This window comes from Saccoglossus kowalevskii, chromosome 12, assembly GCF_978046115.1.
Source record: "Saccoglossus kowalevskii chromosome 12, keSacKowa6.1, whole genome shotgun sequence".
Taxonomy (NCBI): Eukaryota; Metazoa; Hemichordata; class Enteropneusta; family Harrimaniidae; genus Saccoglossus; species Saccoglossus kowalevskii.
Genome location: NC_140652.1, coordinates 11,204,799 through 11,348,977, shown reverse-complemented (window position 1 = coordinate 11,348,977; position 144,179 = coordinate 11,204,799). Strand labels below are relative to the sequence as shown.

General features: G+C 35.5%; 5 protein-coding genes, 2 long non-coding RNA genes and 1 pseudogene across 10 annotated transcripts; 4 read left to right on the top strand and 4 right to left on the bottom strand.

Annotated features, from left to right (window-relative positions):
- The first annotated feature begins 4,439 nt into the window (after positions 1 to 4,439).
- On the top strand, positions 4,440 to 9,783 carry LOC146735515 (uncharacterized). Of its 2 annotated transcripts, XR_014931224.1 has the most exons (4): positions 4,440 to 4,489; positions 4,730 to 5,024; positions 5,151 to 5,291; positions 9,557 to 9,783. It is a non-coding gene; the product is annotated as an uncharacterized LOC146735515 (long non-coding RNA). The 2 variants fall into 2 exon arrangements; XR_014931225.1 differs by lacking the exon at positions 5,151 to 5,291.
- Positions 9,784 to 27,617: 17,834 nt separating this feature from the next.
- LOC146735514 (acid-sensing ion channel 2-like) lies at positions 27,618 to 29,275 on the top strand. Its single transcript, XM_085505887.1, has 4 exons — positions 27,618 to 27,781; positions 27,910 to 28,055; positions 29,008 to 29,065; positions 29,201 to 29,275. The coding sequence occupies exons 1-4, from the start codon at positions 27,626 to 27,628 to the stop codon at positions 29,273 to 29,275; spliced, it is 435 nt and encodes a 144-aa protein (XP_085362013.1). The 5' UTR covers positions 27,618 to 27,625.
- A 19,552-nt stretch (positions 29,276 to 48,827) lies between these two features.
- LOC100372289 (metallophosphoesterase domain-containing protein 1-like) lies at positions 48,828 to 61,606 on the bottom strand. 2 transcript variants are annotated; one of them, XM_085506414.1, is made up of 7 exons: positions 61,524 to 61,598; positions 54,347 to 54,417; positions 51,941 to 52,087; positions 50,464 to 50,683; positions 49,812 to 49,927; positions 49,335 to 49,445; positions 48,828 to 49,218 (listed from the first exon to the last, which is right to left on the bottom strand). In XM_085506414.1, exons 3-7 carry the CDS (start codon positions 52,035 to 52,037, stop codon positions 49,100 to 49,102), a joined length of 663 nt encoding a protein of 220 aa, XP_085362540.1. In that variant the 5' UTR covers positions 52,038 to 52,087; positions 54,347 to 54,417; positions 61,524 to 61,598; the 3' UTR covers positions 48,828 to 49,099. The 2 variants fall into 2 exon arrangements, with proteins under 2 accessions (XP_085362540.1, XP_085362541.1); XM_085506415.1 differs by lacking the exon at positions 54,347 to 54,417 and having other exon boundaries at positions 61,524 to 61,606.
- A 1,027-nt stretch (positions 61,607 to 62,633) lies between these two features.
- LOC100369697 (trans-1,2-dihydrobenzene-1,2-diol dehydrogenase-like) lies at positions 62,634 to 75,834 on the top strand. Its single transcript, XM_002742390.4, has 7 exons — positions 62,634 to 62,947; positions 67,158 to 67,321; positions 68,167 to 68,305; positions 69,624 to 69,740; positions 73,665 to 73,789; positions 74,657 to 74,819; positions 75,365 to 75,834. The coding sequence occupies exons 1-7, from the start codon at positions 62,743 to 62,745 to the stop codon at positions 75,493 to 75,495; spliced, it is 1,044 nt and encodes a 347-aa protein (XP_002742436.1). The 5' UTR covers positions 62,634 to 62,742; the 3' UTR covers positions 75,496 to 75,834.
- Positions 75,835 to 76,579: 745 nt separating this feature from the next.
- Positions 76,580 to 77,793, bottom strand: LOC146735513 (uncharacterized; annotated as a pseudogene). The gene is made up of 2 exons (XR_014931097.1): positions 77,138 to 77,793; positions 76,580 to 76,965 (listed from the first exon to the last, which is right to left on the bottom strand). The product of XR_014931097.1 is annotated as an uncharacterized LOC146735513 (transcript).
- A 2,384-nt stretch (positions 77,794 to 80,177) lies between these two features.
- LOC100369547 (trans-1,2-dihydrobenzene-1,2-diol dehydrogenase-like) lies at positions 80,178 to 91,202 on the bottom strand. The gene is made up of 7 exons (XM_006826010.3): positions 90,858 to 91,202; positions 85,630 to 85,793; positions 84,570 to 84,708; positions 83,737 to 83,853; positions 82,868 to 82,992; positions 82,466 to 82,628; positions 80,178 to 80,713 (listed from the first exon to the last, which is right to left on the bottom strand). The coding sequence occupies exons 1-7, from the start codon at positions 91,060 to 91,062 to the stop codon at positions 80,583 to 80,585; spliced, it is 1,044 nt and encodes a 347-aa protein (XP_006826073.1). The 5' UTR covers positions 91,063 to 91,202; the 3' UTR covers positions 80,178 to 80,582.
- Positions 91,203 to 93,585: 2,383 nt separating this feature from the next.
- On the top strand, positions 93,586 to 135,043 carry LOC102806984 (transportin-3-like). The gene is made up of 22 exons (XM_085506413.1): positions 93,586 to 93,802; positions 95,173 to 95,262; positions 97,914 to 98,101; positions 102,218 to 102,374; positions 103,408 to 103,551; positions 103,741 to 103,815; positions 106,298 to 106,398; positions 108,125 to 108,200; positions 109,908 to 110,117; positions 111,083 to 111,190; positions 111,983 to 112,080; positions 112,791 to 112,930; positions 113,924 to 114,115; positions 116,343 to 116,434; positions 119,751 to 119,830; positions 121,208 to 121,409; positions 124,522 to 124,638; positions 128,202 to 128,296; positions 128,618 to 128,774; positions 129,689 to 129,856; positions 131,825 to 131,937; positions 132,503 to 135,043. Exons 1-22 carry the CDS (start codon positions 93,686 to 93,688, stop codon positions 132,561 to 132,563), a joined length of 2,781 nt encoding a protein of 926 aa, XP_085362539.1. The 5' UTR covers positions 93,586 to 93,685; the 3' UTR covers positions 132,564 to 135,043.
- Positions 116,955 to 118,005, bottom strand: LOC144356292 (uncharacterized). The gene is made up of 2 exons (XR_013421425.2): positions 117,601 to 118,005; positions 116,955 to 117,273 (listed from the first exon to the last, which is right to left on the bottom strand). It is a non-coding gene; the product is annotated as an uncharacterized LOC144356292 (long non-coding RNA).
- Positions 135,044 to 144,179: the final 9,136 nt, after the last annotated feature.

Here is a 144,179-nt window from a genome sequence, read left to right as displayed (position 1 = left end):
TTCAGTTAGTTGTAAAGGCGTTTATAAGACGGAAACATTATCGACAACATATAACCACCGCTGGTTGGCAGATGTGAGTGGTAAGCTCGAGTATTGTGGCTAAAGAAAAAATAATTGCAAATTTATTTCTTAGATTTTTTCCGGATGCAAAAAAGTTGCAGTTGTCTTTTTAGTGGCTAGCCGTTCTTCTGTCAAGAACATTCCACCACACAATTATTCAGGCAACAACTAAATACTACCAAATCTACAGTCATCTTTAGACAATTTTATATTTTCTACTGTTTATGGGAGTTTGACAAATAAAATGTCTACTTTAGAAATTAAAATTCTGTGGGGACATTCATAACCATATGCTCACAATGGTTTATAACGCGCTTGCCATTGCTAGAGTAGAGCATGGCAAGGGTTAGAAAAAATATGGATTTGGATTACTAGAGGTCGGAAATGCGCGTTTACCCAAGTAACAATGAGCCAGATGTATAGGCGCCCATAGAACGATGCAATCCTGGTGGTGAGGTAAAGGTAGTGAGCGGCATTACGGCATTCGAATCGATGATTGAGAACAGATTAATTAATTCATCAATCGCAATAGTACGAGTGAAATGAACTTCTTTCAGGAGTTGTGAATAAATAGGAAGCCAAGAACACTTTTAAGGCTATGTATATAGTCTACCTGACTGTCAGATTAGATTTTACGAATGGTTATACATACTGTTATGTCCGATACGAATCCAGAAAACATAAAATAGGCACATTGTCACATTTTTTAAAAATCTGCCGCCCTCTAAAACCTCTGGTTATATATCTAATGAGTGTGAATATATACATATATAAACAACGATTGTGGGGATTTATTTATTAATATAATGGAGACCTTAAAATAAGATTTAAACACAAAAAAGTTTAAAGCGCGGTGGTCGTCGCGCAGCGCGTGTTCGAATTTCATGTAAATAAACAATGTAATTTACACGCGTTGTATACGTCGCTATGAGTCTCATGACGAACAGGACGTGGCACGACGAATGTCACCCTTTTAAATTGTATTTGCAGAAAGGTATGAGGAACTTGTAAATAACACGTAATGACACCACATAAATTACCACGCTAATCTAATTTTTCCATTAGATAAGAAGAAGGGGGGAAGTGCGACGTGCCGCAACAGGGTCAGCTTAATGTGCCGGGCGCATTTGCCACGTTATGTATTTTTTGTTCATATGTACATGTAATTTCAATTACAAGTTTGGAGTTGGTTGTTAGAATCACCTCAACTCTATTGAATGTTGATAGTTGTTGTTGTTGAAAACATAAAAAAAAACACAGGCATGTGTATGTAAGTTGGTAATGCGTTTCTCATATAATATTACCATTTAAATGTAAGACACGTTTTATGTTTGTGTGAGGTGCTGCCCTACAACAAGAAGTTCTGAACTTATATATGGAGGTTCCAGAAGGTACCCATTTTAAGCGTCCACATCCCACCCACCAACGTTAAAATACGCAAATAACCGTCAAAATAGTGTTCCATTCTTTCCCATTTAACGCGACCATTGTTCAAAATAATATTGTTACATATTTCATTATTGCAACAGCAGACGCGATTAGAGGGAGAAATCGGAACAATGTGCTGTGGGGGTAAAAAACGCCCCGATGATCTCTCATACACTCTCAGTCAATATTTCCTTTTCAACAACGTAGAAAAGACGTGGGCATTTTATTGTTTTTGTAACATCATATGACTTCATCGCCGTGTTCATTATTCCATGATACACTCTTACAAGACTGCGACTCCCTATTTGTTGTGTGTTTAGGTGATCAAGTCACCGACACTTTATTTATTACTGAGCGTCCGTAGTCGTCATTACCGACTTAATTTTGCCATGATGCATTGCGTGAAAGTATGTTACAACATGTTTTACCATGAAATCTCCGCGTGAACGTGTCTATTTACTTTCAAACGCTGTATAATCCTACTATATTAAAATGATACAATTTTTAATTTCTTGTGTGAATGCAATCCAGGCGTCGCGGGCGATTTTATTTTCAATAAACTGTTTTGCTCTCCCCGTTTCTCGTTTTACTGCTTTTCGACTTGACGTTCACACTGTACCTAGAAAATTTGAATTTTTCGGACGGCGGCGATCCGGCTATAATAATTCTAGAACATTCATTAGGCAATACGTAAATGCATTGGCGTTGATTTATCGAGAGGTGTTCTCATATAATTTGCATGCTGATAGTGTGGCCGATGTACCCTAAATCAAGATTTGCATAACAATGAATCATGAATATTCATTATCTAACTCGTAAAATCATGTAGACCAAGCCAATGACCGACATCTAGACCCAGATAGCTCAATGGGTGGCGTGTCTATCAGACCATAGCGGGTTTCCTTATCTTATTAAAACTTTATACAAGTTTCCGTTTATATACAACTCCTAGAGCCCTTTATGAGAATATGATGAAAACTTCATGAGAACAAAGTGATTTAGTGTTACAGTTGATTGAGTCTGGCGATGAAACATGCGATCGAGAAGCAGAAGAGACACAAATTACTTGCCCTTCAATCGGGGTCGTCTGTATATATACTGTCAGTATATACAAAATGGTATATACAAATTACAATAAAGATACTTAAGACATTACCAATAAGGTGGAACAAATCACGTGACAATATAATGATAATAACTGTAATAAATCTTAGCATGTAGAACAGAACATCATATGGGGTCAGTGGGATCAGGGTGACGCAAATGTCACACACTTCGTTGCAATACGGCCATGTGGTTTAAACTGGATCATGGCGTGACATGCGAGGAACAACACGGGAAGTGATCGCATATTACGACGTGGCAAACATGGAAAATGAAAAACAGTTTAATGCAAACGCCGAGGTCTCGAATCCCACTAGATAAATACTCACTGGAACTAAAGCATAATTTTAATTTTTCCGTTCAACTCATTTTCAGTCAATTATAGGGATATTAAAATAATTTGAAAAATGAACAATAATGAAAAATAAACCTCACAAAAACGCCACCATGCACAACTAACTACATAAATAATAGAATAACTTACAAATTAAACTGCTACTAGATTGTTATAAGAAAGAAACAGAAGACCAAAATCAAGGTGAGTTTTGCTAAATATTAGGTGTCACGATATATAATTTTTACAAAGTTTCCCAATTAAATCACGTACCCAAGGATACCAGTATATTTATTACATTTGATTAACAATTGGCAATGACGGAAATTAATTAAACGACAGATATTTACTCGCAAACAAATTAATATATGTCGAAAACATTTATTCTCTCAATTAATTAAAAGATAGTTGTTTACATCAAAATAAGTTCCAAATATATGTCGAGACATTTATTCTCAATTTAACAACTTGCTATATTATCAATGAATTAAACAGGTATTTACAATAATTGGTAATTGTGATAATCAAATAAACAAGAGTTTTTACACCAAAATAAGTCTCAACTATTTGTCGAGACAAATGCAAAGCAAATGACAAAGACTGAATTAGCAGTAATGTTCATTATATTTTGTGTGTGTTTGAGTAATTTGATACAATCGACGTTACCCAGTTAGCTGTGCTATCGAAACTAGTACAGACTGAACCCTTTCAGAGTAAATCAGGACGAAACCCGTCGACCAATCAGACTTCTCAGGCGTGTTATGCTCCTAATATGAGTTATAATTATTGCTTTTGAATTTGCATAATTTACGTCGTTCATGTTGTTATTATAAACGTTTAGGGCTTGGTACAAAATGCCAAAAGGGCGGCAGTCGTCGCGCCGCGTCCTGTTCGATATGGGACTCATAGCGACGTATACAACGCGTGTAAAATACATTGTTTATTTACATGAAATTCGAACACGCGCTGTGCGACGACCGCCGCGCTTTAACTTAGTACAAAACGATTAAATCTCGTTATTGCAGAGCGTATAAAATAAATCCACCGTCATTAACAAATGCGAATGACCGCTGAAATCTCATTCATTGCGTGAGAGCTGCGCACTACATTTGTTCCTTCAAATGGTGTTCCGCTTTCTCCCACCAAGTATTCCGCTGTCGCTAAAACCATTGTTACATAATTCGATCGACCAGTAGATACGAAAATGGGAGAGTGTAGCACTAAGCCGAGAGTGGGGGGGTGTCTTACCAGTGCCCCAACTGCGTTTACACGATGTTTAGCCCTGTATAGTTGAAATCTGATTAGATATATATTCATGTATTCTAATTATAAATGCGATACACCAACCTCTATTTAACAGTCGCCTATACACCCAAGGTTTGTTTGTCAGCATGTAAGAATTACATGTGAGAGAAAAAAAATGGAGAAGTGAAATAGCGAGAGCAATTTAACAATAAGAAAAATGGCATGATGTGAAACCTCGGGTTGCTGTTATATAAATTGGTGTATTATACAGTGGGTACACCCAAATTAGCACTCATTCGAGGTTTGGTAGGCGTAAAGGTGAGGCAATTATTTGTCCATGGTTTTCTAACACCGAGGTCGTTTGGACATCTAATATGTTTTACACGTTTGCACAAATGGATTCAATTCAATTGTTCATTTTTTATATATTTGTATATAATTGATTTGGATTTGATTTCGTCTCGTGTATCAACTAACTACATGTAAGTTCTGCTTGATTTTATTTTTTACGGTCTGTATGATTTTTTTCCTCAAGTTTCCGAATGATCCACTTTTTAGGTAAAAGTAAATAAAGCATATTCCGCAACGGTGCTTATTTGAGCGACAATGATGGATGAGACAACGAAGAGAACCCGCAGTACAGCGATATCAAATAAATATGATGCAAATAACAGTTATTTATCTGTTGTTAATTACTTTATGGAGAACACTATACAGCACATGCTTTACCAAAAATCTTTCAAGGAAAAGGTCGAATTTTCACAATCTTCTGGGCATTAATTTTCATCACAGCCATCATGGTGTCTGTGTGGCAAATTTCCCTACTGATACAGAACGCGATGTCAAAATAAGGGTAAGTTATTATTATAAATATTCCTTTTTCATTGTTCGTATTTTTTTCCTATCATTTATTTTATTAGTCATCGAATAAACTTTCAATACTTCCTATGTTAAAAATCAGATTATTTTGTATTTCAAGTGGAAATCGTGTCTGCGTCTCGTTTACGGTTTCCAAGTGTAACGGTTTGCAACACAAACAAATTGCGGAAGTCAGCCATAGAAAAATCAAAATACAAAGACCTGCTTACACTGGACACCGCAATCGTGCAATCATATGATGGTGGGTAACCTTATTTCCTCGTATGTTCTTACATTCTGTCCTCTTCAACTCTGGAAACTGGAAGTATTAGTTATTTCTAAATCTTTTCGAATCTTTCAAATATTGACACTGAATGATTTTCAATTCAAATGATTTCGACATTTTCTGTCTGATTGTTGATCCTCAAATAGGACATTTAGGTTTTTTGTCTAATCGAATTATTTTTGCACTGAAATATAAAAAGGGAGTAACATTTAACTTATCGTTTGTCAGTATATAAGTTACTGTGTATCCCCGTCTCAATAGTGAAATTGTAACCATGTAAAGTTTTCTAAACGATCCGTTATGATTTAGTTAGTTAGAAAAAAAACCATTTTTATGTGGTTGGCTTGACCCTTGGCAGAAACGAAACACATTGAGACATGCAAGATTTATTTTTAGGCATGGTGCAATTTGGGAGTCACAGGTTTGCAAATGTTCTTAGAGGGTCTACCATATTGATGCATGTGTAAGGGGATTTCCCGTATAGTAGGCTGAATGATCTGCTGTTTTTGACAGTGTAATGCTGCTGTTTTGCTGATTTGTGGATAGCAATCTTTATTTATTTTCTATTGTGCATGTGTTGTTAATTGTTGTGGACTATTTGAGTTAAAACTTGTGGGTCATTGATGTAATTTAGTAGAGTTTGTGATTGCATGAAAAGTCCTTGACTAGCTTATGGGGTCAAAAGAAGAAGATCCAAGACGCAGTTCTGGACACTCCAAGGGAAAGTGACTGAAAACAGACCAAATCTAAACGAATCTCAACGGGAGTGACGTTTTTCAACAGTAGAGGAGTCAGCGACCCCGTCCATGCTAGTCTTTGGTGAATCTGACCAGAATTACTATTTCTGGAGCCCTTTTCTGAAATCGGAACTCGTCGAACATGAAAATGTACACTGACATGAATGTAGATCTCGCTCACGTGAATCGCGTGAATGAGATGTAAATAGTGGAACAAGGTGGCGGCGCCCATGGCATAAGCGGAAGTTGAACACCGATCGACTACAGAATCAACTATGAGTACTATTTGTGTCTGAGTCAACTAGCGACTCCTTTCTCACACCGATTCTTGTCAGAATATTGTAGCTGCATTGTATTTATGCCATCTGTGCTGATTGTGACATTGATTATTGTAGTGAACCTGATTTGTTGAGCGGACATGCTGTCGTCTGTCTGTATTGTGTATGAACTGCAACCAAAAACAAGAAGCTAAATTATTGTAGTGAACCTGATTTGTTGAGCGGACATACCGTCGTCTGTCTGTATTGTGTATGAACTGCAACCAAAAACAAGAAGCTAAATTATTGTAGTGAACCTGATTTGTTGAGCGGACATGCTGTCGTCTTGTCTGTATTGTGTATGAACTGCAACCAAAAACAAGAAGCTAAATTATTGTAGTGAACCTGATTTGTTGAGCGGACATGCTGTCGTCTGTCTTTATTGTGAATGAACTGTAACCAAAAATAAAGAATACAGCGGAAGCTATGCTCAAATTTTCATTTGTTGCTAACACTTAAAAGTTTCGTCGTAGTGAACCGTCTGCTATTTTGAGTGCAGATGTATGAATAGACACTGATCTGCTGGGAAGTACTTATTATGTATACTGCCGTAGTGACAGAACAGTATTTAACGGAGGACTGTGTTGCTGTATGTGGACTAGATAGTCTGGAGCATATGATGTGCTAGGGTTACAGTGACTCTTGTGTAATTATTAAATTGTTGTTGTGTAAAACACGTAGTTAAGAGAGATATTTATATGTGTTGTATTTATACCTTTGATTGTCGAGAGCCGACAATATTGCAAATGCAGACCATACTTTGTGTGTAACTGTTATGGTAGTGTGTTTAGTCAAGGGCTGATCAATAGGGGTTTCTAACTATTGAAGTTGTGATTAGCCTATGCGCTGTCGATGCGTTTTCTTTTGTTACCTACTTATGGTGAATATATATTTGTGTCTTGTCTGGCGTTCAACTGTATGTCGTTACTGTGTGCACACTCACATGAAATCGGAAGTCAGTGGTATCCCCTCGGTCCCCACCCTGAGATAAATATATTTTCAACCAAATCTTGCTTTAAGGTTGGTAACACACACACAGACAAATTAGTATGGCCAATCTCTTAAAGCGGTTTCAATATTTTCAGAAACCAAACGGTGTTTTTGAATGACGTAATGACCTAATGCGTGCTTGATGAAACCGTGCATACTTCAATGTTAGAAAAGCATCGTGTTTCATCGTGTTATAAATGCATCAACAATTATGAAAGACTTTGCTAGAACAGTCAACGACTTGTTCTAAAATAGTCACCCTACACTTTATAATACCCAGTGCATGCAACCCAGGGATTTAGAAAAAATAGTAAATAATTTGTTTAAAGAAATTCTGCATACAAATAATGGCAACTAGTATTCTTCATTCTACTATTATAATTATTCCAACACATACCAAGATTAGCAACATTGTATTTTTAGCCTTCGCAGACGAAGTCTGGCGAAGGCTTTTAGATTGGCTTCCTTCCGTCCGCCCGTCCGTTCGTCTGTCTTTTACCTCTTATAACTTTGATATGCTCTGTCCAATGTTTTTCCAAGTTGGTGCATATGTAATTCTCAATGCCATACATATGCACGCCTAGTATTTTTTTGATTCGCCAAAGTTTCACTGTGTTTTTTTGCGATTTTCAATATTTTACTAGTAAAAATGCCGAAATTTGCCGGAAAAATCTGAGTTTTAATGACATCTCGCAAGAGAACTGGCATACCGTATTGCGCATGCGCCAGTCTAACCGCAGGGGAAATCGGCGTCGTTTTCGTCTGAGGATATTGTATTCCGGGACTGTATCTTTCTTTGCAAAAGGCTTATATAGATTAAATTCTATCTCAAAGATAAGAAACTGTGCTTATGGTATTTATTATGAACTTTGATTTATCCTTTTGTGTCCTGACTTTGGTGAGAAACTAGCGATCGCACAGTGTCACACTTTGCCAGAAAAACAGTCCTGCTATTATTGTAAGAACTGGTTATGAAACGTGTAAATCGAAAGTTTATCTCGTCATTTAGGAGGCTTGGGAATAACGTTTGACATATAAAATACTGGAATAATAAAAACGTAAAAGTTTAGAACAGGCTGATCGTGATTCTGTTATGCACGATTGCTATTTCCGGTGTTCATTGGCAACTGCCAGCAGATTGAAAGGAAGTGTGAAACTTGGTTTTGTGACGACATATTAGACTAGAATTATCGAGAAAACACAAGTCAAGTTCGGCCAACCGTGACTGCTTGAAAGCAATGATGAAATTGAGAAGTATTGTAATTCAATATCAATGAATCTATCATCACTTTTAAATTACCTTTGAAGTAAATATGATACCCGAGTGCGTTACTACACTCGTGACCGATACCGGGACCTCCATTACGGACCTCGATTGAGTTGGATTTAACGGCGGCCATGTTTTTTATTGTTGACATTGTGCAGTATGCAAAGTACCAGCACACGCGCGAAGCTATTAAGGGATCTGTGAAACAATATTAGGAAGGGGGTCAAATTCACGTAATCCTCAATTTTAATGATGTTGACTTAATAATTTTTTTTTTCAAAACTCCGGATATTATTTCATATATTATTTGAATACAACTACAATATGTTAATTAGTATGCAAATTAATATGCAAATTAGCAGCCAATCTGAGACATTTTTTTGGAATGAACACTGCAATCCAGTTCAAAGGAAATTTGACATACTCTTAGGTTACATGATCACTACCTCTGCTGATTAGTTTTTTATGCACTTCTATTTGCTTTTATATTAAATGTAATATTTTTTTGTATTTTTCTCAATAGTATTTTTTTATTTCTTTTGATAGCTTGGCATCCATTTGGTTCAGCTCAAGTGAAATTTTTTCCATATCCCTGGTCAGATTTTAATGACATTGAAAACACAAGTACTCTGACTTTTTGCACATTCTTAATATTTTATTTTTGCAGAATCCCGTGAATATTAATTTGACAACTGTGTAGAGTGGAAACAGACTGTTGAATTAGTTCATCCTAGACTTTGGTAGAACATGTTTAAAATAGTACAGTGTGAACTGCAATTTCTTTCTAGCTGGTATAAATTTATTAAGTAATATTTTTTCGTACTAAAAAGACTCAAATATCTTTTTTAATTTAATCTAACAGCCAATGGGAGCACATATGCTACAACCTCGGCTTACTTTGGACTAAATGTTTTTTGTTTGTTTTTTTAGGTGCAAGCCAGAATTTTTTTCTCAGAAAGCAAAGCCACTGGAACTGCATGTATTACAAAAACATACCGGTACTATTCGCAGCGTGTCAATTCTATTAAGTTTCGCAGGTCCTCTTTTTTTTTACTTTGAGAAGTGCTGTCAACCAAAGCATAAATATGTGTTTCTCTGTACATAACATTTCACACGTTTTGTTAATATTAATGTATGATAATAAAAACTTGATAATATTTTTCTGGATTTTTGCACTTTATTTGTATCATTGTCGTATGAGAAGTAATCTTGTCCTTATTAGAGATATTGAAACTAATCCAGGGCCAAAAACTAGTTTATCCAAACAGACACAACACTGACTCTACATATTTGCAGATATGATTTGTATACTTCCTTGTCATTTTACCTGTTGTACTGGTTTGGTGCTATCTGGTTTCCTTGCTGAGAATAATGCTGACCTGGATGGAGAGTGCTATAAACTTGAAAATGCCATAGAAATCACGTTTGCCAATTTATGTCCATGCAACTTTAGAATGACAACTAGCGAAGGCTATGTCATTCATGACTTGTTATTTCAGATTCTTCATTTTCCATTGTTTTTTTTATTCTCTGAAACGTGTTTAATTTCCCTGCAAAAGATTTGTTTTGATATTGTGTTAAAGTTAAGATTGATCACGTGACAGGCGTAATTTATTGAGTTGTTAACACTGTTTGTGATCCATATACAGTAAAGTTGTATTGTGTGATTTATTGATGCTAGAAGTGTTGAACTTTAAACGCTAGGACGCTTTGCTTTTAATGTGATTAACATGTTGTAAATCCCAAGTTCTTTTCGTTTACATTGAGAGAATTGCCAAGCATTAACTCAATTGTTTTGCAATGTTATTACTTTGTCATTGATGGCCTTTCGCGCATAAATAACGATTATTACGGTATATTATAGTATATGCCATTACAAGTATTAGTACACATCTAGACTCCCTAAATTTACCTGGACGGAGTAATCCAGTTAGTATATGTCTTGGCATATCAACCAACTTACTATCAGCATACTGTACTGAATCACGTGATAAACGTCTTTAATATAAATTGTCTATAACTACTGTGTGTTCTAAGCTGAGGCGAAATTCTCCGACATCAATGAAATCGAACACATGTAGTCAACACAAGAACATTTCCAGAAAATCCAAAGCCACGTTAGTTTTTACATTTGGCAATAAATAGACAGAGGTTATCAATAGATAAAAATATTTTCTGTGCAGAATGGTTTCACGATACCATATCAAAGTAGAATTTATAATCATGCGATCACTGTAAGCAATAAGGAATGCTGTACAGTATGAAATTAATTCGAAGTATAAAAAAACTTGTGTGTATTACGAACCGATATAGAACACGTAATATATGCAATTCATAACAGAATTCTTATCAGTTTTGGAAAGGAAATAGTCCGTTTATTCTGACGTCGCCGGTAATACACCTCCAGGCCATTCCTAGGCTTGCCTATATCCGACAACAACTCGTCACTCGGCTGCGACCTTTAAAGAGTTGACCTTGCATTGCTGTTTAGTTGTACTTTCCTTCGTTCCGACAACAGACTTCTGGTTACGTATGATATCGACTGTGCATTCACTGATGATGTCCACCACTTACTACGTTGCAGGCCCGTTGTTGGGGGGGGGGGGGTTCGGGGGGTTCCGTCGAACCCCTAAATTTCGGAAGTGAATATAATTATGATCGTAGATTAGTACATATTAAAACAAACGGTAATAATTAAAATAATTATGATCGTTTAAATCACTTGCATAGTAATGAGCATTTTGGTGGCAACGAGCTTTAAATATCAATCGTGAAGTTATGCCGACTTTCATTGGCTGCTTTTGAGTTGAGAGGCTAAACAGCAGCCAATCAAAAACAGTTGTTATAAATGGGCAATCTGTTATAAATCAGCCAAATGTAGTCAACTTATTGCATTAGTGCATGTAGCCTGTATTATTGGACAGCTACGGGTTGAAAAGATCATTGAAAAAAATGACGATTTATCATCAGCAAAATTGTTCGATCATGAGTTGTATAGGTCGAAGAGACTCTTACAAACCAATAATTTACCCCAGTATTTTGCTTCAGCACTGAACGTGTGCGATGAGTCATACTTTCCAAACATATTCGTTTTACTACCAAAACTGCGATCATTCCAGTGACAAGCTGTGAGTGTGAGCGCAGTTTCTCCGCATTGAGAAGGTTGAATACATGAATGGGGCAAGAGAGGTTGGCATCTCTAGCTTTACTCCACATTCATCGAGAAATCGATATTGATTGTGCTGTGGATACGTTCGCAAAGTTACATCCAAGGAAGATAACTTATGTAATGTATTGTTTGATATGCCAAATCTGGGTTATCAGAGTAGTGTGCTACACAAACTATTGTCAGTTACTTCTTTTTTACATGAATGATATATCATGTAAAAATATTATGTTACAGGAATGAAAGAAATGAAATATAAAATTTGGAGTCACCGTACTCGATCGATAACATACAGTGAAGCTAGAATGTTTTGTCTGTTTTAATAATGCTAATGTTTTTATGGCAAGCATATTTCCCAATATCTCACAATTTTTCTCGGTAACATGTGATGAAAAATATATATATATAGTGTCTGACACGTTTCTCTGTGATGTCTTGGAAAATTAACAATATTTTAAGTGAGTTCATAAAAAGGAAATGTAGTCATTGTAGTCTATGGAGGCCGCTGCTAAAATACCATTGAATGCATAATATTTTACCCCCCCCCCCCAAAAAAAAAAAAAAAAAAAAAAAAAAAAAAAAAAACTTGGTGGTATGCCATTGGATAGTGCATTCAATTTGATCATCGAGGGGGTACAGACAAGATTTTGCAGATATCTACTTGATGTTAATAGTTGTACAAACAATGTAGCGGTGTTGGACGAATATGGAAAGCTGCCGTGTTTATTTCAAGCGTTGTATCTCGTATTGGTTGAAATTACTTGAACAAAAAATAGCCGGTACCAAAAAGCATGTTATATAATGCTTAAACGATTAGACGAGACCGAGACCGGCAGACTTACTTGGGCAACCCACATGACAACAAATCTCCTGTTCAAATATGGTTTCGGCATTGGCTGGTTTAAACAACAATTTGGGGATACTGCAATTTGTTTTAAGAGATATTTACTCAAAGAATTAAATATTGTTGTCGGCAAGAATGGCATGCCTCAATTTCACAATCATCCAGGCTGTGTACTTATGGGAAAATCAAAGTAGTATTAGAACCTGAGAGATACTTTATTGGCAAGCAATTATAGACTAAAATATATACTGACAAGTTTTCCCTGTTTTAGCCATAAACTTAATAATGAGTTAGGCAGACACACACAAATATCGTTAGATCAAAGAGTTTGCAGTTTTTGCAGTAATACGTTTGAATTTAGAGTGGTAGAAAATTAAATTCACTTTGTTTTTATATGTACATTATATAATGATCTAAGGGCTGAACTTTTGTCAATAACACTAAGCAATTACGCAAATAATACTGACAGTCACGAAATCGTGTCACTGCTATGTGCGCTAACATATGCGAAGAGCGAACAAGTCGTGAGAAGCATTCTACATTAAAATGCTTAGACAATAATGCTGAAATGTAGGATGTGCGTGTGTTTGTCAGTGTGTTTGTGGCTCAGGACCCCTTCTCTAAAAATGGTAAAATAGTTAAAAGATGTTATGTGAAATGACTTAACAACGTAACACAAAGTAAACCAATTGATTTTAAAACCAAAAATATAAAAATGTCTGTAACAGAGCTCTAAGATACCAAAGATTTTGCTAATTTTCCTTTTAAAAATTAATAAAATGCACGTTTCACATCAAATATATTATTTTTGTTTTCGAACCTCCTATTCAAAAGTGCTGGCTACGGGCCTGCGTTGACTATCGGCACGTGTCCCACTGAATACCAACTGCACTGTACCACTCACTGACTTCAACGAACAACTGACCATTCATAATATTAGCGCTTCTGTAGGCATATCTAAGGAATATTCTTGAATGACGTCATCTTGCTAATTATTGAGAGCTGAGTGACCTTCAAACCACAATCCAGGAGGGCGTGAACAATAGTTTATAATGTCGTTGTGCGAATTGAAGTCAAATTTGTTGATTTACTGTAAACGGAGGAGTCGTCACCTGCGCATGCGTCAGATGACCATAGCGTGTCATTGTTTACAAACAAGCATCTACCCATGAGCCTTTGCGTTTTTAGCGTGTGTTGTTATCGTCGCTTGGGACTCAATTCCCGCGCGTGCGCAGCTGATGACCCTCCCGCTTTAACGTATGAGTGGCGCTCACGACTACTGTTCATCCACAGACTATGAACCTGATCCACAATTACAAGAAACGCTAAAATCACCTTCAACATCAACTTGAATCACAATAATGAGCTTTTTTGCACACCGAAAACTCACACATGTACGACATAATAGTTTAAATTAAGGTGAAATCAGTTTATGGGCTGCAAGGTTGCAAGGATTTGAGTTATTCAGTGATTATCACTACCCCTAGAGTGGGGATTATAATAAACTGGTTAATGATTTTATTTAGAAGTGTAAGTCCAAAAGTACGCGACTTTTATTTGAGTTTGGTCCGTGTCCAGCGATGTTTCTACGTATAAATTTAATTAAATTTTTCGAAACGAAATCGCTGTTGTAATGTAATGTAATTTGTCAATAATTGTTAAGTCTTTTATTACTAACTGACAATTACAGACATTTATGCTAGAAAATACAATTGTTCGTTTGACTATGGTCAAATTAACACTCTATCTGAGTTTGTGCCTATCATCCTATATGTCGTATTTAATGGCATAATGCAATTACTCTTTAAAACACAGTTAATAACTTGAACTAAAAAGAGGCTTGTTTTGTTCAATAATTTTCAAGTTATCATATATCATATATCATTTACATTGGCGTCACCCCAAGAAAAGTAAAAAAACTCAGCATAATACGGATGTCCAAAAAAAACATCAATGTTCTTCAGTTTTCAAAAAATTTGCTGCGTCAAATTTGCGTTTTGTTTAAAAAAAATCAAATGAGCAAATGTACTCAATATAAGTCATCCTATAAGAGATTTTATTTCACTAAAACTACTCTAGTCAGATTCTACAATATTTATTGATAATAATGATTCTATTTAATCAGTTAATGCATATTTTGTTATGTCCTAATTCAGGTTCCACGTCATTAAAATTAAAACAGGTCAACACGCTTCAAGCCATATTTTACCTTTTCCCACGTATATGTCTCTATGCCTATTTATTTGGCACATACTTTCTCGTGCCATTGTAGTCTCTGATATCGTTTGTTAAGCTCATCGCACAATTTGACCTTTGTATTGAATTAGATGAATGGTCAGATAAACTTGAGTAATTGTATTTTTAAAATGAATTAAATTAATAAATATCTCTGATCATCTATTTGATTTTCCTCTGCTAAATCATAATGAAATCAGTTCAAACATTATTTCAGCTGACGTCTGCTTAGACTTCAAATGCAGCAGTGGCGCTTGTATAAAGAGTTATCTCAAGTGCGATGGTTATGATAACTGTGGTGATTTGAGTGATGAAAATGACTGCGTTTATGGTGAGTAAAAAATGTAAGATCCAAGGGGAATGAAAACTGGAATTCAGCGCCAAAATATACGAGATTTTCTCTGGTCAAACTATACGACAGTGACACGTTTTATATCATTTGCATATCACACATGAGTAGAATCACTACGTTAAGTCATGCTGGCCCACTTATGTGATAATTTGCATGTTGTGTACACTTATGTACAAGACGTATTGTGTTATCGCAATAATGATATTTTTACAGGTAGCTGTGGTGACAGACAGTTCAAATGTTATAAAAAGGGAAGTAACAATGGTATTTGCATTGATACTAATAAGAGATGTGACCGCACAATAGATTGCTATGAGGATGAAGATGAATTTGATTGCGGTATGGCAATGTAACCACACCTACTTTCACTCTCGTTATTTACACAAGTCATGACAAATTATTTCACATCCACAAAACGTTGATGTAAACAATTTAGATTAAGCATGTCCGCCTAAATTGCTCTATGCTGGCCTAGGTAAGAAAAAACTATACGAATGAGTTAAAAATCACAGCTGATAGTTACGTTTTAGCACTGGTTTCTGGAAACTCGTTCAAAAAGTATACTTTTTATTTTAGTATGCAAAAAAGACGAGTTCAGTTGTGAGGACAAGAGTATGTGTGTACCCAAGTCTTCAATAAATAATGGGACAAGGGAATGTAAAGATGGTAGTGATGAATAAAGTGAGTATTAAGATATACATTTCGAGTAAATCTTGTATTTATTTCAAAATGTAAAAGCATGCAATATTCTTGACAAAGGACAGACATGGAAAATACAATATATATATATATATATATAGTGTAGATACAGTAGTCGATTATTCCAAAACAAAAGTGCTCAATACAAAGTATATGTAGAGCGGGTGAATACGGTGATAGAGGAATTAATACACAACTACATGAATATTGGAACTCGACAGCACTGTTTCGTAAGGTACAAGTACCTCACTCATCGGGAGCTTTATGTTTAATCATTCACTGCACCAAAGAGCATACATTATAATCTTCGCAAATTAACATATTAATTACAATTAAATAGAAAGTTTAATTGTTACATATTAGAGCTTTTGATCTGTGTCGGCATGATGACACGAGTTCATTTCTTTTGTTTAATGTGGAGTGGTGGGGTCTAAAAATTATGATGAATTTTTCTTTCAAACATAAAATACATCGTTTGCTGGAGCTATTATACGGGCTACCGCGAGCAAGAATTTTCCATTGTATTTTATATTCAATATCTTTTTCTTTGAGTGACCAGACGTGTTTACTTAGTTCTGTCGCATTTCTGGAGGCCTGATTGCGAAATGAGGCCGTGTGGTTTCTGTATCTTGTTTTGAACTCATTACCAGTAAGTCCGACGTACGTTTCACTGGTGTGTTTGTCTAAACGCGTAACTTCTGCTTGGTATACGACGCCGGACTGCAAACACTTCCCGTCTAGTGGACATGTTGTTTTTTTTCTGGCAATTACACAACTTGTTGGCTTTCGTTTCGTCAGTGGTAGTGTTATTTTCGGTCGCGAGTTGGTGTTTGTTTTTCTTGTTGATGGTATCTTTGATGTTGTTCATACAGCTATAGCTGACTTTGATTGTATTTCTTACATAGAATGCGATGGAAAGCTCACTTCTTTCTGAACCCGACTCGATCCTCGTCCAGTAAACAGACCTATGGTTTTAATTCAACAAAAAACCCGCCGCATATAGAAGAGTTAAAAGAATTCGAAGATGGAATGCTAAGCATCATAACATCCACCAAGTTTAAACCCGTGAGTAGTGTTTTCCTCAAAAAACTTAACAATGATGTTGATGCTATTTCAAATGAAAACAAACTGTTAATTCCAGCTGATAAAACCACGAACTTTTATAAAATGGAAACGTCCGCTTATCGTAAACTCCTAGAAAAGAACGTGACTAAATCGTACAAAATATCTACCGACGCTACCGCTGCTAACATCACGCAAATTGATAAGCAAATCGCCCAGTCATTGGAAATTGACGACCGAATGGACGTCAGCGCGAAGAAGGAGGCTTACATAACCCTAAAAGATCACAAACCGAACTTCGCAAATAACCCATCGTGCAGACTAATCAACCCAACCAAATCTGAAATAGTTAAGATAAGCAAACAAATCCTGGATAGAATTAACAAGAAAATCATCAAAGCTACTAATATCCACCAGTGGAAAAATACGTCCTCCGTGATAAAATGGTTCGACAACATCGACAATAAGCCACGCTATAACTTTATTTGTTTTGACGTTGTGGAATTCTACCCATCCATAATCGAGGATCTATTAAGCAAAGCGTTACGTTTTGCCTCGGCTTATGATAATATCCCGGATGAAGAAATAAACATAATCACTCACGCCAAACAAACATTGTTGATCCACAATCAATCGCCGTGGCAAAAGAGGGGCTCCAACACGTTTGATGTTACAATGGGAAGTTTCGACGGCGCAGAGACCTGTGAACTTGTGGGCTGCTTCCTGCTTTCACAGCTCAAAGCACAGTTAAAAAAGAAAGTTCACATCGGTCTATACCGAGATGATGGCTTAGTCGCCTTAGACGCCTCACCCAAAGAGACTGAAAAAATCAAAAAAGCTATCTGTCGCGTGTTTAAAAACAACGGCCTAAAGATCACGATCGAAGCAAACAAGAAAATCGTAAACTTCCTTGATGTCACGCTAAACCTCATTGAAAGTTCGTACAGTCCCTTCATAAAGCCTAATGCCAACTTGGTATATGTACACAAGGAGAGTAATCACCCACCCGCCATCACAAAGAATATCCCGGCCGGGATTAACAAGCGTCTTTCTGCAATATCGTCAGATAAGAAGATGTTTGACATTGCGGCACCACCCTACCAAAGAGCTCTACGCGAAAGCGACTACAAACACCAACTAAAGTTTGAGCCCCCCACAGAGAAGGGTAAAAAAAACGGCCGCGTAGCAACGTCCTTTGGTTCAACCCACCATATAGCTGCAGCGTCCGTAACAGTATAGGAAAGCGATTCCTGGATCTAATCGACAAGTGCTTTCCTACCGGCAACAACCTCAAGAAAATATTTAACAGAAATACAATCAAAGTCAGCTATAGCTGTATGAACAACATCAAAGATACCATCAACAAGAAAAACAAACACCAACTCGCGACCGAAAATAACACTACTACTGACGAAACGAAAGCCAACAAGTTGTGTAATTGCCAGAAAAAAACAACATGTCCACTAGACGGGAAGTGTTTGCAGTCCGGCGTCGTATACCAAGCGGAAGTTACGCGTTTAGACAAACACACCAGTGAAACGTACGTCGGACTTACTGGTAATGAGTTCAAAACAAGATACAGAAACCACACGGCCTCATTTCGCAATCAGGCCTCCAGAAATGCGACAGAACTAAGTAAACACGTCTGGTCACTCAAAGAAAAAGATATTGAATATAAAATACAATGGAAAATTCTTGCTCGCGGTAGCCCGTATAATAGCTCCAGCAAACGATGTATTTTATGTTTGAAAGAAAAATTCATCATAATTTTTAGACTCCACCACTCCACATTAAACAAAAGAAATGAACTCGTGTCATCATGCCGACACAGATCAAAAGCTCTAATATGTAACAATTAAACTTTCTATTTAATTTTAATTAATATGTTAATTTGCGAAGCTTATAATGTATGCTCTTTGGTGCAGTGAATGATTAAACATAAAGCTCCTGATGAGTGAGGTACTTGTACCTTACGAAACAATGCTGTCGAGTTCCAATATTCATGTAGTTGTGTATTAATTCCTCTATCACCGTATATATATATATATATATATATATATATATATATATATATATATATATATATATATATATATATATATATATATATATATATATATATGTGTGTGTGTGTGTGTGTGTGTGTGTGTGTGTATGTGTGTGTGAAAAAATGCACAATGGTTTGATTAATTACAATATCTTGTACGAATCATTTGGAAATGAAATATTAGTACTTTAACTATTCCCCTGTTTATGTCTCGACCCATTACACAAAAGTCCTTATACAACTGTTTGCAAATCTGTAAGTCGTCTGTGTACCCCATCATTAACGCAACATTTATAATGCCCTACAAATTATATGCAATGTTTTGTACACATAATTTATTGTACAGAAAATCAAGATGAGTGTTCGTCCAATGAGTTCTTCTGTGACGGAGAGTGTATCCCAGGAGAGTGGGTATGTGATTATTATCCAGATTGTTCAAATGGAACCGATGAACAAAACTGTGCAACACCAGGTATGAGGTGATTGGATCATTTACAGCATCAGTTATGACATACGGTTGGTTTTGGCTTGGGCAAGACATTTGTCTTGAGCAATCATTAAATGACATGAACACTACCACTCTTGTCCGCTCTAATAAAATGAGTTGCACATTTTCCGTAGTACTCTAACCCAATTCAAGCTTAAGATAGAGATGCAGGTTCGTGGGCACTTGGGAGTGAAATTTTTTTTTTTTTTGCTTTTTATTATCCAAGTCTTGGCTTGGCTATAGACTGTTAAAATTTTGTAAAATTGTGAATAGTGGAACATACTCAAAAAACGATTTTAAAATATAGATAACAGGTGCAAACATTCTCTCTTTTGAATGCTAAGCAAGATTTAGCAAGGCTGTACATAAATAATAAAAAAGAAACATGGTGAAAAAAAGAAATGACGGGATCTCCATATTATGCACTATATTTAACTTTTAACAAAACGATAATACATTTAAATTTGGAACTGTTACAGCCATTTTAATTATGAGCATTAGCAAACTTCTTACTGAGTGTATTGTTATGCAAATTAGCAAATATATCAGCTTTATTTTAGTGCACATCCCAGATCTTTAAAAAAAATAGCTCCTAGACGCTTTGACCTTTTGTTTTGAAATTTTCACAAATGATTGACAATGTGTTTATCTTCAAAACGCCGTCGGGGCATTTTTTTTTTGGTTGAACAGTGTTACAACAATCGCACAGACAACTAGCCTGGGTGTTAATTTATGCATAAACTTGAAGTAGTGAAATTTGGGCTGCTGTCCTGCAAAATTGACAACTGGTAGACAGTTTTCAAGACGGCACTTTCTTCATAGTAAACAGATGTACCCATAAACCAATTTTGACAGGAAACAGAAGCATGGTTTAGGATCTAATTTTTTTAAATCACTTTTGACCAAAAAAGCACATTTTTGTGCATATTTCAAACTACAGTGTCCATAAAAAAAAATACTAACAAAATTTTAAAATTCATACAATAAGCTTTCCGAAAATATATAGTTTTGTGGACAAGGGAGGTCATCTTGGTTTCCTAATTAACTAATTAAAATACCTGTCAGGTAAACTGCATCTCTACCTTAAATATGTTATATACATTCAGTCGAATTGTTGACCTTCCCAGTGCCAGGGGAATGCGTTTGTCTCCCATGGTCAGCTTAAAAATATATATCACATCCTTGACAGGATGGGGAACATGGCGCCTAATTGTAAATAAAGCAAAACTCTCGGCATATGAAGAATGAAGATAATATAAATAACGTTTTCTAAAATGATCAGCTAATGTATCACGGAATTCATATATTTCAAATTACCACTAGCAAATTTCATGCTAAATCTGAGGCAATTTTCTTGATCAAATATTGTTCAATTCATGACATGGGAAATATAAGTACACTCATAGAGCTACCATAGACAATAATAGACATCCTCATTAATCGTATTCTACCCTAGAAAGTTGCCAAGAAGGGGAGATTCAGTGTGACAATTACTGTATACCAATATCATGGAAATGCGATGGGGACAAAGATTGTACTTCTGGGAGTGACGAAGAAGACTGTAGTGGTTGGTATTTTGGAGAAATGCTTATTGGTACTACTATAATTATTATTTGTTAATGATTATTGATATATTCACTTTGTTCAGTGAACCAAATAATAAAGAATAGTTCGGAAATGAAAAAAATAACCACACACACAGAAAAGAATATTATTTCTGTATTGATTATTCAGCTCAAATAAAAAAAACAGTGCTTGCCTGCAAGCTGTTTTGTTCTTGTAATTAGCATTCAGAGAATAATTCAAAATAGTTTGACATTCTAGTACAGTATTGAGTACCAAGTCTTAAAGCATATGTTAAAATCGGGTATTCTTTATGCTATTTACCGTATAACAATTACATAAATCAGACATTTATCCATTCACCAATAAAGACATTTGTATGACATTGGCCATATGCTGCTATCATTTCACACAGAATGTAGCGTTGATGAGTTTGTATGTGACATTAATTCCTGTGTTCCCTATGCATGGAAGTGTGATGGAATTGTAGACTGCCAGGATGAAACTGATGAGGACGTAGGTAACTGTGGCAACTATGACCACACCAGTAAGTATTCTCATAGTACGTATCTGCTGTGTATTTCCACACCTTCGGTATAATATTACGCAATCTAGTCAAAGCCGCATATGTCATGTATAGGAGATGCTGTTCATAATTGATTTGTTATGTAACTAGTTTGTCTTTATTTGCTTTCCTAGGCCACCAGCCCAAATACAAACATATCAAACCAATGCTTAAAATGTAACGGGTACAAGAAGAATATGATAATATTCTCGGTTAATGATCACATGGAATTAAATAATAATTAATTTGTTAACAATTGTTTCCTAACTTCAAATGCTCTGTGCACAAACACACAAACATTTCGTAGAATAACACCATTTGTTGCTTGAACAAGCCTTTGGAATTTATTCATGGTTGGTTGGAATGAAAAATGTTGGGGGATTAACTCTCGTCTTAATGTGTTATAGGCTGGGCAAATCAACAGAAAGTGATATTCATCCTCAACAAAATTAGCACGACATACTTTACAGAATCTTTCCGTTGAAGGCAAACCTTCGCGCCTACCTTCTTCAATTCTAAGTGGTAAAACCCCACAACGAAAACAGGCAAAAATGCGGACGAGTTTCAGATTGCAATTTAAAGATAAATATTTCTCCGGTTGTAAGGTACTCTTGAACTCAATGTAATTACGTAATTTAGGTTTCAAGGACGCATTTGCTTTCCAAAGCTGTCTCTGCGTGGCTGAGACACGCAGTACAAATTCAGAAAGAAAAACGTCCTTGCTACCTACTTCTTGAGCTAGCCAGACATACCCAAAGCCATATGAATACAAAATGTGTTTAATTGCCGTCACCCAGTTATTTCTACCTAGGTCATTGAGATTACGTAACATTGAATAGGCATGCCTGGGAATTCTCGTCGGAGGGAGTTCTAAGAGTCTAAGCCAATACTTAATACAACGTTTAAGTGTGGAAACGAAGATTGGAAGTCGCCCATTTTATGTAACGAAGGTACTGTTTCACTATAGTCTCTAAAAGACAACGGAAAAAAACAAACCCAGTTCTACAATAAAACAAAATTGATGTACACCAGGTTTTTTCAACAAGCCCATTTATTTGTTTGAAATGTTTCGTGTATACAAGTATATCATCCAAATCTCAAATGTTATCATTTTACTGTCAACAAATAACCAATGCTGAAAGTAGTATTACAGAAATGGACATATTTTTATTTTGTTACCAGGTTACTTTATATGTGACGATGAAACTAACTTTATTCCGTATAATTTGGTTTGTGACATGGAGGCCAATTGTCTTGACAAATCAGATGAAAGTGACTGTGGTATGTGGGTGATGTTTATTATTTTTTATAGCGTGGATATTCAAAGCATCGCCTATTCTATACTCATCATTTAACAATACATTGCAGTTAGCAATATATATATATATATAAACATGAACTGTTTGCTCTAATTATTCACTAGCTTGTTACGGTTGTGTTAACCTTCAACAAATATTGAAATAGTGACACAGGTGCTTATTTTAACTATGTTAACTCTTAATGAATATTATTGAGAGTAGTGAAGATTTTGTTATCAGGTTACTTTACCTGTGACAATGAAACAAACTTCATTCCCTATTTGTGGGTTTGTGACACAGAGGCCGATTGTTTTGATGAATCAGATGAAACTGACTGTGGTATGTTGGTGATGCTTAATATTTCTTACCGTGTGTATGCTGTACACTCAATTCTCGATTGTGCACGTTTGTTAAGTGAAACGTTCCAGATGCTTACATTGCAAACATCTGGTGTGAACTGTATTAGATTACTCGGATACTCATCTATCATAGAAGAGTGGCATTAGTGTTCACTATTAAACCCTATTAAACAAATATATGACCAATAATGAGGATTGTATTTTTTTGTCAGGTTACTTTACCTGTGAAACAAAATCTATCCCTTACACGTTGGTTTGTGACATGGAGGCCGATTGCCTGGACAAATCTGATGAAACCGACTGTGGTATGTTGGTGGTGTATACTATTTTTTTTTGTGAATGGTTTATTTCCTATAGTATATTTTTATATATTTTTTAATATATTGAACCATTGTCCTTGTGGACCATGAAACACTTTTCAGACACCTACATTTTAAACATCTGTTTACAAAAATGTTAAAAGTATATTAATTTGCTCGTGTCATATATGAAACAGTGTTTTTTTGACAATTAAATAACTAACAAATCTTATTGCCAATTATGAAGAAATACTGTTTTTATTTTGTTGTCAGGTTTCTTCACCTGTGACAATGAAACGAAGTTTATTCCCTATTTGTGGGTTTGTGACATGGAGGCCGATTGTCTTGACAAATCTGATGAAACTGACTGTGGTATGTGGGTGATGTTTATTATTTTTATATTTTGTGAATGGTTCAAGCATTATCTGTAATATATTCATCATTTTACAGAACATTGTAGTTTTCCTTTTGTGTGTTGACGAGAAAATCTCCAGATGATAACATTGTAATAATTTGGTATAAAGTGAATTTGTTCAGACTCCCAGCAGTGACGAAACAGTGGCTTGCATTGACTATTTAACCCTCAACAAATTTTATTTCAAATAATGAAAAAATATTTTTTATTGTTTTGTTAGATTATTTTACATGTGACAATGAAACAAATTCGATTCCTTTTTTGTGGGTTTGTGACATGGAGGCCGACTGTCTTGATGAATCAGATGAAACTGACTGTGGTATGTGAGTGATGTTTATTGTTTTTGTATGTTGTGAATCGTTCATGTGTCATCTGTAATATATTCATCATTTTACAATACATCGCAGTTTGCCTAAAACTATAGCGCGTGTTGACAATGAGAAATTGTTCAGACACCTACGCTGTAAACATCTGGTGTAAACTCTGTTTGCTTAGACTCTCACCATTCAAAATTTGTTACGTTTATTATTTGGAATAATTCTGAAATATTGTTTGTTTATGTTGTCAGATTTGTTTTCCTGTGACAATGAAATGACATCCATACCTCAAGTTTGGGTTTGTGACAGCATTACAGATTGTCAAGATAACACTGATGAAGATGTGACAAACTGTTTTATTTGCGATAATGAAGTACATTCCATACCAAAAGAACGGTTGTGTGATAAGAATGAAGACTGTGCCGATGGCAGTGATGAAAATCCGTCAAACTGTATAGGTATATTTACAGTAAATATAAAATAAAAAGGATTCCAAGACCAAAAACTCTAAACATGTAAACTTATACTATCAATACATATTCATATGACAAAGACATGTTTACCATTACATATGATCCAGTTCCTGCTTGAAAATAAAAATGTTGAATAGTTTATTCGCCCAGCAAATCAGACATTACCTGATCTGGCAAGGGTATGGGTCATGAAACAGATAGCAGATTGTTAAAAACTGTTATGTTATGTAACAGTGAATAACCATTTAGGTGACTGTGTGATATTACGTCATATTGTTGCTGCGATGTATTTCTGTTTGTTTATCGTGTTCTAATGCTTTGTTAAGTTTTCAACATTAATCCTACACGGGAATACAACATTATGAGACCAGTGATGGTGGCACGGGGGCGGTGGCGGGTGGGGGCGATCGCCCATTCGAAAAAATGCTGCGGGGCCTCGCCCCTCCAAATCAAGCTGAAACCTTTTGTGTATTTGTGTCGATGCGACACAGTTGAGGAGGAATGCCTGTCTTGCCCCTCAAAATGCGTTTCAGGGGGTCTAGATTTCAAAATCTTAGAGAGCATGCCCTCGGACCCTTGGTAAGGTCACGCCTTTGGCGCGAGGATTGGTGAGCAGACCCCACCCCTGGAGGGAGCAGGTGTGTTGTTACATAAGTATTTTTTTGTTAACCATGGTTGATCACATGCTATGCTACCAAGTGCATATATGGGAGCCCCAGCATAACAAGTTTATGCTGATGTCTCCTACCTTGGTAGAATCTATAACTCAAAACTGGCTGGTATAACGTCAGGTCTGCAGGAGGTCATATACCAAGGGCAACCGGTGACAGGTTGGTGCGTTCCCATTCGGAAAATAGCATTTATTACAGCTATCTGGTTTAATGGTTTCTGTTGGGACCTATATAAACATTCATTCAGTAAGTCAACGTGCTAATGTTGTCCACTTCTTCAACTCAAATGCCTGCATGTTTGTACATGCCTGCATGTTTCTTCAGTCTGCATGTTTGTACACTAGTCGGTCTGTTTGGTGTGTATTGTCCTAAACACTTGCTCCTATCTGAGCTTCTCCCTGCAGTAACACACAATATGTCAATGACCATGACCTACTAACCATCTTACAAAAGAATCGAATCAGAACACTTACCCTAGTTTTCTCATACTTCCCACCTCCCTTGTGGCCATCTCACAACATATGTCTTTTAATAGGACCATATCTTCTAAGGACAATTAATAATATAAACACAAATCTTCACTGCATCACTGTCCTAAATGTTTTCATATTTAATAAGGACTCGACCTATCATAACGTAAACAGGGGGGTTGCCATCCACCTAAATAACACTTAACACATCATTTGAACCATCAATGCAGACTTCAATTCGTCTTGCCCAGAAATCTGTTGTACCATAGTGTTATCACTTGTCACACACAGAAGCAGAACTGTGCCTTACCTTGCAGTGGCAAGGCGCGTTGTGCGTTTGGATGATGTGTATAGTTACGCATATATGTTCGTTTACCTGTAGTTTGTATAACATATTAATTTAAGTAGAAGGAGCTTCATTTTAATTAACCATATTAATAAAAGAAAGTTAAGCAACATTCAAATCTTTGTTTTGTCAATATATTATGTTATTTTATTAAATATAAATACATATATTCCTACTTATGTTTCAGGCATGCCAACAGCTCCTACAATAGGTGAGTCTACTTTACTATGTGTCATTTCATAAATTGAATAAACTTCAAATTTAGTTGCGCCGACAGATTTTAGTGCAGTAGTGAGCGCATCTATATATATTTATACTGTGGTGCGCTGGCATGAACCAGTATTGCACCAGAATGTTATGTTTCTATTTATATTTCTTCGGTATGCAGCTTCGTGATGATTATAATTATTGAACGTAATATAAATACCAAATTTTGATCATCGAATTATCTGAAAATGAATAGTAGCATTGATCTGCAATTTTTTTCTGTATACAGAAGCAAATATCACTTACATGCCTTTAGCAGAGGATCTGCTGGATCAATACATATCAATATCAAACGATCTATCATCATATGAAGACTTTGTGAATAACTATTACCATGATCACCAGTTTGGACTGGTCCCCCAGACTGGTCACGTGTTATGTCATACAGCACTACTGCCGATTATAGTGATTTGGAAAATGTGTTAAAACTCAGACCAGATGAGATAAAAGATCTTGGTCATCAATTGGAGGATTTTGTCTTGGAATGTACCTATAATGGAGCAAAATGTGACCGGGAGAGGTATGTTATGAAACCAAGGCTCTTGATCTAATGAAGTGAGTAGTTATGTACACCTAATAAATAATACTAACATCTGCTCTCTCTACCTAAAGAAATATTGTCATTTGTTTCCCAGGGATTTTCGAATTGTCCAAGATGACAAGTATGGTAATTGTTTTCAGTTCAATCATATTACCAATAAGACCGAAGAAGATATTTATTATAGTAGCAGAACGGGGGTAGGATATGGTACGTACACATATACGATATAAGCCAATAATTGCGGTGCGATTCCCTATTCTGAATTGATGCTTTATTGGTTAAATCCACCTTATTCTTTTAAACAAGATGTTATAGGCATTTATAATGATGAAAAATAAGGACTGTTGTACATGGGCACTTTACATAGTTATCGTTAATAAATATGAATTATTTCGTAAACCGTCCTCACCTTTCAAAGGGACATACAAACTGAAATGCTCAAGGGGCATTGTAGATATTCACACAATTGTTAAACTCTTCAAATGACAATATAAAACATATATTTACTACTTTAGGGCTTCAAATGACTATGTTCCTTGAGCAGAATGAGTACATTGGTCTCTATGGGCGTGAGGCTGGTGCACGTGTCGAAATTCATCCGCATCACATACCGGCTATACCGCAATCAGAAGGTGTAACTGTGGTTTCTGGAAGAAGTAATGCATTTGGAATAAAGGAGGTATGTTCATAATTTTTTATGATAACAGCAAATCACGAGAACGCATAGATACGGTAAACGTTCATTATATAAGTGCAATTGTATGGTTGGCCATAACACTAACCATTATGTAAATGCATTCGTTACAGAACCGTATCAATCGGGAGCCTCGTCCATATGGAGATTGCATAACTAGAGACAAAGATAAGGCGATCTACGGGGATCACTACAAAATAACGGTAACACGTGTATATGTCGAACTCTTTGTTAGACATGACCACGCATTGTTACATGTGTATATTCATCAGTGAAACTTCTTAGAGTTAAACTCTTAGAAATTCCAATTTTAACAATAATGTGAAAATATGGCTGGTAATTAATGGGGTTCGTTGTTACAACTAATAAACGTTGGAGTATAAATTACAAATACACTTTTAATAATTGCATAGGTTTGTGAAGAAACATGTGTTCAGGATAATATGGCTAAATATTGTGGCTGTGTTGATACAATGATGAGAAATGAGAGTCGATGTATGTATCTTAATCGAACACAGGAATTATTGCACTATATGGGGACAAAATAGTGTTTATCAGTAGAGTCAAATCTCAGCTCAAACACCATTAATGCCATCCGTCCGTCTATCAGCGGAATGACTAAAACGTGTCAATGACATTGTTGTGATGATGGCACACGTACACCTGACACTTTGTCAGGCTGGCCCGTGTAGATTTATCATTGACTTTGAGGCTGACACAGTAAACATGACATTGTGTGTGAGGTTAGCACAGACTTGATATTGTATGACACGGTCGTTCACATACACGTCACGTTAACTGTGGGAGTTACGCTAGTATACTTGATTTTGGCATAAGAAGTTACACTCTATTTAAAGACGAAAACGTACACATAAAAGAGTATATGAACGTTGGTACGCATACACTTGACAATGCTATTTATTTTGACTATTGTTTGTGAGTGAAAACGGTGCACTGCAAAACGTACAATTACGATACGTCTATACTTTCATCTCATATAAGCTCTTTCTTAACTTTATATTATTTCATTAACTGTATTCTTTTTAGATGTATGTAGACAAATGATTCGCTATTTTGAACGCAGCAATTCTCTGGGATGCAACTGTAAGCAACCATGCGAGTGAGTGATTAACATTCTGTCATTTCATAACATAGTTTTCATGTAAATGGTAACTTAACATATTTTTAACATATACTGCATCTACTTGCAGGGAAACCTGGTACGACGCGTCCCTATCTCAATCTCGTTGGCCAACAAAGATATACCTGGTAGGCAGTAACACATTTACACAATGTAATTTCTGGACTTGCGTTTTTCATCAAGCTATGCAAGTCATAATTGAAAAGACCCCTCCGACAATTAATATATGATGGTTTTGATATCTTCCATGCATATCTTCACAGAAACATTTTTTGAACTACATCCACAGTTTGAATAATAAAACCAGGAATATCAACAACCTTGAGGAAGCCAGGTAGTATTTTATTTTACATCCACCACTGTAAGCTTCACATCCATCATGCGTGCTATCTACACACACTAGATGTGTAAAACAAAGACGCGCAGTACAATAAATGAAAAAATTTACACGTTCACAAAATGTATCTACTTAGCAGTATCCTTACCACACGAGGGTTACAACTAACATAATATCATTTGTCATATCGACAGTTGTTATCATCGAGCTCCGTTAAAGCATTACTAATTGGTTGATCCTCAAATTGGAAAATTTCTTCCACTATAATTTACATGCAATGACACTTACTAAAATATACGCTGATGCAATGTCACAAATACTATGCAAAACAATCTTTCGTTCACTGGCATTCTCGAATCAGAATCGAGATTGATTACAAAAGAAATGAGTTTGCGTCAGTCGGTTGAATGCGTATATGTGTTCATGACTATGACATGTTCATTTTTTTTTTTGTAGAGAAACTTTGTACGCTTGGAAATTTATTTTGAGGAGCTGAACTACGAAAGCATAACAGAATCTCCTGCCATTACGGTATTGTGTTTTCTTTGTTCAACTTTAATACAATATTGTATTTCCTTTATTCCACCATAATACAGTATTGCATTTACTTTGTTAAATTACAACACGGTATTGTATTTCGGTGAGTCAACTACAATACAATACAATACAATACTGGTCGAGTGAGCACGTCGTTCCCAGCGCTCCGTGCGTTTTCGCCTGGTTTTGGTGTCTTGCTTCCGTCTGAGTTGTGATTTTTGCTATAGGCGTTCTGTTTTGTTGTTATTGTCACTACGTGAGTAACTTTTTGGTTTACTTTAACATATGTTGGTGCCTTTTGGAGTGTTCCTTGCCTCTGCCTTGGCAAGGTGGTCGGCGACCAAGATGGCTGCCGCTCACACACGACCACCTTCAACGCCAACAAGTCAGTTAACGAGAAATCATGCGATAAGGTGTGAAAATATTGATGGAATTCCAGTCGAGACCTATGTGGAGGCAATTGCTGATTTAATCGGGGCTACTAATATTGTGGCGGCCTCTCGCATGAACCGATCTGTCATTGTTTTTCTATCTAATGTCTCATGGGTTGACATGGTCTCTGCCGCTGGCATTGATGTTGGAGATTTACATGTGTCAGTCGAACCTCTGGTCCGTCCCTCAACTAAAATTGTTTTATCAAATGTACCCCCTTTTTACCAGATAAATGTATTACTGACACCTTGGCCAACTATGGGCGTGTTATGAGCGCGGTGCAAGCGACCCCACTCGGTTGTAGAAATCCAACACTAAAACATGTTAAGTCCTTTCGCCGCCAGGTTTATGTTCATTTAAAAGATCTAAATATTAATGGTTTATTGCCTATTACATTCCAAGGTCAAACATACAACATTTATGTTTCATCCGATGAACTGACTTGCTTTTCATGTAAGATGAAGGGGCATACACGGAAAACATGTCCAAACTCACAATCAATGGATATGCAAATGACTCACAGTGAAAACAATGGTAATCAAAATAACTCAACAACAGATATGCAACAGGTAAAAGGTAACTTAAATACCACTGACACATTGACTGACGAAAACGATGACATAACCGATAAAAATGTTACAACACCAGCTGATACTGCTATACAAAACAATGTGACCCATCTAACAGAAAACATTGAAACTGATATGGCTACTGGCTCAACCAAGAACACGACAAAAAAGCGCACGCGTTCAAAATCGCCAGTGAGCAGAGAAACACAAAATGGTGACAACATAAATAATGAAAATAAGACTGAACCGACCCTCAAAAAGCGCAACTATGGAAATGAAAATGAAAATGAAATAGAAACTATTGAAGAAAATATTTCAATTGATGAAGAGAGGGTACAAACCCCTCCTTCCCCGCCCATTGCATCACCTTCGCCTCCCCCGCCCTGTTCGCCCTCCAAACCCCTCCCACATGTTTATGCCAATGTGACAGTGTGCAACCCTGTGCCACAACCCGATGACTCTGTGTTGTCTTCATTTCCACCATCCCCCTCACTTGATTTCACTGCTACATCCCCGCGCTACTCACCGCTTTCTGCGTGTACTGACAGTAATGAAACAGCTATATCAAATGAAAATATTAAAGAGTTTTTGGTGTCCACGCTGCATTCTCGTAGATTTATAGACAAGTGCTTTGAATTTTGCCCCAATCTTAAGATACTTGCTAGACACCTAATAAACTGCCGAAACTCCCAACATTTGAACACTTCAGACAAAGCGCGCATTCACAGACTCATTAAAAAAATAAAACAACAAATCAGAACTGGTAATTTTATGGCCGATTTTTAAAAAAACTCCACTCTCATGTTGGCAAGCTCAATAACATGCGCAACATACAATGTTAATGGCTGTCGGGATGCTCTCAAACGATATAGTGTATTTGAATATCTTAAGCGTGACCACCCATGCAATTTTTATATGTTACAGGAAACGCATTATCTTGCATCAGATGAAAACATATGGAAACTTGTGTGGCGTGGCCTTGGTATTTATTCTCATGGCACTGTTAATCGCGCAGGTGTAGCTATCTTGTTTTCCCCAGCAGCAAACGTAAATATTTTATCACAGTATGAAATCATGCCTGGGTACGTTGTGCACGCCCATATTCAAATAAATAATATCTCATTTCACATTATAAATATGTATGCACCCATCAACGGCGCTGAGCGCATGGAATGTTTTTCTAAGCTTGAACATTTTATTAGTAATTTAAACAACGACCCTGTCATAATGGGAGGAGATTTTAACTGCACTACTGAACCTGAAATAGATCGAAATAAAGGTAGAGAACCTGACATGCGCACTGCCAAGCTGCTCAAATCTGTCCTACATCGCCTCAAACTGTGTGATGCATGGCGTCAGCACCATGGTAACACGTTGAATTTTACTTGGGGTCGTGGTGGTACGCTGGTGCGTTTAGATAGAATTTACATCAGCAAGTGCTTGCGCGGTAAAATTAAAAATATCAATACCAGTAATGGTGCGCTAGCGTTTTCTGATCATTCTCTTGTCAGCATCATCATCGCTATAGACGGTGGTAAACATAAGAGTCCTGTGTGGTGTATGAACACCGGGATTTTGGGAGATGATGAATACGTAGCTGTTATGGGCGAAGTGGCAATCGCTCCGAAACAATCATGCGAATATCCAGGCGTGGTGGGACATCGGGAAAAACAAAATCAAATTATTAACCCAGCAATATTGCACATTTAAAAAAAGATAAACACAAAACAGAAAAACACGTTTTGGAAATGGAAATCCAAGCCATTGAACGCACTACTACCCGCAATGCACCGCTCTCCAACACCTACACCGAAAAGAAGGAACTTCTTGCACGCCTCCGGTCGTTAAACATGAAAATACTGGTCTTACTACTCGTGCGCGACATCAGTTTCTGAACGAAAGTGATGTGTGTCACTCCTTCTTTTTCCAGCTAGAGAAAAAGAATGGCAATAAAAAGGCGATTTTCAGCTCAGGCGCCAAGATAACACACTCACTGAAAATCAAACTGAAATTCGCAAACTCATACATGATTTTTACAATAACCTGTACACTCCCGATAACATCGACATCGAGGCTCAAAATAACATTTTTGAAGGCCTACAAAAACTTAGTGAAGCCGACCGTGACGACCTTGACGAACCGATCACATTTGACGAAATGAGCACTACCGTCAAAATGCTTTCATACGGGCGTACGCCTGGTTTTACCAAACGTTTTGGCATATTATTGGGAGAGATCTGTGTGAAGTTTTTACTGCTGCCATCAACGAAAATGCGCTCCCTCTATCTTGTACTAGAGCAGTTGTTACTCTCCTTCCTAAACAAGGTGATGTCACCAATCTAAAACACTGGCGACCAGTGAGTCTGTTATGCAGTGATTATAAAATCTTCACGAAAACGCTTGCACTGCGACTGCGCGGGGTCATTGGCACCATTGTTCACCCAGACCAAACTTGTAGCGTTCCCAACAGGCACATTCATGATAACATTAGTCTCCTACGTGACAGCATTGACTATGCCAACGTTACTAACTCTCCTCTGGCCATTGTTGCCCTAGACCAAGAAAAGGCATTTGATAGAATAAACCATAGCTATCTCTTTAACACACTTTATGCCTTTGGTTTTGGTGACCGCTTCATTTCATACGTTCGCCTCATTTATGCACACGCCCGGTCTTTGATTCGCGTTAATTGCGCCCTCACTGCACCCATCACAGTGGCTAGGGGTATTCGACAAGGCTGTTCAATGTCCACTGCCCTCTACGTTATAGCCATTGAACCACTACTCCAGAAAATCAGAAATGATAAAAACATTGAAGGGTTAGTCATACCACACAGCAATAAACAGCAATGTAAACTTACTGCTTATGCTGATGATGTTGAATTTTTCATAACTCGTAAACAGGACTTTAGTTCACTTGCTCACTGGTTACAAGTGTATGAGCGGGCATCAAACTCAAAAATAAATCTGCAAAAATCTGAAGGGATATGGGCTGGTAGCTGGCGCAACAACACTGACTCTCCTCTTAACATCAAATGGAACAGTGTGGGATTGAAAGTGTTGGGTGTTTATCTTGGGAACAGCCAAACATATACCGACCAGAACTGGGATGAACTTGTGTCAAAAGTGAATAATACAATTAATTTCTGGAATCACTTCGTTCATAGCATGTCCTACAGAGGACGCACACTTGTTATTAATAACCTGATTTCTTCACAGCTATTGTACCGTATTAACAGCCTAGCACCACCCATGGACGTAGTTCTGAAGGTGCAGAGATTGTTGCTTGAATTCTTTTGGCAAGGCCGACATTGGGTTTCTGCCGAAACACTGTACCTCCCCTTGGAAAAAAGTGGGCAAAACGTCACGCACCTCCCAACGCGCATCAGCGCTATGCGTCTCGGTTACATTCAAAGATACCTGTACAGCAACCATAACCATCCTTGTTTTAAATTCACTGACTACTTTTTCAACCAAGTAAGTAATGAGCACTTTGCCAGTCAACTTCTATGTATCACTATTAATGCACCTCTACGTCATCTGCCATCCTTTTATTGTGAACTCCTTCAGTGTTGGAAGCCTGTTTATAAAATGCGTAATTTTAATGATAGTAACGTTATTGATATTCTCAACGAACCACTGTTTCACAATCCACTCATTCTACACCCCATAAGAAATGAACCGTTTGAACTTAGACACTTTGTGGATGCAGGAGTAACCAAAGTCAGGGACCTTGTCCAGGAAACAAAATATATTTGGTTGGGTGCTGCTGATCTGGCAGATAGAATTAAAATCCACTCCCATCGTATTCTTCAGCTCAGTATAAAGGTTGTTCATGATTCCATCCCCACTAAATGGAAAGACACAATCAACACCTATTTCAAAAGTAAAAAAGAGTGCAACCATTCTCTTTCACACCTCAGCTTTCAACTCCACTTTTCTGATGACCTTAACTTACCACTTTATAAATTTGAAAGGGGTGCAATTTATAAATATCTGATTCATGTTCTCTACGTCAGTCATCATCCACAAAAACTAGATACTGTTTGGCGTGACATACTGAGTCTACCTGAAAATGCCAAGCCCAATTTCCATGATTGTTATATAGCACCAGTTATTGGAAAATATGGGGACCTGCAGTGGCGTATCTCTCATGGTGCGTTTCCAACTGGGAGATTTCTGTTCAAAGCCCGTCTGAACAGTTCTGATAAGTGTCCTTTCTGTGATGAGGTCGATACTCTTCAACATATCTTTTTTGATTGCTCGTCTAATGATAACCTACTCTACCTTTTTACGAACATCGCATCTCGTCTGGTTCAACAAGACTTTCGGATTCCTGGTTGGTGGTTCATAATATTACCACCCCGTCGCTCAAAACAGTTTCATTCTAGCCAGGCACAAAGCATTTTTTGCTTCTTAGCGTGCATGGCTAAAGTTGCGATTCACTCCAGCCGTCGTAACAAGCGGCAAAACAAAGGGTCTAGTGACCCTCTCGAAATTTTCAAACAAGGTATTAGGTCAAGACTTAAAACGGAATATGAATATTCACGCGTTATGAACCTATTGCCTAAGTTTAACAATACATGGACAGTGGAGAATGCCCTGTGTCACATTCAGGATAATGAGCTCTGCATTACTCTATAACGTACTATGGTCTTGGCAAATATTGCAATTTACGTACTCACGTACAGAAATGCACAACCAAGTTTAGAACACGCACAGGAGCCAAGAGTTTCGTCCTCTTGGTGGATTATCTGCAAACATACGCGCGTTTTTCCTTTCTGCTTGTTTTGTGCTTTTATTGTTTTAGTTTTCCCTTGGAATTTGGGAGGATGAGGTTATCATGTGCCACAGCAGCCTCCATGTCACCCTTGGGCACAATGAACGCGCGGGTGAACGCAGTGCTTTTCAGCGCTCCCCGAATTATTACAGGTTTGGCTTCACGACTTAGTCGGTTTTCAGTTTTATTGGACATGTCCTGGGTAAGACGTTAAAATTGCATCCGGTTGTGGAGTTTTTGTACTTGGGAGAATGAGGTTACCCTTTGCCACAACTACCTCCAGGTCACCCTTGGGCAAGGTGTAGTACCTGTCAGCCTTGGGTGCCAACTTCCCACATAATAAGTTTGGTTGACGTCAGTAAGGGCATACGGTCATAAAAGCCTTGCACCAACTCAGCCTCACGTGTGAGGTATTACCTATTAAAGGCAACGTTTACGTTTATTTAAATATGTATATATGTGTCCTGGGCAAGATTTTAAACTACATCCGGTTGTGGAGTCTATGGACGTGGGAGAATGAGGTTACCCTTTGCCACAACTACCTCCAGGTCACCCTTGGGCAAGGTGTAGCACCTGTGAGCCTTGGGTGCCACATAACAAGTTTGGTTGACGTCAGTAAGGGCATACGGTCGTAAAACTCCTGCACAAACAGATCCGCATAGGTGGAAAATTTTTCATGTAAATATGTATATATTAGTTTCAGTTGTTCTTAGCATTTGGCAGGGGGGATCGTAACCTCTTGTGGTGAGAACCAGTGTGACTGGCCTGCCAACGGGGTGCTAAGGATTTCATTGGAAAAGTTATCAATTACATCCGTTAATGTAATTTCGTTTTACATACCCGTAAATCAAAAAATACAATACAATACAATACAATACAATACAATACAATACAGTATTGTGTTTCATTTGTTCGATCACAATATACTATTGTATTTCCTTTATTAATATAACAATATAATAATATATCAATGTGTACAGATTGTTTTGATTCCTTCATTATATTTATACAAACTTAAGACAACTTTATAGTAATTGGTCTTAAAATGAACATAAAAATGTCTATTATTGCCTGATAACAGACCAAGAAATGAAACATGGCTAATAACGGACAGAACATAGTCAAGCTACTAGTGAGGCCAAGTATTTGTGAATTAACAACTAACACATTTACTTTCACGTTTACCAGGAAGATGTATTACTGGGTGCTATTGGTGGCACACTCGGACTCTATTGCGGATTTTCATTCATCACTATCATCGAGATTTTACACTTTGCTTTCGACCTGATGCGTGTATTTTATTATCGCAATGTTGAAGGCACGTCTGACAATTCAGTGGTATAAAACAATTTAATGGAATTCAAGCTACAGATGAAATACTGTTATATAATCCGATTTATACAGTAGTAACAGAAAAAATCTTCCACAATCTCTTATTTCGTCATTAAACCATAATTTGTCGTACAATTTCATAATTTGTTGATGATGTAGTTTGAAAGTAACCTTATTAGTCAATTCTATATTTTTTTCATATATTTCGGGAAATGGTATTATGTATTTGATACATATTTAGGACTATGATAGCTTTTCTATATAAGTGATTTTACAAATAGTCCAGTCAATTTACTGCTATTTTAGGCCCAACCCACAACAAATTGCAATAAAAACAAAACATGGTGGGAAATGTTGTAGTTAACGTCCTATAAGACATACTAAAAGTCCCATAAAATCCAGGGAGTGGAAAAGGTGTAAAATCGACCTCAAAAATCACTAAAAACGGGTATTTTTCGTAAATTTTTACAGTAATTGATATGATGATATTTCCATTGTTTTCAGTAAATCTTATACATTTTTTATGTAATTTTGTCGGTATTAAAGGCAACTCCAATACAAATACATGTTTGTGTTTGTCTATTATGTTAACAGAAACAAATTTGGACTAAAAATGTGGATTTTTATACCAAAAAATGTGATTTTTCAGTCAAAAGATAACTATCGTTTTTCTGTAATAATTTTTCTCTCAGTATCACTTTTGTTATAATGAAATGAATGTAAATGTGAGTAAAGGAATCACAAACTTTAGTTTTTTAACTTGTACCGGTATATAGAGAGATGTATTCGTGAACATGTACATAAACTGCACAAATTTCAAAACAAATTTTATTCGAAAGTAAGGTCATTTGGATCACTTTCTACTGAATTATCACAGTTGTAGCCATGAAATACACCACATGCAGGAGAACATGTATAGCATGAATGAACAAAAGGTTGTCACACACACAGCACCTAGTGCACATTTAACTAAATTTATGTCCCATATCTTTAATTTGTTACGTGAAGTAGTTTGTTTATGTTCAGATCTAAAATAGATCTTTTGGGCATTAATATTTGCATGGTACAATAAAAGAACCAGAAGATCTGTATCTTCCCCTACTAAGACAGTGTCCATAATCTCAGCTGATGTTATTGCTGTTTGTGCTATTATTAAATCAGCATCACCTTTTGCATGATGTAGGTCACATCCAGCTAATTGCAGTTTTTCACCTAGCATGTTGATAAATCTCTGCTTGTTTTCTTTATTAGCAAGAAATAATTCCTTCTTGACAGTAAGAATCATGCTCTCTGTAAATTTAACTACAGTACCAGATCATCCCCCAGTTTGTCTTTGATGAGTAGTGTCTTTTGTGTTAGGACCATCCTCATAACCATCAAAGACAACAATTGCCTTACCATATTTATGCTGTACATATCTCACATATACATCACATATTTGAGTATAAGACATACCACGCTTCCAAGGAACTCGTTGCAGTAATGAACCACCATCAAGAACAAATTGTACTGGTGCACCAACTTCAGAACTTTCTAAATCGCTTAGCTGTTTCCAGATGGCATCTGCCAACACTGGTTTGTTAGCCTGTCTCATTAGACCTGATGATTCAAAAAGAGATGGTGGACTAGTGCACAACTCGTACTTGAAAAGAGATGAGCTTTCCATAGTTCCTTCTGCGACAGTAATTAATCTTTGAAACAATAGGTGGGAATCTATATTAACTGTCTCTCCATCTAATTTGATCATTTGCTTTGCATCCAAGGTTACAGCCTGGTCTTTCTTTTTGAAGACATACTCTTGGACATGTTTATTGGTCATTTGTTCTAGGATCTTTTGACCTAATTGACATGATGCATCCACATTTACATGCTTATCTGCAGTAACACCAGTGGAAATACTGCGGAGTGCATCATCTGAACTGAAGGGATTTCTTTCTTCCACAAAGTTGAGGATAATTTTAGTGTCACGAATGTCTCTTTCTATTCTGGCCGATTGTGTCTCTTTGTGCTGTTCACTTGTGCAAAACTCTAAACTCTAATGTCTGCTGTATATGGCATTGACAACAACCATACAAGCCTTTGCGTTTCTGATAAACCTCTTCCACATTTAGTGTATAAATTGTGCCCGGCAGCTGCCATATATGGTAACATCGACGTGATACTTTGTAGATGAAGTGTCCAATTACCAGTACGCTCTGCCTTAATAAATTTGCACAAAATATCTAACATATCCATATATTGAAACCATAGACATGCAGTACGAGATTGTCTCAAAGATGATTTTTCTTTTTCAATTTTATCAACAAGATGTTTGAGAATATCTGAGGAGCAACATTCCTCCACTGAAACTTCCTTCTTTATCACTTTATCAAGAAGTCTTGTTCAGGCAGTTCTGAAACATAATCTATTGGTTGTATTCCTGTTTGTGTACAAGTACTTTCAATGCTGTCACTTGTCTGTTCATTATGATAATTATGTTCTTGTACATCAACAAAGACATCAGTACAAACTGTAACTTCTCTCTCTCTCCATCTTTCTCGCCATCGTCAGCATGAGAAGGTAGTGGAACTGCATGCGAAACTGCTTTTCCACTGATCATATGGCTTACAGCATTATCTACGTACACTAACTCCAAAACTTCTACAAGGCCAGATCCTTTCATTAGGTGGCCAATACAGCCAAGAAAGCTCATCTCAGTGTGGAATGGCCCAAGTCTCAATACCAATCTTCAGATATCACTTTCGGTTGGTTCATCATGCAGAATGCACATGGCTTTCCACCAGAGTGGTTGGTCAAAAGTCAGGCGTTATATCATACTTCCTTGCATGTGATGCCACAAAGCACAATGTTGAGTAAACACATGATACATCACTTGGGTTCATGTCTATCATCGGTAGAAAAACAACAGAAGACTTCCCAGGGTGATTGCTTTGGTGGATCATTTGCATAATACCTGACCAGCCTGGCCTTTCAGGCTTAAGTAACCAGGATGCTTTCCACAAAACATCAACCTCAGCTGTTAGATCTGTCATTTCCAGGCAGGGTAACTCACTGTAAACCAAGGACCCTCTAAAACTCTCATTTGGTTGTTTATAAAAATGAATATTGATACGTCCAACAGCTGCTATTTCTTCTGAAGTAACACTTTGGTTTCTTGGGACATGAAATTCTATATTTGCACTACGTGGAGTAATTGCTGCAATTACTCCCATTCCATGGAATGTGTTCTTCCCATCAATGGTTCTTATGTTGTGGTCAACATTATCTGCTACATATTGTCCAAACTGTCCTGGAACAAAACCAGGAATACTTACACCCTTAACAAGTGCTGCACTGCATTCATAACTTTTAACTTCTGCATATGAAGAACAAAACCCATGCTGATGCAAAGAGTCAATCAAGAATCTAGAGCCAAAATGATGGTGCATTTGCACTGCAAGTCCTATCTGCAATGGAGAAAGTATAGCTCTATGTCTTGCAGCCTGAATAATTGCATGTCCAATAGACGCAATCTTTAAGTTCTTGTCCTTACCACTAAATATGATATCTAACAGCAACTTGAGGGATGTAGGTAAACATGCTAGACCTGTTTCAATGGATGACATGTCATTGCATACCTGGATACATATCATTTCTGGTGACACAGGCTTTTATGTCATTTCTCACAATCTTTGAAGCAGCAGTAACAAGTCTCAATTTTTCTATCTCTGGATCTTCTTTTTTAGGGGTGTATTAAAAATCGTGAAGAATGTGTGAGGCTGTTTGTCGTAATGTCATGATATCCGCTCGGCCATCTAGTTCAGCAAAAATAACATCTTCACCAAAGTATACTTGTATTTTCTTCTTCATGTAGAATGCGCTATATGGATCGTAATCTGATTCCTGAAGAAACTCTTCCATCCTGTTTGTTAGATCTTGTATAGTGAGTCATTCTCTTTAAAATAGCGGACAACTTTGTCAAAGGCATGTGACCTTTCAACATCTTCTGGTCTACCAAATTTAGTCTTCTTAGATGGCTCACTATCCGAACAGACAACATAGCAGCGTGGAATTCCTTTCCCTGTTCTAAAATTAACATAGCATTGATTATGATACAGGGCATCAGCAGCATGAAGATCAATTATACTAAGAAGTCTTGCATGTACTTGCCTTACCCATTCATCATTTCTCTCTCTGCATATATTCTCTATAGAATCACGGAATGCAACTGTTCTAACCTGAATAAGCTCATACTTTTTTTCCTCCCTACATATCTATCTGAGTGGCCGCAGAAAAAGCATTCACTTCTAAAGCTGAATTGTTTATCCTGCGATCGCAAAGTTGGTTGTTGAATTTCGTTATCAGTGGTGCAAGACCCCCATTTTTGGGCAGCTACTATATTGTATGGCCGTGTATAGTTCTACAAAAATGTCATCGCCACGTTCTGAACTTGCTCAATTAATGCCATCTGCTTCCTTTACACCTAATGTCACAATGTCACTTTCTCCTGAAACTGGCTTGCTACAAATTGCACAGCTATCCATTATTGTCCTTAAATCAGTAATTGCAATCCTGAAATATTGGAAAAGTAATATTGAATTAAAATTTCTGCTAATATTTCACCTACCAGTATAATTTGTTTATAGGTATATTTAAGGATAAGAATTTTTCAACAATTAAACACAATTACATTTGTAATGAGGGGTGCCAAAACTAAAAGCATTCAATTAAACTAAAAACAAAATACCTTAGCATGTGATAATAAATCCTGACTAAAGAATATACCTACTTTTAATAATAATAATCAGAACATGATCAGAACATGGTATGTAATAATCTACTTTTGTGACCACAGTTCATAATGAGTTGAAACTTGTTTTGTCATAATAATATGCAAAGAAACCAGTGGGTACTGTTTTTTTTTATTCACATGCCCAGAATACTGTAATAATTAAATCCAATTACATCACCTTTGTAGTAATTCCGTGACTGGCATAAGAAAAGTTTGTTGAAATTGCAAATGTCACAGCTAAAGTCCATTTAAGAAACATTTAACTTAATTTTAATGTGAAGCAATAAGAATCATGTTTAGATACGCAGCTTTGACAGTATAATGTGCTTATTTTATGAAGTATCTATCAACTACTTTGATTTATAAGATTTAATCTCAAAAACTATTTTTTACCAAAAAATGCTTTTTTCAAGGAAATTAGAGGTCAAATTTAGACATGATCCACTCTTGGGATTTTATGGGACTTTCAGTATGTTATACAGCATGAAAAATGCTATACAATGCACTTGGTCTCATTTTTATTGCAATTTGTTGTAGGTCATGTCACATATTGACTGGACTCCGATTTCGTAATACAGTAATAGAAATCAGTGCAAAGATTCTATATTTCCCTATTTTCAACGACAATTCAGACTTTTGTTTCTTAAAAAATATAGATGTTGGTATCCTAATGAGATAAACCCATAATAATGCACACATACATCAAACATTTACTATTCAGAATTTTATAAGATTACTCTCAACAAACCACATTTATTTCATACATTATTGTGTGTAATATTATGCAATCCAGTAAACTACCATGCATGATTTGAAAATGAAGATAATGTACACATATTCATTCATTAGAGTAGGTATAAAATGCAATATTAGTGAAATAATATATATTAGTTTATTACTTGTTGGGAAATGTATTATTGATTTTAATAATTGTAATGCTTTATAGTTAGAGGGAAACAAGTCTTGAAATGCAGTATTTTAAACAAGATATTTTTTATCATTCCTTTGTTAAATATATTCGGTTAATATTTTAAACTTGCTATTAAATATTCAGGTTTCATGAACTAACGTCTTGTACGCTCTTTTGTTTGCATGCATATGTGTTTTGCAGTGGTGTGCTGTGTCGTGTTGTTTCGTGTCGTGTTGTTTCGTGTCGTGCTGTCAAAACGCTTTGTATTTAAATGTACTTTTTACAAAAGAAGGCAACAACTCCCTATGTGTGATGTTCATCATTTGGCAAGCTTGTAGCTAGTTTTTTTAATATAGGTCAATTTATTTAGCCAAGGCCTATGTGACATTATGTACTTGAGGTCTAAATATTATAAGGCGTTAAAGAATCTAGTAGAAAGGACTCAGAAATCAAGTTGTTGATCCACACAATAACTGCCATCACTGTAAAGAAGTATATCACGTGAATTGCCATGTAGCTAGGGGAAGCATTTGTTAGACAATTAACAGTGCTATCGTGCATTCTATGTAAACAATTCAACTCACCTGAATTCACTAAAAGGGCTGCTCCAAATAATTATGTTAACAATATAAAGTGAGAAGGATACTACTTCAGGAGAATATACTGTGCAATCGTTAATAACAACTATACCCTGAAATTGGGAATCCTACTTGATATTTTCATTAAAACATTAATTTGAATATGACATGTCTGTATGTAGGCCACTGATTAGTAAATTGGAATGTCCCTTGATGTGAACATTTTTGTGTAGGGAGTAGTGCTTATATAAACTGTTGCATGACATTACATCTGACTGATTTTCCATGTGACTGTTGTGATATACGTGTTCAATCAAGCCACGTCCAGGGGAATCCAGACAAAGCAAATCGTCCAGGGGAATCCAGACATGCGCCAGGACACGTAAAACCATTTTATGTCACCTAAAGCAATACTCACCCAGAGTAGACGCGACCACAAGTCGGCGCCAGCGAGATACGAAAGCCTAGCTAGCGAGTTTGCAAATTGGCTTGCCCCAATAATTCTTGCTGTAGCAGAACCATAACATTTATAAAAAGCACACTGCTGAGATTCACTTCGAGTATACATGAAATATAATCTTACAATTGCATACGAGTCGTGAAAACGTACAGTTTGGTGACAGTTGGGAATGATACCAAGATTTAACAATTCCATGAGAACATTGCAATGTTCTTTCAATACATGAAACGGATGTGCATAAGTCAAATTTTGTTTCAATACGCATACAAGCACCCGTATATATTTTGACAATGAACCCCTCTTTCACATATTGTGCCTAAAACGTCTTCAACTAACCTCGGCAACTAATGTGCGGGGTTATTGCTGTGGCCAATGACATTGAACTATGCTCTTCCATAAAGCAGCAGTTTCCCTCTTCACATAATCAAAAATACCCTTGATACCCTGGAGAAGTATGTCCATTGTTTCACAAGAACGACTGTCACAAGGGATTTTCGTCTTTATAATTTATCAAGATAAACGTCCCAAGGTTGTTGAGTTTAATAGAAGGAAATGTCTTTTGGTAGCATTTCTTGTATTAATTTCCATTGCACACAAAAAATCAGCAAACACTGTTACTGAAGCCCAGAATTTGCACGATTTTTTCCCCGGCCAAATCAAGTCTCTTACCGCATGTGTCGACAAATTTCATACAACCTAATTACATGTCGTTACTTTGTCTGCGACATGTTGAAATACTAAGTATGTTGTATGATACTTGTTTAATGTAGTAATTAACTGAACTAATAACAAACACATCTATAAATTTAACACAACTAATAACCACTAATTAGAGAACAAGTAGACTATTTGTCTCCATACATCAATCCCATTGATTATTTTGCTCTGCAACAGTAACTTGATGTTTATCTAATTACGCAAAATATTCTATTCATCTCTGAATCTTGCTGGTTTCTTACAGGTCTTCCAGACGATGTTCTATATTCTTCATTAGCTGTTGACAACAGCTTCGTTGGCGATATGGTGTTTCTGAGCGGGTGTCATCTTGGTATGACACATTAATTTTAGGTGGAACCTATGTTTTCATAAGGTCACGACGATTTCGACGATATGTCTGTTCATTTCGAGTAGACACAACATATGAACGTGGGTTATTAGCTTTCTCGACCACTAATGCAGGTTCCCAATTCCTTCCGACTTTCATTCTGACTGTGTCACCTGTTTGGTCATCTATGTTTGGTAATGGGTTTGCTTTACTATCGTAGAATCTTTTTTTGCAATGCTGGTCAATCTTACAGCATTTCAGGTACTTGTGGTATCACCTTTGGTTGTAGGAGAAAATGGTTCATACCAGAAAAGGGTGTTGTTCTGTATTTCCAGTATCCATTGCTTTCTTTAGTAATGCTTTCAACTGTTCCAACTGCTTTCTCTACCATTGGACTGTAGGTATCGTGGACTGGACGTTGTGTGTTTGAATCCCCAATTGTTAGCAAATTTCCGAAATTTGTAGCTTGCATACTGCGGTCCATTGTCGAGCACTATTTCCTCTGGAGTACCGTATTTAGCAAAATTTGATTTCAGCTGCGTTATGATATCTGCAGACACATTACTGTCATTTAATAACTGTACTTCTATATATTTTGAGTAGTAGTCAACGGTTGTGAGGTAGTCTTTACAGTTTAATAAAATAAATCAGTTCCTACCTTCTGCCATAGTTTCTGTGGGAATATCAAGGGTTCATTTTGGTTCTTAGGTCGATACCTCAGACAGGTACTACACTTTGACACCATGTCAGTTATCGCAGAAGACATTCCTGGCAAAAATATTATATCTCTGGCTCGTTTGCGAGTCTTCTCCGCTCCCATATGACTTTCATGTAATTTCGTCAATGTGTCACTTTTTAGTTCACATTATCAGTTTCTCACCTTTGAACACCCAGTTAACACCCAGTCCATTCTTTGATGCACCAGCAGATATTGTAACAGGTTTAGTAACATCATATTACTTACACTGGTTCACTAGTCAGCATTCTCTTTATTTCATCAAGAGCGTTGTCTTGCTCATGTTTCCAATGCCATTCAGTTTCTTTCTCAAGTATAACACGTATTGGCTCAGTAATTGTAGATATATTTTGTATGTATTTGCTGAGGTAAGTTACCATTCCAAGCAGCCTCGTGACTCCTTGTCTGTCTTCTGGTTGCGACATGTTTATTAGTGCCTCAACCTAAGCCTGGTTTCAAACAGTATGTTCAATACAAGTACTTATAATCTGACAGTCAACTTGACATAACAATGCGACCAATACAAGTACTTACAATATGACAGTCAACTTGACATAACAGTATGTCCAATACAAGTACTTACAATCTGACAGTCAACTTGACATAACAGTATGTCCAATACAAGTACTTACAATCTGACAGTCATCTTGACATAACAGTATGTTCAATACAAGTACTTACAATCTGACAGTCAACTTGACATAACAGTATGTCCAATACAGGTACTTACAATCTGCCAGTCAACTTGACATAACAATATGTCCAATACAAGTACTTACAATATGACAGTCAACTTGACATAACAATACGACCAATACAAGTACTTACAATATGACAGTCATCTTGACATAACAGTATGTCAAATACAAGTACTCACAATCTGACAGACAAGTTGACCTAACATTTCAGCATATGGTATCCTCTACAGGTATCACACGTGATCCGACCATCTCCTGCACATTCAAATGCACTGTACTTGTGAGAAATCGTTGTGAGATGATTAGTTAATAGGTGAACAGTCTTTATTTGTGACAACTATCACCACATAATAAATTCAAGCAGTCAAAAAGCTGAGTACAGCACACCATTTATTATTTACTGAACCATGTACAATGTAATTGTAATTTTAACAAAACTCTATAAGAATAGGCTGGAAGGTTCGAATATCTCTTCAAATTTATGATATGATTATGCATTTTGTATTAAATTGATGGGTTAGTAATCTGTACTCGGAGCCAGAAGGAGAGACTCAGAAACACTAAATTGAGCCATTTATATATCAATATTTCAGTTCTTCAAATATCATGGATCAGTCATATAATACAAGCTGCAAAATATGATATATAAGTCCAAAAATCGAGTTTAAGATATGCCATGTATTTTAAAAATAGCAGTTTTTATATGCTGCAAGATTATTATATAAGTAGTCAATTTCATTGCATAAACAACCCTACTTTATTATAACTGTATTAATATCACTAATGTTAGACTTATTTTGGCCCGTTCATATAATCTCTATTTTGCCCATTGTGCTTTAATAATCAAACTACGAAACATTGTACATTATTTATACCAATGACTAACCATCCTTTTTTAATGAAAATTGAGATTGACAGTTTAACCAAATCCCAGCTAAGTTCAGTTTATGCTTTTGTATAGAAATTTTTATTTGCTAAGTCAACATTTACGAAGTAAATATTACAATAGATCACAAGTTTCAATCTCTTTAATTAATTACATCGTAGTTACATTGTTTAAATATGTGATGTCATGATTTGGCGCTTGGCAGCAGGCAAAGAACTTACTACTTAACCCGTATAACAACTTACTTTTTGGACCAACACAAAATTTAGCATTTCTATAAGAAAAAGAATATATCCATAGACATTTAAAAAGGAAAATTTAGATAAATTTGAATATCTACCCTGAATTAAGTACTCTGTATTGGTGCATTTTAATAATTCATATTGGTATCCTAATATTCATATTGGTATTCGAATAAACAAAGGGCAAAACATTTAAGACAAACTCATCTCAAAATCACAACAAAACTATAAATATCACATTATAACATTGACAGAAAGGTAAAGAAGGTAATTTAATTCATACATATTAATTGTGTTTTGTTATTTGTGCATTTAGGAGTTGAAGGACGATAAATTATAGGGAGCTGGTAGTTTTCAAGAAGATAATAAAGTTTGTTATCAGAATGGTTAAAAGAAATGCATAAAATAGATGGATTGCACTTAAATTTGGTATGTGACAATGTATGTTCTGAGAACATTAAAGTTCACGAACCAGAAAGTACTTAATGTATCATACATGGGAGGTGGAAACTCAGTGATATAAAATTGTTGTAGTAGCTGTCCCAAAGACCAACTATCAGGTTTGTTACTTTTTTAGTCTTTTAAATTGTAATAAATATTTAATTAACTGTTGCAAGCTATGGTGTGACATGTATACTGATTGGAAATGTAATCTGAACTAATTCCTTTACTGTATCAGAATGTGGATGGTAGATGGTAGAGTGTGAGGTGTCACTTCCCGGAATGCATCGGATAGTAATATAGGCGAGTCATATGCAAGTGACTTTGTAGTGGTTGGAGAACATATAACGTTTATCAGTTAGCATTTACATATTTGATTGCATTGGCCTTTAGAGCTTCAGTATGCGAAAACAACATGCTAAACTCCAGGCAACGCAGCCTACTCTACTGCCTGAATACTGAACATTGATTGGTTTCATCATGATGGTCGAGAGTTTGAATCTTGCAAGAGGCTATTTGTAACATTTCACTTTAATTCTTCATTTCATAATTGGTATGTGCATATGTTTGTATTTATATTTACAGGTCTAATTCCATGACAATTTGATGTCAAACTAAACACATTAATAAATTCTGATGTCAACACTATTTATCATTAATGATCTTAGTGGATTTTTTTGAGTAATATATAATTGTTCATTGACAGTCAGATGTTTGTTGTAACCAAGGAGATTAAAACAGTGGTCATTATTTTGTTTAGTAATTACATGTTCAAATATTATTCAGTTCAATTTAAAAAAGATCACTCTGTGTCTCCAAAATAACAGATAATATATGGTATGGGGATGTGATGTCGGGTAATATAAAATGAGATGGCGAATTTCAGTTGTTTTTTATGTAGTAGAACATACACACCCTATTCAATATAGGGAACATAAACGTTGAAGCCATACATGTGTTGTGACATCAGTGTCTTTACAACCACAATGACATGTAAACCTTGTCTAAGAGATTGATTTATTTATTTCACAAAATGTGTGTGAAATGATTTGTGTATTCCAAAAAATCATAGTACAATGAATATGTAGACATTATATGTCCTTGACAAATGACTACCAAGAAAAAAGCAATACACAATGACAGTGGGGCTGAAAATGGAAATTTAATGAAATTACATCACAGAAAAAAATAACATAAAGAAACAGCTCGTCAATATTTATTTAACTATACAAATATAAAATAAGTTATGTACAAAATACATTATCTATTCACTTTTCTGAAAATATGTATAAAGTTGACAAAATAAATATACCTACACAAAGAACAATACAATAAATACGAAAGGTACAAAAGTACATTAAGCACAAAATACTCAAATGTTGCAATAACGTTATCCATGCACTGATTCGTCACTTCTTTTTCTGCATTGGAAGGTCAAATATAATTGGTAAATTCGTTGGTCTATAATTAAATGTACATATAGATGCATTGATATAAGTGGTGACACCATCGGTGCTTATACCATAGCCTGTAAGGAAACAAAAATCATAACCCTTTTAGTTCGAAAAACGTTTCTCATAATAGAATTGTCTACATGGCATTAATGATAAGTCAACATGATATAAGCATGTAAACTATAACTACCTTCGTGTATATGACCAAATATATGGTATTTTGGTTTGACACGCTGTTGGATTGTACTCAGCAGTTCAACACATCCAGCCCTAATACTATCATTTGTTTTATCACCGTGGCCTGAAATAATGAATCGTAATAGCAGTAGTGAAGAGTGAGTTGATTCAAAACCGGATATCGTGCAATCAACTAAAACGAGCATCCATCATGTGTGCCATATTCTAGGTTATACATGTTATACAACGTATGGCACACGTATCGAATATGCCGCGGAGCGATGACAGCATAGTGTAATTGTCTAAGATAATAATTAATAAATATAACATTGTGTACCATATACATCACATTCTTCTACACAATTGGTAAGGTACATATTAACATTAAAGGGCGGTGCTCGTCGCGCAGCGCGTGTTCGAATTTCATGGAAACTAACAATGTATTTTTCCCGCGTTGTGTACGTCATATTGAATGAAATATAATAATTACCGATAGGTGGGCCATGAGTTATTAGTATGTCTGTGTCGTCAGGTATCTTGTTCCAAGTCTGCAATAACTGTTCACCTCTGGGTAAATTGAATCCCCAATCACAGAATTCTGGTTGCCTGCAATTAGAAATGTGTTAGCTATTTCGTCTCTCAATACAAATGTTTCAACTAAATGAAGGGTTTATCATTTATAAACACACAATGGCTTTGATTGGTAATCACTCTAAAAATTAATTCACAAATTCTGGGAACCTACAAATAGGAGCACAACAAACAAAAACAGGTCAGTGCTGATCAATGTTCTGTTGAAATGATAAACAAATATTGTCTGTCAAGAATCATTCACCAGGTTGGACAGGTGTACAGTTAATGTAAATGTTAAAATACACGCATTTTATGTACCAATCCTGTATTTTACAGAATCGATTGGCAAACAAGAAAGTGGAATTGGCAGTCGGAATAAAATATAATTTTATACAAAACTGAACGTACCAACGCCATCTTTTCCATCCTTCATTTTATGTATCATGCATGTACTAATGTACAATTTGAAATATTTGAACACATTACCAAACATATTATTCATCAAAAACATCTGCCACAGAACAACACATAAACATGAACACCTTCGAATGTTTGAATACTCGACTTACCAAGGTGATCCATATATATTAAATCCTAGTATGTTAATATGTTCATCCAATAAATATATACAATCGGTGAGTTTCTCATGGATATTAGCAACACTGGCAGCAGACGTGGACCTGAAGTATGACTGCCAAACAGGGCTTGTCCCAGCCTTCACCAATTCCTGATCGAATGTCAGCTCATGATTACCTGCAATCACTATTTTATACTGGAAAGGCTGCTTCCCTGTTGTGGAAATACCCAAAGTATTCATTATATAATACATCTTTTTAATTAGTCATGCTTTCTAAAAACAAAGAGCTTGGGCAATATAAATGGGTGCATAGCACGCCATCCAATGTGCCATTGTTTAAATGATCAACAACTACACAACCGAATACAGTTGTCCCTTCCAACTTCATTGTTTGCATGGACTTACATAGTTTCTACATCACAGGAGCGCATCACATTGCTGTTCCCTGTACTTTGGGAGGGCAGAAGGGAATATCACACAAGTGACAACAAATGACAATACCATTCACAACACAATCACTGCTATGAAGCCCACTCGGAAACCTCCAATCATCATAGTTTTGTTTGCATCAGAACACCTTCCACACTCAAGTAGAGTTAACCGAACATGTTTCTCACGTAAGGATGACATAAATGCAGAAGCCGTCCGCCCCTTGAGGAACAACTCACAACATTACACACAAGATCACTTGAATGTCATCAGTAAGAACCATAATACTGCTTGTTGCATTGTAATAGTACAGCATCTCTGAAGAAGAGGAAGGTTTACAAGCAATACCTAGACTTCTAGATGCAGTACACCTCTCAAACAGGTGAGGAGAATCCCTAGGTTGGTGAACCCACCTTTGCCAACAGCTGTGATATTGAACGTGCCAACCATACATGTAGTATGAAGCATACTTGAGGATCAGCAAGTACAGGGATTTTGGGATGTAGATCATATTAACTGTTAGGTGTTGAAAGCAGTTCATGTGGCTCTACAGGTTTTTTATCGCTAGTGGTTAACAAACAGTTTTCATAAAGATTAACATTTTAAAGACCATGACTTATAAATTGCCTACTTTTGACAACTATGCAGTTTCATTCGTCACTTGGTAGTTTTATCATATAATCAATAGGAAACTCATGCAATAGGTCTTTAACTACAACTTCCTGCAAAGATGTGCTTAGTTGGTGATCATTTGATTATTGTCAATAAACAACAATTTTGAAAGAAATTCTTCAAATCACTCAAATTTGTGTGTATTTAATGAATCTGGGAAAACATTATCGTTGTCAACGTTGTTGCTCAACAGCCTACATTACAGTTATTATGGTACAGTACCTTAACATGAATACTTGTGATTACAGCAATGAAAATTAGATTTGATTGGTGATACAACATCCCAACCTTCACTGAAATCACCAAAATGTTCACAGGAGAAAAATTTCAAAATATTTCATATAATATATATAAAATAGAACTCTCACCAAGCCATTCATTGAACTCGTCAACTTCTTTAGGTCGACCAACATTTGTGAAATCCCCTGCATGTATCAGAACATCACCGTCTGGTAGTACATTCATTTTGTTAGTTTGAGAATGTGTATCTGAGATGCACACAAACCTTGCATGTCCTAATAAAAAAAAAATAAACAATCAAACATTTCATCTAAATATAAATTTCAAATAATAAGAAAAACAATATATCACTAATTTACTAGAATGTCATATTTCATTATGTAAAATTTGCATATTTAATTTTTGTGTTTCAGAGGCAAAATAACAGATATAGTATCACAATTTGTTAAAAATATTTTGATGTGGAGCAACAATTTGGTATATCCATCTGCTCATCGGATTTTAATTGAATGTAAGACATGCACACTGTAATGATTCAGTAAATTGTTCAGCATGTTAATTATCTAATTTGCATAATGATTGTCATATTTTGTGAGCTCTCCATCATATACTACAACTAGTGTACAATACATAGTACTGTAAAACCATTTATTTTCACTGTCATTTAATTTCAATTATTTCAATGTTTGAGCTATTTCACGAGGTTTTAATTTCATGAACTTAGCACAGAACAATGACTTCTATTTTCATTTTACATATATTTAAATTTAGTGGATTTTACTTATCAGCAAAAATAGAGAAATTAAAAAGAAGTGAATAATTAATACATTTACAGTACTTTACATAAAATTAGAATACATGCCAGACAATAACTGTAGCTTTGAATCTAGCTATTTCAAGTCTACTCAATGGCCTGTTAAATTGGTATGTAAATTAAGTAATAAGGTAGTTTGCTACCATTAAAAAAATACTTCTAACAATCCTTGATGCGGGGTTGCGTTACTGTAATATTAAAAACATCCACAGAAATTGATCAACATTTTTTTTTAATAATTTACAATTGGTTTCTATGGCAGAAATATGCCATCATATCTCAAAATTTTGTTTGGTGATTTACGCTAAAAAAAATGATATGCAGTCTTTAGATGGCTACAGGAAATATTTTAGAGTTTTGAATATTACTAAGTTATCCATGGAATAATGTGTTTACATGGAATGCTACTGAAAATGTTCCAAAATAGCCGCTTTATAGATTATTTTGCATATGTTTTCTTGAAAACACATCCTTCATGAATGATGTTATTGTATGTATGTAAATCATCACCTAGCATTTTTTTAATGATTTACTGTGATCATTTTAAAACTGTGTTTTAATGATAGTTACCTTAAATAAACATATTCTGTGTAATCACGGATTAGCAAATTGCTATCGCACAATGTTTCTGGTTAATATTTATGATAATTTTAAAAACCTTGATTTTTATATAACTTATCCATAACAACCTCAGTATGTTATCATGGATACACGCATGCACACCATAACAATCCGATCCATTCTCTTGTCTATAATTCCTTGAATTGTTCTCATTATCTTTGATGGCATATTGTCTACAATGAATGTTATGCATTAAATAAAGGGTAGATCATCAAAGAGCGGTCAGGTAGTCATGCAGTATATGTTCGGATTTTGTATAAGCAAACATTGTATTCTACACGTTGTATACTTTGCTATGCTAATATGCTAATAATATGCTAATATTAAAAATATTAAAACACTGCATCATAAAACACACAATAGATGGAATGTATGCAGTACAGTACGAGCATAATAGACCATTTTCCGTTCACTGCGAGAATCACGCGTTATGCGTGAAATTGAACGTAAAAACAGGACAAACAAAGGTCATAGCGTCGTAGTGGCGTCAAACATCATGTGGGATTTGACAAACGCGAACGTATTTTGGGGGGCATTTCCATGCTTAATAATGTGCTGTACACATTTGATGATGGGCAATTTCGATTAAGTCAGGGTATTCGAAAGCAATATTTCTCTGTCGAAGATCGGCCGGTCGATGTGAGCTACGAAATAAAGAAATTCAAGTTCAAAATCAAATCGTTCGATTTTTGCGGCAGACTTTCCACGCGCGTCTTTCATGCATCTCGCGAGATCTCGCAGTTGAACGGAAAATCACCTATTTACATTTACATAATTTACACAGCTAGCTCTTGAATTGAGTATTATTTCCATCAATAATTTCAACTTATTTTTTCTAGTAATTACCTACTATATTTAGGTAGATTGTTGTGCACATTTTTTTATTACATATATTTAATAGTTTTTTTAAATCATGCCAAGCTGGCTTTCACATTAGCTGAAAACTAGCTAAATGCTAAGTTACACTCAGACTGCACTTGGAATCATTTTTAGCTTCAGGTTTTGGAGTTAGAAATGACAAAGGCTCAACTTTGTGATGCTTTTGAACTACTTGTAATGTTTGCCAGGCTTTAGTGGGGTTATGTGATAATGGATGTACTTGAATCTGGTGTTCACGCTTCATCGTCCCCACTTTTGAATTCTCCATGTCTGTGAAAGATGCAATACAGTCTGTGAACAAATGTCAAAAATAAAACTATTATTGATGAAATAAATTACAGTTCAAAATAGAACTGTGAAATAACAAAAAATCAAATATTGTTTGAATGATTTAATTCCCAATTAATCAAAATTTATTGTAAGGTTGATATACACATTGGTGAATGCCAAACTTTGTAATTAAAAAGTTGGTTAAAATAGAGTTACACCAGGCAGCCATATTGTCACTTTTATCATAGTCTGTTATGGTAATGAATTATCATATCTCAAAACTGATCATGTGCCCGAATTGTATATTAAAATATTTCAGTATTATTATGATCTTAAATTACAATTTTTTCATAGTATTGTACCACAATCCCTCCAAAATAGAGATTCTAGTTTAGACTTTTTTATTTCGTTTATTATTTTATTTTTTTCAAATACATCATATACAGTATTTTGTTTTCTTTTTTTTTATTTATTCACTCATAGTTTTTTTTAAATCTTAGTTCTTGCAAAAACGGCTGAAGAAAATATGACAAAATGTAATAAAAACAAAACAAAAATCTGACTATTGAAAGCAACATTTTTTAACGCTTTTAGTCATGCAAATGACCTGTGAAAAAGAAGCAATAATGGCTTTCAAGTACTCCCCTAGATAAATATAAGTGCAGCAAATGTACTATTTTTTTTTTTTTTTTTTTTTTTTTTTTTTTTTATTTATGTTTTTTTTTTTTTTTTATTCTTATACAATTAACAATACATGAAAAGGAAACAGAACAAAAAGTACAACACAATCACAAATACAACAAATTATCAGAGTAAGGTACATAAAATTTGACCTATTCGACTGGAAAATCACTCCATTTATTAACATGATGCTCCATAATATTTTTACGAGTTGCAATATATTTTTCAATTTTATAAATATTCAATACTAAATGTTTTAATACTATGAAACTGGGTAAGGTATCTTGACACCTAGCAGTGTATATAGCCCGTTTAGCAAGTAATATAACCTGATTTGTAATAGTACTAAAATTTCCATCCCCAAGTAGTAATTGATGTTTATCTGGCAGACTGTTTAGATTTAAAAATTTGCCCCAGTTATGAAATACTTTACCCCAAAGCTCCTTTGAATATTGGCAGTCTACAAATAAATGTAGTAAAGTTTCATCTGTTTTTTTACAAAAAGTACACAGGGGAGATGATGCATAAGCTGGGGACATTTTAAATAAAATAAAATTAATATATAGAATATTTCTCAAAATTTTACAATAAAATGCACGTGACTTAGATTCTATTGTAACCTTGTACGGAAGTGCATACAATTTTTTCCAGTCTAAAGTTATAGTAGGAAACAAATTTTGGTAGTATATTTCGCTTTTCGGGGGGGAAAATTTCCTTTTAACTAGTATTTGGGAAAATATTCTCGTAGACATTTTGCTAATAACTATAATTTTACCATCACTAGGAACACTTACCGGGAGAGTGGGTCTAACAACATAAGAACGTTTAATATGCCAAGTTTTCGGAATTGCATCCACAAGACCAAACCATTTTAAAAAAATTGTCGTGCCTTCCAAACGATTAACCAATAGATCCCAAGACAGAATTTTACCATTCTTATCATATAAATCCGTAATATAAACTATACCTATGTTATACAATTCCCTATAAAAGATAGATTTTCCTTGAATAATAATATTTTGATTGTTCCAAATAATCTCACTTGCGATTTCTTGAAGATTTTCCGGGGGTTTATGTAAATTTACTGACGACCATGCATGAAGAACAGACTCATAAAAGGGTGGCAAGTTTATCGGTAACATTTCCCTATTAAAATTACACTGGAACAACAAATTTGCTCCACCTACCGAATTAAGATACCAATCAAAAACTTGTTTCCATGGATGGTAATTTTTATCAAAAAACTTTTTAACCCAATTTGCTTTTGCTCCAACACACATGCTCAATAAATCCGGCATAGCCAAACCCCCCTTTAACATATTACCAATCACAGTGTTTCTGGCGATCTTATCAGGACCGTTCCAGAGGAAATTATAAAACATCGAGTTGAGTTTAACTAATACTGATTTAGGAACGGAAATAAGGTTAAACGTATACAGTAATTTGGAAATAGCTAAGGATCTAATAACTTGTATTTTACCGAGTAAAGATAAATTACGACAAGCCCAAAATTTTAAAAGCTTTCCAACTGACACAAGATATTTTTCACAATTCATTGAAGTCGCAAGATCATCGTTATATGAAAAATATATACCGACAATTTTAACACAATCTGAACACCATTTTAATTTTAAAGGTTCGTCTTTTCGGTGTCTCCAGCTACCTATCCACATTGCTTCCGTTTTATCCGCATTTACCCTCAGCCCAGATACAGTACTAAAACAGTCCAATTTGCTAAATAGTTCCGTAGCAGAAGCCAAGTCTCTAACAAAAGTGGTGAGATCATCTGCATAAGCAGTGTATTTCACTTGATTTGGACCAATCTGAATACCATTTATTTTATTATTTTCAGATATAGCATTTAGTAAAGGTTCCAAACTTAAAATAAACAAAGCAGGAGATAAAGGGTCACCTTGTCTTACACCTCGATTCATGTTAAAATACCCAGTTGAAAAGCCTTTGTTCATTACACAACTTGAGATATCAGAGTAGAAACAATGAATCCAGTTAATAAATGACTCCCCAAAATTATATTTCTTTAGAACAGCAAACATGTATTGCCATTCCAAAGAGTCAAATGCCTTTTCAAAATCAATGCAAAATAAAATTCCAGGTATATTCCTGTCTTTTGTGTAGTTCATAAGGTCATCTATCAGACGTGCACAGTCACCTATATATCTACCTTTAACAAAAGCAGACTGGAGTTCAGAAATAAGGGAGGGTAATACTTTCTCCACTCTCAAGGCAACACATTTAGCCGCAATCTTATAATCCAAATTTAACAGCGATATGGGGCGCCAATTTTTAATGTATCTGAGGTCCTTTCCTTCTTTAGGGAGTAATGATATCACTGCCTGTCTTTGTGTAATTGATAATTTACCCACCTCATACCCATAATTCAATGCTTTCACCACACAGGGTCCCACCAAAGCCCAAAATGTTTTATAAAATTCGGCACTAAGACCATCATTCCCCGGTGTTTTATTATTTGGAATTTTTTGCAGAGCCTCGTAAGCTTCCTTCAATGTAATTGGACCCTCACACAAATTTTTGTCAGATTCTTTTAAATGGGGAAGTCTCAATGGGTTCAAAAATGTCTCAATGTTTGTATTATCAGTCACAACTTTTGATCGGAACAATTCTGAATAAAATTTCCCGATTTCTGATAAAATATTCTTTTCCCCATGTATTATATTTCCTGATATATCAATTAAATTATTTATCTGAATTTTAGTCTGGTTAGTCTTTTCTAGGCCTAAAAAATATTTTGAATTTTTTTCCCCAAATTCGTAGCAATCTGCTCTCGACCTAATTATACACCCTTCCGTTATATAGTCATATTCTTCTTCTAGTGATTTTCTTTTGCCTTCAAGCCTATCCAACAACTGTTCCGATGGATCCGAATTATATTCCAATTCCAAGGCTAGTATTTCAACATTTAGTTTCTGAATCTTCTTTCTTTTTTCTGCAGCTCTTTTCTTTGAATAGGTAATTGTAAGACCCCTTATACGAAATTTCATTAAATCCCAAATTAGAAGGGGATTTCTCAGATTGTTATATTTTTGTAACCATAATGGAAAATTGTATGTGATTTGTTCGATATACACGCTATCATTCACTAAACTAGAGTTAAATTTCCAATATGAGGGCCCTCGTTTTGATGTCTTTATTGAAATGGAGAGAGTTATTGCCAAATGATCTGACTTCAATCCTGGTTTCATTGAAGAAGATAATACAGAAGATTGCAATGATTCACTAATCAAAAAATAATCGATTCTACTCTGTATGAGTTCAGGTCTGTAACGACTCCATGTAAAGCAACGAGAGTTTGGGTTTTGTATACGCCAGATATCAATGAGGCTAAATTTTTCCATTAGTTTATTATACCAATCTAATGATCGCCGCCATACTCTTGGATTCCCCCCTTTACGATCCAAAACAATATCCAATGCATAATTATGGTCACCTCCCCAAATTATTTGAGTATCAGGGTTAATATTCATTTTGTGTAGATTTTTGTTAACGATGTTTAAAAAATTACAATGATCAAGTTCGTAATTCGGGCCATATGTATTTATAATAAGAAAATTATTATCTTCAATGGTTATCCGAATAATTAGCAAACGACCCTCTGAATCCCTAATAACACTATTCACCTCGCATTCTATATTTCTAATAATTATTATGACACCCCTTGATCCCCCCGTCCCATGAGAAAATATCACATTACCTTTAATCTGTGAGCACCACAAATGATCATTTTTTTCTAGACTATGCGTTTCTTGAAGCAGAATAATATTAGCTTTCGAGTTCCTAATCCAGCTGAAAATTTTCATTCGCTTTTTATATCCCTGTAATCCCCGTACATTGAATGAGATAAAATTCAATTCTGGCATAAGTCACAATGATTACATATTTCATAAAAAAATACTCTGATAATAAAACACAGACACCCACGAAACAAAAACAAATAAAACAAAAAGAGAAAAACCCAAAGCATTAAAGAATAGAATGGGTTTAACTATCCATCCGCTAGGCAAAATTTAAACATAATACTGTAAAACAAACCAGCAGTGATAATAATTACACCCGTCCGGTAATTAATATAATAAAATCCATACAAAGCGAGGACTGTATTTTGTCCCCAAAATCAAATCAGCAGTGGTAACAATGCACAGATAACGATTCTTAATTTAATTATTTGTCACATACAGCTTACCGTTAATAAATAAGCGACCATTACTGAAGTATGGTTTCTGTCCCGTTTTATACGCATTTTCCATTACTGATCTCAACCCACGCTTTAATTTATAATCGGCTTGGCAGTAATCTTCCGTCACGAATATGTTACCACGGAGACACGTTTTCGCCTTTTTGAACACCTCCAAACGCTGAGGCCTACGCAAAAACTTGACAATAATATGGCGAGCAGGTCTATTCGGATCCGCATTGGTAGTTGCCCGTTTAACTGTGGGGACTCTATGAGCGTTTTCCAGCATATCTTTAGCATTTTCAAAACCACACTGATCACATAATATGTTGGCAATAGTTTGTAAACAGTTTTCGTTTTCAGCTTCTTTCACCCCTCCGAAACGTAAATTATAACTCCTTGAATATCTTTGTTGCCGGATACCATCTTCTCTAATCTCTTTATTTTCGGTTTTAAGGTGACAAATTTCTTCTTCCATCCTTCTAACTTTCTCCTCCAATGCTATTTTATCCTTGTTTAACTGCACAACACTGTCGTGCAGAAATTCCACAGACTTTTCAACTTCGGACTGCTGTTTTTCAATCGTATCCACCCTGCTTGTAACACTAATCTGCTTATGTACGCCTTCTTCGATTTTTTTTTCTAAACGTTCAAACGCATTTCTCACAAATGTTTGAAAATCTTCATTATTTCCGACCTCAGTATCGTTGCTAGAAGCAGTAGTACTCACGCTGGCTTTGTCTTCACCGGCAGCAGGTGGGGATGACCCACGTGGCACATTTACAGGACTGGTAATGAATGGCGTCAACGAACGTGCACCACTCAAATTTCGCAAATTTTTCCTTCTGCCTGGCATAATTCTTGCTAAAAGACAGCTTCGGGTATCTTCTGGTGTTATTCAGTGTCTATTGAAATGCGCATTCGCTTACTGATATCACTGTTGGTACAGGTAAATGGTTAGCCAAACACGGAGGAGCACACAAGAGCTGCTCAAGCCTTCATGGTCATGCGCAAATGTACTACCGTATTTGCACATATCCAAGCTTTCAGGTGATGTGTAGGTTGTAGTAGCGTTTGTCTGAATCACAGATCAATTTTTAACATGTTTTACCTTAAATACTATTGGAATAAGGTAGAACTACTGTTTTCATGTTTTACTGTTTTATTTCATGATGATGATGATGTTGTTGTAATTTGTTTTTTTTATTACCTCACTCTTCAAAGTATGTGCGAGATTTTTTCTTGTTATATATTTTTTTTGTAACTTTTCTCTCACAATTTCCTCTGTATAGATTACTTTTTTTTAAATCAACCAATCTCCCCGAATACTTCTGATGGTCAACCCCTAAAGTTATTTATTGATGGCAAACACATCTTGAGTCTGTGATGAAGATGCAGAGAAAAGGACAGCGCCCTTGAATTGCGGCCATGCAGTTTCTATCAACATCTCAGTGAATATGCTATATTTCAATCGTCAGTTTATTTAGGGGTTATTATAAGTGAACTGATGAAAGATCTAGTTAATAAATTTTTCGTAATCAAAGAACTAATAATGAACGCAGTTTTTTAATATGATCACGTCATAATTTAAAGCGGGAGGGTCGTCACCTGCGCACGCGCGGGAATTGAGTCCCAAGCAACGATAACACACGCTAAAAACGCAAAGGCTCATGGGTAGACACTTGTTTGTAAACAATGACACGCTATGGCCATCTGATGCATGCGCAGGTGACGACTCCCCGGCTTTAAAGCATGTGAAAAAGGAAACTATTATAATATAGCACTTTTACTAATCACCTAGCCCTCACATTCCTGAGAATGTATTGACCGATGATTCGTCACTTTGATGCAAAGCATTGTGGGTAATCTCGAGCAACAACATGGCGATGTATTTATAAACAAAATCGTAGTTTCGTTTCATGTAACTAGTTTTCGCTGACTTTCAAGTGCCGTAGGTTCAAATTTAGTACACGAGAACTATGCTTGTTAGATTGGTCGACCCACGCTTACCTCATTACAATCAGAAAAACTACATTAAAGATTCTCTACGAAGTACTATGGAAGTTTAGCCGAGTGAGGATACGACTTCTGACTGTTGTCGCCAGATGATCGGTGGAAGGTCAACCTAAGTACGGGACTGAACTCGGGGCTATGCACAGGCGAGATGTTATTAATCATCTGAAGTTATGACAATGATGAGTGTAAAGCATCATGAACCTCAGCTGTATCGACATACCTGATTGCTAGCAAATAAACATAACGTCAACACCCGTAGTCGTAGCAATGCGGAAGTGGGTGACACTCAAAAGAAAGTGCGCCATCTGGTGGCAACGTTTACACGATTTACAAACTCTGGCAAATAGTAGATCATATGCATAGTAGAATCAAGAGTCTGCGCAAATGAATTTGTCACGTCTCCAAAAAAAAAATAAACACCAGTAAAATATTGCCCGAAGAATGAAGTAGAGAACAATGCAATTTATCAAGTAGCCGTGGTTTCGCGGCGTTTTTGGTCCGTAAAGGTATTTTGCTTCGTCTGTCAATTATATACACTGGCACATTATCGGTAGCCAGACGAAGCAAAATACTTTTACGGACCAAAAACGCCGCGAAACCACGGCTATTTATCAAGTTATATGTCTTTTCAAGCAGCCAAAGTAAAATACTACAAATTAATTTGAAAAAAATACTTAAATGATTTCACAAATCTGGCAAAACAAAACATATATATAACGACACAAACGTTGAAATAAATAAGTAGCATTGTTCAAATATTTTTTTTAATATTTTAAAAAGAATTAGGTTTAATTTGTTGCAGTACTTCATTTCACGAAGGTGTGAATTTGTAATGTAATGTAATAATTTATTGCATACTAAACTGGCCAATGGCCTCATGTATGTACTTGTGAAAACAAAAATAAAAATATAGGTTACCCTTAACTTTAAGTTCTGTTAACTGTTAATTAAACATCGAATTACAATTTGGGTGTGGTTTCCCAAAAGTGGGGGTTGTTTCTGAAATATGGGCGTGGTCATTTTTGGAACTCGATGTCCGTAACTCGAACAATTCAGTATCTCTACGCCAAGAAGCAAGCCTGGGGAAGTTGTTCGCTGGAGCGCAACTTGTAGGAACTGGGACGGTGTATTAATTATGTATCCCTAACTCAGGGAAAATAAGTCTTCGCAAGTTCAGGTCCGTGTCGGAGGGAGCTATCCCTTCATTGTTCGGCCAAATTAAATATTATTACCCAGTTACAAAAATAGTTCCGCCAAAACTACGACTGGACGGTTGTTCACTGTGAGTTGGGTCCCGGTCAAAGGTCACCTGATAATGATCTCTGCAGAACAAACTGAACTATAACCCGGAAATCGAAGCAGGGATTGGGACACATGAAACGTGACAAGAATTAGTTCAAATAGTAAATCTAGGTATCGAAAAATACGTATTAAGCAACATGGCGTGCCTACGATGGGGAATAGCTAGTGCTGGTATGATTTCCAACGATTTCTGCGTTGCCCTCAAGACACTGAACGCGGAAGAACATAACATAGTCGCAGTGGCTGCCAGATCGCTTGATCGTGCCAAGGAGTTTGCCGAGAGATTCTCCATTTCCAAGGCGTATGGGTCGTACGAAGAGCTTGCAAACGATAAAGATATAGGTAAGAATGACACGTGAATAACGCACATTTTTGGAACTCGTATTCGTCATGAGCTAGGTGTGGGACGTTGTGGGCTATAAATAGAATTGACAGCTACTGTGAGTTTATAAATAGAATACAATAGGAACAAGCGCATTGAATTGAGAAAAAAAAAACATTGAGTAGCCCAGATGTCTGATTATTTGGTGGGGGGTAACAATTGATTGATTCTGATTTTTTAATGTATTATAATAATTATCACTAAAAATGTTTACTCCACATTCAGTTGTTCGATAATAAGCTTTGAATCTAAGACTCATTCGCAAAATATTAACAAGAAATATAAATATGTACGATGTTTACCATAAAAGTATATTTGAAAAAAAATATAACCACAGACTGTGTGCCCCTCTATTCTTGTAAAGTGAATATAAAGAAAGCCTTAATAATTATAAATACCCTGGTATATTACTTTGCCCTAATTTATTCTAAAATGTTAAGATCACTAGGCATGCAATGATGTATGTCCAAAATTAAAAATTACAGGAAAATACATAAACATGTGCGAAACATTAAACCAAGAAGAGAGGAGCCCAGAAAAGATGGGTGATGGTATGATAGGATAATAACTAGAGATGTATATTGTTATTTGATATTATTATTATAATTCAATTCAAACAGTTGTGTTTGATTTCTGTCCATTTAGGAGGCTTGAGTGCTAATGCATAAATTAGAGCATCTGATTAATCTGTCAAATCTGTGTCTGCACAAGCTTTTATACAGTGCATTTTTTTCATTTTCGATATCCTGATGGCATGAACCCATAATACATAAAAATATAATTAACATGATATAAGACATATAATCTTGAAGTTGGTCCAAACTTTCTAATAATGGAATATTTCAAGCATGCTTATTAGAATTGGACTTTGATTCATTTCCATAATTTGATGCAATAAATGCAAAAAAAAATAATAAATATTATAATAACCGATCCAAAATAAATCCATGTGCTTACAATTCATACTGCTGTTGTCTGTAATAAGTTAAATAAACAATTGCTATGCATTGTGGGAAGGTATTACTCGAACCACTCCTACATGTGTATTATACATGTTTTCCAAAGGAACAAACTCTCTGAAAATCTGCTTGTCCACCTGAAAATTACAGTTGTCTGATAAACTTTTATGTTGGCTCTTTTACAGTCAATTTTTGTCCCTATTTACAAATAAAAAGTTAGCAACCACAGTATCAGTTGAATTCAAGTTCAAGGATTCAAGGATCTGGCTTTTCAAATAACTGCTCGAAAAAAAATTTAAAAACAAGGTTTTTTTTAGGTGAAGATGTTGGTACTGTACATGCAACATTGGACTATGTTAAAAGTGTGGTGTGTATTTTATTGGTTGTCCCAAGGAGTAACAGTTTTTACATATTCGGTTGCCCCATGATGTAAGTAATTGTTTGGGGACAATTACCGAACTACGGGCAATTTAGACCCCTGCATTATAGTATTTTTATCACCAGTAAGTAAAATTGGACAATTGTGTTTATATTCTAACAAGAATTATTTTTAGAAATTAAGACTTAAAGAAAACTGCATTTACAGTCAACATTGGATTAAATATTCATGTTTCATTTGTGAGCATTGTGTGCAACAGTTTTTTTTTTAAGGTTTTTTGACTAAATTTTAGAGTAAAAATTAAAAAAAACATCCACATATGTAATTTTCATATTATGGTGCTGATATAGTACAAGACAACATTTAGATTTCTGTATGAAATATAGAAGAACTACTCTCAAGTCAATGTGTATGTCATGTTATGGAGTCAAGCTTTGGAATAATATCAAAAATGATATTAAATATTGCAATAGTCAAAAAAAATTTAAACACTTCTATGTAAAGAGTCTGTTAGATAAATACAATATCCAATAACTGCAGTAACTTATTTTGCAGTAAATTTATTTTGTCAATTATTATATACCAGGACCTTGCCATACCAAAAATCATCACATTCCTATCTTGTCGTTTAGTTAAAAAAAAAAAAAATAGTCACAATGTACACAGGTGGCAACACTTAAAAGCAATGCTTCTTGATGCCCCTTTTCTATAGCTGTTGTATCTATCTGCTTGTAATTTTAACTGTCACATTTAGTGCTATAGAAATAAAAGGCAGTGTTATTGTTATTTTTATTATATACTGTGAACTATAATGTTGCACGACTCCTATGTATGACCCCAAAGGTCGCACATCCTGGTACTATGCATAACCTCAAAAGGTCACACATCCTGGTACTTTTTTAGAAGCTATGGAATAATTTTGCACTTTCTAATTCCCAATATTATATGTCAATAATTGCCATGTTCATCAGTTTGTTTTTTTTACTTTTAATGACAACTGCTTGTATTTCATGCAGAAAAATAAATTTGTAGTGAATTTGCTCTACCCAAAAAGGATGGATGTCCCAGTATATTTATTCTTCAATGAGTGGTCGGCATAAGTAAATATAATTTTGTTTCTAAAAAAAATAAACAAGGAGCCTGTCGACTGAGATAGCTCCGCTGTTAGCAATGCACATTTCAATTAAAGAACTGAAGATATCATTAGAAAATGAACAATATGCATAGTATCAATGCAATGGGACTTGCTGTTTTCAACAAGAATTCGAAAATATCACTTTTTACCAAAAATGACAAAAATATTCACCAAAATTAGAGAATTTGTGGTTTTTAACAAGAAGTCGAAAATATCACTTTTTACCAAAAATGAATTTGAGATTTTGACATGAAATGAACAAATCTGAGAAAGAACTATCCAAGGTACTTTCATATCAAATTTGAAAACATTCTGACTTGCCGTTTCGAAGAAGAAGTTGAATTTCACCTTTCATGTGAAAACATTTTCTATAATGGTGAATTTTGATGAAAAATTAACAAAAAAAGAAAAAAAAAAACATGTTTTGATGGGAAAATCATGGGCATAGACAGATTAAAAATATAATATGGATGTAGTCGCTGAATTTCTTAAAATAATTATTTGTTGTAAACAATAATTATTTAAAAAAATAACTACCCATATGTTGATGTTGATATGCCTTCAGTATTTGAGAATTTGTGAGATATCGCACTGACTAGAACATCCACAATCCACATGATAATCATATCCATTCTATCAAGTTTCCATGGTACCAGCATATTTTTCTCTGATGACATGGATACATTGAGTTTGTATTCACACGTTTTTGAGCCTTGTGTGCAAAGCACCATATGGGAATCTTTGCAGTTAGCCTGTCTGTATGCGTGTGTCTGTTCATTTCCATCTTTCACACTGACATCACAAGTACTAATTATTAACACAATGAGACGATTTCATTAGTTTTGGGTTTATATTACCTAATTGGCATAATAATTAACTTTTAAGCTTCCCACTAATTTAGTTAGAATGAATCATCACTTTATAATGAAACATTGTACATGTTCGCCCAAAACAATATATGGACCTAAATCTATGTATAATAGTTGCTTAGTTTGTATAATAACTTATTTGTTTCATTGAGGTAATCCACAGACATGATTAGTTTGAAGTTGAAAAACATGCATATTGATTATCTATTATTACCGGTAGCCCATTTCGTGATATCTAAAAAAATTAGATTTAAATCATCACAGAGGTTCTCTAGAATTAATTAGACTAAAAAACCATGGATAACAAATCAAATGTATTTTCTGCATCAATTACAAATTCTGATAATGTGAATCACAAATATTAGTTGCCAAGCTTCTAGTTTGAAAGGCGAATCTTAAATTTTTAATTAAATGTAATGTGTCTCCAATATTCTCAAGCACACAAGAGTTCTTTCTAAGCTTTCTTTGGTTCTTTACATGTATTATGCTAGACAGGTACGTTAGTGAAGTCGGCTAATATATGACATAGAAAAAAAAAGACTGCCATATACACATTCATACATACATTTGTTTGTATTGCGAGTTGAAAATATTCACATCAAAGTTTTTGGTATGTAGACCCCTTGGGTGAATCACTGTCAGATTTTTTTCCTTTTTTTTATTGTGATGATAATTTTCTATTCACTAAGTTTCTTTATTTAATTTGGGGGCTGATTATGGATGGATGAACATTTGTCTTTGTCACTTTTTGTGAAATAGGCTATTCTCAAAAGTGAAAGCGATAATACTTATCATTATTTATCAATTTTTATGACATTGTTTTTTCAGATGTGGTTTACATTGGTGCCATTAATACCCAGCATGTAGGGTTGAGTAAAATGATGTTAAATTGTGGTAAATCTGTCCTTTGTGAAAAACCACTTGGTGTTAATCTTCGTGAAACTAAGGAAGTGCTCTCTCTGGCAAAGGAAAAGAAGCTGTTCTGCATGGAGGTATGTACAGAGCAGTATGTGCAAAACTGAAAGAGCAATGGTTGTCATTCAGCACGTCTTTGAATTTTGTGTAAACAATGTATTTCACTCGCATTATGTGCATCAATATGGGTCCAACATCAAGCAGGGTATGGTGTCATGACAACCGCTCTTTAACTTCTAGCTGGGACTCATTTGGTATATTGCCTTTCCTAAACACTTGTGTCATTATCATCAACAATTTCAACGTATTTTCAGATATTTTTTGTCAATTTGTTCAAATCTATTTTTAAACTGAACCCAAATTAACCTGAGTTTGTGATTTTTAAATAGTTTACAATTGATGAGTTTTATTTAACACAGTGCATATTTATAATAATATCATTGCACTCATGTTAACAAACTTTCATCATGTTACAGAGGTATGAAACTTTTACCTAGTATTGTTATTTCAGTGAACAAATTTAAAGAAATTAAGACTTGAATAATTTACGACTGAAATATAATTAACGGAACAATAATTCATCATGCTATCACAATCAAGATTAAGCCTCAGTTTTTGAAATTTGTCAGTGGAGAGGACACACAGACATACATACAGACAGGGTAAAACTGTTGATATCCTCTTGTACCTTTGTCATTCTGGTGTCAAAAACACAAACATCAACAAATTGACCTTGCAGGTCGATGAAGTAAAATGAAAAACAATCAATCATCTCATTCACAGGTGAATATGCAAATTAGATTGGTTGGAATTTACAGCAGTCAATAAGAATGGCTTTAATTTACATATATACTCAAATTAGTCTGTGAACCAGTTGATTACATAATATGCAATTTTTTTTATTGTATTCTATAATTTTTAGGCAATTTGGTCTCGCTTTTTCCCAGCGTATGAAGAGATTCGCAGTATCGTCAATTCTGGTAAGATTGGTGATGTCAAATATGTGTACGCTGATTTTGGTATTAAAGACTTGCTAGATGTACCAAGATTGGCCAAAAAGGGTGAGAATGCCGATAATTTGTCTAATTTACTTTTTAATGCTTGTGGTCACGAAAATATTTGATCCGAGCCTTTGTGTGTTCACTTCCATTCATGGCTATTCTTGGAGGCAGAGTTACATCACAGAATGTTACTAAGATGCAGAAACAGGCTTTCATGTTTCATATTTTGACATATTGTTTTATTCATACTTCTATTATTGTATTGCCGTAATACACTATGCTGTCATTTTGTGGTATCTGCATAGTACCGAATTAGGAAATGCGAAATACTGTAGAATACTTTATTTTTGCTTGGAATTTATTTTCGCTATTTTTGCTGAAGGGATGATTCCGTGAAAATAAAATCCAGTGAATATACATTTTTTCCTATATTTTACATTAATCTCATCAAAAATCAGTGAAAATAAATTCCAAGCAAAACGCCCAAAAAGCCTTATTCAGCGAAAATAAATTCCAGCAAAAATAAAGTATTCCACAGTAATGAACGTGATTATGCAATATTTTCAAAATGGCTTTCTCATTGAAAATGAACGTGTTTAAAAAAATACAACTGATTTCTACAATCTAACTTATTATTTTGAAATTCATTTATTGCTGCGCAGCGAAGTGAATAGCGAGAAAGTTCTAATAACTTTCTACATTTTGTTCCACTCTGGGCTTCCTAAATCAAGCAGTTGGAATGTACATTGGGAGTATTGGCTTTCTTGTAGCGGAGGTTGTTGCAACCATGTACTGTCTGCATACTTACTTTGCGGCATCTTCGCGATAAACTCAGGTCAAAATATTATTATAAAATGAACAGCTGTATCAGAAAAATGTATTTGTAAACAGTGTTCTCACCAAACATGTAACATTTGCTTCATGGTTTAATCATTGGTCTCAGCTTTTTTACTCTTACAAAATGTAAAAAAACAAAAAAAAGTGTTGATTAAATCCAAACATAATAAACATTTGAGTACACTGTACCCACTATAAGGGGGAAAAAATACTTACTGTGGAATACTTTATTTTCGCTGGAATTAATTTTCGCTGAAAAGGCTTTTCGGGCATTTTGTATGGAATTTATTTTCACTGATTTTTAATCAGTTTAATGTGAAATATAGAAAAAAAAGTATATTCGGTGGATTTTATTTTCACGGAATCATCCCTCCAGCGAAAATAGCAAAAATAAATTCCAAGCGAAAATATAGTATTCTACAGTAATTTCGTTATCTGTTATTACGAAGACCCTGCAGAGTATGTCCTCGGACAGTACGTAGTCGCATCAACTTGCATCGCATGCCAGCTGATTTAGTGTGTTTTTTATCTGTTGCCATAGAAATGGCGGGTGGTACTATTTTAGATCTTGGAATTTATCCCGTACAACTTGCTGTGATGATATATGGAGACGAAATACCCAAAATTACAACACGGGGAAGTTTAACTCCAGACGAAGGTAATATCTTAAATATTTAAGGTCTGTGCTCATTCTGTGATCTTCATACACATATAAATTTGTAGACTTTTCATATTTCAGTGCAGTTGTGTTAAAATAATGAAAATGGTAGGTTTAAAATGCTAATCATCTTTCCAAGTATTAACTACACAATTCCCACGTCTGTGAAGCAGCCCTCCAAGTTCAAACTTTTGGCGGCCAGCTGGAAAATTTAGTAGCCAAGTACAAAATTGTAGGTCGCCAGAATTTATTATGTTTTACAGACTACACAGAATTATGTTTCAATTTAAGTATTTATTCAAGCATATGGTACTAAATCAAAAAGTATCACAGAGAAACTAAACTGGATGATGTCAACGTGTTCAAATTACCATAGCTCATTTAAATATGTTAAATGTTATTGAATGTACGATAACATGGAAAAGACTTGCTGATGTAGTCCGATCTTTTGGCTTGGATTTTGATGGGAAAATGGCATATTTTTTTTTTTAAATCAAAAAATTAGTTGTTTTCAAAAAATAAACTGAGCATTTGAAAAATAATTTAACATTGATTACAGTGATAACTGCTCATTGTCAAAACAAAGTTCACCAATTGGCGCCGTTATTCAAGCTAGTCTAGTAGAAACAATAAACATCATACTCTTGAATAGGCATCAATAACTATGGGTGAAACTTACTCAATTTTAGGCGTCAGGAATGAATGAAATGTCCGAAAAATTATGGCAAAATACACCTTGAAATTCCCATTTTATTTTATTTTTTAATTCTCATTTTATTTTTTTAATCCAAACTGCCGTTTAATGGCCCAGGGCAAATTTATGGCAGAATCTCGTCCCTCAATAAGGACAAATAAGGAGTTTTGATTATAACCGGATATATTGCACTGGGTCAGGGAAATACAAACTGTCTCAGTTGCTAAACTTTCATGTATCTTTTGTACCTGTATTTCGAACATTCGCAAGTTTTCCTAGGTGGTGAGAGACAGCTTTGTTCGTAACTGGACGAACTCAGTTTAATTCAATGAAGCAAACAACTGTTAAAATTAATTGAAAACAAGCAAATAATTTCCATGAAAAATCACAGAGCGATGGTAACTTGATACCGTAACAACTCTTTTGACTCATTAGTATTGTGCTGACCTCTTTTCCACATCTTGATGTTTTGTTTTCCTTGACATAATACATACTGATTGATGACTGTTTTGATTTTGAGTTGTTTAGCCTACAACTCGGCTACGACCTTTGCTTTTACCCTGAAACAAGGGTAAGTTTACATCAATTTGACGGACATTCCATTTTTTAAAAACTAACAACGCACACTGCCTATCATCCCCATTTTTTTGATTTGCTGATTTCTATTCTGAAAAAATTTGACCGTTCGAAAATGCACCTTAATTTTGTACTCTAAAAACATGTAAGATTTTCAATACGAATTATTTAAAACCGGTCAAAATTTAGATTTTTCATGGAGTTTCAACACTATCATTCGACACTGATTCACTATGTGGTACATGGTGTCCTACATATTTTTTTGAATCGCCATTCATTTAATTAAACGCCATGGCGACCAGAATGTTTGCAATCTGGAGGGCTGTGAAGTCAATCCAACTTAACGACTTACTATTTGACATATTTATTGAGTTCTCCTTCCCCTACTCATTCAACTTACACTTAAATTTGCTTAATTTTGAATATGTGAAGAGTATGATATGTTATTTATATTAATTTACTTTAACTTATCTTTACTAAACCTAAGCATCTCAAACATTTTTACCTTACCTGTACCATTAAAGATGGAAGGGAAAGGTATATTAAGGGAAAAATTTCTGTCCGGCGTTGTTGGCGGCGGCGGCGTCATCGTTGTTGATAATTGTTCTTGTGTGCACAATAACTTTACTAATTCTATTCCAAACTTTATCAAACTTGGTCACCATATTCATAAGTACAAAGTCTTCCCCGAGTTCAAAATTAAATATGACAATGCATATTCATACAAACTATGATAAAGGGAATAATATTATATAACAAAGGGCAAGGTCACCAGAGTTCAACTATGTTTATGTTAAGTTACAATTTGAATGATGATATTTCTACTTTGTTACGTTTTATTTAAATAAACGTAACCACTTAACATACATTATACTTGGGACATATCTGAGATACTCCACAGACAAGAAACTGTAAATATACAATAATTGTCTACTTCCGTGCCCACAATGGGAGTTAACGCAGTTTCTGTCTTTGGGTTAAAATCTGGGCACATTATCTAATATATATAATAATTAGTACATTGTCTGCTTTACCATTGATATCACAAGTACTAAATTATCATATTCCATTGAAATTTGGTATATAGATGCTCTGGGGTAATCTGCAGGCGTGATTAGTTTAATGTGAAACAAATGTTCATAATTTTCATTAGACGATTTCAGATTTAAACTGAGCTGCTTGCACAAGAGCTGTGGAATAAATCAGACTGCAAATCACAAATATACAATTAAATGATAATGACAATTTCATTCCTTAAATATTAAAATCATCTTTAAAGTTTTATAAAACGGTCAAATGACAGTCACATGACCATTCATCAAGTTAAGCAGAGGCTCTGGCTCACTGAATTAGCAACTTGTGTGTATAACTTGTTTTGAAAGCAATAGACATTATAATTTCAAACTCTAGTTAGTCCCCGTTCGGACGCAGTCCGAAAACGGGGACTTATGTTTTGACCTCCGTGCGTGCGTGCGTGCGTACGTCCGGACCTTATCTTAGAAATGCCCGGACCAATCACAATCAAACTTCACACATACATCATATATGATATTATACATATGCACGTCAATTTGTTTCACGATCTGATTCAAGATAGTCGAATGGCGGCCATTTTTGTGCTAAAAATCATCAAAATCAAGCATTTCCCAGCTCTTTACAGATGGATTTTGTTCAAACCTTGTATATATGTTGGACATTATAGAACCTTGATGCACATCATTTTGTTTTACGATCCGATTCAAGATGGCCGAATGGCGGCCATTTTTGTGCTAAAAAATCCTAAAAATCAAGAACTTCTTGGCTGTTTACAGATGGATTTTGTTCAAACTTGGTATATACATTAGACATTATGGAATCTTGATGCAAATAATTTTGTTTTTCAGATAAGATTCAAAATGGCCGACTGGTGGCCATTTTGTTTTAATGAATGGGCTTCTAGACCTATATCTCCGACTTGTTTTGACTGATTTTGTTCAAATTTTAAATATTCATTATACATCATGTCATAGGATAAACAGATATATTGGTTCGACGATCCTATTCAAAATAGCCGAATGGTGGTCATTTTTGTGCTAACAAATTATCAAATATCAAGCATTTATGGATGGATTTCGTTCAAACTTGGTTTGAACATTAGACATTACGGGTTCCTGATGCACGTCATTTTATTTTTCAGATTGAATTAAAAATGGCTGACTGGCGGTCATTTTGTTTTAATGATTGGGCTTCTAGAGCCATGTCTCTTAAATGCTTTGACTGATTATGTTCAAATTTTATATCATGTTATATATACATACATGTATTCAAAATGGTTGATTTTGAATGCTGTTCCAGAGCAATACCTCTCAATATGGACATATTCCTGACATGGTTATATTCCAGCTATATTACCATAAACAAAACTATACATCTTAAATTGATAACTAACGGGGACTGTGCCATGCATGGCTTGTTTTCTACGTGTTCACCAATGCAATTCCTAGCACATTATATTTAAAATTATAATCAATGACAATGAGTGATCTTTATTAAGGGTACACCTGTGTGAAACTATAAATACTTCAAGTTTTTTCTATGAAGATTTCAGATATTGGTAGACACTGAAATTTTGTACAATATGACATGTTTTAATTGACTATTATTATTCTTCCCAGGTGTCGATGAGAGTGCTGTGGCTATATTACAGTACACAGGCAATAGATTAGCTGTGGTCACAAGTCATGGGAGAGTTAATACTAATAGTGAAGCTAGTATTGTTGGCACCAAAGGATCAATTAATGTAAGCAAAGCAAATATGCATATGTTTCAACTTTTTCAAGCGGAGTGATTGTTGTCCGTCACCCATGTTGAATTTTTACATTTTTGATTTCTTGAAAACTACAATTCTTAAGGCTTGATACATGTATGTTCCTTGGGCAGACTTCTCTTTGATTTGTTTTGTGATGATATCTTTAATTCCCTAATTTTGATGAATATTTTTGTTGTTTTTGGTAAAAAGTGATATTTTTGATTTCTTGTTAAAACTGCAAGTATGATTGCTTTGATATTATACAAATTGGTACTACTCGTAGACCTCTCTCAGATTTGTTCATTTCATGATGATATCTTCAATTCTCTAGCTTTAATGAATATTTTTGTCATTTCTGTTAAAAAGTAATATTTTCATTATCTTGTTGAAAACCGAAAATCTGATTGCTTTGATACTATACATATAGTTACATGTATAGGTAGACCTCTCTCAGATTTGTTCATTTTCAAATATCTTTAGTTCTTTAATTGAAATGGGCATTGCTAACAGCAGAGCCATCTTAGCCGAGAGGCTGCTTACTGATGATATTTCAGACTTTGGATTCGATATCCTGATTAACTCTAATCATAAGCATAACAATTAGTCCAATAAAATAAGAATAAAGTCAATTTGATTCAAACCTTCTTGCATGTATGCGTCTTTGTTTCTTCCTGTTTGCAGGAAATCTGTTCTACTCGTATCATTATTCTCCATGCTTTTTCACCAGCATTTCCCAGCAAAACTAGACATACTGTGTATCATAGAGCACCAAATGTGCCATCTGTAGAAGAAACAGTCAATTTGAGATAATGCGAATATGGACATATTACATGAAGCTTGTTATGTTTTTTTTTGTAGGTGCCCTTCCCATTTTGGTGTCCAACAAAGATAATAGTCAATAGTGACCAGGGCCAAGAGATCAAGGAATTCCCTCTACCAGATCCACCATTAAAGTTAAACTTTACAAATAGCAGTGGCTTGAGGTATGAAGCCGAGGCAGTCAGGAAATGTGTATCAGAAGGTATGTGTGTAATCTGCAGCTTTACATATAACATTGATTTAATGCATATAATTTTATGCCTATGGTGTTACTAGGGGGTACTGTTGTATATATGAATCCAAGAATATCAATATCATGGTGCCTTCTCGAACACTTTATAGCTTTAATAAAAAAACGCAAATAAATATCATTGGTACTGTTTCATATTAAATTTTGTAATAGAATGATCATTTAAAATTGGCGTACTCAGTATAGGTAATTACATGTTTCAAATGTAACAGCCATGCTTATGAGCAGCATCTTGAAACTGGTGCAAGCCCGGGGATTACAAAAATACGATAAAAATGGAACCAGTTCTTGTTCTGGCAAATATATGTAGTGATATAGAATTTCTGTACGCGAATCGAACGCCTGCAAAGAAAGTCGAATAATTAGTTTTTTTATATTTGATTTTTGAAAAAAAATCAGGCAAATGTTTAGAGGTTTCATTTATGAAAAGTTACTAAAGTTGAATTTTGAGGATTAACTAAAAAAAACAAATAATTCAAATTATTTTTCTCTTACAGGTAAATTGGAGAGTGATTTTCTGACGCATAGACAGTCAGAAATCATTGCCACTATTCTTGAGAATATGAGACATGATGTTGGCTACATGTTGGAACAAGATAGACAGCCTGTAGTTATGGCATCGCAATAAACTAAATAAAAAACATTAAACCGTCCAATACCATAAATAGTATGTAATAACTTAAACAAATTAATTTGGAAACATTAAGCATTACAAATATCACGATACAGACTGTTATAAAACTAATATTTTTTTAATTTGAAAACGAAATATATTTCTTCTTGAGGTAGCAACATACAGTAACAGCATTTCAACAAGATATACTGTAGCATATTAATATCTCTGGTTAGATAGAAACATGAATAAAAGAAGGTTCATACGGCAGTTACAAACATATTTCAGTTGTTATGCTAATTGTTCACGTTTGTCTTTATTAATTGCTTATTAAACATTCAATTGGTTCCTGAATGTAGACTGAAACAGCATTCCATTTGTCCAAGTTGGCACATAGACATGAGGTTGATTCCTATTGACTGCATTCCACATTAGTTTTATTTCACGTCTTCCTTTCCATCGGTGATGAAATTATTTTAAATTAAATTTAAATTACGGGTACGGGCATTTGTCCCCATCGCAAAGAAAAACATGTGCTTCTCCCAGGCACAAACTCCCATATTCGATCAGGAATATACAATTATTTCCAAATGTTATACTGCTAAAGTTAGGACTCCAAACTTTGATCCAAATATTGCTAGGCATATATTTCCATGGTTTCAAAAATAGGGCTTATCAACCAATGGATTTGTGGGACATTTATATTTAATTGTTCGAATGGTGATATGTCTTTGAAGCAAGTGTTCTTTTGTTATGTGCATATATATGTATATTTATACCACTCTTGGTCACGTGCATCATTGTTCTCGACAACGATTTATTCTTGCAAACAGGGTGAATTTATATGCAAATTGTAAAAAGCAACGCATTCGCAAATATGCAAAGTGTAAACGGTCACACTTTCATTAATATGCAAAGTGTAAATGCTACACTTTGTATCAAAAGTGTAGCGTTTACAATTAACATATCAATAGAAGTTTACAATTTGCACATCAATCAAAGCGTTACCGTTTACAATTTGCATTACAAATTAAGTATATGCATTTAATTACACAAATCACAATGAGGGTGCAAATCGCACTAATTTAATTATACTTTCTATGGGGAAAAAATACTACAACACTACAATTCAATATTGACACATTTGTTTCCGTCCTGGATCATAATTTTATTTTGTTTAGAACAACAATCATTTGAACGACACATTTCTCTGAATTCTGCATGTGATGTTGCAGTCACTGGTTCAGGCGGTGGTTGTTCATATTTTTCAACCTTAAGCTTGTGTACGGAATCGGAATCGTCAATTACGATGGCTGAAGTACTTGCTTTCGGTAGTGGAGGTTGGAGAGCATCAGATACGATTTTCTGAAGAGAGTTACTTGTTCGTTTATATGTTCTCAACCCATCATCCGATCTGTGACCAGTGCGTTCTTTGATTAGTTGCTCATCAAAGCCTTTTTCATACAACGAAGTCGCCGCAGTAACCTAAAAGAATGAAAAGAATGATTTGAGAAGCAAATATACCGACATTTATTTGCATCGCGTTTGAAATACGTTTTCACAATGTACAATATTTGTTTTCAATCAGCGAAATTCAAACACATTTGAACCCATCCCAAGATCCCACCCACCCCAGAATCACTTGAGACAAACTTACCTTACCCGAGTGTCCAATATGATACCCATCTATTCCAGCCAGATCACACATTCTTTTTGGATATTATCGTAAAGTATTTACTCTAATCTTCTGTTTAGAAAATTTGAGCCCTCCGCTGGACGTCAGTGGACGTCGGTAGAAGGGACCTTTCGGTGGAATACATTGCAAATAACGTTTTAATAACTGAACAACACAACGCGTGTTGGAAGGATCGCCGTATTGGCGCACATTTTTATACGGGATTTTCCGCGAGTAATACAGTCCTCCTTGATTATTTTTACACGGTCTACCATTAAATTCAATATAGTCAGCTTGATTGTCTGATCCTTGTACGAACTGTTCGGCTGTAAGTTTACTATGTTCGTCGACTGCTCGGAGAGCGAACACTTTACACACATAAAAGTAGACCGCATAACTCAAATTTGTAGCAGACTCTCTGGAAAAAAACCTTATCCCACAATTTGTTTTCATCATCATCTGTGTATGGTTCAGCTTGACGTTTAATAACACCTATTCCCCGTCTGTCTATACTCTTCATTACACCGTCCAGGGTGTGATGGAATTCCATAAATTCCCGAGCATGTGTATCCATAAAGCACAAGTCAACTCTTTTGCATTCGTCACGTAAATATCTCTGAATTGCGCTACAAAGCACACGCAGGCTATTAGATGGATATTCTGTTCCGTCTTGTCGACGAGCCTCGACAACAAAGCGACACAACCAAAATGAAAGTTCACGTACACAAAGTTCGCTGCATAATCTGGAAACAAATGTGAACACGTCACTACTGCTTACCCCGTGCTTCTCGACTCGTTCATTTCTGGCTCGGCCCCATTCATCCCACACAGACACTCCCCAGTTAGTACATCTACGCGTGTTTTTTGGCACTCGCGAATTCTGAATGGCAGCTATCTGTTCATTGTCTACAGGTAAACCGAAACGTTGACGTTCTTGTTGTTTTGTTAACTTAAAATCTTCTTTTTCGTCGTATTGAGAGCAAAATCTCTCAATGTCATCGTTGTACTCCGAATCACTGGGCGCTGCCTGCATTCGAAATGACAAGACCATGCTTTGACACGTGGGAAATTCAAATATATTCAAAATATTGACCAATGAGTGGAGTTTATTTGAAAAGACCATTCAGCAAATAAGGCTTATTGGTCATATCACTTAACATCCAATCGTATTCGATGAACGCAGATGAGCTTTACTAATTTGAATCTCAAAGAGCATTCTCATGCAAATTTGAAGTGGCACAATCTCACGCACAACCGAAACAGTCACATGGGGATGCGTGGTATAAGCCGTTAATCGCAACTCGTTGTCGTGCGTTTACAACTATAAAGGCCACAGGTTTTGTCAGCATCTTGTAAACGCACGAGGCCGAATGCTGACAAAAACTGTGGCCTTTACAGTTATAAACGCACTCCATCTCGTGCGATTAACTATACATAAACATTTTTAGGGAATTGTCACATGCAACGTAATATTACCGGTATAGTACAGGTGTGATGGTTCAAATACCAAAATGGCAACAGTAACAGAAAGACTTCCCTGGCGGAACTCCACTACTCCAATGACTAGATACTTAAACTCCAATACAATTCAACGAGATCTCTGATCTGATCTCAGTGCTAACAACTCCCCTATATATACCCCCACTGTCTATAAATAGACCATTACATCAGCATACATAATTAGTCTGGCCCTTACTACAAATTTCTAGAATGTTTCATTACCTTCTATTGCCTCCTACAGTGTTCTATTACCTATTCAACCATTTTCTAAAACAATATAGAATATTCCCCCCAGACACAGTACGGTTCTAGAACATTCTCAGTGACACGGAAGTGGTAAATAAGTCGTATGCGACAGGAATAAAAAAGAATTGTAACCTACCATATAGTTTTAATATTGCTGTCCACACTTATACAACACATTTGATATGATGGTGGATACCAACATCTAAATCTACATACTTCTGACAAGGTTCTTTCTTATTGTCGGTTTTCAAAATATTCTTGATGTATTTTTTATTAAATTGGCACAGTCTGGTGTAATCTTTTATTAACAGTAGTATGTTATTTTATTTATCATTGGCCGAGGCCGATACTACGAAGGCTGAATGCCACTTTAAGAATTATTTTAACTAACTGGATGTTAATAGCCAACATACAACAGCACACATGGAGACAATAATGTTTTATATTGTCGACAGCCAATATCAGTAATTGTTTTTTTGTCTAACTTTCTTTATTATGCAAACCGAAATTGTCATCTAAGCGTTAGGCCGTCGCTGATTGGCTGTTGTGCTGGAATGCCAATTTTTAGTTTCAAATACCCCGGCTTAGTGTTCCAGGTTCTTCGCTTAATTAGGTGTTCGTATGCAAGGGATTTTTCCACACAAAAACGACGAATTCGGCTGAATTTTGTTATCGGTTGGCTTAATATAACACCAACGGACCGTATTTTTGTGAAATATTGATATTTTTGTCCTGATTTGTAGGAATCTGAAAAACACGTTTCACAACTTGTCTCTTATTTAGTTTTATGCGTCATTCAAGATGGCGGCCCCCATATAGTAAATGTCGTATTTATTTTATTATCACGTGTGCGCCAGCTGACTGTGGTATTAATATAGCAGCTACTGGGGAATCCTAATGGTCAACTGTTACTTATCTCGTCATTTCGCGAAATCGCTGTAAGTAGGGCAATTAGAATCACTAATCGTATTTCGAACCACATTTGTGAAGCGAATCTATACCGACCCGCCAGTCTGAATTGTGATCAGGCCTCACGCTCAAATTATGCGGCGAAATTAACCATGGCTCTCTTCAATTTCAATCACAGAATCGAATTACCGGAACTAACTTTGTGGTGCAACAGCGTTATGTGCGTACAAGCGACTATTTGCAATTCAAATGTATTCTATTATTTGTAAATCACGTACGTGATATACAGGTGTCAAGTAAACATTTGTTTGTAACACAAATATTTACTCCTTTCAGTCTTGCATGTAGAAATGATATATTACAAGAATTAAGAAACTGAACAAGATATTCTCATTTTTAAAGTAATTTACCTTTGTGTCATATTGCACAAGTCTCTATCTCCAAAATGGTCTCGGTGACAGCAGATGGAAACATCTGACGTATATTTTCACAGATTCAAATATCTAATGCCATATATCACAACACTACACTACCTGACCTGTCAGAAGTCTGTCTTGTAATTGGTTCAAATCACACATAAGACGCATAAAAGGCGGAGGAGTACTTGCACTATTCAAGGATACATAGAACAATGTAATTATGAAACAAACTAGCACCGTAATTTACTGTTGTAAGATGCACATTGCGTGACTATAAAATTGCAAGTGTTTGGTATATCTTCTACATATATCCATTGCGATGTTATACCCTAAATTTAAATAACCATATAGTGTTACTGTGACGCCATCACCACGGGCTGTCTATCTTGTTCCAGTATGTATCCCAGATCATGTCGCATCTTTTGAAGAATAGCGGCTATGGTTTCAGTTTCCTTGTGTGTGATAATTTCACATTCTAGTTTACCTGTAAAACAATTACATTTATTACATTATTATTTTTAATTCTTATATAGCGCGCTACATAAAACAATTGCGCTTTATATAAAAATAGTTATAAAAATACATTTAGAAAAATAAGATTATATTAACAAAAAACAGATAAATACACATAATTGTACTGATGTACTATGATAAGCTACTAGTATATGGTAAAGATGTTTTTTTTTAGTTGAGACTTGAAAGCAGACAAAGTGGGTGCAAGGCAACGGGTTCTGTGAACCCTCTTTCCGTAATACTCTTGTTTACAACAGAGTTCAAGTTCAAATAACCTTATAGTGGACGAAAAAAACGAGTTTGCCTAACTGGAACTGGACTAGTAATGAGGTCGGGTAGATAAGATGGCGCTTCATTGTGTAAAATCTTATATACAAACATTAAAACCTTAAAAATGCCAAGAAACAGGTAACCAGTGAAGATTTTGAACCACGGGAGTTATAAAGTAAGGGAACAAAAAAGCATTAAAAAAAAAAAAAAAAAAAAAAGATAAATTTGTATACATGGAATGAGTTACTGGCTTAGTTTATTTAGGTGCTGCTGTCTTGTATTAAAACAGTTTTTGTTTTAAATATTGCTATTTAATACAGGCTCCCTATCTGCTGCAATAACAATATCCACAGTTTGTTTTATTAACAGGAACACATTTAAATAATAACACATGCTTGTGAGGGTAATATCACGATTTGTTGCCTGCCCAAGGGATGGCGGTCATGACCATAACATTGATGATGCCAGAGCCGAAGGAGAGGGCAGACAACAAATTGCAATATTACCCGAATAAACGTGTTATTTATTTTATCGAACAGACATCAACCATGCACGATCACATATACCATACACCACTCACACCCGCTCTCTCACAAAATAACACCACTCATATTTGAAGTGGGCAATATTTTATTGTATCTATTATAACAAGTTTCACACTACTTAATAACATACATACACTGTTTACTGAAAAAAAAACTGTGAAATACACTCAGTAAATGTTATTTTCAGCCACGGATACTCTTTTTTAGTAACCGTGTTTCAGCAGTGTGAATCACTCAATTCATCAAAATAACATTTTTGAAATGAATCGAGAAATTCTCAAACGCAAGTTATTTGATCAATCTCAAGATAAAAATGCTAAAGTGCCGTGGAAGTGACTGAAGTTACTTTCGCGTCAAAGTACACCTTCTATTCACAAGTCACACAGCTTTAGATCGTTTTCGGTTAGCGTCGGTGTAGAACGCGTAGAAATGCTCACAGCGTAGAACGCGCCGCAGCGACCCCGGCTTTGCAGTATATTTTTGCTTCATATAAAAATACCCTAAACATCAAAACAGAGTATCCTGCTTAATATCCATTCTGGCACGTTCGTTGTCTATTTCGGATAGATAAAGTTCCTTCAAAACCTTGAAATCAACCCCGAAAAATACATCGGCCAGGGCAGCACCAGTGCAGCGAACGACAATTTGTTATGCGCAGTATCGCTGCGCAGTAGTTTCAGTGACGTCATCTATGCGATATACCCATGTAATATCTATTTTTATTCAATGTCATGTGACCTAGTCTCAACCAATCACAGCATGCGTAACAGCAGTGAGATGTGATAAACATGTATATTTGGTGCCATGAATTTTTTCTATGAGTGCAAACGACCGTTCCTGCAAACCAGTTACCAAGTGTGATGGCCTAGAGCGCTCTTATATATAATATAGAAATATATTATAGAAACCTTCTAGTACACATTTCCTGACTGCCTCAGCTTCATATCTCATGCCACTGCCATTTCGAAAGTTTAACTTTGATGGTGGATCTGGTAGGGGAAATTCTTTGACATCTTGACCTGTGTTACTATTTACCATTATCTTTGTTGGGGCATAAAATGGACAGAGTACCTGAAGAACGAAGAAAAAGGTGAAACTATTATTATATAGTATATAAAGGCTTGGCATACACACTGGTTGAAAACATTTGGATCTCTAAGCAGCAGCCATGTGCATGATAAATGCAGTGCTTAGTCAATTATCATAATAGTTCAGAAAGTAGAATAATCGATTAAATATACACTAATGAATGAATGGGTGATTCGATGAATAGAACCCACTGGTGTTATAAGCAACGCAGTTCGACTTACTTCAATTGATCCGTTGGTACCTACAATACTTGCAGCCTTGTTAGTGTCAATTCTGCCATGACACGTAAGCACCGCTAATCGATTGTTTGTGTATTTCAAAATAACGACAGCAGTCTCATCGACACCTAGAAGTTTAGAGATATAGTATACTAATAACAGAAAACATTACCGTAGATGATAATATACAAAATATGAATTGCACTCTGCACCTCGAGATGAAACGTCCAATTCGTAAGCTATGTATTGATATACTACTGATACAGCCACGTAAAATAGGCCGTAGCTACTACACGTACAAACCTTTCTAATCGAAATTAAGATGCCTACTCATATTGCTTTTAAGAAAATTGGTAAAAACGTGCATGTTCATTGGTTTATTATTTACAATCATAAAGCTATTGTCGCATGACAACAGGGTATTGTTTGTGACAAGGTATTTCGGGAAAACTTTTTCAAAAATTTGTTTGAGGAATATTTTTGTTCGAAGTCCTCTTTTTTAAAACAAATTCAATTTTGCACCATATTTTAATACCCATGCTTTTGAAATAATTCAGAACAATATACCAATACGAATACGATACCAATACGAATACGATACCAATATATGATTTTTGCAGCCTATGTCACCAAGCCTACAATTGAGGATATGGTATGATATCCCTGCCATAGAGACATATGGTTAAAGCGTCATAAATACAACCGTCGATTTCTCGAAAATTAGGCTTGTGATCTGCAACGTTTGTTTTTAAGTCAATATCCTTATATGATCCGCGAGTACATTTTATTGCAAAATTAATAAATTCAGGACGTTTTTGTTTATGTGTAAGCTACTACCTTAAAAACATCACTCATTAATTTAATACTTTTACCTTCATCAGGAGTTAACCAACCCCTCGTTGTAATCTCAGGAATCTCGTCTCCATATATCATTACAGCAAGTTGTATCACATAAATCCCAAGATCCAGGGTAACACCGCCCCCAGTGTCTAGAAGACAAACGCGCTCATTATACAAAGTAAACACATTGCAATACAAATTGGTGCACATGTAAGGCAATGCTGTCATGTTTTAAACGCATTGAATAGTTAGCATGAGAACATACCAAACACGACTCGTTACAAATACTGTAAGGAATTAAAGTAAACAAGTTTGTGTTTTTAATAATTATTTTTAAGCTGCTCCACAAGAATATATTAAGAGATTAAACGTACTGCGTTTTTATTTTTACTGTTTTACTGCATACAAGCTAGGAATAATGTCAGAGAGTAAAATTGTCGCCTGCTGGCAAGTCACTTGTCAATGTTAATGTTAAGTAACTTACTGTCGCTGTTTAGCTTGGTTTGGAGACTTGAAACCATTTTGTACATTTGTAAACTCGTAGCATCGTTTCGCTGAACGCTACCTATAACTGTCTGTGAACTTCAGGGTTTCTAAAGCTAATCATTGAATACTTTGCTGACAAAATCTTTTGGGAAACGACAATGAAAGGCAACTATGAATGAAGTAACTGTTGATTCATGTTCAGTACAGAGAGTGTGAATCAGTTGTGTCTATACCATTGTACATACGAGAGTAGTTGGTCAGAAGTATGAATTACGGAAAAAAAAAAATTGTTAACACTAGCCAAATATATATATATAACATATAGATGTTTCAAAACAAGTGTTTGGGCACTCTTTGAATAATCGACCATTTTGCTTACCCCTTTGAGCAATTCTTTGTACTGACATCAGATTATTAACACCAAAATCAGCATACACATATTTGATATCACCAATCTTACCAGAATTGATGATACTTCGGATTTCATCATACGCTGGGAAAAAGCGAGACCAAATAGCCTGGGAAAATGAGAAAACGGGGTTATACTAATATATTTATTCCCAATAACTACACGTATACATAACAGTGGACAGTATTCCACTACATAATTGTACATATCCACATCAAATATACAGTCAGGACAGAGGACGCTAACAAGTTATTTTTGTTACTTTATACATTTCCAATGTGAAACTTATTAATATACGCACAATTTGTGTCGGCACATTAAATTTCATTTACATTAAAATAAGATAATCTTCGTTTTATGCAGTGGTGTATGCAAATACATAGTTATTACTTATTGCTTGTACGAAATAGATGTTTTAATTGATTGCCATTCGATATCAATTGTTGATTAAAACATCAAATTTACTCACATATATTGATATCATAATTACAATCAGAATGACGTCATCCAACATATTTATCCATGTTTATACGTGGTGGCAGTTTTTTTTTTGCTTATAAAGGGTGATCGTCGCGCTGCGCATGTTCGAATCCCATGTACACAATCAATGTATTTTACACACGTTGTGTACGTCGCTATGAGTCCAATATCGCCCTTTAAGGACTGTGGTTATCATAAACTCTTGCTTATCGTTCGTTTCTTCCCGTCCACCTACTGTTCACATTTCGATTTGTAAATATGTTGTTTATACGATACGTAGTACATGAATAATAAACTTTACGTTATACGTGACAACTTTTGCACATTTTGGCAAAGCCTACGCTTAGCAGTTTTTTTTTTAAAGCGAGTCTAGATTTTTAAACATCATTCAGGTATCTTTCAGATTTGTTCATATACTTCTGTGTTTGTTTGTTTGTTTTCCGGCATGACCAAATCGATATGAAATTAACGAGTGCCTGAGTTGAGGTCAATATGGTGAAATTAATGTGCGCAGATGGCAATATACTGATTATAAGGATATTATACATACCTCCATACAAAATAATTTCTTTTCCTTTGCCAGAGAAAGCACTTCCTTAGTTTCACGAAGATTAACTGCCAGTGGTTTTTCACAAAGAATAGATTTGCCACAATTTAACATCATTTTACTCAACCCTACATGCTGGGTGTTAATTACACCAATGTAAACCACATCTGAAAAAGAAACACACATTTTAATGGTTTTTATAAGCTTATCGCCATCTATGTCTCTCGCTCTCGCTCTTGCTCTTGCTTTCGCTCTCGCGCTCTCTATCAGCTACCTTTTGGATGAATAAATCTGGACTGGACTAAACTAATGAACTAATGGAATGAACTAATGTGAATTCTTTCGGGTCGAACCAGGTATCTCTACGTGTAAGTGTTATCAGCCAAGCAAGTCACAGTTTCCCGAAACGCTTTGTTCACAACAAAAACATCAAGTTGCATCCACAATTGGCCATTTCCGTTCACTGCGAGATCCCGCATTATGTGTGAAATAAAAACATAAAAACAGGGCAAAACAAGTGTCATAGCATCGTAGTGGCCTCAACACATCGCATGATTTTGACAAATGCGAAAGTATTTTGGGGAATATGTCCACGCTTTATAATATGCTATACACTTATGATGATGGTTAGGGACGACGTCAAAAGATCGATGTCGGATAAAAAAACTTAATTACTTTTTTTCCAAACCCCCCTACCCCCAAATGAAACTTATTAATTGACATATATTGGTCATGGCGTCAGACTACATTCACCATTAAATACAAATTGATAATCTGACAGTAGTATGGCATAGCAGTTGGTTTTCAGGTGGGTGTAAAAAGACTTTGCAAATGCACCTCATTTGACGCACATATTTACACTCGGACCAAACCATTTTCTCGTCTTGGATGTTTTTTGTTTTTTTTCATTTTCTGTTATTTCTGTTCGTGATTGGATAGAAAAAACGAACTACAAATATTCCAAGATTTTTTTGACTTCATTAAAAATAAAATCGTTTTTGTAGGATGGAAACTTTTTGAGGTCAAAACCACCCACCCCAAACTAAAGGAAATAAGTTTTATCAGACATCGATCTTTTGACGTCGTCCCTTATGATGGGTGTTTCGTTCACGGCATCGCTATACTAACTGTGATAATTTGTCAATGGGCCAAATTTGTTGGTTTGCTTTCACCAGTAAAAAACAGAGGTAGACGGGAGTATCCTTGAATTGCACAAGTCAAAAATAGTGGCAGACGGGAGTATCCAGGAGTAGCGCCAGTCAAAAATAGTGGTAGACGGGAGTATCCTGGATTTGTACCAGTCAAAATAGGGGTAAACGGGAGTATTCTGGAGTTGTGCCAGTCAAAAATAGGGGTATACAAGGGTATCCTGAAGTTGTACCAGTCAAAAATGAAGTTAGCCGGGAATATCCTGGATTTGCACCAGTCAAAAATAGAGTTAGACGGGAGTATCCTGGAGTTGCGCCAGTCAAAAATAGTGGTAGACGGGAGTATCCTGGAGTTGCACCAGTCAAAAATAGTGGTAGACGGGAGTATCCTGGAGTTGCACCAGTCAAAAATAGTGGTAGACGGGAGTATCCTGGAGTTGCATCAGTCAAAAATAGTGGTAGACGGGAGTATCCTGGAGTTGCACCAGTCAAAAATAGTGGTAGACGGGAGTATCCTGGAGTTGCACCAGTCAAAAATAGTGGTAGACGGGAGTATCCTGGAGTTGCACCAGTCAAAAATAGTGGTAGACGGGAGTATCCTGGAGTTGCACCAGTCAAAAAATAGTGGTAGACGGGAGTATCCTGGAGTTGCACCAGTCAAAAATAGTGGTAGACTGGAGTATCCTGGAGTTGCACCAGTCAAAAATAGTGGTAGACGGGAGTATCAGAACAGACAGCGTTTTTAATGGCATTAAACGAAGCTATTTGAATATCACCCCAAAGAAATTGTACACCTGTCTTTGTAAGACGTCTAATTGGCTCAGATATAGTACTAAATTGGGGAACCATCATGGAAGGCAAACTCAACATTCCTAAAAATGAACGTACCTCGGAGGCATTTTCCAGACGTTTCAACTCGCGGATAGTTTTGATTCGTTTTTCATCGCAACTCATCCCATTTTTATTAAACTTAATCCAAAGAAGACTATTACGGAAACCGAAAATTTGCATTTTGATAAATCAAGAGTCAAACCACTAGCCAATAAACAGGGCAGGCAACTACGTGGCGCTTTATTGTGCGAATTCTGATCGTTACCATGAACTATGATATCATCTGAAATAGTTTCTACACCTGGAATATTTTGCAACGCCAATGACATTTCATTTTGGCAAATTTCAGCTCCTGAATTAATACCAAAAGGAAGTCGTTTGTATCGTCTAAGCCCATCATGTGTACTGATTGTCGCAATGTTACGTGATTCTTTATCAAGTTCAAATTGGAGATAGTGTTTATTCGCATCTAATTTACTAAAAACAGTGGAACCATTAAGTTTTGTACGTATTTCTTGTACAGTGGGAGTCACGTGACGTTCTCTCTGTATAGCCAAATTAGGAGCTCTATAATCACTACAAATTCGTACACAATCAGTACCGGGTTTAGGAACAATGACAATTGAACTTGCCCAAGGTGTTGGACCTTCAAGTGATTTCAGTTATGTTTCTACTTTCTAACTAAAGTTGGCTGAAGTATAATTTGCTTAACATTATATTTTCCCATTCCCTTAAAACATTTGCGTCATCGCGTATTATTTCTTTTACTGACTCTGGACAATTTGGCAAAGCTAGGTCATCAATTTTTGATTTATATGCAGGTGTTGGAATTATGTGCAATGACATTGTTATTAACAAAGGAAACCGTATCATCGTTGTTTGGGTTAACTTCAATGAAACCAAGCAGATTTGCGGAGGAATATCCCAAAATTGACGAGTCTTTCGTATTGATAACGGACTCCAAGTTTTCAAATTGATTTTCCGTGTCAATCTTAGTTTTAACAGTACCCAATACATCAACTTTCCCTTAGGCTTATGTATATAAATCTAGTTGGTTCAAGTACCTCAGTATCGCTAATCAAATGATAATCACTAATATTAAGAACATTACAAGTTGCCCCTGAATCTATCATTAAACATAGAGACACACGTGGTTGATTAAACAAGAAATCATCTTCATTGCTGCTACTATCTAGAATATCATGATCATGTACATCATTAATGTTGGAAACCTTAGGCTTGGATCTTCGTGTTTTGTTCTTGCTTATCAATTTACGAAAACAAGAAATAAAATGTCCGACGTCATGACAGTAATTACACTGCTTACCCTTTGCAGGACAGATGTCTCAGTGTGGATAATGTACGCCACAATATAAATAGCTTGATAAACGTTGTGGTAGATCTTTAGTTTGCCGACTTCTTGCACTGCGTCTTGATTTCGTAGGATGTTTCTGACTTGGTGTATATTGTAAAGTTTTTTTTCACGGAGTCTGGTAATCGTGGATGTTCTATCCCATACGCTCAGTGTTCTGATATCTCGAGTGATCTTGCTAGGGAAATAATTTTGTCAAGAGTTAGTTCTTCCCGGAGAGCTTTTCTGTGTACCCTTTTATTTTTACCTCCTTTGACAATCTGATGTTTTATTTCTTCATCCCTCACTGCTTGGTCAGAAATGCCACAATTGTTGATCAATTTTCGAAGTCGTGCAATGAATTGATCAATACTTTCTGTTTCATGTTGTACGGCACTGCGAAATTGAAAATTTCAAATTCAGTGTTCTTTTTAGGTGTGAAATAATCATCGAATGCCTTTATTATCTTTTTATAATTGTCATCATATTCAGGTGCAGTAGGCATAACAAAAGTTTCAGAAATGTCAAATAGGTCTTCACATCTGTCCAACAGCATGTACTTTTTCTGATCCGGGTCCGTAATTTTCCAAGCAATGCAACTGTTTTCGAATGAGACAACCAGCGCTTCGGTCGTGGATGCACGTCTAAGGAGCAATTTGCGAAAATATAAAACCAGCTTCAACTGACTTCTAAATAGCTAGCACGTGTAGACAGGCGTAATAGTACTCAATGTGTGACAGCCTGAAGAAAACATTCATTCTAAGTGCAGCGCCTTTTCTCCCTGTTCAGTATTGTTCATCCTCGTCGCCAATCTGGTAATCGGGGGTGGACCCGTGGCAAAATCACGCACATACACAATACAATGACAAGCCACAAACACGACCAAGGATTATACTGACAACATGTTATTGAATTACATTTCTTTTATAACAGCGCATACCAGATGTACTGGCATAACCAGGTGTACGTTTAATTAGCATATCAATAGTGTGTACAGATCACGACATCTTTCATATTCAAACTTCCATATAAAAAATATATATATATATATAACGATGTTCTGATTATGATATGCAAATTCCTCCCCCCAAGGGACTGAAAGCTGATAAAATACCTTAATAATAGTCAGAGAGCTGTTTGTCTGATACTTTGTGCTGGACCTTCTCATAGAGGGAGTGATGCCAACTCGAAAAGCAAATGTGATTTAGTCATCAACAGTGTATATCCAGCAAAGACGGTATGTAACCGACATTGACCACCACCGCTGCCTTATGTAGTTTTGTCTATACATATGGAAAGAGTTCCTTTTGTACCCCCATCCCTAACCCTAACCCTACCCTCCAGCACTCCCTATTTAATTGTACATGCCCCTCAGGACATCTATAGTTATCTAGAGGGGCATGTACAAATGAATTGGGTAACTGGGAGTGAGTGTTAGAGTTAGGGTCAGGGATGGGGGGGGTACAAAAGGAACTCTTGCCACCACATATTCAAGACAGAACGACAACATGTACAGAAAATTCGTCAACAAGAAAATACATTCTTTTATTATTTAAATTAATTCACCCCCACATACATATAGCCGATCTATTTTTATACCTAAGTGGGTGTATATCAGATTATTATTATTTTTTAAATCTCTTTTATTCACTAAAAGGTCAAACTGAATGTATATGTTATGAAATTGGTGCCATTGAAAGTGATTTTGCAAGCTTGGGATGGGAGACAGGAAAATTGCAGACGCACAGGTAGACGCACAGAAAAAAATGTACATGCAAATTCTTGAATGAGTTGGCACATTCAAGATGAATACAAATTATACAGATAAGACAAAGCGAAACAAAAATGTATGGTTCCCACTATTCTAGCCACCCCGTAATTTAAATTTGTTTCATCCTTACCTATCTCTTCATCGTTTGCAAGCTCTTCATACGACCCATACCCCTTGGAAATGGAGAATCTCTCGGCAAACTCCTTGGCACGATCAAGCGATCTGGCAGCCACTGCGACTATTTTATGTTCTTCAGAGTTCAGTGTTTTGAGAGCAACGCAGAAATCGTTGGAAATTAAACCAGCGCTAGCTATTCCCCATCGTAGGCACGCCATACTGCAAAATATGTTTGCCTTGCTCTGTTTACACCGGACAGGTTCCTGATACAAGTACTCCCCCTGTCAGTCCATGAAGTGACGAACGTGCGACCGCGTACGCGAGTAGTTTAGGTTCCAATATAGGTACGACTGTGGCGGACGCTGTTCATCATGGGTGTGATGACGTCACAATGTTGGGTTCGTGCATAAATTAGCACAAATGATCGTACATGACCGTAAAAGAGGTAATTTGGATGAGGATGACGTAACAATGGGATACTGTGAATAAATTTGCATAAATGAAATAAATTTGAATACGAGGGAGTAAGAGATCGTTGTGAATACATTTGCTTAAATTACCATAATTTTTTTAATTTTATTATTTTTTAATTCGAATGGACATGACGTCATGAAAGATTTTCATAATGTATCGTAGAGGGCGCTCAAATACAAATGTGTATTTGGTAGACAGCACAGATAGGCGCATTACTATTGTGGTGAGGCGGTTTTACATTCGGAAATTGGACGTATATATAACCTATAAGGCATTCCAGAGAATTCCTATATCGTTGTACCATATAAACACATATAAATTCATGTTATTTGATTGATAAGTAGACTTTAAGTCTATCAAGTTTAATCATTGTAGTGTGTACAATTTGGATCTAGTTATATCAAACATTGTTGAGTGATTATTATCGCGTTTCTACCTTTTTACGGTGTTTTCATGACTTAAAGAAGTACATCTGAACATTTACAACCATTTGTGTGCTTATATATTATATACACGCTGATTGGTTCCTTGAATGCCATTCGTTGGAGCACATTTTGAACTTTTCTTCTATGACTAATGTCCCATGTTGAAGCGGGGGAGTCGTCACCTGCGCATGCGTTAGATGGCCAGAGCTTGTCATTGTTTACAAGCAAGCGTCTACCCATAAGCCTTTTGTGTTTTTTGCATGTGTTGTTATCGTCGCTTGGGACTCAATTTCCGCGCGTGCGCAGATGACGACCCTCTCGCTTTAATATGTTCATTCGCTATCGTGAGCGCATTGCCTGTTTTTCAACTAAGCTGTATGTATCGTTATTTCTGTTTTTCTGAATAAATGCTTTTCGTCATTAGACCATTGTATGTGAATGATCCTTTTGCTGCTTGATTCGTTCAAACTCTGCCTTGAGAAAAATAGAGTCTACTGAGTGTGACATTCCCTCGTATTCTCTCAATGTTGGTGCTTGTATAATAATGATGTATTAGAGATTCTTGGGGTCTTTTAGAAGCGTTCGGGAATATTTGATGGTCTGAATTCACGCGAATTGTGGGTCATAAATATTAAACGTTCAAATTTCAATACTTATCGGCACGTCCTATTGCTGGCCATTCTCTCGGTTTCTCATAAGATTGTGTGATCAAATCACTAACGCTCCCTTTGAATATTCCAATTTTACAAAGCTCCGCTTCAGTTTTGAAATATTGAGGTTCGAATTCGAAAACCCTCGAACACTACAGAGAGTAATTGTAATGACAAAGGTGCGCTTTACGTAATAGTGTCTTCGCCAAAGGCAGCGTTCAATTCTGTGCTCAATCACCCTCACTACACGTGGTACTTTTTCCGCAATTGTTTCACTTGAAAGCGAACTACAAAATGTGGGGAGATTATCATGTAGATGGCAATCAAACTATTTATTAATATCTGAACCATTTTATCGCGACTACGTTGTTCGAGATAATGCTATTATAGTAAAATAGCTCGCGTGGCACACTGGGAAAAATCTTAGTTGTGTTTACGTATATTGTTGGGGGGAAACGTTAGGCACTAATTTTAAAATAGGAAATTTAGCGTCGCAGGTTTGTGTTACGCAAATCTATAGCATGAACTATAGCTCTTCTGTTTCGATAAACTTTCAATATCCAAAATAACTTAAAGGATACCATATGTATCAGAAATTGCGAACATACCATTAAAAGTACAAACAAACGACACAAGAACAGCTAAGGATCAACAGCTATATTGAACTCCTCTATTAAAATTGGGATGCAATATGAGCGCCTTGCGGGAGCTGCATCGGGCGATATCGTGTCCTGCACTAGACTCGGCACTGGTTTAGTCTGGATGAAATACCACTCGAAAACCGTTGTACCATTTCCTCGGGAAAAATCTGGCGATCCTATTTCAACGCTACTGCCGGACTCGGATTTTGTTCATCGCAATGTTTGTTATGGGTTGATTTCACTAAGCATCATACTTTAGGCCATACTAGTAACATTGACGCCCAGACTCATGGATCACAGTGACAATGTGACGTTTTGTAAAGAGTAGTAAACTAGCCTACTGGTTTTGAAGCTAGAAGTGAGAAATTAAATTGCAACTCCTCTTTGTACTGTCAACATCGTCGTGGTGAGAACCTCAGACTAGTAATACTAGTCTGAGTGAGAACGTATTGCGACTCAATCGTGAAAACAAGTATTTTCTAAAAGCTGTCACTAGTGGCGCTTTCTTCCGGTTTAACCGGGTCATCTAATAATAATTAGTAATCTGGGGGGTCACCCGTGTCTGTATGTCTTGTCCATTCGATGTCACATTTCGACGACTAGTAATGTCAGGTTGTTAATAACATCTATTTTTCCTTGTTTTGTTTCAATATGGAGGGTTCACCTAACCTAGAGACAGTCATACAGGCTGTACAGACGCTATATCACAGTCCAGACGTATCAGCGAAGGAGAAAGCGTCCCAGTGGCTTGGTGAACTCCAACGATCGGTAGGTCGAGTGTGAGTCGTTGGACTCGATTGAAATTCAGTTGTCCAAAGGATGTCAGGAAACGGATCTGTTTCACGTGTTATTGCAATATGCACTTTAGTCGCACGATTTATCGAGAGTGAAAACGGACGTCTTTATCTATTGTCATAAGTCGAATCTTTGAAGTGTTCTTTGAGCGATCAAAACCAACTATTGGGCTTTTGTGCCTTTGTACTAGTTTGTTTTAATCCGTTTCTTTCGGGAGACGTATTCTAAAATAACAAGTGTAGAAAGTTGTTAACTGTTTTCATTATTTTCCATATTAACACCTTTTAGTTTGGAGAACACTCACATTTGAAAAACTACGGTTTAAATATTCGGTGTTAACAGTACAAAATAACGTCCCCAGTCATTGGTTTTATGGAGACCGATTGTGTTTTCCTAAATAGTTATCATAGTACGGCAATGTGTATGGTGTTCTGTCTTTGCCAATTACTGAAAGAAAAAAAAATAATTTTATGAATCAGCGAAAATAGCTAAATTATAACCCAGTGAATAATTAATGCATTTACAGTTTTTAGATGTGCACTGTTTTGATGCAAACAGATGAACTAAGGTCAAACTATAAATGGCCGAAAATTCAAAATTAAACTAATTTGAAATAGTTTGATTAAATTCTTATGTACAGGAAAAAATTAGGTGATCTTGGTATGACAGCATCACAAACATACAAAATAGGGGCATTTTAATGTATGCTTTTGATTCTAACAAAATCCTCTTACTCAAGCAAAAAAAGATTGTCAAGTCCGGGAAATTATGCCAAAATATCGATAACATTTTTTGAGTTCAATACGAAAGTAAAAGGATGTGTCACCTTTATAGGGCATGAATGTGGCCTTTTCGGAAGGATTGAAAGCCAATGTCCTGAATCGTTATTAGTGGTTGCATAGATATGATATGATAGAGGGACTGTGGTGGTTGGCAACAACATGTAGCTTGTCAGACAGAGCTTGGAGATGAACCACAGTCCAGCTATTGGTTAGAATGTCAGGGCATGTTCATAAACATAATCCACACACAGCTATCCAACATGTCCATGTATCGACTGCAGCCATGTGAATGCCACTGTAAACTGCTCCAATTTCATGAAAGTCAATGGAAACTTTGTTGCAGTGAAAATATCACTGGTGTCCTATGACACAAAGTGTCAGTGACTTTTTGCAAAATGTTGGCTTCATGAATTCCATGAAATCTTGAAATCACAAAAAGTTTCCAGAGTGAAAATTAATCGGTTCACAGTATTTCATTCAATACTGAAAACGGATCAGTTATTTGTCCAAAGTCTTCATGTGATTTTACCATCTAACCCGTTGTTCTCTACATTGTCGTAGGTGCATGCATGGCAGATAGCTGATCAGTTATTGAGGTATAAACAAGATGTGGAATCCAGTTATTTTGCAGCCCATACCATGAGAACAAAGGTACACTTTCTTAATACTGCATTTGTTTGATTGGAAGTACATTCCACTATACTAGATGATAAGATCTCTGGATCATGTTTCGCTATGACCGTAGTAGTCTCACCTCTATCTTTATGAAAGCATATGCACTTTTGAAAAAACAAATACAGTATTTACAGCTTTTACCTAAAATACAGCTCCAGAACACTTTCACAATGAACAAACACAAGTGCTCAAAAAAAATATAATCTCATTCTATGGTACTTTAACCATGATTACACTCACAAAAACCTAAGCGTACAACTCATTTGGAAAATAAAAAAATAAAATTTCCTGCATTTATGCAGTATTTTTTTAGTTCATTACTGGAAACACAAAATTAGTTTTATTTGGCCTATTATATATTAAATTATTTTCACACTGTAAATAATGATTAGGCCAGACTTTTTAGCTCCGCTGTCGACTTTGTCGAGCAGAGCTTATCATATGAGTGATTGTCCGTCGTCGTCGTCCGTGTCAATGTTTTACTTTTTCCACTTCTTCTTGAAAACTACAAGCCTGAATGCTTTGATACTTGGTGTATATGTACCTTGGGTAGACCTCACTTAGGTTTGTTCATTTCATATTGATATCTTCAATTCTCTAATTTTGGTGAATATTTTTGTCATTTTTGGTAAAAAGTGATATTTTCGACTTCTTGTTAAAAACCGCAAGTGCAATTGCTTTGATATTACATATATAGGTACTACATGTGGACCTCTCTCAGATTTGTTCATTTTGTAATGATATCTTTAATTCTCTAATTTTGATGAATATTTTTGTCATTTTTGGTAAAAAGTGATATTTTCGACTTCTTGTTAAAAAGCGCAAGTCCAATTGCTTTGATACTACATATATAGGTACTACATGTGGACCTCTCTCAGATTTGTTCATTTCGTGATGATATCTTCAATTCTCTAATTTTGGTGAATATTTTTGTAATTTTTGGTAAAAAGTGATATTTTCGACTTCTTGTTAAAAACCGCAAGTCTGATTGCTTTGATATTACATATATAGGTACTACATGTGGACCTCTCTCAGATTTGTTTGTTTTGTGATGATATCTTCAATTCTCTATTTATTTTGGTGAATATTTTTGTAATTTTTGGTAAAAAGTGATATTTTCGACTTCTTGTTAAAAACTGTAAGTCCGATTGCTTTGATAATATTCATATTGTTCATTTTCTAACGATGTCTTCAGTTCTTTAATTGAAATGTGCATTGCTAACAGCGGAGCTATCTCAGCCGATAGGCTGCTTATGTTATTCCTTGTTTCTTGAGTTTTTATAAGGCAATTTTTTTGAGGAGGGCGAAAAAAAAAAATTTAACTCTTTTTTTTGTTTGTGTGACTCTCAAAGAATTGTAAGTGAGATCATTGATCGGAGAGAAGAAATGAAATAAAATTTTATTCCATGTATAACCTTGTTTCTCATCTGCGCAAGACTTCGGTACTTTGATCATGATACTCCCACAAAAATGCAACTTGGGTTTGTTATGCGACGGGTGGAAAAAAATGAAGATAAAAATAATTTAAGTTTTTTTAGCAATTTTTTGCACTTGCAAGTCGGCAGGCACGAGAAATTGCGCTGAAATAAAATTTTATTTTTATTTCCTTTTTCGGCTCCTGTTCATTCAGCGGGTTCGCGAAACAAGATATAATAAAAGTCTGGCCTTATGGATGGTGTATATCGTAATAATGAGTGAGCTAAGTGGCCTGTATTTGTCCATTCAAACTAAGTGAATAAGTGTAGGAATGAATTTGCTTTCGCTGGAAACTATACATTTCATAGTTGCACTGTGCTATGTATTATTGATTGAAAGTGTTAAAGCAACACCTATTTCTAGGACTATCTACTCAAACAATCTCCCCTCAAGGGAAAGTCTGTTGTATTTTGAAATCTAGATTAAGTTTTTTATTTTCATTTATGTTTTCGAAATACACACAAACTTTCTGCTATATTCTTGATCTTTGTTTCAAACTGATCCAAAATTGGATTCCATTTTTTTTATTGAAAAATTTATGCATCAAATTTTAAATTTGTCTATATTCTCAACAAGATATACATGTATACATATCGGCAAATAGACCATATTCTGTTCACTGAGAGATTCCACGTTGTGAGTGAAATCAAAATGTACAAACAAGACAAACAAATGTACAAAATGTACAAAAGACAAACAAGCATCTACCCATGAGCCTTTGCGTTTTAGCGCGTGTTGTTATCATCGCTTGGGACTCAATTCCCACGCGTACGCAGGTGACAAGCCTCCCGCTTTAATAAAGTTCTGTACACATTTGATGATGGTCAGTTTTGTTGTAGTAAGAATCTCTCAATGCCATATTTCTCTCTGGTATTTTGACATTGAACTATAAAAAAAGGAAAGAAGTTTGAAATCAAATCATTTGATTTTTGAACTTGAATTGTTCGTTGCATCTAAAAGCGGGAGGGTTGTCACTTGTGCACATGGGGGAATTGAGTCCCAAGCGACGATAACAACACACGCTAAAAATGCAAAGGCTCATGGCTAGACGCTTGTTTGTAAACAATGACACGCTATGGCCATCTGACACATGCGCAGATGACAACTCTCTCGCTTTAAGTTTAATTGTGTTTTTTTTTCTTGTTTTATAGATCCAGTATTCATTCCATGAGTTACCCGCCAACTCTCACACATCTCTCAGAGATTCGTTACTGAGTCATATTGAGACGTTGCCCCAAGACACATCACAAGTGATATTAACGCAGCTATGCCTGGCATTAGCAGATCTTGCGTTACAGATGGTTGTGTGGAAGAAGGCACCAGTTGACATGATACAGAGGTTAGCATATACTATAAGGCAGTGCCATGCAGCTTAGTGTATATTTTTATCATAGCGAAATCTGTAGTTTCGAAAATTAGTCAGATACATGAGGGTTTTGCCTTGGGGGATGTCTGTGTTCATTACAATTTTATGTAAATACACACTGCATATTGGTAATGATGGTTGGAAATGAAACTTAGTATTTCCCAGGATATATGTAGTCTTTTGGCAGTCTGAGCATAACTTAAAGGGGAGCAGAGGTGTGGCTTTTGACACTCTGTACATGAAATTTGAGATCTATGAATGAATTCTGTCGATAAAAACAACTTGTATGTGCTGCGAAATGCCCTAAATATCGGGTATAAAACGGGCTGTGAAGCAGACGACAAACTTCCGCTTTTCCTGGTGTCATTTCGCCTCTAGAGGGCCAGTCAAATGACGTCATCAGTGAACACTGATAATTGAACCCATTCATGCTAGTACGGCAATCCCATAGAAATGCTACTATGAAAGACCTTGTTAACTGACTACTTAAAAGTTGAAACATGGCGAAATACTGTGCGCATGAATGCCATAACGATTCATGTTTAGTTTCTCGAAATCCCAAATAAAAAATCACGTTGTTGGTTGCGAGAAAACGGCAGAAGAACTAACCTGAAAATGAAGACACGTACAGCGCTCTGGCTATAGTAAACGGTGAGTAAATAAATATTGTTTGAGTTAAAAAATAAATTAGAAATACGCTAATATCATTACAGTAATCATTTCGCCCAACTTCCCACTTTTAATCGACCGCTTATCGCTTAATTTCCGACCGGAAAACGACCGCATTTTTATCATAATTTTTCTCTCACCGACCCATTGAAAACACCGACCGGTCGCCCAAACACTGGTCATTGGCAGAGGAGTGATCGAAATAGTGGTTTTGAGTGATACAGTTTGGGGATACAACGGGTACTAACTATTATTACATATGTACTGCAGTTTATTTTGATTCGTCCCTGAAATCAAAATCAGTATTTCCACAACCCATATGCAAATGAGGTCTGAGAGCAAACAAAGTAGTCCCTTCAGGAGTACAGTTTTTCGAAATAAACAATATTTAGAAGTATGATATTTTCCCCTTGGGGTACATGAATATTCTTGCCGAGTGAAATGAAATTTGAACAACAGTAATGGTACTTTTAGGCAGTCACTTATTTTGGCAAAAACTAATTTGCATATCACCCATGCAATAATGTTTTCGGTATTTTCACGGTCTATATGCAAATGAACATGGTATTTTCATTGGCTACCAAACTATTTTTATTTTGTAAACACATTTTCGTCTGCTATTTTTATCCAGTTCAAATCGTTCAACAACATTTTTGGCATGTCAGGTGTACATCACATGGAATACTACGATTGGGAGAACTTAATGTATGTTGACCACCTGGAAACCGAGTTTTATATACCTTGAAGGGCTCTCAGAAGATCCACCAGCAGTAAAATCAGCGATTACTATGCAGCCGCAACCATCAGCATCGAGATATCAGGTTTCTGCTGGCGACGTTGCGGCGTTACTCAGTTCCAAATAAAAAATCCCAACGCCAAAAGAGCAACATTTTAACCGGTAATCAAGACTCAGTCAATCCACGACCAGCAAGCAACATCACACACGAAGTTGTAGCGTGCAGCTCAGCGACAACCGCTGTCAGCGAAAGTCATCCCGTCAGTGGAGTACCGCAGTTGCACGGCATGTTTGCTCGTGAAAGTACGGCCGCAGGATACACCACATCACTCGTGAAAATAACTTCCATACGCAACGAAAGCCACTGGGAGGGTGTGGGGTTCTGTCATATTGTTAAATTCCGAACTACTCTTCAAATCTATACCACATATCATTCGCGGAGGAAACTTCACCTGTGTCCAATATTAAATAACTGACTTTGCGTAATTATTATGAAATCGATATATTACAATGTTGAAATTTTTAGAGCCGGTACAACATTGTAAACAAATTTGCGTAATTAGAAAAGTAGCGCACTAAGTAAACGAGTTTGCGTACAGCACCATCAGAACTAATAACAATTTTACAAGATCGACACGCGGAGCATGAAAGAAAGAGATTGCTAAGGTAACGCGTTCAGTTAAGGTAACTGTTCAGTGCGTGACTTGGGGGTCAACATACACTTGATGTCAGCATCGCCGCACAGTAAGTTACGCAATGAAGTACTTAAAATTCAATTGCACCCTAAAATGATGTCGTTGATCACTCAGTTTTTTGCAAAATATTATAACTAGTTTCCAAGCTTTTGATGCAGCCAGATTTATTTAACTTTGTGGAAATATAATTTTTTTAATTTCTCAGTCCTTTCTGGGCGACCTGCGGCTGTTTGATTTCCTACTCGCTCCTAAGCTAGCGATTGGTGAGAATGGTTATTAATATATTACCCAATGCACATGTAAATCGGACAGTCATACCGCAATTGTGTTGAAACATTTTTGGGGCAGTAAGTAACGTCAGAATAATGTTTAAAGTACAATATTCCATCCCAATCAAATCTAGGTCAAAGGGTCAAAGTGCGTGCATATAATTATAGATAGTTAAAAACTAAAAATTTGAATGTTTGACGGCTATTCAACGTTTGTGCAAACAAGAATAAAAAAGGTAGTGTATACAATAGCGATATGACTGAGATATCATGGCATTTGTTTACAATATTGTACCGGCTCTAGTATTTGACACAGATGAAGTTGTTCGCGAATGATACGGAGTGGTATAGATTTGAAGAGCCGTTCAGAATTTATAATAGTTAACACTTGTTGTATATCCCCAAACATTTTGACTACTCCTGTGCCAGTGACCAGTGTTTGGGCGAGCGGTCGGTGTTTTCAATATACGAGCGAGAGAAAAAAAAACGGTAAAAATGTGGTCGTTTTCCGGTCGGAAAATACAGTGCGGTCGGAAATTTAAGCGTTCGTTTAAAAAGTGGAAAGTTGGGCAAAATGAGTACTGTGGTTCAAGTGATATTAGCATATTTCTCATTTAGTTTTAACTCGTACAATATTTATTCACTCACTGTTTACTATAGCCAGAACGCTGTACTGTCTTCACTTTCAGGTTACTTAGTAGTTCTTCCGCCGATTTCTCGCAACCAACAACGTGATTTTTTATTTGGGATTTCGAGAAACATAACATGAATCGTTACGGCATTCATAACACAACACCTCGCCATGTTTCAACTTTTAAGTAGTCAGTTAACAAGGTCTTTCATAGTAGCATTTCTATGGGATTGACGTACTAGCATGAATGGGTTCAATTACCAGTGTTCACTGATGACGTCATTTGACTGGCCCTCTAGAGGCGAAATAACGCCAGGAAAAGCGGAAGTTTGTCGTCTGCTTCACAGCCCATTTTATACCCGAAATTTAGGGCATTTCGCAGCACATATAAGTTATTTTTATGGACAGAATTCATTCATAGATCTCAGATTTCATGTACAGAGTGTCAAAAGCCACACCTCTGCTCCCCTTTAATTAACATTTAACTAGTTTTTAGCTGGCTTAAAACTAGCTTAGCTTGCTTTGAAAACCAGCATAAATCTACAATAGAGTCTGAGCACAACTTAACATTTACTGCAGAATACTTTATTTTAGCTGGAATTAATTATTTCGCTGAAAAGACATTTTAGGTGTTTTGTATGGAATTTATTTTCACTGATTTTTGGCGAGTTGAATTTAAAATATAGGGAAAAAGGTATATTTGCTGGATTTTATTTTCACTGAGTCCTTCCTGCAGCGAAAATTAATTCCAAGCGAAAATAAAGTATTTTACAGTGACTAGATTTCAGTTGGCTTAAAACTAGTTTAGCTTGCTTTCAAAACCACTGTATAATTACAGTCTGAACGCAACTTAACATTTAGTTTAGCTAGATTTCATTTAAAACCACCATACTGACTGTAGTTGTCCACTATTAACCAGTCTAAGGAATATTTCAATGAAAACGATCCTAAAAAAATGTCAATAATACAGGTTGAATTCTTACCACAATGAAATTTTCATGATTTGATGTCTGTATGAAAAATTCCATGATTTCCACAGATTTGTGAAACTTGTATTTTGTACACCCATCGTTATTATATTTATTGTAGATTTAGTGGCAACCAGCAGCACATGTCGTTTTTATTGGAGTTTTTAACCGTCATGCCGGAGGAAGTTCACAGTAGACCTTTAAGATTGGGTGCTAATAGAAGAGATGAAATCACTACAGAGTTATCTGAGTCTGTTTCCATGACAATATCAATGTTGGTAAGTTAATTAGCCAAAATGATTTTCAATCAATTTCTTTTAAATTATGATAATTTGTGTATTGTGAAAAATATCCATTACAGTTCGTTTGTCTCAAGTCTTGCCTGCATAATTATAGGCATCTTTGATTTTATGCATCGGGATGCCTTTTGTGACATTCCGGTTGTGACCCAAACCAAATGTCACTATCAGCATTGGTATTCGATAAGTAAATTGTCTTGCAAAATTTGTTTAAAATGTATGAAACATTTATTTTTAAACCATAATGTTGTATTTTATATTTCTTGAATTTATTTGTCAAATTTTGCACTACAACTGATTACTCAGTTCCTAAACAACTTAATTTCATTGTCACAACAAGTGATTTCATTGTTCTGGACAACTTTGGTGATAGTTTGGAAGTTTTATTTGTTCATTCATTACTGTAAATGTAAACGTTTTAGAAGCTGTTGGTACAAATAATAAATTACAAAAATCCGTCAAATAATCACGTGGACGATTTTTTTGAAGGAGGGTTTTTGCAGTAAATAAAATCATGAAACTCATGAACATATTCCTGGCTGCAACGTTTCAAATGGGTTTCATTAAACCTTTTACAATAGGCATTGCAACAATAAGTTATTTGTTGCTGTTTTTAGTTTGAAACATTTGCATTTCGGGAATGTTAAATTTCTTCTAAATTGTGAAACAAAATATTTTGACTCCAATAAAGGCGTCAAATCAGATGCTTCTCATGTGTCATAGGAATCTGACGTTATTCATGTGTCATATTATAAAATATCCCAAATCTACTGTGGCTGTTGCTTATACTCGACCGTGTTAGCGCCCAGGGGCCTCAACTCAGAAAATCATGATTTTTTAGGAGTGGGTGCTTACCGGATTCATCATGAGGGGAATATTAGATCTTTGAGGGAAAATCAAATTATGAAATCAGCTGCGTCATCATTGCCTTTCACAATGAAGAAACAGAAATGATCACAAGAAATGAGCTTAGACTTCATTATTATTTAATATTTCTGTTCTTTCTCTGTAGACAACGTGTGTAGAAATGTACGCTGCTGACTTTAGGTTATTGACCAAAGTTTTCAAATGTTTAGCGAGTTGGTTTAATCTTGGTGTGGTCCCAGCAGAACTGATTGCCCAGTCTAAACTTATTTTAGCACCATTTCATGTATTGGTAAGTGATATCAATTGTACAAACTATTGAAAAAAGCACTTGCAGGAAATAATGAGCGATGAGTTATGTTTGTTTTTTTTCAAAATAAACTTAGTTTGGTCATAGCATAAATAATTGTTCGCTATAGTAACAAAACATTAGTGAAGCATCCTGTAAATCTTACCTTGAATTGTTTTTGATAATTTACAGTTAAACCGTGAAACACCAACATTTTTGCATGAAGCATCCACAGACTGCATTTGTGCGGCACTGTATGTGTCTGAAGTAAGTAGCTCTTGTCGTTACGCATTAATTATGATAATTATTGGTTAATGTCTTTAGAAAACGCATCTGATCATAAAAAGAGCTTGCCTTTAATTTGAAAATGGCTGTAGAGCTAGGGACTCCTAACGCAAGAGATCTGGGGAGCTATGCTGTTAAAAACTCTTCAATATGGGTATGAATAAACTATTTTTCATTCCCTTTGAGATCCTGCGTTATGGGAGAAATCAAACGTAAAACGGGACGGACACGGATCATATCGTCATAATTGCGTCAAATGGGCATAATTTTCCATTGATCAAAATTGTCTATACAGTCAAACCTGTCTATAGCGACCACCCAAGGGACTTTGAAATTTTGGCCTTTATAGACAGGTGGCCTTTCTATACAGGTTCACTAATTTATTCATGAATATTAATTAGGCACTGAATGTATTAAAACGGATCTCGCAACCCCATTTGAAACACTATTACACTACTGTACACAGTATCCAAACACTTTATTACAAATAAAAATGTTGATTTTAAATTGTATTATGTAAACTAAAATCATTTCACAAAAAATCGATCATTGCACAATAATGAGTAGTATGAAAATTATTTGAAGATTTGTACAGTAAAGTTGATGTTCAGCAGCAGTTTGAGTCTCATTTCCTACTAAAGAAATCACTCAGCTTGCTTTGCTTAGCTATTCTGAATTTCTTTGTTTCTTTTAATATCTATTGTGTCTGGTAACTGTTCTAATAAATCGGAATGTCTTTGGGCTATAGCAAATTCTTTCAAGGAGAAGGAAGTGGGACAGTTAGCAGTGCTTTATTTATCCCTACAACGTTACGTATACGGAAAGAACACTTATCTATTGTATCCTTCCAGTTACATGTACGTGACAACTTGAAAGTTTCCTCCCAAATCACAATTCCCTAAACATTTCGTTCATTTTTTTTCAAAAATTTTCTCGACCTACCTCACTTACGAAATGGTTGATCCCTAATCAAAACATTACTTTGCGCAATCGAAATCTGTGCGACTTCCATGTTATTGTACTGGTGCAACAATAGGAACATGTGAAATATGCCTGGCGGCTTTGGCCGGCCATGGAGGTAATAATGGGCCGGCGAACTGGGGTCAATTTAACATCATTGTTGAACGAATTTAGTTTAGACAACGAGACGATACTGCACACACATTCCCTCGCAGAGATCGATACACACTAACGCAGGGCTAACGGAAACGACTCTTCTTTTTGACCCGAGTTATCATAACCCCGGAAGAACAAGAACGCACATGCGCAAGGCTAATTAGCATAATTTATTTGGATGGATAAACAGACATGGCCGTTGCGTTGATTTTTTTACTTTTTGCCACGGTTACTAAAAAAGAGTAACCGTGTTTTTGCTATCAGTTCCAGTTACATGCGTATTTATCGGTATTTATAGGAGTTCAAAATGAATAAATATCGATACTAAATAACAAGTGAGCTGTTATGTTTTTTTTGTTGGTAATCAATTCGATCGGGGATTTACCGTCGGCATTCCGATTCCCCCAGCCACATGCATAGGGACCGTGACTGTGTCCTGGCGACTCACAACTTTTGTGGGTCGTCATCGTTGTGATTGCTCGATTCATTAATTGAACAAAATTGTAAGTTATTCCAATGGTATACATATTTCAACAAAACATTAATGACAGCATGTTTTTTTATCAAGACACTTTCAAATTCGTAATTATGTTTTTGGCGTTCCATAGCCATCGGTACGGTGTGCTTGCCGTGGTAAACTGAATTATAAAGAAGAATAAAACATAATTGCCGAAGCCATCGGTTGACTGAAAGGTGTGAAAACGTGCTAACTTTGTCCTTTGTGAGCTTATTAGTTGTCTGAAGTGGAAGGCAGTAGTCTGCAAGACATCCGGGAACTATGTTCGTTATATGCAGTTCAACTGTTCACTGCGGCCGCTGAAGCGTGGCCGTTGGCCGCGTTAGGCAGGTGGCCGCTGTAAACAGGGTACTTTACATGTAAAATTCGTAGGGACTGTTCGGTTGTGACCGCTATAGGCAGGTGGCCGCTATATCCAGGTTGCCGTTAACACAGGTTTGACTGTATTTATTAGTCCCCATTTGAACATTGTGTATGCATCCAGGCAGACCTATATCTTAGACATGCCTGGACCAATTACATTCAAATTTCACACATAGATCATACATGTGCTCATGATATACAGATTTTGTTCAAACATACATTGGATCTAGATGCACGTCATTTTGTTTTTCAGATCGGATTAAAAATGGCTGACTGGCGACCATTTTGTTTTAATGAATGCGGTTCTACAGCCATATCTCTGAAATGTTGTATATTTATCTCTGACACGTTTATAATATTACTATAAACAAAACTATATATCTTAAATTTGATAACTAACTGGGACTGTGACATGCATGGCTTGTTTTGTTTCAGTAATAATTGCACTATGTTTAAATTCTCTTGTAGGATTTACCCAAGTATTACATGTTAGCTCATACACTCTTTGACAGCGTAATGCAGTTACCAGAAGCATATCATCTGTCTGTAGCTGAGGAGGATATTGACAAGTTAGAATTTTTTTTATCAATTTTAAATTTTGAAATCAAATTAAGAATACTTAGAAGACCTTTACAAAGTTTGATTTTACCTCTAACATTTTGCTGACAAATTTTTCTGTTTTTATGTTTTTTTTCTTTAATTTTTTTCAATAATTTTGGACCAAATGGACACAATTTCCTATCAAGCCTACAAATCTATATAATAAATATGAAAAAATGGGTTTTAATTTTTGAATAGTGACCTGTTTTTTGGGTCTCAAAGGTTAAAGGTCGAAGGATAAAACTATGACCTTTATACATGTACAGGCTAACTTCAGTGCTTCAGGATATTAGTGGGAGGTGTTGTGTATAAATACAAAGTTTAATCTTCTGTGCATTATTATTTTTCGTCCTTAAATTTGGTGCAATATTTTATACATTTTTTTGTTGCTTTTGGCACAAATGAATATAATTTTCCATTGATCAAAATGTTGGGAAAAAATTGTCTGAATTTATTTTGTTACAAATGTTGACGGAGAAAGATTACACTCTTTATCATTAAGTGTATTTTAATTAATCACACCTTATATTGAAAATTCCATTCTCAGTTGTGATAAAACAAGATATTTTGTTGGTTAATCAAATCACAAAGTTCATAGGCAGCAATACAATTGCTACAAGCTTAATATATAAAATGACAGGCGTGTCTATACTCAAACTAACTTCAGTGATACTTGAACGTGCCATTTTCAACTCAAATAAATGCACAAGATACCATGGTAACAGTTATGTTCCAGTCCAGTTTAAGACTATGTTAATTTTAGTCAGGGTTTACTTAACAGCTTTCCTTTCCTGTATATGCACTAGTATACTTTATGAACTGGATACGGCTTTTGTGGCCCAAAGTCGTGCGGCAAAGTGCCCAAGCTTCCAAGAGTGTGTTAGCCCGTAAGACTGAGGGCAGCAAAGGCTATATCCAGTCAATAAAATGTGTATCATATACCTTATACAAATGTAGGTGTAATTACAATTTTACCACAACATGACCTCAAACACGTAATCCAGAATGATGCATTTAGTTTCAATTGATGAAAACCAGACGTGTAAGGGACGATGTCAAAAGATCGATGTCGGATAAAAAACTTAATTCCTTTAGTTTTTTTCCAAACCCCCCTACCCCCCACTGAAACTTAATTGATAAATATTGGTCATGGCGTCAGACTACATTCACCATTAAATACAAATTGATAATCAGACAGTAGTATTGCATAGCAGTTGGTTGTCGGGTGGGTGTAAAAAGATTTTACAAATGCACCTCATTTGACGCACAGATTTACACTCGAACCAAACCATTTTTCTGGGTTTTTTTTCCCCTTTTCGGTTATTTCTGTCCATGATTGGATAGAAAAAAACAACGAACTACAAATACTCCAAGATTTTTTTGACTTCATTAAAAAATAAAATCGTTTTTGCAGGATGGAAACTTTTTGAGGTCAAAACCCCCCACCCCCAAACTAAAGGAAATAAGTTTTTTATCCGACATCGATCTTTTGACGTCGTCCCTAAGGCCAGGCATGTTACAGGAAATAATTGCACTGATGTGAGGGCGCATTTCCCTTAACTTTACGAGGTATATGATAATAATTGATACACATTTCAGTTTACTTTGTTTATTGTGAGTCTCAGTTAAAAAGACTTTAATATTGTACTAATAATAGTACACATTGTGATCAAATGCTCTTGTTGTTTTTTTCAGGTCAATAAATTTCTGTCGAATATTTACAGAGTTAGCGGAATCATTTTTAGAATGCATAATCAAGATGCCCGGTCAGGTAAATGTATTTCTTAACATAAGCCAGTCTGTTCTTATTAGAAGTTACACTCCCAACAAAATATTTGATATACATGTAGTAAATGCATTTCATAACTTTAGCCGTAGTGTGACTTGGGGCTGTTCTTATTAGAAGTAACACTCCCACCAAAATATTTGATATACATGTAGTAAATGCATTTCATAACTTTAGCCGTAGTGTGACTTGGGGCTGTTCTTATTAGAAGTAACACTCCCACCAAAATATTTGATATACATGTAGTAGTTTGCATCAATTAAGCATTGGAATTCACTAAAAAACATTTAGGGGATTTGTGGATGTTTGTTCATTTGTGCTCCATCATTCACTACATTATTGTGGTACCTGATGTCAAGAAATGAAAAGTGTTCAAATGTGTTGCAGGAGAAGTTCATAACACATTCAAATGTAACATACCCATACAGATTTTTACAACACTGTCACTTCCAGATGTATAATAATGAGTTATACATTATTCAATAAAATGACCTTAACAGGGGAAAAAAGACTTCAGGGATTTTTTTTAACAAAAAGATGTTTTATCATATTAAATATGTATAATAATGAGTTGTACATTATTCAATAAAATGACCTTAACAGGGGAAAAAAGACTTCAGGGATTTTTTTTAACAAAAAGATGTTTTATCATATTAAATATGTATAATAATGAGTTGTACATTATTCAATAAAATGACCTTAACAGGGGAAAAAAGACTTCAGGGATTTTTTTTAACAAAAAGATGTTTTATCATATTAAATATGTATAATAATGAGTTGTACATTATTCAATAAAATGACCTTAACAGGGGAAAAAAGACTTCAGGGATTTTTTTTAACAAAAAGATGTTTTATCATATTAAATATGTATAATAATGAGTTGTACATTATTCAATAAAATGACCTTAACAGGGGAAAAAAGACTTCAGGGATTTTTTTTAACAAAAAGATGTTTTATCATATTAAATATGTATAATAATGAGTTGTACATTATTCAATAAAATGACCTTAACAGGGGAAAAAAGACTTCAGGGATTTTTTTTAACAAAAAGGTGTTTTATCATATTAAATATGTATAATAATGAGTTGTACATTATTCAATAAAATGACCTTAACAGGGAAAAAGACTTCAGGGATTTTTTTTAACAAAAAGGTGTTTTATCATATTAAATATGTATAATAATGAGTTGTACATTATTCAATAAAATGACCTTAACAGGGGAAAAAGACTTCAGGGATTTTTTTTAACAAAAAGGTGTTTTATCATATTAAATATGTATAATAATGAGTTGTACATTATTCAATAAAATGACCTTAACAGGGGAAAAAAGACTTCAGGGATTTTTTTTAACACAAAGGTGTTTTATCATATTAAATATGTATAATAATGAGTTGTACATTATTACATGTACATAAAATAACCTTCATCTTTTTACCACCAGACTTTCTTGGCCAAATTGTTGTGCACTTTTTTTCTTATAATCTTCAATATTTCTCGAAATGAATCCTAATTTTGGAGCCAACAGACAAAACTTTTTAGTTTAGACAATATTTTAAGTTTTTATTTAAAAAAATTGGCTATTTTTGTCCCAGTCTTCTGTAAAAAAAGTGCAGACTATAAATGCGACCATTTTGTGAATTTGTGATGAAAAGAAGAAACTGGTGGTAAAATGAACTATTCTGTCTCTACAGGGGATCGGTAGTCTTGCGTCACTTGATCTTCTACTGACCTGTGTGGGTCATCATCAGTACGAAGTTGCCGAGATTTGTTTCAATTTTTGGTATCGTTTATCGGAGACGCTCTATAAAGATAATAATGAAGAAATAAACGACTTGTTTAGACCGTATATTCAGAGGTTGATTAACGCGCTGAGTATTCATTGTCAGATGGATTCAGATCATGTAAGTAGTCTAATAAAAACTCATTTTTATTCAAAATTGTACATGCACGATATTTGTATGCATTGCCACAGCATCAGCTGTTATTATTTTTTTTAATATATATTGTTTATTAGTGTATACAGACTCATCTAGATTAAAGAAACTATTTTCATCTCTCACACCAGATTTTTTTTTTTTTATTACGGTTATGTTTATTATTATTATGCATATTAAATTTTACTACACTAGTGTTGTATTATTATTATATTAAAAATGTACCACAGTGATTTAATTCACTACATGTATAATGATTGAACCCTTATCTTGTCAACTGTCTGGATTTCTCAATTAAGCCACCTCCAACAAAGCTTTTTTTTGCTCAGTTTTCAGCTCTGCTGTTCACTTTGTCTAGCGGAGCTTATCAAATAAAAGATTGTCCGTCGTCTGCGTCAACTTTTTTTACTTTTTCAACTTCTTCTTGAAAACTACAAGCCTGATTGCTTTGATACTTGGTGTATATGTACCTTAGATAGACCTCTCTTAGATTTGTTCATTTCATGGGGTGATATTTTCAATTCTCTAATTTTGGTGAATATTTTTGTCATTTTTGGTAAAAATTGATATTTTCGACTTTTTGTTAAAAACGGCAAGTCCGATTGCTTTGATATTAAATATATAGGTACTGCATGTATACCCTTCTCAGATTTGTTCATTTGATGATGATATCTTGAATTCTCTAATTTTAATGATTATTTTTGTCTGTTTTGGTAAAAAGTGATATTTTCGACTTCTTGTTAAAAACCGCAAGTTCTATTGCTTTGATTCAATACGTATTGTTCATTTTTTTTTTTCTTCAGTTCTTTAATTGAAATTTGTACTTCTAACAGCGGAGCTATCTCTGCCATCAGGCTGCTTGTTTTTTCGTCCAATTAATGAAAGGATTACAGTGATCGTTTAAGACATGTACATGGCTCTTCTTATTACAGGAAGGTATTCCGGATGAAAAAGACGACTTTGGTGATTTTAGATTGCGTGTAGCCGAGCTAATCAAAGACGTTGTATTTCTTGTTGGTTCGTCAACATGTTTTAAACAGGTACAAAAACAGTCTTGTTTCAAGCACCAATCTATCAGATGAAGAATTTCATTCCTCAAACATTTTTCTTTGGACTTGAGATTACTAGTTTAATTCTGGGCTTGAAAATTAAGATTGTGTTAGTGTATTTTACAATTGGGATGAATGTGGCATATGAACTATTTGGCAATTGCATCTCTGCGCTATGATGAAGGAATTATAGCTAAAACTATTTTTAATGCAGCGTCCTCTCGCTAAGTCACGCCTCAGTTAGTTGTGACTTCGGCTAAGCTGCTGATGGTTGGATGTCTCTCAAAAATTCTATTGTGTTTTGCCTGCAATTTTGAAGTAGAAGAACTAATATTTTGTCACATCGTGTATTTAATTAGCCGTTAATAAGCTGGAGGTGATAACTTAACACCTACTGGCTGTCAATTACTGAGATGCCAGAGTGTGACTGTGGCCAGACTCAAGGTGTTGGCGAGGGTATGAAGTCGCGATTTATCATATTTCCGGCCGTTATACTTTGATAAAACTCCATAAAATTCGTTGCAATGAGTTGTCCATGCAAACATGGACACTGTGATGTTGTCCAATAAAGAAAACGTACTATACATGTACATAAACCCATATGTGTACATGTACTTACCAATTTTCAATGCATAAGCCCCCTTTCATGCGATTTTTGGATCCCAACACCCACGACTTAGCAAGGGGTCACTGTATATAATACGCACATGCTCATTTAAATATGTTTTTCTGCTAAGAAGACACAGAAGGACAGTCATAACATATCGTTTCCACTTTTTGTAGATGTTTGAAGCACTTTCAGCGCAAGGGGTTAATACCTCATGGAATGTCACAGAAGCCGCACTGTTTGTAATGGCAGCTGTTGCTAAAAATGTGTTACCGTAAGTATCTTTCATACAAGTACGCTGTCGATGAGAGGGAGAATACTACACTATTATTTCCCTAATTATTATTGTGATATTCGTTTGTATGATCGATTGAATATTATTCAATTGTGTTTCAGTGCTTTCTTGAATTTCTTATATTGTTATTGTGTTTATTCAATTCAATCGTCTTTATTACATGTTTAACTCGAAGCCAACTAGCACAAATAACGATAGCAGATGCCATTTCAAATGCTATTCTCTTATTAGCCAATCATAGGTCATAGCACTATGAACCAATCAGCACCAAGGCCGCTAAAATTTGTTACGGAGGCTGATCCTACCAAAGCTATAAAAGGACTGAATACTTGTTCTAGCGTGCGAGTACATGTAACCTTTTCCAGTGAGGAGTAATAAAACCAGTTTATTGATATCGTTTATTTGTTTCCTGAACTTTACGCTTGTTAGAGTTGAGATGAGTGTTTCTCCCACATACACGTACATGTCATCTCATCTTGCCCAACGTCTTCTAAAGTTATTGCGTGATTGTTCTTGTGCCCTTCAAACACTTGTCTGAACTGACCAGCATTTTCTAGTTCTTCAATCAATCCTTTTAATAATGAGCATTTGTCGGCGTTGCTTTGATTTGATTTTGTGTGCTCTCTGGATGACAAGCATCATTCATACATTGTTGTTATTGTTATTGTTGTTGTTGTTGTTGTTTACAGACAGGAGAGTGAAGCTGTCCCTCAAGTTGTAGAAGCTATAATAAATTTACCCAAAGACGCCCATATTGCTGTCAGGTATACCAGTACACAGTTAGTGGGAGAGCTGGGTGAATGGATAGAAGAACACACACAATATTTAGGTAAGAATGTCTGTCCATAGCCGTGTCTCGAAGACATAATCACTTATTTTTTATATGGAAAAGATGTTTTTTTGGTCATCCAAATTTTCCAGCTCACTACTAGTATATTTTCCCTATTAGTAGCCCATGCATTTGTGTAAATGGTAGATGATATGTATTGTAATGCTTACATCGTTCTGATAGATGATTTTTCTGTTCACTCTGAAATCTCACTTAGTGCGAGAAGGCATGGACTGAACATCTGCTGCAAAAACAGAGCAACTCAATTTTGAATTGTGTTTTTATAGCTCAATGTTAAAATGATGATCTTCGATACGGAAATATTGTGTTTGAGATTCTCTTACTTGATCAAAATTGACCATCAAATGTGGTACAGCACATTATATTAAGTGTGTGAGATACACCTAAAAACTACTTTAGACTTGGTGGAATTTTGACATGACGTCACTAAGATGATACATCTGCATAATCTTTATTTGTCCTGTTTTATGTTTTACGTTAATCATAACACAGGATCTCATAGAACGAAAAATGTTTTTTTTTGAAAAAATATGGTACATTTATATTTGCATGCTATTATAAAAATATATGCCATATTACATAACATCGTCGCATGTCTTAATACTTATCTGGTACCTTGATGAAAATCTTGGCTCAATAAATATAAAACCCAGGTGAATGAACCCTAATTTTGGAGCTTGCAAACAAAATTCAATAAAATTTTCAGTTTTTACTCAAAAAATTTGGCTATTTTTGTCTCAATCTTCTGAAGGAAAGTGCAGACAATAAGCAGGACTATTCTGGGTAATGGTGATAGAAAGAGGGAACTGGTGGTGAAAAGGTTAATAGCCAGACTGGGGTTTTTATATTCTACAGTCAGTTTGTGATAATAATATTCGTCTTAACACATTACCTACACAACATTACATATTACCCAGTTGTCAGACTTCAGTAGGCAACTAATACTAAGAATATTTTGTTTGTCATTTCTAGATCCGATTCTCGCCTTTCTAATGCAGAGTTTACAGACTCCGTGCCTAGCGTCGGTCTCGGCGAACTCCATTCAGTGTATATGTAACATACTACGAGATCAGATGGCCGGCCATTTTGATGGTTTGTTACAAATTACGAAAGCTGTTGACTCGTTTAATTTATCAGATGACGCTGCTATTGGACTCATAAAAGGTAGGTACCGTCTCATGTGACTTGTTTGCTACGATATATTGCATAATTTAAAGCTTGGTGGTCGTCGTGCAGCGTGTGTTCGAATTTCATGTAAATAAACAATGTATTTACACGCTTTGTATACGTCGCTATGAGTCCCATATCCAACAGGGCGCGGCGCGATGGCTGCCGCCCTTTAAGTTTGTTTGGTGCATGCTGTCACCAAATGTATAGGTTGTTTCATCGTACTGTAAAATACTTTATTTTCGCTTGGAATTTATTTTTGCTATTTTCGCTGAAGGGATGATTCCGTGAAAATAAAATCCAGTGAATATACTTTTTTTCCTATATTTCACATTAAACTCATTAAAAATCAGTGAAAATAAATTCCAAGCTAAACGTCCAAAAAGCCTTTTCAGCAAAAATTAATTCCAGCGAAAATAAAGTATTCCACAGTATTCATGATTGAACACCAAAAACAGAGTCAACCTCAATCTGTTTGTGTGTGCTTCAGATTCGGTGAAGAGTACAAAACCACTGTACCCTCTGCAAAACAACTGGGTAAGACTCATTCTTTAACAGATGCAATCTGGGGGAAACCTTTAAGGTACATGGATGGATGCTTTGACCCAACTTAGTAGGACGATAACCAACAGCCTTATTTTGTGTAGTCCTATACATTGATTACAGTTTCTATGGCAGTGGTGTTTAATCCTAGCGATTGCAATTTCAACATTAAAAAAAAAAATGGCAGTGATATTCAATATCGTGAATAAATAATCACATCATTCTACTGTAAAATGCTTTAAGGTATAGATGCAGGTTCGTGGGCACTTTAGAGTGAATTTTCTTTTTTTTTGCTTTTTATTATCCAAACAGTCTTGGCTATAGACTGTTAAAATTTCACAGCATTGTGAATAGTACATACTCAAAAGACGATTTTAAAATATACATGGTACAAACATTCTCTCTTGATGACTCTGTATGACGCAGTTTTTCACGATCTTCGGTGAAATGGATCGTGCGAAGTTAGACGACCAGGTTGAAATGGGCCATAATATTTTGCTACACAAAGGCTATTCACAGTTTTTGTACTCAATCGCTCAAACGCCGATGAGAAAAAGTCGAAATGGAAGACAACTATTGTAAATCGAAATAGGTTTCATTCAACTACGAGCAGACGTGATGGGTCGATAAAAGTTAAAACGAATTCTGACCTCTGTGAAAATACCTCATTCATACCTCGCCGAGCACGGCCGTACAACGTACTTTGCGAAATCGCTACAGATGCATGCTAGGGGGTTTCCGATTAAGGTAACCAAGATGGCATCGCAGAGTGCGTGATTTTTCTGCGGTGTTTAAAAACAGCATCTCGTTGCCGATGTTTCTGTAATTTTCGGGGTATTTTTTATTTTTTAAGTAACCGAGCATTTCACGTTTGTGTATTTTGCCACTGAAAAGTTAGTTATTGATGACAGCACAGCAATGGTCTGAATGGTGTTTATCCACTACTACATCGCAATGCTATCAACACGGTGATCGATACAGCGAAACGACAAATGTAAAATTAGTCAGTTTTATAATGCCTTCGGAGAAAAAAATGCGTGAAAAAAAATATTTAACAGTACTCCACTGGAAGCTGCCAGGCTAGAAGTTGTCGACATGTTGCGAGATAAGGGTGAAAAAGTTTACTTATCATTTACAACTGTATGTTTTTTTGTATTCCGCTTGCATGCTGGAAGCGTCTACGTCTTGTCTTCTTTTTTTTTGTAGTTTGCAAGACTAGTTGGTAGCGCTTAAGGTAAGTTAAACAGGATCGCGGACTGGAAGTTACACAATGCCGCACCGTAACTGAGGCCAGCAACTCATTTGCATATAACATCAACAGTGGCTTGTCAATCAAAGAGTAACGTAAATAAACTTTCGGGACTTTTAATCACATACGCGTGCCTCGATTCCCTATATTTTAAAATCCATTTTTGGGCATGTTCCAGCATTGGCAATGCTCCGAAATTTCAACACTATCTAGCCAAGACTGTCTGGGTAAGAAAAGCAAAAAAATTCACTCAGAGTGCCCACGAACATGCATCTATACCTTAATATTTTCAGTGTAAATCCACAAAAATAAAATCAAGGGAAATGCTTTCTGTTATCATTGAATGTAAGGGAGTTTGGTGTTAGTTCTCAGTCTTATCTCTGAGAAGTTTTACAGGTTAGATTTTTGTTCAATTAATAATTTTTCTTATAGGTACATCGATAATTCTTGCCAAATTACCATCAGAGCTGGTGACAGATGGTGTACGTCAGCTTGTTATGGTACAGATACAACCTTTGGGACAGGTAAACTGTAATTCTGCTTGTCAGGCATTATTTGAAACAAATTTGTGCATATTTAATGAGCTCATCTGCATGTAACATCTCTTTTTCATTCATTTGTCTATGTATTTGATGTTTATTGCCATTTGGGATATTTTCAATTATGGAGATTTCTCATCAATAACACCACATATTTCACACAATCTGTATTCTCTGTGAAGCATTTTTCAATATGATTAGTTTTAGATGCATACCATGATGTTGTTTCCTGCATAGCCTTTTCAATTTATAGGACAACTATTTCACTTATGTTACCTCTGTCTGAGTGAACTTATAATATCAAACATTAAATACCTCCTAGTTTAGTTGTGTTTAGCACACACTCGCAATGCATGATGGCATTGTTTTGATAGTGAAGGGGAAAATAACTTACAATACACCCAGTGTTCTCCCCAGAAAAATGTATCAGAGTGGCGGCTAATTTGCATATAATTTACATATCATTAGCATTTGTCTGAAGATAAAGAAAACAATAATGACAGGCTTGCATGGATGAAAATGTGTCTTTATTTTTTAACAAATTTATGTAGAAGATTAAATGAATCTGCTGCTGTGTGATTTCTATGTAATGTTGATTCTTCGGACTTTCATGGAAGCCCAGTGATCTACAGCTTTTGAGAACGCCGTGATTTTTCTTTGCTTCCCACTTCTATTAAATGACATGGCCTTCTTGTGCATCTCCGAGTGTGCGTGTTTATCGATAGCATATTTCGTAATAGTTATACATGGCATAGAATTCCATACCAAAGAACTATTTCTGGATGTTTTTAAGTTGAATTTTTCACATATGTGTCACAGCATTCCTAAAAGATAAGAAATAGGAGCGAATCAATACTTGTATTTAAAAAATATCGTCACGATCAACACGAAAATAAACAAATTGCCGCCATTTTGAAAAGTCGCTAAACTTAAAAATTGCCACGATAAACTTTACCCAACTATTTCAAAACACAATACTAGTATTAGTTACTTTGATAAATCGTAGCCAACAATTTTTGAACTTCCAGAAAGAAGGTCGTTTCCAAAAAAATGTTTCGACGATCGGCAAAAAATGAAGCCATACAAAAATTTACTAAACTAGGTCAAAACTCGCTTCCAAGTAAAACGCTACAAATAAATACTTTTTTTACCTTTGCCATCGGATTTTTCTCTCAGCCACGTATATTTTGTTGTCCATTGTGCATCAAATCTAGAGTTTATTTTTTTGCACTTTTCGTTGTAACATCATCTTGGACACGTTTAGTACCACTGCCGACAGGGGTACCGGTGACCGCGTTGCTGGTGGGTTTATCGCTCGCAACCAGGGACCCAGCAGGGCGTTCTACGCGGAACCACAACGTAATATTTCTGCTGTTTGACATCGTTGCTTCTTCCAGCCAAATATGCTACTGAGAAAATACTCGCTATTACCCCAATTAAATAGGGCGAAAGTGTTTATTGTCGAAGTACGAAGCTGTATTAGTCCATTGTCTTTGCGTAATCACTGACATGTTTCCATTCACACCTGATTTGGCTCACAGTACCGGACGCTGATGACGCTGACTAACAGATTCGCACGTGTATTAACAAGCTAAAAGAAAGAGTAATAGGAAATGCCACAGAGTAGCGGGCAATCTCTCAGAGTAGCGGCATAAATAATGGAGTAGCGGCCCCGCTACGCTAAAACGCTTTGGGGAGAACACTGTACACCAGATTTTGATTAGTACAACTCACGAACACTGTAAATTTTTTGATTTTTGCCCAAAGGTCTTCCAACAAAATGTTGCTGAGAATACAACTTTAATTTACATTCTGATGACTTTTTGACGAAATTGATAGCGGGAATGATTCACACATAGCAGAAGTGGGGGGGATCACTGTCACTCCAAAGTAATACACATCACAGTAACAGTATTAATTAATTAATTAATTAATTAACAGTAATTTGCAAAACTGGAAATCCTTGTACATGTGAACACAATTAAAGTGCATTAACTTAAGGAGTCTTATAATCCATGTGTACATGCTTACTGGGGAGATGCTGTTCTGTCTAAGGGGTGCCACATTGTTTGTTATGTCTGTGTTAACTATGGCAGTTGTAAATAACAAAACACAGAGAAATCCTGTGTTTTGATAACTTGTACATTTACACATATTTTCATGTATAGATTGGCAATGTAAACACTGCTTTACTTTACATTTCTATTTAAAATTACATTTTGTACATGCTAAACAAAGGAAAGTTCAAACCAAAAAAATGACCCCTTGATATTGATAAACAACGCAGTTTTTACTACTTGACTGCCATGCACTGAACTACATACAGTAATGTAAGGAGTGAATGAATATGTAGAAAGCAACTGTTATTATGCGCAATCATGTGATCAACTGGCTCTGTTCAGCATGTACTGTAACATAGATTATTTTAGGTGACATGAATTTTCGCTGAAAACTCTTTTTGTGTGTTTGTATGGAATTTATTTTCATTGATTTCTGACGAGTTGAATATAAAATATAGGGAAAAAGGTAGATTTGCTGGATTTTATTAGTCCCTGTTGAACGTAGTCCGAAACAAGGACTTGTGTTTTGGGTTCCGTCCATGCGTGCATCTGTCTGTTCGTCATCATTTCTCAAGACGCCTGGACAGATTTCCTTCAAAGCTGGTACAAAGAAGAGTCATAATGGCAGACTGGTGGCCATTTTGTGTTCTGCTTATTTTACAGATTTGTATTTAAATTTGGTACAAAAGCAATATACAATGTGTTAAATGTTTGTTTTTTTCAAAGTCGGTACGTCACAAGTCATGATACATGTGAATGTCGCTTTGTTTTATTTTGTTTATCTTCAACTGACAGCCATTAATTGTCCAAAAAATCCAATTTCATTCAAACTTAGTCTCTAGTTAATATGCTAAATACTATCCTAAATATTTAAACATGATCTGACTATGCTTTTCATTGTTTGACAAAGTCACTATAAACACTATGTCATTGACAATGACTTGTTTTCACTGAATCACCGGTTCAGCAAAAATAAATTCCAAGCAAAAATAAAGTATTTTACAGTAGTCTTTCTGTGGTTGTACAGTAGATATTATTCATTCATTTGTTAATGGGTGAGTAAATGATGAGAGATTTGCATAATCGATGTTCAAATAATAGAATCTCAATTGTACTTTCATAATCATTTGAATGAAACCTGACATGGGAATCCCTATCACTCGCATCTCGTTAATACTCATTACTAGTCAGAAACCATTCCACTGTGACTTCATCAATATTCTTTCTATGTATTCCCATAGCTCGTTAAGGCTGATGCTCCCAAGTTATCTCATAATAATGATCCTGCTATATGGTTAGACAGACTTGCTGCTATTTTTAGGTGAGTGAACCCTTAGCACTGACTTCAAGAACTCTATCGTCAGTACGGCTGATCATCCGTATATCTTCATCACTCGTATATATAGAAATGAACGACTCGTCACGTAGGCAAACATTGTATGTATAGGTCACATATGTGCTTCATTTTGGCAGTGCAATACGATATAAAACTGCCAAACTGTCGGGATGTTATGGTGCCCACTGTAAGCTCACTTGCTGCTCAATTCATTTTGACTTGGTTGAATTATTTAACAATTTTTCCACAAAGAAAAATTTTGGTCCAGCATTTTGCCCGCTGTCAGCTCACTCCCAAAAAAACAAAACAATTTTGGTTCAGCATTTTGTCTATTATAGTGAATTTTTCTTTAACGTTTATGATAATTTTGGACAAAATAGAAATAATTTCCAATTTTCTGTTGGCTACAGGTCTTTATTAAAATTTTTGAAAACAAATATGAAAAAAGTTGATTTTAACACTCATAGGGTTTGGGGTATCACTGTGTCATTTTGTCAGACTTGGTACAAAACCAAAACAGTATTTCATGCATACATGTACATCAGTTTAATTGTTGATCCCATCAAATATGGCTGTTTGGTGGCCATTTCTGACATAAAAAGTACCTTATTCCTATCTCTTGAACTTGTCTTCAACTGTTTTTATGAAGATGATGTCGATGTCATTAAGGAGGCTCAAGATAAATTAAAGATTATATGTCATATTTTTATAATTATGGATCCATTTCAACTGGATAGCAACAACAAAAAGATCAATATTGGCAATATTTCTATGGCGAGATTCTTTAATTTCTGAATTGTCCTAAGTGACATGAAAAAGCAATATATACCTATGCAGGTAATTATTGGTACAAATTCTTATAATGTTGAAACATTTCAAAAAATTGACATATTTTAATCAGTTTTCATGATAATAATATTTGTCTATCATAATAACAATGGGAGGTTATTTCCCATAATGCATTGCATATATGTGCGGTAAAATGCTCAGTTGTGCAAAATTTAAATTCAGTTCAAACTGCTTGAACCTTTTCACCATCAGTTCCTTCTTTTCATCACAAATTCACAAAATAGTCCCGTGTGTAGTCTGCCCTTAAATATTGAAGAATATAAGAAAAAAACAGTCCCCATTTAGTCTACACTTTCCTTCAGAAGATTGGGACAAAAATATCCAAATTTTTGAGTTAAAATTGACTCAAATTTTGTCTGTTGGTTCCAAAATTATGGTTAATTTCCAGAAATATTGAAGAATGTAAGAAATAAGTCAGGTGGTGAAAAGACGACAGGACATATTGGTTTGATGTACACATTGTAATGGCAATATAAATTGGCAATATTCAGAGTTCATGCTTGTCTTTTATAGGTATGCCTCACCAACGGTTAAAAACGGTCAACCACATCCATGCCAACCTGTATTCCTTGAGGTTTGGCCAGTCTTATCAGAAGTTTTAAATAAATACAAATCCGATGACCGTATTATCGAGCGTTGTTGTCGGTGTTTGCGATTTGCTGTAAGGAATGTCGGCAAATGGTCAGCCGTGTTATTGACACCTTTAGTAACACAGGTAAGAGTTTTTGTGTTCGTCACGGTGATCGTATTTAATGATGCATAGTGGTAACCTTTTTATTAAACATCATTTTGTAGTCATTGCTAGAATATCGCGTAGTCTGTATGAAGACAATACAATGATTGTATTAACTGATGCGTAGTGGTGGTCAGTGCACCCCCATACTGCCTGAGTGCATACTTTGCAGCATTCTCATTATAACCTTATTTTTATATAACTCTTCCTACCACTCCCAAATGACAGCGAAAACTATTCATGGCTGCGAAATCATTTGAATTTGGGACATTCTATTTCAGTCACATGTTACAATGTTGCTGTGTCTGAAGTACACAAGAAAGCCTTTAAGGTAGAGATGCAGGTTTGTGGGCACTTGGAAGTGAAATTTTTTTTTTTTGCTTTTTATCCAAAAAGTCTTGGCTATAGACTGTTAAAATTTTGTAGAATTGTGAAAAGTGGAACATACTCAAAAAACGATTTTAAAATATAGATAACAGGTGCAAACATTCACTCTTTTGAATGCTTAGCAAGGCTGTACATAAATAATCAAAAAGAAACATGGTGAAAAAAAAAATGACAGGATCTCCATATTATGCACTATATTTAACTTTTAACAAAACGACAATACATTTAAATTTGGAACTGTTACAGCCATTTTAATTATGAGCATTAACAAACTTCTTACTGAGTGAATTGTTATGCAAATTAGCAATTATATCAGCTTCTTTTTAGTGCACATCCCAGAACTTTAAAAAAAAATAGCTCCTAGACGCTTTGACCTTTTGTTTTTAAATTTTCACAAATGATTGACAATGTGTTTATCTTCAAAACGCCGTCGGGGCATTGTTTTTGGTTGAACAGTGTTACAACAATCGTACAGACAACTAGCCTGGGTGTTAATTCATGCATAAACTTGAAGTAGTGAAATTTGAGCTGCTGCCCTGCAAAATTGACAACTGGTAGACAGTTTTCAAGACGGCACTTTCTTCGTAGTAAACAGATGTACCCATAAACCGATTTTGACAGGAAACAGAAGCATGGTTTAGAAGCTAATTTGTTTTAAATCACTTTTGACCAAAAAAGCACATTTTTGTGCATATTTCAAACTACAGTGTCCATAAAAAAAATACTAACAAAATTTTAAAATTCATACAATAAGCTTTCCGAAAATATATAGTTTTGTGGACAAGGGAGGTCATCTTGGTTTCCTAATTAACTAATTAAAATACCTGTCGGGTAAACTGCATCTCTACCTTAAGATGCATCCATAACACTAGACTGGCAAAGTCAGGACTTCTTTTTTGTTTACAAAAAGAAATAATTACTGGAGTAATAAACTTTCAATACTCTTTTATGGATTCGATTGCAAAGATAGATACTTTAACTCTCTAAGTGCGAAGGCGATGACGATACTTTCATCCATGTTTACTGAAAACAAGTCTATTTAAATGTCCAATGTATATAAGTAGTCTTTCAAAATCGCCAGGTCCTCAGAAGTGAAAGGTCACGTACATTAACATAATCAGCTGCACTCAGATTTGTTGTCAGTGCTAGTCAACAGCTTTTAATTAGCATAATCACCACAGTGATTCTGCTCCGTTTTTCATTCCAATGCAGGGAGTCCCCTGCAGATGCGTCCAGTCGGGATTCCTTTCGCGGTTACGCTAGTTATCGCGATCACGCTTAAAAAGGCTAAATTGACAATTACTGTAGAATACTTTATTTTCGCTTGGAATTTATTTTCTCTATTTTCACTGAAGGGGTGATTCCGTGAAAATAAAATCCAGCGAATATACTTTTTTTCCTACATTTTACATTAAACTCATCAAAAATCAGTGAAAATAAATTCCATACAAAACGCCAAAAAGCCTTTTCAGCGAAAATTAATTCCAGCGAAAATAAAGTATTTCACAGTAATTGTATTTTTTATGTAAAACAAAAAAGAAGTCCCGCCTTTGCCAGTTTACCATAACACTTGAACATGTTAGTACGCCAGTTTACAGACGAGTGACTTCTGGTGTTTTCCCAGCCAGATATAATAATGTTAGGTTCTTACGAGCGACCACCACAATATCCGCAGGGTTCTCTTCCAAGGATAATCTTACAACTCCCTACTCATTGTGGACAAACAATAGAGCATTGTTCTAACAATGAACAGATTACAATACCATATTAACACATGCTATTGTTATCTAAGATGTTTTTCTTGAGTAAACATTACAAGTAACGGACCCAATTGACACTTTATGAATCGTTGCTGCCTCTGCAGTGCTGTCTATCTTTGCAGTATTTTAATAATAACTTATTATACATCTTTGTGTTGATGTAAATATTTCAAATTATCAAATTTTTTTTAACAGGGTCATAACTTTATTTGACACCAAGTTTTTGTGATAATACAATGCGGCTGATCCAAGTTGTTATTGGCGATCATTTTCTATTGTCTTCTGTGGAAAAAGCTAAAAATACTCCAACACTTGTGCAATGACGTTATATGAAATGATTCAGTGAAAATAAAATCCAGCAAATATACCTTTTTTTCTATTATTTACATTCAACTCAAAAGTCTTTTCAGAAAAAATTAATTCCAGCTAAAATAAATTATTTTACAGTACATGAAGTACCAACAGGTCTAGTCTATGTAACCATGTGTTATATGAGTGGTAGACTTACAATATGAATGCTGACTTCCCCCTCCTTCCAAAAAATAAGATTTATTAACACATCGCTTGCTACATGTGTACCCACTGTGGTCTTCACCAGGTGATTTAATACAGAATTTTTTTTTCAATTTATAAACACTTAAATTATGGCATGGGTGTTCTGTGATATTCTGTGTATTTGTAACATATTTGTTATATTATTCTGCAATCGTGGATGTCCCTTGAAAGAATGGACCACATGTACTGACTACAACGTCTCCAATTCTCACATAGTCAACACAAAGTAACTTTTAGCCGCTTCTCCCTAAATCAAACTACTTACAGTTTAAATGATCGACAGCCCCCAGTACAATATCTTAGAGATGGCTTAGGTTTGATTGCTGAATCATTGTACATATTACCTGGTATGACACAAATTTTTTAACATTTTTTGTTCTTTCTGGTTTCAGATGGTGAACGTTTATCAACAACATCATCATTCATGTTTTTTATATCTGGGTAGTATATTAGTTGATGAATACGGTGACGATCAAAGTTGTACACAGGGATTATTGGACATGTTGCAGGTAAATATGACATGATATTGCCCTCTGTGTGACTGGATGAATGATTTGGGGTGTATATATGCATTATTGAATATGTGAATATTACATATTATATTATACCAGTATATTGATAGTGTTAATCCATTGATTTGATTGGTCCAAACACAAAATTTGCATATGCAATCCATGGTATATTGGCTGATAATGCACGGCTAAACCAAGTGGCCCTGGAACATGAATTGACTACAGGTTTAATACGAAAATACATAAAACCGGTATTATTTGATTTTTAGGGAAATATAGTGGTTGGATTTTGGGAGAATATTGAAAAAAATACTGAATTAAAAACATCTGAAAAGTTATATAACCATAATATTGCTTTTTGTTAATGGTGGGATCCAAGTTGTGAGCGTCGGTCGTTGGGTGATTGTCGTTCGCCACACAAACCTAAACCACCGTCCCTCAACACCGTGAGGTGCCTAAACGAACGCCAGAATGCTGTGTTCTCCGTGTTGTGACTTTCAGATGGATTGCGAACCTCCAACAAAGAAAACATGATCTTTAAGTACTAGATAAGATTGAGGGATTGAAGGACAAAAAAATGCAAAAAACTATGAGTCACAGGCAAAAATGTAAGCCACCAATAACAACTGGTGTCCCATAGCTGCATTCGAATTCTAGCTGACAAAATTGCAGTGAAATTGCACCCGGGTAATTTCCATCTGTTTCAAAGAACACGCAACAACGTAGGATTCGATGACGATATATGGTATTGTAATTCTCCACTATGGGTAAATAAATTAGAGGAGATGATGAAGGTAATTTCGAAAGCTGCAGATTTGTGCCGAGTGTACACCAACCACTGCATTAGAGCGACGGCGTGCAAAGTCTTTCTTTCGGCCGGAGTTGAGACAAGGCATATCATGTACATGTCACAAAAACAATGCGAGAATCCGATCTTACACCATCAAACTTACCCCAGAACAACGACAAAACTTGTCAGTCATACTGTCACAAAACTTTGGTTATACCAAAGGTATCCAGGTCAGATGTTGGAACTGAAGTCGCATCCCGCCACGTCTCAAATTTCGGTCGAACCAAGTACCGCTAAACGTCAAGTAATCCACAGTTACAAGTAGTATGATGAGTCACAAAACCGGTTTATTTCACAACTGTACTTTCAATGGGCAAATTACAATCCAAATTGTACAAAAACCGGAATGAAAACGTGGAAAATCCGTTGTTTTAATGATTCAAACTGTACACGACCCTGTATTTCAAATCGCAGTCAGTAAAAGGTCAGAAAGGTCATCTTTTGTTATGCTAATTTGTGTGTTTATGCTGCTCTATTCACCGTGAATACGTTTCTTTTTCATGCGGAATAAAAATTAGTTTGTATTCAATTTGAACTGTGTTGCGCATGTAATTTTTGTATGCATTCAGCGTACAACTACATACTATTCTTATAAATATTCATGTTCAAGGGCCATAATCATGATCTTTTAGTAGATGAAAGTAAACTCTTTTTAGTCCCCGTTCGGACGTAGTCCGAAAACGGGGACTTATGTTTTGCCCTGTGTGCGTCCGTCCGTGATCACCTGTATCTCGAACATGCATGGACCGATTAAGTTCAAACTTCACTCATACATCACACATTATATGGGACATATGCACATGCATTTTTTTCATGATCCGATTAACGATAGCCGAATAGCGGCCATTTTAAGGCCGAAAATGCATCAAAATCGCACATTTTCACCATTCCGGACCCGGATCTCAGTTATGCATGGACGGATTTCATTCAAATTTGGTACATACATTAAACATAATAGGACCTTGATGCACGTCATTTTTTTTTTTCGGATCAAGTTCGAAATGGCCGACTGACGGCCATTTTGTTTTAAAGAATTCAGTTCTGGATCCGTATCCGAGACATGTCTGGATTGATCAAGTTCAAACTTCACACACACAAGGTACATCATGTCACAAATATGTATGTGCATTTGTTTCATGATCTCATTAACGATAGCCAAATGGGGGCCGCTTTAAGGCCGAAAATGCATTGAAATCGCACATTTTCACCATTCCGGACCCGGATCTCAGTTATGCATGGACAGATTTCGTTCAAATTTGGTACATACATTAAACATAATAGGACCTTGATGCACGTCATTTTTTTTTCCGGATCAAGTTCGAAATGGCCGACTGGCGGCCATTTTGTTTTAAAGAATTCAGTTCTGGATCCGTATCTGAGACATGCTTGGATTGATCGAGTTCAAACTTCACACACACACACACAAGGTACATCATGTCACAAATATGTATGTGCATTTGTTTCATGATCTCATTAACGATAGCCAAATGGCGACCGCTTTAAGGCCGAAAATGCATTGAAATCGCACATTTTCACCATTCCGGACTCGGATCTCAGTTATGCATGGACGGATTTCATTCAAATTTGGTACATACATTAAACATAATAGCACCTTGATGCACGTCATTTTTTTTTTTCGGATCAAGTTCGAAATGGCCGACTGGTGGCCATTTTGTTTTAAAGATTTCAGTTCTGGATCCGTATCCGAGACATGTCTGGATTGATCAAGTTCAAACTTCACACACACAAGGTACATCATGTCACCAATATGTGTGTGCATTTGTTTCACGATCTCATTAACGATAGCCAAATGGGGGCCGCTTTAAGGCCGAAAATGCATTGAAATCGCACATTTTCACCATTCCGGACCCGGATCTCAGTTATGCATGGACAGATTTCGTTCAAATTTGGTACATACATTAAACATAATAGGACCTTGATGCACGTCATTTTTTTTTCGGATCAAGTTAGAAATGGCCGACTGGCGGCCATTTTGTTAAAGAATTCAGTTCTGGATCCGTATATCCAAGACATGTCTGGATTGATCAAGTTCAAACTTCACACACACATGGTACATCATGTCACAAATAGATATGTGCATTTGTTTCATGATCCGCTTAACAATAGCTGAATGATGGCCATTTTAAGGCTGAAAATGCATCAAAATCACTTATTTTCACAATTCCGGAACCGGATCTCAGTCATGCATGGATGGATTTTGTTCAGATTTAGTACAATGTGTTGTACATATGCAGGTGCATTTCGGTCATGATCTGCTTTGAATGTATATGTCACTCAAATATGAACGGAACGGGGACGTGTCATTGACAATGACTTGTTTTTTACTAGTTTTATCGAATTGTCAATATACTGGTATAATATAATAGCAATAACCCCCCGCCGAAGTTGGGTATACCACTTGATATTGCACAATTCACTCAATATATGCACTCGCCTGCGGCTCGTGCATATGTCGTGAATTGTGCAATATCTCGTGGTATGCCCGCCTTCGTCAGGGGGTTATTGCTTAAATATTGTCCTCTATTATTTGATGAATGTGTTGATGATTAGGGGTGAATACACAAATATTTACAGGTAAATATCACATGATTATTGCCTTGTAAATTTAAGGTGGTTTTGGGTAAATAATTTATTCACTAGACTTTATTGTCATCATAATGAAGGCGTGTCATTAATAATTTCCTTGCAGGCATTTTGTATACCTACCTTTTTACTTTTACAACAAAACAATGGTTTTCGAGATCATCCCGATACAGTAGATGATTTGTTCAGACTTGCAACACGGTAAGTTTAATATGAGAAAATTAAAATGGAGTTTTCTATAAATTTAATCTTGTTTTTGCAAATATGTTTAATTTGAGCTAATTATACTAATTACATTTTAGCAATTTCAGCATAAAGTTGTTCACATAATGCCATTGTTATATTTTGTTGCTATTTTATAATTTGAAGTAAATTTTAGCTGACTTAGAACTAGCTTAGCTGGCTTTGAAAACCACCATATACTATATCTACAGTACAGTCTAAGTGTGACTTAACATTTAGCTAGATTTCAGCTGACTTAAATTTAGTTATCCTATAATGCGACATTGTTTCTGTTCTCAGGTTTTTACAAAGATGTACAATAGCGTTTTTACAGTTCAGTATTTTGTCAGCACTGCTAGAATGTGGGCTTGCAGCAATATCCTTAGAACACAGAGATGCCAATGCATCCGTCATGAAATTCTTTAGAGATCTTATTTATTCTTCAACGGGTAATGAGGTAAGATTTTCTTGTCAACAGCTTCATGTTGTTTTGTTAATACTATAAATTTTACTTCTCAACAATAAGTTTTACTCACATTGCATCTGTCGCTATGGGAAACCATCTCGAAAATGATGCAGCACAACCACCCTTCTAGGTTGCATTCCTTCTTTGCCAATCTGTGTCATACTTGTACCCTCTGACCATCAAATGTTGAGATTGTGGATTGTTAATGAGGTATTAGATTTGTCAGTTTTGAAGCTATATTTGTAAACAAAGTGGTTGCCACTTGTCAGGAATTCTGGTATCACCATCATTCTTTCAAATGCTGGTAAAGGTGGTGATTTTTGTAGTTGAGGTTGGCATCCTGGGACCCTGTTGAAAACACTTCTTTGAGCAATACCAATCACAAGGATTACAAATTACTGTGGGCAGGGTCTCACTTTGATCCAGCTTTCAGACAGGGTTTTGAATCATTTATTTGCTACTATTAGTGTTCAGTGGCAGGGTTGAAGTTTTTTTTTTTTGTCTTATTGACCAAGTATGTTATAATTGATATAAAGTTGTGTTTTGTATGACTACAATTCCAATAATTTACTTATCGCTTTGTGCGAGATCTCGCAAGACTGTTAAATTTGCCTAGCAACCGGTTGCTATTCACGTGATACAGGTCAAGCTTTGATTCAGACAAATGGTTGTGTCTCGTGTCATGCATTGATTTTTTGAGTGATTTCTTGCATCCTTTCCATGTTTTTCGACCCTGGCTGACTTCGATAGAATTATGGTGCCACAGCTGGCTGTGGTGACCACTGCATTTTAATTTAAAAAGACATACAGCTTATTTTGGAGACTGCATGGATACAGTGTTACATTTAATAATATTTGATTAGTGTATTCTTTTATAAATTCATTCATATTTATTTGTTTATCAGGACAAAGATGATTACGATGTGAGAAAAAATTTGGTCCATTCAGTTTATAGTAAATACGGTGAACAGCTGGTGAATAATTTAGTGCAAGCAGTGGTCTTCAGTCTACCTACATATATGATGCCTGATATTGCTGATGTGATTTATGAACTCATGCTTTTTGATAGGCCGGTGAGTAGATGTGAATATCATGCGTTAACATTATTGTGTGTAAACATGCGACTAACATGTTATCGTGTGTGAACATGCGACTAACATGTTATCGTGTGTGAACATGCGACTAACATGTTATCGTGTGTTAACATGTGACTAACATGTTATTGTGTGTTAACATGTGGCTAACATGTTATTGTGTGTTAACATGTGACTAACATGTTATTGTGTGTTTACATGTGACTAACATGTTATTGTGTGTTAACATGTGACTAACATGTTATTGTGTGTTAACATGTGACTAACATGTTATCGTGTGTTAACATGTGACTAACATGTTATTGTGTGTTAACATGTGACTAACATGCTGTGTGTTAACAATTGACTTGCATGTTATCATGTGTTAACATGTGACTAACATGTTATCGTGTGTTAACATGCGACTAACATATTATCGTGTGTTAACATGTGACTAACATGCTGTGTGTTAACAATTGACTTGCATGTTATCATGTGTTAACATGTGACAACATGTGACTAACATGTTATCATGTGTGAACATGCGACTAACATGTTATCGTGTGTGAACATGCGACTAACATGTTATCGTGTGTTAACATGTGACTAACATGTTATTGTGTGTTAACATGTGACTAACATGCTGTGTGTTAACAATTGACTTGCATGTTATCATGTGTTAACATGTGACTAACATGTTATCGTGTGTTAACATGCGACTAACATGTTATTGTGTGTTAACATGTGACTAACATGCTGTGTGTTAACAATTGACTTGCATGTTATCATGTGTTAACATGTGACTAACATGTTATTGTGTGTGAACATGCGACTAACATGTTATTGTGTGTTAACATGTGACTAACATGCTGTGTGTTAACAATTGACTTGCATGTTATCATGTGTTAACATGCGACTAACATGTTATCGTGTGTGAACATGCGACTAACATGTTATCGTGTGTTAACATGCGACTAACATGTTATTGTGTGTTAACATGTGACAACATGCGACTAACATGTTATCGTGTGTTAACATGTGACAACATGCGACTAACATGTTATTGTGTGTTAACATGTGTTAACTTGCGACAAACATGTTATCGTGTGTAACATGCGACTAACATGTTATTGTGTGTTAACATGTGACTAACATGCTGTGTGTTAACAAGTGACTTGCATGTTATCATGTGTTAACATGTGGCTAACATGTTATCGTGTGTGAACATGCGACTAACATGTTATCGTGTGTGAACATGCGACTACCATGTTATCGTGTGTTAACATGCGACTACCATGTTATCGTGTGTTAACATGCGACTACCATGTTATCGTGTGTTAACATGCGACTAACATGTTATTGTGTGTTAATATGTGACTAACATGCTGTGTGTTAACAAGTGACTTACATGTTATCATGTGTTAACATGTGGCTAACATGTTATTAACATGTTATCGTGTGTAAACATGCAACTAACATGTTATCGTGTATGAACATGTGACTAACATGTTATTGTGTGTAAAATTGCGACTAACATGTTATTATGTGTGAACATGTGACTAACATGTTATTTTGTGTGAACATGCAACTAACATGTTATCGTGTGTTAACATGTGACTACCATGTGACAACATGTGACTACCATGTTATGTGTTAACATGCGAATAACATATAACATATACTAACGTAGTTGTTATTGTGATTAACACGTCGTTGTACTATGTTAGCATATATCTGACATATAGTGAAAAGGAAATCCATTAATGCATCAAATTAATCTACTAATTCCTCTCTCTTGCCAAAATCCAATGTTGAATGCTGGGTTCCTCCACAGCTTTATTTCATTCACCGATTTGGCAATTATTACAAAATTATTACAAACATTTCAGTACTGCCATCAAAAACACATTCCCTATGTCTTTTCTAAACCTTCATTAATAAAATCTAAATAAAATATTATTATTTCAGAGTGTCTGTCGATGGTTGGAAGCAGCTTTAAAAGCGTTGCCAACGGAGACAACCACTGGTGCAGTCACTGCCACTCATAAACAGTTAACTGAGTTTCATAAACAAGTTACAAGGTATGTTATATGGAGCAGTTTGGTTGTAGGCAAAATGAGGACAAATAAAATCTGAATTCAGTTTGATTGATGGTTTTAAACAAGATGTAAAATTAAAAATGTGAATATTAATGAGAGACCAAGTTTTTCCGAGCCGCTCATCGGAGAATCAATTTTGTAACTGGCACTTTTTCTGTGTTCTTGTCTCCAACATTGTTCACCAATGTCAACTTCAAACACCATCCACAAAATTACTTTTTATAGTTAGCTCTTTACAACAGAAAATGAAAACTAACTAAATGATTTGGTATGCTATGAATATAATATTTGGTTTTAGTACACTTTTATTAGGGATACGCTGTTAATAGGGCAAATATGGTAATAAAACATTATTAGGACAATGTCACAGTAGAATGCAAACTCGGATGTAACGTTGTGTGTGCAGGGTCTTGTCAGACATCACTATGCTGAAGAAAAAAATGATGCAACAGTGTGTCAGCCTATTGGTAGAGTTCTTTGACTGATTGCTTGCTTTAAACCAGCAATAAACCAAATCCTATACTGTTTTGTTTTGTTTTTTTCACAGCGCTGAAGATCAGAAAAAAGTTTCCTATGCACTAAGGGACTTCGCCAGACTTTACAGATAGTATACACTGCTCTATAACTTGGCTGGCTTTCCTGTAACCAAATAAATTGCTTATTTTTGATCAGCTCTTCTGTGATGACTGGATTAAAAAATACTCTATGCCTAGTACAGTTACTCAAAATGTTATACCTGACCTTTGACCTCCTGCCCAGAGCTGAATAGTGGTTGCATTTCAAACAAGCTTTTGACTTGAAATATGAAATATAGTAATATATGCATGCCCAAAATTATGGAGAAAGATGTAAATTCTAGTATTCAAAACAATTTTAGCCTAAAACATAAGTAAAAACAATCAACGTATTCAGAAATACTTTCCCACCGAGGAGTGTTCATGTTTGGTTGATCCACGGAATCCCTAGTTTTATACTTCTTGTTTTCAAACAGCGGGTCACTTTGGGGGAAATGTCTGCATTTTACTGGAAAAAAGGTAAATATTTTGCCTTACGTGTTTGTAAAGCTATGAGCTGTGATTTTTGGAATTTTTTTTTCCTTGTGTTTTTAATGCCTTGATACTGAGCTGAAGTGAACACACATACTGTAAAACTTTAGAATATACAAGCTGTGTGCAGGTGAACAACATCTAACCAGCTTTGGTTGAAGGATTAAAAAAATTATTTTTAATTTTCAGTGTGATAATATTTAATGTATATCCCATAATGCATTGCGTATATGCATAATAAGAATAGTGTACAGAAAAATGAATTCAGCTCAATTGCCCTCTTTACTGTGAAATGTACAAACCCACACCATGGATCTGCCCCCAATAACTGGCTCTGTGGAATCATACCATCATCAATATGCCATGTTACAGGACGTACTGTAAAATACTTTATTTCCGCTTGGAATTTATTTTTGTCTATTTTCGCTGAAGGTGTGATTCTGTAAAAATAAAATCCAGTGAATATACTTTTTTTTCTATATTTCACATTCAACTCAGTGAAAATAAAATCCACACAAAACTCCCAAAAAGTTTTTTCAGCGAAAATTAATTCCAGCTAAAATAAAGTATTCTACAGTATAGTATAATGTGTGCGCTGATTTGGTCTCGCTATTGAATAGATAAAATGTTAGGGGATGCAGTTTTTGCATACTGAGAATTAAATTTGGAATTTTGCAAGAATTCAAAATACAAGACATGCTCAAGTCTACAGTTTCTTCAGTTAGTATACACATTCTTTTATATCAGAAACTGTTACATGCCACTCCCTAGCGCATAGAGCTCCGGGAAAAAATACATTTATTACAATCTTGCATATCATGCTGACTCCATGACGAGAAGAATGAGCACGTAACTGAAAATGGATAATAACTTCAAAATTTAAAAAACAACTCAAACAGCGTTAACCACTATCTGAAGTATGTAAGGTTCTCTCAGTCTTCCCAGAAGTCTGTGTAATATGAAGATGGTGTTCCAGTTGCATGCACATCATTAGATGCGTTCAAGCGAGTAAAACGAGAACAAATTTCTTCGAATATTGCACCAAATAATACTTTCAATCTATGCATATTTTGTCATAAAATATTTTGATTGAAAGTTGTATAAAATGTTACACACTGAGAAAACAAATATATGCATTTTCACTTTACATCCTGGAATGTATTTTTTTTCAGACGTTGTGTTGTACTTCTCACTACACACTACCCACGCATCCCTTGCTCTTATTTTTACCCTTGAATGCCAAAGTCAACTTTGTCGCTTTTTACAAAACAAAACCACACAATTTGTTTTCATTTCAACCTATAGTTGGAAATTTGTGGCATCAACATTTTGGTCAAAAACAGTATCTGTTGAACAATATGTTAGGTGCATTTGAAGTGCCAAGCTCATTTAAATGAAACATGTATTTCTGATAAAAACATACAAACAATCTCTTTCAACACATTCACTTTGGGATGTGTGATTCAAAAACAAAGTGCATTGTATTGCTTTTTTCTTTTTAATTAAATTGTTTTTGTTTTTTTAGATATTTATTTTAACTTGTATTGCATCCAATCTTTGTTGAACGGCATACTGTTTGAAAAATTTAATTTTACTGAATTCTCGCTTATTCTAATATGGTCAAATATTTGAGGTTCAGTTTTGATCGCTGACAACTACCTTTAATCTATTGCAATTATTATAGAAAAAAAAATAACATTCCTGGTTGCTAAATTGTGTTCGTAATGTCCACAATGATACTAAACATATAAAAACTTTGCTTTTCACCAAGAAGGCAAGAACATTTTTTTTTTTTACTGTTGAATGCTAATTTTTTGATGTGCGGGATGGTTACTGTAAATACTAGATTTCATATGACACCATTAGAAAAGATCACGTGTCATGCCAGCTCTGGTGAATACTTAATTTTAATACTGCTTGCTGTAAAAAAACAACTTTTAGAAAAAATGCATTGTTTTCAAGTAAGCTGTCTGTTTTTGATGCATTTCATTGTCTTTATTTTCAATGCATTTTTTTGTTTCAGTAAATTTTCATTATTACAACATTGTGTGTATTTTCTTAGCTATGTGATTGATAACCTTCTGTTATAGAGTCCAGTTTGCCATCAGTTTAAGAAAATAGTTGTCCAGTGAGATAAAAAAAAAAAGCATGATCATTAGACTGGCAAAGTCGGGACTTCTTTTTTGTTTTTCAAAAAGAAATAATTGTTCTTTTAGTCCTTTTAGCGTGATCTGGAAAACTAACCTGACCGCTAAAGAAATCCCGACTGGACGCATATGCGGGCATTTGACTGCTATTAATTATTCATGATGTCATGATTATTCATGAGTGGGTTTGTGAAAGTAAACATAACCTTTTACAATGTAAAGGTTGATTTGATTGCAAAGATGGATACTTGCTAAGTGCAAAGGCGATACTTTCATCCATGTTTACTGAAAACAAGTCGATTTAAATGTCCAATCATGAATTTTTTTTCGTCCCTCACCCTGCTTTGTAATAACGACCGAACTCATCCGAGAACGTCCGATCATGACTAATTAAATGTTCACGTCCAGTAATCCCCCCCATAAACCCGTCAAGTGTTATCTGTTGACCAAATAGTCGGCAGAAGTCATGGTAACAATAGCATCAAAGGGAGTTCACTCCTTTTTTTAGCTCCATGGTCCAATGTATATAAGTAGTCTTTCACACTCACCGGGACCTCAGAAGTGAAAGGTCACATAGATAAGATAAGACGTATAGAGTTACACTCTGATTCGTTGTCAATGCTAGTCAACAACTTTTAATTGGCATAATCACCAGAATGATTTCGCTCCGGTTAGCACTTCAACGCCAGTCGGGATTTCTTTCGCAGTCGCGCTAGTTTTCGCGATCACGTTAAAAAGGCTAAATTGACAATTATATTCTGTTTGTAAAACAAAAAAAAAGAAGTCCCGACTTTGCCAGTCTACATGATTATGAGCAATGTGGTAAATAGCGCCCTCACAGTTGATCACGATTACACTGAAATCTCTCGAGAGGCGAGATTTGAACAAGATCTCTAGTTTCAATATGGCGTTATTTTTCAAATGGAGATAGTTTTATTGACATCTTCAGGAAAAACTACTTTGGAGTGTATTTTTAAGTGAATTTATGGGTAATATTGAAACAGGAAATATGCATTTTATTTTTGTAATCATTTATATTCATGGACGTCTCAATGGACATCTTGTTTTCAAATGTGGCTGTCCCATGCTGAATATGCTTGTCCAGGACAACCATTAATATAGAGCCTTTGTGACCTCTGAGTCAAAACTCCATTCAGACAGACAATGTCTGTTCCAGTAAGCTTCTGCCATAACCTCTACTGTTCCTGTTTAAAATATTTAGTCCATTTACATATTGACTGGTATTAGCACATATAATCACTCAAAACTTATTGTACATACTCTCCCCGCTTCGTCTCACCTCAGTTCGGTCATTCGAGTGGCCACTTCTTTCAGGACTTGCCTGATTTGAAGAATTGTGGGGTTGTCACTAGAAAAACAACTGAGAAGAAAGTTGCACTCTATCTTTCATTGTAGGAGTACCTGTTTAGCAATGATAATGCTCGTCATTGCAAGAACACCCCTCGAATAGAAATCTTTCTCGGGGAGGTTCTGTCAGAATCACCTTGTGGTTCTGGGAGACCATCACACGATGGGGATAGTTGCGTAAAATAACGTAGGAGCAGTAGTGTAATGATGGAGACGACAAATAAAAGCTGTGGGCTGTTCTGCATATTTAATATAAAGGGGCTGTGCCACGCATGCGCCAGGTGTGGTCTCGTATAAACAAAAATGGCGACTTTGACTGTTGCGCTCACTATCGAGTACAAACTGAGAAGTTACCAAGCTTTAATTTGGTATTGGGGGGGGGTGATTGTAGGATATCAAAGGAGTCGGCTGTGGTAATTAGATCAAATTTCGCCCACCGCAAAACTCTTATTTATGATTTCATTAGCTGCAGTTCTGTAGCTTGCTTGGTTTCGATTTCACGAGGAAAGCCGCGTAAAATGGGAAAAATGTGACGCCTCGTGACGTCACGATAACTTATTCGAGATGGCGCCAAACACTGGGATTTCGCTGTAGTTTTCCTATTTTCCGCGATTTTCGTCGTGAAATCGACCAATTTCAGACCATCGCCCTCAAAATAATTAATGAAATATTTTCGGGACCCATAGACAGTAGGAAGGTAGAAACTTGAGGCGAAAATAATAAAAACAAGCCATGCATGGCACAGTCCCCGCTAGTTATCAAATTTAAGATATATAGTTTTGTTTATAGTAATATAGCTGGAATATAACCATGTCAGGAATATGATTTTTTCACATTAAAATGATTGACATTTGTATCTGATCGTCAAACAAGTACTTGTCCATATTGAGAGATATTGCTCTGGAACAGCATTCAAAATCAGCCATTTTGAATACATGTATATATATATAACATGACGTATAACTAATATATAAAATTTGAATATAATCAGTCAAAGCATTTAAGAGATGCGGCTCTAGAAGCCCATTCATTAAAACAAAATGGCCGCTAGTCAGCCATTTTGAATCCAATCTGAAAAATAAAATGACGTGCATCAGGAACCCGTAATGTCTAATGTATGTACCAAGTTTGGACGAAATCCATCCATAAATGCCAGAAATGCTTGATATTTGATGATTTTTTTGTACAAAAATGACCACCATTCGGCCATTTTGAATATGATCGTCAAACCAATATATCTGTTTATTTATGACATGATGTATAATGAATATTTAAAATTTGAATATAATCAGTCAAAACAAGTCGGAGATGTGGGTCTACAAGCCAATTCATTAAAACAAAATGGCCGCCAGACAGCCATTTTGAATCCGATCTGAAAAATAAATGATGTGCATCAGGAACCGGTAATGTCTAATATATGTACCAAGTTTGAACGAAATCCATCCATAAATGCCAGAAATGCTTGATATTTGATGATTTTTTAGCACAAAAATGGCCACCATTTGGCCATTTTGTATAGGATCGTCAAACCAATATATCTGTCTATCTATGACATGATGTATAATGAATATTTAAAATTTGAACATAATCTGTGAAAAGTAAGTCAGAGATATGGCACGAGAACCACATTCATTAAAACAAAATGACCGCCAGTCGGCCATTTTGAATCTTATCTGAAAAACAAAATGATTTGCATCAAGGTCCCATATTGTTAAGTTTGAACAAAATCCATCTGTAAACAGCAGAGAAATGCTTGATTTTTTGGATTTTTTTAGCACAAAATTGGCCGCCATTCGACCATCTTGAATCAGATCGTGAAACAAATTGACGTGCATATGTATAATATTATGTATGATGTATGTGTGAAGTTTGATTGTGATTGCTCCAGGCATTTCTAAGATACAGGTCCGGACGCACGCACAGACGCAGACGCACTCACGCACGGACACACGGAGGTCAAAACATAAGTCCCCGTTTTCGGACTGCGATTAAAATGTGTTGTTAAAATGGGGTAACTCGTATAGGATGGAACTGTAGCTCCATGGTTTCGCGTTCACGAAATAACCGACAGCGAAACTAATGGATTGGTCAGTTACTTCGGCCTGGGGAAGGGGGGGTCGGTGGATCAGTAGGGGGGTTACCCTGTTTTCGATATCATGAATTGGGGGGTCACCATGTTTTCCAAAATTCACACACGCGCTCATGCATATATTTATATTGTCACTATTGTATGAGATATTTACTGGATTTATCCAATTATAACAGGAGACGGAAAGACAACACAGCAATTAGTACAAAGAAGAGTGACAAATTTTGTTCAGCAAATCAAAAAAGTTAAATTTGTGAAAATGCTGATATATAAATTAAAATAAATGATGAAAAAAATAAATAAATAGTTTTTTTGTCTTTTTAACTTTTAAATATGCATATTTTGCTCTGTAAAATACCAAAATCCAACACAAATTTAAGCAAAAATCAAAGTTTGACTGTGCTTCGGGTGTAAAGCTTTCCTGGTCTATAAGATATGAAAGATATTTTAAATACAACTTAGTTTTTAAAGAGTTCAAACCGCCTAGATTCAAATCCTCTTTTCCTATCTTATAAGGGCGTTTATTGAGTGAGTACTCCACAGCTTTGCTTTTATTTACTATCTTTAGCAGAATAGGTTTCCCTACTTCCTGCAGCCTTTTCTGTAGTCATTTTTTGGCTTTATGCTTCCCCTCCTCTCCTAAGGTCTATTAAGTGCAAACGCTAAAAAATATGTCAAAATTATGGAAAACCATGATATTTTCAATGCACATATAATACATTTTGTAATCATGTCAGAGACAAAACTGTTAATGTTTCTTTGTTTTTTGTTGTTGTTATTTTTTGGGGGGTAGCATGTTTTAAAATATAATGTTGAGGGGGGTCACCCACTTTTTTTTTTATTTGATAGGGGGTGGGTCAACTGAGATTTACAGCTGGCAAAATGGAATCTGCCGACCCCCCCCCCAGGCCGAAGTAACTGACCAATCCCTAAGCGAGCTACGGAACAGCAGCTATGATTTCATTAGAAAATCGCATTGCATTGAGGAAAATGCGCGGCGGAACGACTGCCGCCCTTTAATGGTACTCTACTGGAGATAACCCTATTACGGTCTTTGGTGTGTAATTCCAGTCTAGTGGAGCTACCATCTTTTTTTATTGAAAAACCTTGAAGCCCACTTTTATTAATTCGACTTTTTCTTAGCTCCGCTGTTGTCGGTCGCCATCGTCTGTGTCAATTTTTTACGTTATCCATGTCGAATTTTTTACGCTACGTTCCTGAAAAGTGCAGGTCCGATTGGTTTGATATTCAGCATAATATGTACACTACCTCGAGGACTTTTCTCGCATTTGTTTTAAAACTCCGTTTTTGACTTCAACTTGAAGCGTTGCTAATCGTATTACTGATTGTACGTCGCCATCGTCATGCCATAATTTTACGGTATTTATGTCAACTTTCTACATATCGAATTCTTCCTGAAAAGTGCAGGTCCGATTGGTTTTATACTTAATATATATGCCCTGTGAGGGTTATTTTCTCGCATTTGTTCATTTTGTGACCGTATCTTATTATCTTATCTAAGTTTGATGAATATTTTTGTATTTTCTTGAAAAACGCAAGTCCAATCAATTGCTTTTATATTAAAATATAGTTCACTCGGGTGGACCCAATTCAGAATTTTGTACCTTTTTGATTAATGTTTATGGTAAAATGTGATATTTTTATGTATATATATATTTTTTTATTATTAATTGTATAATGGCCTCCGGCCCATTACAATCATGCAAATTAATAATTGACAAGAAATAAATTTACATTACAAAATATGTATGAAAATATAGATGAAGAGTGTGTCAATAATAATAATAATGTGATGGGGATATTTATATATATATATATACATACAAGCTTATTAGGTTATTCTCATTTGATCTTTGATTAAAAAACACTTATAAATAGTGCTAACGAGTTAATGATTTGGCTTTTAGAGGAACTTAATAGTTGTACTAGAGTATTCAAATTTGGGGGTTGTGTCTCATTTGGAAGATACTTTTTCCTGATTGTGTCCCATGCAGTGCATTTTAGTAAAAAATGGTATTCATCATCAATTTCTTGCAGGCACAAATGACAAATACGGCTCTCCCAAGGGATATTATTATGTCTGTCTCTTTCTATTTCTAAGGGATTGCATGCACATCTTAATCTTGCTATTGCTCTGCGCAATTTTAATTGCGGCAATGACACATAGTTTTCAATCCCAAAATTTGTTTTGTATCGCCTATAATACTGCAGCGTTTTCTCGCCAGAACAAACGTCTATATACCAATCTGTAATTCCAGTATCTTTGACCCGTTCACAAAATTTATACAAGAACATATCAGAGTTTCCCACCCCTTGATTGAACCAGACATAACCAAATCCATATTTAAATAGCAATTCTTTAATTTCTGTGGCCCATGACCTTTGTCCTTTTTCGTCCAGTGAAAGTAGCATCCGGTAAGCTTTCTGGGGTAATCTGTTTTCATCCATGCTAGTAATTTTTAACCAATATTTCACACATCGTTTAGCATGGTAACAAAATAAGGGAAGCCTCCCACAATCCCCTAATACTGTACAAGTTGGAGCATTTTTACCTACACCTAAATGTTGATATTGATCATATCCCCAAATTTCAGACTCATATGTAAATACAGGTTGAATTAAGGTGTCAAAAATCTTAAAATACAAGTCTGCTTTAAGACATTGCATATTTCCTAAGTATCTTTTGATTGCAATCAATTTCTTTTTGCCTTTTATAGCTAAATTTTCTGTGGTAATATTAAAAGAGCATTTACATGACATTACCAATCCCAAGTATTCATATGAACTAACAATACTAAGTTGCTTGTTCCCGAAGTACCACTTTTCATATTTACTGAGATATCCCCCATTTCTGTATACTACAATTTTAGTTTTATTTAAGTTGATATTTAGATCCCACTTGTTTGTAAACTCATATAATATACTTATTAGTCTTTTCATGCCCAAAACAGAATTTGAAAATAAAGCAATGTCGTCAGCATACAATAATGAAAACAACTCTAACATGTCGTTCGGGATCAATTGTATTCCTCTATACCCAGAGTAATCCAACATGCTTTGTAGCTCATTAATGTAAAATGAGAATAAAATAGGGCTGATCATGCACCCTTGTCGAACCCCATTCCTCAATTCAAAGAATCTCGAAGTGACTCCTCCTTCACGAACACATGATTTGACGTCTTTATAAATACTTTGTAAAATTACATACATTTTCCCGTTGATACCATTATTGGCCAGTCTAAACAATAAAAAATCCCTGTTAACTGAGTCGAATGCCTTCTGGAAATCTATATAGAGGCAATACAATTTCCCCCCTTTCCTGGCTAACTGTTTCTGAATTATGGCATATAATGTGAATATTTGATCAATAGTTGAATAGCCCTCCCTAAATCCAGCCTGTGTCTCTGGGATTATATCAAAAACCCTTGCCCATTTTGATAGTCGTGCTTCAATGATACTGGTGAAGATTGTTCCAAATATACTCATGAGTGATATAGCTCTATAGTTACCGGGATCATTTCGACTGTTTTTCTTGTGGATAGGAATAATAATACCTTTTGACCAACCTTCTGGAAAATACCAGTATTAAAAATTAAGTTAAAAAGGGCATTCAAAAATGTTATCGACACATCACATGAAAAATTTACAAAATTTAGCGATTAAAAGGTCAGAACCTGCAGATTTGCCATTTCTGAGTTTATGTATTGACTGAATAATTTCTTCATTCATTATTGGCACATTCAATGTTGTGTCAGTTTCACCAAATTCTGTAGAATGCGGATCAAAATTATACAGAAAGTTTTTAACTTCAGTAAGATGCTCTCGATCTATGTTATTGTTACATGAATCCTGGTTATACAGTTTTTCGAAGTACATGACCCAATCTTGTAATGGGATTATAGATGTTTGATTTTTACTCTTATTCTTTCTAATAGTTTCCCAGATACATTTTTCACTTGTTATGTTTTCTCTAATTGTATCCTGCAATTTTTCGTTATATGTATGTTTCTTTTTTCACACAAGTGAGCGAAATGAATTACGGGCACTTCTGTAGTTATTTAAATCAATCTCACGACCAGTATCACGATATCGACGTAAACGGGAAAGTTTATATAATTTTGCCATGCGACATTCCTCATCATACCATGGTTGTTTATTTTGTCCGTGTGAAGATAATCTGTTGTTAGGGATCTGTACTTGCATAATTTCTCCCGATTCTTTTAAAATATCTGTAAATTTGGTAACTGTTTCGTTTAAATTATGAGCCCCCAGTTGATTAGTCAATAAATTAATTTCAGCAGTTTTCTCCAGAACACGTGTTTTATAAATTTGCAATAGTTTGTTGTTCCAACGAAATTTCACAATGGAATTATTTCTAATCGAATTTTCGTCTGAATTAAGTACACCAGAAATTCTAAGTTTATAACAAAGTGGAAAATGGTCAGACTCACTCCTGACTGGTATTGTGAAGGATATCACATAGCCATACAAATCCAGGGATACCAGGGCGTAGTCGACTACACTTCTACCATCATTTGCAATACCCGTGAATTCACCAGGTTCTTTTCTGCCGTTTAACATACATACAGACAGGTGTTTGCACATAGACAGAAGTGAAATGCCAAAATTATTACGGATAAGGTCCCTAGAATGGCGTGGAATATCAAAATTACACTGCATATAATTAGGATCGATTCCAATGCTATAACGAGCATCATCATGTAACATATAATCAGGGTCAGATGCGGTTCTAGCATTGAAATCCCCAGCTATTTTTATGCTAATATTACCAGCATTACACTGTGACAAAGAATTTACCATGTTATTTTCAAGTTTAATTATACCATCCATTACGTCATCATTCTGTAAATACCACTTTGAACCTTCTGGGGGGACATATGTAGAAACAAGCAAAATGTCATTTTCAAAACCAAAAAATAGACTATCTAATAACAAAATCACCGCCCCCGTGGTTTCAGGAAGCATTCGTTTAACCCCCTTTAAATAACTTTTTTTAACATAAGTGACGACACCGCCACTTGCTCTTCCCCGGTTCTTAAATTTCACAGCGGGGCAATTAAATGCTACATAATTAGAAAACAAATTTACATCATCTATATCAATACACCATGTTTCAAGTAAACTAAATACATCAAAATTATTACAAAAACAATGAAAATCTATGTCATCTTGTTTACTTAATAGACCATGCACATTCCATGACATAAAAGATATTGCTGCATGTGCACCTCGTAAGTTTGAGCCTTGGCCACATTCTTAGCTATTGTGTTGGCGTAGTTGTTTAACAGCTTGGCTAGCTTCGTCATAGATGTAAACCAATCGAACACCGGATGGTTTGTATACAATTAGCTTATCATAGCCTACGGTAACTTTATTACTCCGGTCATCTTGTAACAACGAGTCGCGATATGCAAATAGTTTCTTTCTTTTCATGCGAATTCGTTTCGAAAAGTCTTCCTGAATAAAAATATCAGACCCTTTCAGTTTGTATGCGTTTTTCCTTATTTCTTCTTTATCTTTATAATCATTAAA

What these genes read in the sequence shown, in the direction of transcription:
- LOC146735514 (XM_085505887.1), top strand. Translation starts at nt 27,626, where the DNA reads ATGACTATGTTCCTTGAGCAGAATGAGTACATTGGTCTCTATGGGCGT. An exon ending in ATGCATTTGGAATAAAGGAG is followed by an intron (nt 27,782 to 27,909) that starts GTATGTTCATAA and finishes CATTCGTTACAG; the next exon opens with AACCGTATCAATCGGGAGCC. An exon ending in GGCCAACAAAGATATACCTG is followed by an intron (nt 29,066 to 29,200) that starts GTAGGCAGTAAC and finishes ATATCTTCACAG; the next exon opens with AAACATTTTTTGAACTACAT.
- LOC100372289 (XM_085506415.1), bottom strand. Translation starts at nt 52,037, where the DNA reads ATGAATGTACTACCAGACGGTGATGTTCTGATACATGCAGGGGATTTC. An exon ending in AATATATATGGATCACCTTG is followed by an intron (nt 49,928 to 50,463) that starts GTAAGTCGAGTA and finishes TTCTAATTGCAG; the next exon opens with GCAACCAGAATTCTGTGATT. An exon ending in AACTCATGGCCCACCTATCG is followed by an intron (nt 49,446 to 49,811) that starts GTAATTATTATA and finishes TCATTATTTCAG; the next exon opens with GCCACGGTGATAAAACAAAT.
- LOC100369697 (XM_002742390.4), top strand. Translation starts at nt 62,743, where the DNA reads ATGGCGTGCCTACGATGGGGAATAGCTAGTGCTGGTATGATTTCCAAC. An exon ending in ACCAAGATTGGCCAAAAAGG is followed by an intron (nt 68,306 to 69,623) that starts GTGAGAATGCCG and finishes CTGTTGCCATAG; the next exon opens with AAATGGCGGGTGGTACTATT. An exon ending in GCACCAAAGGATCAATTAAT is followed by an intron (nt 73,790 to 74,656) that starts GTAAGCAAAGCA and finishes TTTTTTTTGTAG; the next exon opens with GTGCCCTTCCCATTTTGGTG.
- LOC100369547 (XM_006826010.3), bottom strand. Translation starts at nt 91,062, where the DNA reads ATGGCGTGCCTACGATGGGGAATAGCTAGCGCTGGTTTAATTTCCAAC. An exon ending in TGCAAACGATGAAGAGATAG is followed by an intron (nt 85,794 to 90,857) that starts GTAAGGATGAAA and finishes TTTCTTTTTCAG; the next exon opens with ATGTGGTTTACATTGGTGTA. An exon ending in CAGGAAATGTGTACTAGAAG is followed by an intron (nt 80,714 to 82,465) that starts GTTTCTATAATA and finishes ATTGTTTTACAG; the next exon opens with GTAAACTAGAATGTGAAATT.
- LOC102806984 (XM_085506413.1), top strand. Translation starts at nt 93,686, where the DNA reads ATGGAGGGTTCACCTAACCTAGAGACAGTCATACAGGCTGTACAGACG. An exon ending in CGGCACTGTATGTGTCTGAA is followed by an intron (nt 103,816 to 106,297) that starts GTAAGTAGCTCT and finishes ATTCTCTTGTAG; the next exon opens with GATTTACCCAAGTATTACAT. An exon ending in GATTATTGGACATGTTGCAG is followed by an intron (nt 124,639 to 128,201) that starts GTAAATATGACA and finishes ATTTCCTTGCAG; the next exon opens with GCATTTTGTATACCTACCTT.